Source organism: Podarcis melisellensis (assembly GCF_964234715.1).
Source record: "Podarcis melisellensis genome assembly, chromosome: 1".
Lineage (NCBI taxonomy): Eukaryota > Metazoa > Chordata > Lepidosauria > Squamata > Lacertidae > Podarcis > Podarcis melisellensis.
Genome location: NC_138528.1, coordinates 101,202,625 through 101,328,216, shown reverse-complemented (window position 1 = coordinate 101,328,216; position 125,592 = coordinate 101,202,625). Strand labels below are relative to the sequence as shown.

Below are 125,592 nucleotides of genomic sequence, written 5' to 3'. Positions count from 1 at the left end.
TGAGGCCAATAGAAATAAAGCCTACAGATGCCTGGAGGGAGGAAACAGGCTGATAAAGAATTAATACACCCTTTATGTAAAGCAGTATTGGTTTTGTCCTCTGTTTTCACGTGCATGGATGGTTTTCATTGCAGTGATAACCCAACAAATCCAACTGGATTACTTCAGAAATCTCATATTATTACTATACATTCAAACAACAAGGGCTTTTTCAAATCTGATGCAAAGAAAACAAATACCAATGTAGAGGTGCTCCTGGAATTAAAAGCAATATGTGTATATGAATGCATTTATGAACACAAATGCTGATCCCAGAAATCGGTAGAACAAGCAGATTCATTAACAAGCCTGATTTAAAGGCTACATGATACTAGCATTAATGCTTTAATACTTACTAGCACAAAGAGCAATGTACAATAATGCATGGGGTGCTTTTGCCACACACAAGTGGATGGGAATTATTTCTAACTTGCTCCTTCTCCTCCAGGGCTCCTGGTACACGCATTATCTCTCCGTTACCTGGGACATTGAAATCCTCTCCTTGACCTCCCCATCCCTCTGCCTTTTCTACACAGCTCTCTTGGCTGACCATTTCCTTGCTTCCTAGTGAGTAGGCCCCAGTTCATAAGCAGGTCATTGAGGCCTCCTGGTGTGGGGATGGAAGAAGCTGACTACCCAGTATTTCCACGGCAGGGATGCCACTCAGTGTTACAGCACATGCTTTGCAAGATACCTTGGCCTCTCAAGATAGGGCTGAGAAAGCCTCCCATCTGAAACCCTAGTGTTGTAGTCTCCCTGATGAGCAACAGCATGCAGAGCTCAGTGGAGTGGGAGGCCAGCTAACCAGAAGAGTCTCTGAGGTGTACTTGCCTGGAGGCAGAGTCAGCTTCCAAAGTCAGGACCAATCCTAGGGTTGGGCAAACAGTCATCCGCATGGTCAGATGGTCCAGAAATCCAATGATCAGGAGTTCAAGGGTCAAGCTGAGCAGGAAGCAGCAAGGTAAAGCCAGAAACTACAAGCATTACTGCCTGATTGCTGCTGGAAGCCCTGCTTAAGAAAGCTGAAGCCAGCTGGTTCTCATCAGTGCCTTCTCCTCTGTCTCCTTGAAAGCTGATCAGCTGCAGGTGGAGTCAGTCCAGCTTCTCCCCCTTCAGGCTGCTGTTCAGCAGGTGCAGCTGACACCTAGAAAGCCACCACCTGTCAATGTAGCGAGGACACTGAGCCAGGTGGACTAATGGCAAGCTCCTTCTGTGCTTAACTTTTCCAGCTTTTTCCATCCCTCTTCTCCCTCATTTCTGTATCTGGGGGCACTGGCAAAGAGGGATTGCCCTTCAGGTCTTTGTATACATTCATTCTCTCTCTCCGGGATCTTCAGAACTTTGAGGGAGTAGCTACAAATCTCGTAAGACAGAGATGAGGAACTTGTAGCCTTCCAGGTATTTTTTGGACTCAACTCCCATCAGACCCAGCCAATGTTCAGGAATGATGGGAATTGAGGAGCCAGTGGTTAGTAACTCCTGATTTAGTGCATTACAATCTGCTCATGCCACCTGACTTGAGTGACAACTATACTGTTTCAGTGACTGGACATCAATAGCAGCTGCATGTATGTATTACTGAGTGTAAGATGACAGTGGAGCACTGCTGGGCACCCCGTTCCTGTTCGTTCTTTAAACAAATAAAAGTGTGATCCCATAGATCATGCAATGGCCTTGCCTTAAGGCTGCTGGGTGGCAGCTTTAAATCTAGTGTATGAGAGCTGATGTTGTTTTTTTACCTCTTAAGTACATCAGAAAATAGAACAGGTTTTTCTTAGTCACCTTTTATAAAACATGAAGTAACTTCACACTCTCAAATTCTGTGATTCTTCCGTATGATTTTTAAAAACTTCTTATCCCTTTTAAGTCCTGTCCCTGTTATATCTTCCTAGCCTTCAAATCCAGATGTCGAAAAGAGCCGGGAATGTGTTTCACATTCCGTAAATCATGTCCGTGTTCAGTCTCAGATGTGCATTAACACTTTATGCCAAGCCCATAAATTTCCATTCCGAGAACTCCCACACCGCATGAAGTCATCTCCAATGACCTTTGAAGCAGCCTCCAGCTGATAGCAAACCTCAAGATCAAACCTTCAGTGAAAACATTTGCAGAGCCCAAGCACTTGTAAAAGCTAATAGCTTACTACTTGTCGTGGAGATACTGCCTTTCGATGTCTTTCAACTGTCCAGGTTTGTTTACATTGCGCCATCCTATCTCCTTAACCTTTGCTATAGACAGTCTTCAGCTTCTGGGCATGTTCCACAGCTGCAGATGTGCTATGAATGAATCACAAAGCAAAACATGTGATTGTTCTCTCTGGCTTTTACATAGCTCTGTGGCTAAGAGATGGAAGTCTCATCCTCACCATGCAGTCCAGTCATGGCTTTCCCCAAAGAATCTTGGGAAATGTTGTTTACACCTCACAGAGCTACAGTTCCCAGTACCCTCAACAAACTACGATTCCCAGGATTCTTAAAGGAAAGCTAAGTATGGATGTTACCTGAGCTATGATTCAACAAATCCTATTAATCTTACCTCTGCTATTAATAGGCAAGATGTTCCACCTATGCAGAGGTAGTATGAGGAGGAAAATTGAATGCTCCAGACTGAGTCTTAGACCAGAAGATGTACTCCCTTGAAGGACTATGTCCATGGTTTGGAAGTTCTCAGGGATTTGACCCTGAGTCTCCCAGTCCTAGCCTGACACAGTTAACTGCTACCCCACACTAGTTGGGAATTCAATACTACATATAATTCAATACTGCTTCTTTTCGCTCACACTGAAGGCTACAGTTATGTTGTCACTTTAGAACTGCATTACCATCTTCTCTCTTCTGTTTATGGTGGAACAAAACTACAGGGTGGTGATCTGAAATACCAGCGATAAGAACAAAAAAGAGCTGTGCAATGAAAAACAAAGGAACACTGCGCTGCGACCTTTTAAACCACATCCTGAAATGACACCGGCTATATCCTTTGCACAAATATATCCCAACACTCACAGCACTGAGGAGCTTCCCAAAAAACTTTCACTTGTTGGTTTAAACTGGGAGTTTTTCACACACACAAAATCACTTCCTGCTGATACTTAAGTTTGAAGCAAACAAGCTAGTTCAATGTGGGAAATAGAGCATACCTTAATATAAGGGTTAGCAGACAGCATCAGGGGCAAATGGACTAACTTCTAGTCAAACCATCATCCTATTATTACCATCATTGCTGGGTCATAAACAGAAGAGAGAAATCCTTTTTCTTCTTCTTTTTTTGGGAAATAATTGGGGGTGTGTGTTAAAAACTGTGTTAAAAAAATAGTTGTCAGGTTTTTTTAAGGTTTTGTGAAGTAACAACTTTTATGGCTAAAAAGTAAATATTGTCATTGAAGAAAAATTACCACTGTGGGAGAAAAATATACAATTTCAGACAAACCAAAAACCTGTGCAAAGCATTATGCAAGCCCTGCATAACAGACCTAGAAGGTATGGGGATAGCTCAGTTGGTAGTACAACAGACTCTTAATCTCAGGGTTATGCGTTCAAGCCCCATGTTGGGCAAGAGATTCCTGAATTGCAGAGGGTTTGACTAATGACCCTTGTGTTCCCTTCCAACTCTACAATTCTGTGATTCTAAGAAGGCTTTGGCTCAACTGTCCACCAGCTGATGGCCAGTAGAGTCAAAGGCATCTTTTTGCAGGCACTGGCTGTGTGAGTTCCCCAGAACTCTTGCAGCCAATCCAGCAGGCAGATTTCTGCTCTTCCAGCTGATGGAAGTAAAGCCCAAGTCTGTTTTCCCTTGCCAATACACCAGTGGGAATGCAGTTTAAGGCTCCCAATGATACATTGGTGGCTGTGTCTGTACCTGCTGCTCACCGGAAGTCATGTAAGATGTCAGACGTTGGGCTTATGGGTGTGGTTTGTGGAAAACAGCTTTACAGGCCAAATTTAAACCCAAGTTTGGTCCCCAGGCTAGGGATATCCCTTCTGTGCTCTAGAACAAATTATCAAAGTAGCCCCCCACAGCTTGGGATAAAAGGTTGCCTCTCCATACATATCTGCACTATTTTTGTATGTGCATGTTTTACTTCAAATCTTGAAAACTGTTACCTGCCACCACTGGTAGATTTACAGTTATACACAAAGGCTTATGGAAGCAACTTCTTTTTTTAAAAAAAAAACACATTCCCCCACCTCCCAAAAAAGTTCAGATCTTTGGTGCACTCTTCTTTTTAAATTGTTGGAAATATTTGTGGCTTACATTTTTGGCAAATGTCTCTCCTGTGCAGTATTTAATTATATCCCCCAAATCTTTCCCCTTCATTAAGCTCCCTTTTCACCTTTAAGTGCTGCATTTAGCCACAAAAAAGGGGGTGGTGTCCTACACAATGCCTTTACTAATCTGTTATATCAATCTCATCACACTTATCTGGCTTCAGGGTATTAAAGCTCACTCCCCGACCCCAATGAATATCATCCAAATCTTTGTCTTCTTAATCTCCTTAAGGGTTCAATTATGCTGCTCCTCGCAACATGGGGCAATGAGGAGGAGTGGCACAGGTGGGGATGGAAGCTGCACGTCTTTTAAAAAAAACCCTAATCCTTTCAAAGGTGCTGGAGAAGCATAAAGAGAGGCACAGTGAGTGTGTGCTTTCTCAAAGAGCATGCATATAAAATACATGGGTGCCCTCGTGTTTCTTGCGCTTCTTTCTTGGCCAACGATGTTGTTGTTGTTTAGTCATTATGCCTCACACACGCATGCATAGTAACCAAAAAGGCTTTTAATAAAATAGCACCACACGTTAATCCTGTTCCCAGATGATCTTGGCTTCTCTCCAAAAGACTAGCCATCATCCATATTGGGCAGCGACCTTTTCTTTACAGCGTAAACAAAATCAAACCATTACCTTGTCTACAAGTAACAACAAGAAACAATTTTTAAAAACAAAGGACATATTTTTTGCAAACAAATGTCACAAAAATCAGGAAACCGCCCCCCCCCCAAAAACCCCAACAACTAATGAGCAATGCTCATGGAAGAATTCAGGTTTGAGTGATGCATAATTCAGAAGAGGCTGATCTTCTTACTTTCACGCAATTCAAATTTAGTTAAATAAAATTAGAGCCTGAGCATGCAAAACCTTGGTTCAAAAGCAGAATGATTTAAGACACCCATGAGCATGGTAAAACAGAGCAATAATTAAGGAGAGTTCTGCAGTTTAAACTCTCTGTAAAAAGACTATAATAGTAAAAAAATAATATTACGTTTCCTAGCTAACTGTTTTATCTAGACATGATCGTTCCAAGTTGCAGTATTTTGTCATCATATGTACAATACATTTAATACCCGGGGGTGTGGGGTGTGATCTAGCCCCTCCCTGAGAACAGCAAGGTATACATGCAGACCTGCACATCTGTGCAGTTTTTGGTACATGGGAGGGAAGAATCCCCTTGTACATGCAAAGATCTCCACGTGTAAATGAATTCATTCCAAGAAGGACAAAATCATGTCTTTATTTTTCTCATCCTCACAACAACCCTGTGAGGTAGGATGTATTTGTTATGTAGGGAAAGGATGTTCCCACAAACTGACCTGCCTGCAAGTCAGTAGCTGAGCAGGGATTTGAAGGCTGGATTCCTAACTGCAACATTTCATCTGCCTATAGATATTGGATGGCCGCTAAGAACACATTCAAAATCCACAGGGTGACTGAATAAAGCCGCCCCCTCCAAAAGGAGGAGGGGGAGGAACCACGAAGGCAAATTTTACAAGAGGAAACTATTGTGCACTGATGAGGAATGACCTACAGGACCTCGGGGTTTTGTTTGGTTTCCACTGTATAATATTGCTAATTATTTTCTGTAAGGTCATGATGAACAAGATCCAGACAAGTTACACACATTGAAACCAATTGGGGGTAGGGGGAAGAGCACAATAGGTTTTGCTAAGCTACAAAATTTCAGGTGTATTAAACGCTTTCTCACGAGCTGTATAGGTTTCCAAGTAATTCATACGCTGTTTGTAATGCTAATGGATACTGGTGGCCTCCATCTAGTGTGGGTTCATTGGCCACATGCAAACTGTTTCCACGCATACACTAGAGTTTCCTCTTTGTCTTCTTCTTGACTATTGTGCTGAACTAGTGGCAGGATCTAAACCAAAGGCTTTAGGTGCTTTTTTCTGGGCTGTGAAGGGGTCCAGAATTTCCACACACTGCCTTAGACTCAGGCACCTGTCCCCACCCAAAAAAACACCCCACTTTATAATTCAGGCATCATGGTGAAAGACACTGATCCACGAAAGAAAATTAGAGATGCCATGGGTTGTAATTAGTTAGCAAACTATAATTAGAAATAGGCTTGCAAAACCAAGGTTTGTGCCGACTATGATATCTGAATTTCCAAACCATAGTTGCAAGAAGAAACCTAGTAAACTGAGTCAGACCTTGGTCCATCTAGCTCAGTAACTGTCTACACTGATCAGCAACTGCTCTCTGAGATTTCGGACAAGAGTCTTTTCCAGCCTCACGCAGAGACGTTTGTATTGAGCACTGATACCTTTCTGTAATTACATAGATTCCTCCATGAATTTTCCATAGTTTATTATTGAAGAACTGATGTAGCAAGAGAAAAACCGTGTAATTCACATTTTATTGCTGTGGTATGGCTTGATGTCCCAATAAATAGGATGTTTTAGCAGATGCCACACTGTTCCATCCGTTTTAAAGACTCATCTTCATCAAATTGACTATTTATTCTTAAAAGTGATATTAGGGAAGGAAATAGGCATGAGGGTTCAATGCTTAACCTCCGTATCAGAGGGAAAAAAGAACAATTCCTTATTAAGATAATATGCAAAATGTACAAATTCTCCTATCCACCAGAAACTCTTCCACTTACTAGAATTCCAGTAACTAGCCAAGTCAATACAACATTTGGTCATCGTGTTTGGTCTTTTTAATACTTTGAACAAGCATCTGCTGGTGTCTTCACCGTAAAAGCAGCAGTCTTCAAAAACAACAGAACACAGCACCATTCTATATTTTTTCCTTGTTTAGTAGATGTCAGAGGAGTCTTCTTCTTTGTTACCATCTCATGTGGGTGCCATTGCCCTTCTAAGAGGACGAGGGAGGCATTCAAGGTGAGTTCTGGCACCTCTTTTTCTAGAAGAGTAGCACTGGTCACCATCTGAGAGACGGTCTTCATATAGCTCCAAGTGACAAGTTAAGTCTGCTTGACAGAAAGAGTCATGTCACAAAACAAAAATGGCGGTGATTGAAACCAGCAACAGGATACTAGCAGCCTGTCCGCTGCTGCCCGACGTCCTCCGAGCATGGACAACTGCAAATACCGCATTAGTATGATTTGTTGGTATGTCTACATTGCAGATCATCCCTTCACAGCAAGAGGTGCATTCCTGTAAGTTTTAAAAGACAACGTATGATTTTTTAATTTAATTAATCAATGAATTAAATCTGCAAAAAGTTGCAAGTGAAGAAAAATAAACATTCTGAAGGAGCATTTTTTGTTTTGCTATAATAGGCTCAACTTAAGAAAAGGCATCCCATCAATACACTATGGTAGAGGGATGCCTCTTTTATGGTGGTACCTGGCATCTGTGGGTTGGTGTTTTGTTTCGCAAGTACAAATAAGCAAGCGATCTGTTTCCTGATTTATTGGAAGGATTTGTTTAAAATTAAAAGTTTTTTAAATCATTCATTTGATAACAATTAAAGTTGCTTCCACACCAAGTTCCTTACACTTAACTGGAAAGGAAGTTCCACAGAGCAGTAATATGGCACTATGTTACCCAAAAGTACTGTCTCTGCCTCTGTGTCAAGGAGGCAGAAAGGAACCCACTGCTCTTGAACAGAACAGGAGCTAAATGGCAGTTCATTATTATCCATCAACTGAACTGAAAGTGGAGAAACAGCAGCCGCAATGTTTCTACAGAAGTAAAAGTTGCAATCCCCAGCAATGCTTTGCCTGTCTACATTGCATTTGTGTCGTGCAGCAAGAAATAGAAAACAAATGCCACAAATCGAGCCCGGCGGGGAGGGACGGGGACTCCTGGGATATAACAATTTGGCAATGGCATTGTCTGGATCCTCTGTAAGAAATGAGTGAACGAACGACAGTAATTCCTGAGAAAAGAGCTAATTGCAGTGGAAGCAACCTAAATGTCACAGCCTCATATGGCAGCAGTTTCTTTACCATAATTAATTAACGGAAACTTGACATTTTTATGTAACTGTTAAATGCATAATAAAGGGCTGAATCCCTGCTAAATGTGTGCTTTTAAACGGAAGGTTAATAATTTATGTAATGCTCTTGACATGCGATGTGCAACCTAGAAGAATGTACACTTGCAGATTCCCATTGCCAGCAACAGAATGGTAAAGCATGTGAGTGCAAAGGAAACATCCTTCATCTGTGGCCAGCACTGTGGAATGTTTTGGCTTCCCCCTGTTTCATAATTATCATGGTTTTTCTCCTCTACATCAGCTCTGTGAGAATAATGCCCATTGTCCCCATTTTATGGTTGTGAGACTGAGATTCAGCCTGAATGAGATGCCAAAAGCACCCAGTGAGTTCTGTAACTGAGCTGATACTTCGGCCAATGTCCAAGCATGGCACTTCTGTCAATAGGCCACACCAATTCCCAACAGTGAAGACCTGAAGAAGTGTGCATGCACACGAAAGCTCATACCAAGAACTAACTTAGTTGGTCTTTAAGGTGCTACTGGAAGGAATATTTTTTGTTTTGACTATGGCAGACCAACACGGCTACCTATCTGTAAGTGAAGACCTCAGTCAGTGATTCAGCTACATATAAACACCCATCATTTTGTCTACTACATGCTTGCAATATCTAGGTCAAAATGTATTAACCCACATACAAGATATTCCCTTAGCAGCCTGATCACAGATGTCTGACAGTCTGGGACCTCGGCTGTCAGCAAGAACACAAGGGCCAAGGAAAACTTGCTTTTTCCAGCCTCTAGGACAGGATTGTGTCCTTTAAAAATAAATTAAAAAATCAAAATTCTAGGTAAAGTTGACTGATGTTCTGCAACCTACATAAACAAATGCGAGCCAAGCAAAAATTATTTGTATGTTCTGTGCAATGTAATCAGCTTCTTCTGGAACGCTAATATGTGCATAATAAGCTGCTCCTGGTGAGTGACTAAAATAAATTTAATAATTAATAATATACACTATGGCCTTTTAAACTGGGGAGGGTACTCTTTTTGTTTGTTACTATGTTGTGTGTTTTTGTGTTGTAAACTGCCCTATGATCCTTGGACGAAGAACAGTATAGAAACTTAATACAGTCATACCTTGGGTTGCAGTCGCTTCAGGTTAAGCCTTTTGGGTTGTGCTCCGCAGCGACCCGGAAGTAATGGAGCATGTTACTTCTGGGTTTTGCTGCTCGCACATGCGCAGACGCTCAAAATGACATCACGTGCATGCGCGGAAGCGGCGAATCGTGACCCACGCATGTGCAGACGCGGGTTGCGTTCACTTCAGGATGCAAACGGGGTTCCAGAACGGATCCTATTTGCATCCAGAGGTACCACTGTACATCATCACCATCATCACCAATGCAGGCAACAACTATACTTGGGATGGGGATTACTGTTCTCTTCTGAGTGTAATTATTGCCTAATTTATGCTTTGGGTGTGGAGGACAGAGAGGGCACCATGTTCTAAAGTACTTTCCTGTACACAAAAAGGCAATGCTCACAGTGTGACTAGTTTCCCTGTGGTGGCGACATCCAACAAAACGGCACTCTTCTCTGGTAGCACATTTTTTAGTGACAGAGGTGCTCCTTCCATGACTGGTGAAGTGATGGACTGTCAAGCAGTACTCTGTGTCTAAGCAACCAAAAGGAAGAAGAGAAAATCAGTAATAGAGTTGATGCAGTGAGATTCAAATCAGAGACTGGACTTTCTGACCAGAACTCAAAATGTCTGGAGTTTTTCATAAATAAGGCATTCTTTTTCTGCCCCCACTGCCCTGCATCACCTGGTTTGACCACAGACACATCTCTCCTTGCTTCAGAATATTTTAAAAGTTTGTTCTATTGGCTCTGAACTTGGGGCATACACTTTCTGGTCCTGTTCTTCCTTAGATGGGAAATCCCTACATATTAACATACGCTCCTGCATTCCACTGGGTGCAGGTTTTCCCAAGTTACTGGAGGAGGTGGCCAGGGTACTAGCACAACCCACCCTGCACCCATTCCTTTGACCAGCACATTTTTCCACACAAAAGGCAAGACAGCACTGCTTGCATCTAAATGCAATCTGCAGCACACATAGAGATTGGGGGTGTGGGTGTTACCTAGACAAAAACTAAAGGAGTGACCACCACTTTTCCACTACCAAGTCACCATTTTGTTTTCCAATAACATGTTGTTCCAAAGGTGCCCTTCATATATTACAGAGGAACTGCTGATTTGTGACATGTTAAAGTCTTGGCATCCTATTGGTGGGTTCGGTCTTGTGGGTGCTTTCTGGGCAGTGGATGACAAGCTGGGAATGGAAACAGTCCTATGGGAAAGAGCCTTACAGCAACAACATAAAATGAAGTTACTGATAAGCCGTATGAAGGACAACAAAGTCAGATATACATGTGATTGGCTCTGTGACAAATAAGAAGCATGGCAAGTAAGGCACTATACTCTAAAGCCAATAGTGTTAAATACCTTCTTAGCCACTTTGATATCTAAAATATGGTGTGGTCAGATGCAAAAGCCAGAACAAAAAGCATTAAATATCTTAACTGTTCCCCATGTACTTACTCTGAGGACACCATTTGTCTTCAGCCCATCTGTTACAGTTGTAATTGTCAACCACATTGTCACATGTAAAGCACTTGAAGCTGCTTGGAAATGGAGTAGCTTTGAAATTAAAAAATAAAAATAAAGAAATGAAAAGAAGTAAATTCTTTTCAAAATCCCAAATGTCAAAATGTCATAACCCCAAATTCAGTTCTTCCCCAGTTAGGTTCCGGAGAGAGGGGAACCAAAGAGCAATGAGCCTTCTTGAATTGCATCACAATCCTAAGTATACTCACTATGGGCCTATTGATTTAAGAGTGGGTTTCAGGTGTGTGTAGGGGGCTGTCATGAGGGGAGGAGCTAGGAAAGCCCCATTGCATCAGTTGAGTTTTCCTCAGTTTTCTCTGCATGCAACCATTAATCATTTATATCCTGTCTCTCACACCCAACAAAGATACTCAAAGTGGATTTTGTCTTTTGGATGCTTTCTTGATTTTATTCTTCATCTCAAGAGCCCTCGGTGGCAGCATAGCCCATTGTGGGGTACCCACTGTACCAGGTTAAATAAAACAGATCAGCACTAACTACAATACAGTGGCGCAGACAGACTTTAAACGAGGAGCCCATCCAGCCCCTGGTTTCTTGTGATACAACATCCAAAGAGCAAGGCAACACATGGAAAACCACTATGCTCAATTACAGATGCAAAATCTCAGCAGTATGTGTCCTAAACAACAGTAGGAGAAAGATGTAGCAAAAGTAATAAAAAGAGGAACATGCAGGTGTGCTTTAATCAAGGGTTCAACCAAAAAATTAACAACTACCAGAGACAATCAAACTGATGTTTAGCTTTTAGGTCTATTAGAAATGCATTGTGAATTCAGGATGATGATGATGATGATGATGATGATGGAAGGCATTTCAAATAGAAAATGCCCAAAGAGTTGAAAACATATGCACTGGCATAGCCAAGAAAACTGTAACAGAACTGTAACTGGCTACTTACGGTCTACTGGAAGTCTCACATTATGGAAGTTGATGTTCTTGGCTAGAATCCAACTATTGGAGACTATGAAGAGCTGAACAAAAGCTGCAGCCAACATTTGATAGAGAAACGGCATGCTGTTTGTTGCACATCAAAGCATAAGGTTCTTATAACTGAGAGGAAGAAGGGGAGAAACAATGTATCATTACCAAAAAAAAAGCCTGAGAACTGTTTTTATGTCTGGCACACTCTGTACAATACGTTACTTACATCCACCTCTGCCAGCACTTTTAGTCCCAGCAATGGCCTAGGGGGCATACATGAATTAAAGGTGACATCAGCTCCACAAAGCTAAGCTGGCACTGCCTTCTGCTGGCCCGGTTGCAATGTACATCACAGCACTGCTACATATTACAGCAAAAGGCCATTCATAAGTGCAGCGGTTGTGATAGAGCAGAGGAGGTTAGGGGAAAAAATCCATTAACAAGCTTGAATGGATAAAATTAAGCTTTTTTAGAAAGAAAGAAAGATGATAGCAGGTTGAAGTGGCCACTGGGAATCTGAACTGCAGAAGCATACAGGCCTCAGGTTTATTTTTTAAAGAGGGCTTTCAAGACTCTGATCAGAATCTACAACACTATCATTTCTAGGCTGTCCATTTTCTGCTGAATGCAAAACAAGTTCACACATCGTCATTACTGCATGCATTTTAAATTTCTTAATTAATGCCTATCTATCTTTAACAGGTAGCATGCATATTCAAAAAATAGTTGCTCCAATAGAATTACCTACTTGCCTATTTTGCATCTCTCATCTTGCACAATGCCATCAAATCAGCAAGTATCAATGCTCAGTTTGAAGGTATCAGAATTCCACACGCAGATCTGCAGATGCTAATGAGAAATAAAAAGGCATTCAGTGTGATTTCTCCCACTAAAGGTCACATTTAAAGGAAAAGTCTTCATGGATAAACATTAAAGAACTTTTCCAAGTCACAAAGACTCATTTACCGAAATGGGAGGGGGGATTTGATACTGGTTACATAAAGGACAAAAGAACTTAATAAGTGCAGTCATACATTCAAACCGAGGATGGATTTAATCCAAAGGTTTGGTGAAAATATTAATATGCGACATAGAAAGCTGTGGGTCAGGCCACTGGTGCATTGAACTCAGTAACACTGTCTGACAGAGGCTGTCCTGAGTTTCAGACAGGACTCTTGTTCATCTCTCCCTGGAAATGCTAGAAGTTGAACTACAGTCCTTCCACAAAATGTATCATCAATATCACAAAGTATTTTGCCATGAATGACACGATTTACAACAGAATGCACATGTGTCAAAGCTTACAAGCATGCACACGGTTAATGTTGTCATGCAGGAACATTGTTGGCACTCCTGAATATTGCCCAAACACAACATGGACGTGTCAGATATTAGTGGACTGTATATGACTGCTATTCAGAATCACCACTAGATGGCATAAGATAAGATGAGATCTGCAGAGTTTCCAAACCCCTTTTTGGACACTGGGATCTGAACTGCAGCCAGTTAAAGTGCTGGGAACCAACCTGTGCTTCTTCTCTCACTCAACATGCACAAGTTAAGTCAGGTTTCGTTGGCTAAAAACCAATGGCCATTGCAAACATGTGAAGGTGACTGGGTATTACAGTTTATCATAGATTATTTCCAGAAGAATGTTTATCTCCATCTGGTCACCTAATGAATGAAACAATACCCATACGAACATCCCAACACACCAGGCCATGTCCATACTTCAGGGTTTCTAACATACCATGGTTTATTGGAAACTAGCTGCATGCTGGTTAATTGCTCCTGCTGAGCTCCTCCTTCCCTGGCGCACGTGAGAGAAACAAATCAGGTAATTGATACTAAACTTGGCTTTTTTGAGATGTCCTGGATTGTGCACTGTTGCTCCCTGGCAAACCAGAATTACTAGCCATAAAAGCATGGTTTGTTGACTAAAGATTCCTGGCTACTTAAGAAGAAGCAAACAATGAACTTTGGTCTGAAAATCTCAGACTGTGGTTTCTTGCTTTGCCTTTCCCTGTGCATGACAAGGGAAGAGCACAGTAGAATATATCTGCTTATTCCTGATAAATCATGAGAGGAATTCAATGTTGCACTAATCATTCTATCAGTGCAAGCATATTGGCTTGCCACACAGAATGATGCTTCCTCTTCTCCCCACCACCATGTGCTTTTCCATGGGTTCTTCTGATCTACCCCCAAGCCAATGTTGGTGGGCACAGGGGGAGGAGATGGGGGAAAGCCCCATTGCACAAGAAAAAGTCATTGCACAGGGCTTCTGCTGACAGGACGTATTAGTTGAATCCTGCCCCATGGAAGCAATGCTGACTTACTGTGACGTGCAAACATGCCCAGAGAATATACTGTCACACAAAAACAAGTCCAATTTGTTAGCAAAGTTATTATGTTATAGCTCTAGAATAATTCCAGCTACCAATACCAAGTAGAAAGTGCTTCCCTCCCCCAAAGGATGCCGATTTTCCTTGCTGCCAGGGGTGCCAACTTGAATAAAATATTGTGGGGGCCCAAGGTAAGCCCTGCCACGCATAGTCGATCACATGATGCAGTGCCCACACACCACTTTAAGAGGACTGCCCATCAACTTTGTGGGGGCTCAACCCCCTCTAATATTTTATTGTGGGGGCCAAAGCCCCCATGGCCCCTAGGACTTGGTTCCTATGTTTGCTGAAGACCAGTATAAGGAGGCACACACCGTTCTTTAAAAATATTATCTTTGATCTTGTCTGCTTAGAACCATGCATTATTTTTGCTTTATTTCCATTCAAGTTGACAACTATTTATCCCTCATGCATAACTGAAGAGTGGTAACAGGAGTAGACTCACCCTTGAAATACAGTGGTACCTCCGTTTACGAACTTAATTCGTTCCAGAAGTCCATTCTTACACTGAAAGCATTCTTAAACTGAGGTGCGCTTTCCCCGAAGAGGCTTCCCATTGCCAGTGCTGGTTGGCTTCCATTCGTCTTCCAGGGCAAAGCTCGCTAGCCGGAACACCTACTTCCAGTTTTGCAGAGTGCGTTGCCTGAATCGTTCATTAACAGGACTGTTCTTAGACCGAGGTATGACTGTATAGGGGACCCTCCGGATATGAATTAAATTCATTCCAGGGGTCCGTCTGCAACCCGAAAAGTTTGTTGGCAGAGGCGCACAGCAAAACTCAGAAGTATACACTTCCGGGTTTGCTGCATTCATAACCCAAAAGTTACATATCCAGAGTGGTACGTAACTAGAGGGTCCACTGTATTCTAAAGCTTTGCATAGCTTTGACCATACACAGTGTTGCAACACAGAGAACTTTGTTTCTCCCAGTCCTTGAAACTATTGTTTCTGTTCTCTCTTTAAGTATCTTGTTCTGTACTCTTCAAACACCAAACTAGCCAAAGAATCTTGGGCCATAATATAGGGTATGTACACATTAGCAGCTTGGAGCCCAGCAAAGTCGTTTTCCTCTGCTACATTTTAAGTCACATCACCAATGCCCATTACCTTATTTGTTTCAGTGCACCAAACCCCAGTTCACTGAAGCTGTAATCTGCACATGCGCTGTAATCTGCACATGCGCAATGATTGCCTGAACTGGTTTCCTATGGATTGTGGCTAGTGTCATCTGTACTCAGCTTCCACCACCAGTGGTGCTAGTGTGCTGGAGCTGAATTAAGTGGTAATATAGACAAAGCTTTATTTCTGAATACTGTAGCTCACTTAATGTTTGCTCTGTGAGGGTGGGGCACTGATACCCTTCAATGCAGGGCTTATCTGTCGCAGAAAAGCAACCAGCTTTTATGGGAGCAAGCTTGTGACAGCCAACAGTCACCTTAAAACACAAAACTGCACCTGCACCACCAAACAAACATTTCACTCTAGACCTTGTTGCTTCAGTATGAGCCACTTTGAGGAAAACAAACAATGCAAGCTAAGACCAGCCTTCGCCTACCTGCTACCTGCTGAGAATTTGGAGTAATTCTCAACAGCCCCAGCCAGCATAGATATTCTCCACTCTGAAAAATCCCTGTACAGTTTAAAAACTAACTAACTAACTAACTAACTCATGGCATGTTTTCCTGCAATCCCAATCTCTCATTTAGGATGCTTATTATAAGGTGTCACTGGCCTGAACAAGCCTATTCTCTCTTCTCTGCCTCCATCTTGTTATCTCCTTCCCTCCTTCTCAGACTAATGTCTTAACATTTTGTATATCCTGGAATCCCATGGGTCCTTGCTTGGTTGCTTAGAGTTTCTTCACACAGTAGTACCTCCGTTTGCATACGCTTCAGGTTACAGATGCTTCAGGTTACAGACTCCGCTAACCCAGAAATAGTACCTCGGGTTAAGAACTTTGCTTTAGGATGAGAGCAGAAATTGTGCTCCGGTGGCGCAGCAGCAGCAGGAGGCCCCATTAGCTAAAGTGGTGCTTCAGGTTAAGAACAGTTTCAGGTTAAGAACGGACCTCCGGAACAAGTTAAGTACTTAACCCGAGATACCACTGTATATATTTTTTCTGTTGATTTACAAACTTGCATACATCAACACACTTAGGGTGTCCCCTGAGTATGTGGAAACCACTGACTTATTTTTGAGTGCGCCCATTTAGTCTCCAGACTCACTAATGCTTGACTGTCTGGGTTTACTATCAGAGAAGTGATTCTCAAAACTCTCCTCAGCCCCTCAAATGGACCACTTGAAAAATGCTGAGAGCCTTGGTTTTTCTGCCTGTTGCAGCCACAGTTTGAGAACCCCTCTGAAAGGGAATTGCCTAAATTTGACCAAACTTTGGATGTAATATTCTTTCCCTTCTTCATTTTTAAAAATAAAAGAAAAACTAGGAACAGAAATCTGGAGAGCTCAATGATTTAACCCCTCCCCCCCGTGTGTGTACACCCAGGTGATGTTGTAATTACTCAGTTTTGGAATTGTCTATTTTTATCAGAAATTTTCTGCCCTCCAACCTAAATACTCTAATGTGGAATGTATAGCTATTTTTCCTCTACACACAGAGTTCTTAATTTAAATCTGCCCACCCCAGGTTACATATTAAAAGCCAGCCGAGTTAATAAATCCTTCGGTCAATAAAGTCTCTGTATCTCAAACATTTACACTGCCACTACCCCAAGGAGAACCAGCCTGGCTATTTCTAGAGATTTCTGCCCACCATCCACGACTTCATTAATCAAATTGTTTTTGCACGGCAAATGGTGTGCAGCAGCCTGTGAAAGTATCTGCTACTACAATGCGAACTGAACAAATGCACTGTTTAGGGTTTGTTTTTTACCAGTTGTTCCTGGAAGCTATCGGGTTTTTTGCAACTGAAAATTGTAACAATCCAAGCCATTTCAGCTGCTACTTGTAATTAAAAACCTAAACAGAGTCACCAACTGTGAAAAACTACGGTCTTGTTTAAGTCTTGTAAAAGACTGATAAGAGCATAAAACAGAAGCAACTGGTGTTAATGTGTTGGAATGTAGTATTTCAACGAGTGGGTTTTGTTTTTAATGAAACGCAATCTCTTTATCATTACCTAATGCAATATACATCCCACCTTTTTTTTTCTTTTTTTCTTTAAAGGGGAAGATAAATAGTAGTGTGGTACCTCAGAGATTAATTTATTTATTCTGGCACGAAACTTTACAAGTGACGTCCTGCTCCATTAAATATAAATAATATAAACTGAACAGAAGTGGAACCCATGTACAGTTTCAGTACACTGAGATTACCCAAAATCAAGCCTTTCTATTGCTGTATGTTTTGTTTCTATGTACTGTTTCAGCAGGGACGTGGGCGGCGCTGTGGGTTAAACCACAGAGCCTAGGACTTGCTGATCAAAAGGCTGGTGGTTCGAATCCCCGTGACGGGGTGAGCTCCCATTGCTCGGTCCCTGCTCCTGCCAACCTAGCAGTTCGAAAGCACATCAAAGTGCAAGTAGATAAATAGGCACCGCTCTGGTGGGAAGGTAAATGGTGTTTCCGTGCGCTGCTCTGGTTCACCACAAGCGGCTTAGTCATGCTGGCCACATGACCCAGAAGCTGTACGCCCGCTCCCTCGGCCAGTAAAGCGAGATGAGCGCCACAACCCCAGAGTTGGTCACGACTGGACCTAATGGTCAGGTGTCCCTTTACCTTTACCTTACCTTAGAGATTAATTTATTTATTCTGGCACAAAACTTTATGCGTGACATCCTGCTCCATTAAATATAAATAGTATAAACTGAACAGAAGTGGAAACCATGTACAGTTTCAGTACACTGAGCTTACCCAAAATCAAGCCTTTCTATTGCTGTATGTTTTGTTTCTATGTACTGTTTCAGCATCAGAACATTTATGTCATGGGTGGAGAACTTGGGTTCCTCTAGATCAGTGTTTCCCAACCTTGTGCCTCCAGATGTTTTTGGCCTACAACTCCCATCATCCCTAGCTAGCAAGACCAGTGGTCAGGGATGATGGGAATTGTAGTTCAAAAACAGCTGGAGGCCCAAGGTTGGGAAACACTGCTCTAGATGTTGCCTGAACAATGGTCAAGGATGATAGGAGTTGGGGATCCAAAAATATCTGGAGGGCCACAAATTTTCCATCCTTCCTACATCCTTATCTCCCCCACCCCAGTTGTGTAAGCCCCACCAATCAGCTGATTGTTGTGCTGTACACAGGGCTTTGCAATTGCTGCTAACCAGCTGGTTGACAGTGCCTACAAAGCCCCTTTGTCGCAGCCACATCTTTCCTTCCCCATACCTGACGTCAGATGTAGGGCCAGTGGGTGTGGTCAAATGGGGGTGCTGTCTCTATGGGCTGGACATTTCCCATCCCTGCTGTATGCCAAATTAGATCCCATACATTACACACCTTATGTATGACTGAGAGAGCAAGGGGGAATGCAAGTACGTGAACCAAGATTTTGAATTTTTGGTTCATATTAAACCAGATTAAAATTTAAATGAAGGGTTGAATGATTGACAGGGGATTTTGTTTTCCTAAGCACGATAAAACCACTTTATGTGTGGATAACAAGTGGATGCAAGTCTTCTCCCCTGCTTTCTTTACCATTTTAGGTGGCACACCTGTGCTTCAGAAAGGCGTCTTTGTTCTCTCTCATTCCACTGCTGTCCTCTCTCCCTTGCTTTTCTTTCTTCAAGCTTGTTCCCTTTTTTACTGCCTCTGCTTTGTCCTTTTGCAACAAAACAATCCTTCAGGGTTGTGGGGGAGGCGTCTAATATGTGACAACTGTGGTTATGTCCAATAAAATATGGCAATCTTCCTGTCTATAACCAACATGCCATGCATCTCTGAATTGAACTGAACCCTGACGTTTCATTAACAGCTCATTCTTCAGACATTGGTGACTCAAAGGGGGAGGGGGGAATGTGTATAAACAGCTGCAGTTCAAGTTCACTTCTTTTTAAAGTATCACTCGCTTGTCTGCACTACAGCAGAGCCTCGTTTGGGTTAGGCATGTTTGTACTTACGCTTAACTGAAAGTCCAGTCTGATCCCCAGCTTCAAAGGAACACAGACTGCTGGTAAAGGACTGCAGGGCAGCATTTGCAATGAGCTCACTATACCTCCCAGGACTTCAGCACTGCAACCCACAGAGGCAGCATTCCCCTGCATGTGTCTGAATGTTCCCTTTCTGGCTGCACACTTTCCCACTGGGAGAGCCATTGAACGTGTCCTTGCTGGAACGCTCTCCTGCTCTCTGCTAACAGAAGACCAGTTCAACACCAATGGTAAATTCAGTTCAACACCAATGGTAAACTTCTTCGGTATCTGAAGAAGTGTGCATGCACACGAAAGCTCATACCAAGAACTAACTTAGTTGGTCTTTAAGGTGCTACTGGAAGGAATTTTTTTTGTTTTGACTATGGCAGACCAACACGGCTACCTATCTGTAACCAATGGTAAAGAAAGAGTAAATCTTAACATGGTGTTGTAAAGCATGATTACAATTGTAAAGCAACTTGTGGTCTCTTGATGAAGGGCAGTATGTAAATTTAATAAATGACGACGACGATGCTTTGTGAAATAACAGGGACCAAGGGCTAAGAAGGGTTCCCAAAATGAGGGGTTCAGCATCCTGCATCTCTTGACTAGCAACAGGATTATGTAAAAAGGCAGTGACCTGCTTAAAAAAGCAGGAAATGACAGAGAAGTCCCTCCCCTCTCCCTTGCTAAGTGCAATGTCTTCTCCCCTATCTGCACCTTCCAAGGAGCAGATCAATGGAAGAAGAGGCTCTGGCCTGGCACTGAAGACAGAGGGCTGAGATACAACCTCCTTCTCTCTCTCTCTCTCTCTCTCTCTCTCTCCCTATATTGGTAAGGAGATTTAAGTGGGGGAGCATTGGTATTGCCCCGACTGCAGTTTGAAGCGATATAGGCCATTCTGCCACCTCATCCCATATACTGTGGTGGACAGGCAGAGGGATGGAGATACAAATGGTTTGGGTTCAGGGAAAGAGAGTCAGTAGTGGCGACAGAAAATGTGCTGAAGGAGGGGGGAGGCAAAGTACTTTTCTGGGGCGGGCAAGCACCATCTTAATATTTCTGAAAAAGAAACAACAGTGTATTTCACATTGGCACTCCCATCCATTCAAGTCCCGTTAACTTTGATGGAATTACCCAGTAGGTATGCTTAAGACTTTAGGCTTGTTTAATTTTATTATTAAACTGCAACTTGTATGGGAAGAGTGCCTTTCCTTCAAGCAATCACATACGTTGAGTGATTGGGAGATCGGAAGGGGCAAGTCACTTGTCTACTGGGGGATGCCTGGGTTTAGCTCCAAGAAGAGTGCGGCAGATTGTGTACTTCCTCTGAAGCTGATCCAATCCAACTACAAATAAAGCAACTCACACCCAGGCATCAACCCATGTGTATCAACGCTTCCTGCAAACCAACCTTTCCCCAACCTTGGGTCTCCATATGCTGGGTCCCTGTCATTCCAAGCCACCACAGCTAATGATCATGGATGATGCAGGTTGTAGTCCATCAATATTTGACGACCTCGAGTTAGAGGAGGCTGCTAGAGAATGTGGGATTTTGTAGAAAGTTTTATGGGATGTGTATGAAGGGCAGGTCATCTGAACATCACACTATTTTCTGCAAGGGTTGTCTGCACAATCCTGTCCTTGGTAGTTCACATGCAGTGTTGCACCCCCTAGTACCCCCACAAGCACTCATTTTTCTTGCTCTGTCACAATTTCACTGTATGGCCTCATTCAGCCCTGCTGTCTCCAGAGGCTTCATTAAGATTGATCTGATTAAAGGGAAACTAAACTAAATCAACAGATCAACTGAAGTAGGTTAATAAGAACTTCCTAAAAAGAGGGCAACATGCTTCACTTACTTCATGCCTGAAAACAAGGTAATAAAGTAGAGATGCCTCAAGGTAATGTGTGTGTGTGTGTAGGTGGGTGTTCCCTCCAGTGTGGTATGCTGCACACTCATGTTAATAAAATGTACCTGGAGTTTTTACCCGCAACCTGCATACCTTTCACTCAGATATAAATCAGGAGCATGAAAAGGAAAGGAAGAGAAAAGCAGGTGGGGACACTACAGTGTCTCAAAACAATTAAAATTCCAGCTCTGTGTGGTTCTGCACACAGTAATTCAGCACTGGTATTTGAAAAACTGATCCCTGATTTCAGCAAAAGCAACCTTAAATTAGAACAGTTTCAACAAGGTAATGCTTAGTGACGAAAAGGTAAGATAGATGAATAACCAGGAACAATCTTGATTAACCTACCTCTTGTCCACCCTGATAGCATATGAGTAGGAATGGGCAAATCTTGCAATTTCAGTTTCTCATTTTTCCAATCTCAAGTTCAGTTCCCCACATTTTCACGAGAGTCTGAATTATTATTTTTTTAATCCTCACAAGAATTTATCAGGATTTTAGGTCACATTTCTCCTAATATGCATATTTTTGCAAGCACTTTCCTGTAATATATATGTTTTGGTATGCTATTTCCAGCAATATAGGCATTGGTTTCTTCTTATTATTCTTTTAAGAAAATCCATTTTATTTACCTTTCATATGCGGTATATAGGTAACTAATATCCAGTGCAGATAAGTAATGCAATGAGTATACAGAGGTAAATGACGCAACAAGGATAAACTAACATCTATAAGCAGAAAATAGCAACAGCAACAAACATTCCCTCCCCCACTGCACTTCTATACACATGCTCCCCTAATATACACACACTGAACACGTTATCTGGTTGGAGAACCACACTGCAAAATTCAGAGTAGTGCACATTTTGAAGAATAGCTATGTTTCGGGTTTGCACATTGTTTTGGGACATGCAAATTTGCATTAAAATAGAACTCCATCCCTTTATATAAGATATGAGTTTTGCAGTCATCATTAGGTTTTTGTATTTCTGTTATGTCCTGTGGCCAATATGAAAATAAAGCTAGACAGGCAATATATCATGGTGGTGTCAAGTCCTGCTAATCTTAAACTTGAGGAGATGCTGAGTGTCTTTGCTGAGTAAAGGTTTCCTTAGTGTTCTATACCAGGCTTGCTCAACATCGGCCCTCCAGATGTTTTTGGCCTACAACTCCCATAATTCCTAGTTAGCAGGCCTAGTGGTCAGGGATGATGGGAATTGTAGTCTCAAACCATCTGGAGGGCTGAGGTTGAGGAAGCCTGTTCTATACAGTAAAATGGACTAAATTCCTTGGGGCTTTGAGGCATCCCATGAAACTACCGTACTTCAGCACTATGATGTTGATTTGAGACAATACTTCAATAGCCTTAGCTGCCAATTACACAGATGTTTATATTACACTTCAACAAGTCCAGATTTGCTTCAGAGTACAAAATTGTGCCGTGTCAGATAAGAAGACTTTGCTGGTTTATTTTATTTTATTTTTCGCACATATTATACATCACATCTGACATGGCATGTCACTTGTGTTGAACGCAAAATGTAAAGTAAGAATTATCTCATTGAAATGAGTCAGCTCCTCTCATAAGTGAGAAGTGGCCTTTTTAAAGCATACTTTTTAAAAACAGGGGCACTGAAGCTAAGGTTAGCATTCCACCATTGCAAAAATTTCTTTTTGCAAAACAGACTGTTCTTCCTCCCCCCCCTCCATCCCCCCTCTCCAGATGTGGGGATGGTGCAAAGCCACACAAGGGGGGGGGAATCAGCTTGCACTGGCACGAGAAGTTAGCTGAATACCACCTAAGAATGCTTAACATGTTTTTAAGGCTGCAAATTTATGCACATTTAATCCCACTGAACAGCAGGACAGAAGTATAACATACATGGATTTGTGCTAAGATAATGAGACTCTACAAATAGTGTTTTGTCTCTAGTTTTGCTAGTTTGTTCTAAAGTCTATGCCAGGGCTGGCCCACCCATGAAGCAAGGTCAGGAAAATGCCACAAGTGGCAGGATCTACAGAAGCAGCAGATCCCAATGCAGCTCTTTATTTTCCCACCCCCTTGTTCCTAATGCAGATCCTCACTCCTTCTTCCCCGGAGGGAAAGAGAGGTGCCATTTTGTAGTTAGCCTCAGGTGCCAAAATGTCTTGGTCCAGCCCCGAGGTCTATCCTTTTACTAATTTAAACCCCAGTCTGCAACCATGAGTAAAGACTCCCAAAGCTCCACATCTGGTGAAATTGGGGTGTGCTTTATACAAAAGATGACACAACAGAGCTGCACAGCAGCTGTGTTGAAAGAGTGTATATAATCCATTCACAAAATTCTCCTGTGCTCCTAAAATCTTTTCTGCCAACTGTCAGCCTGAGGCAAATTTTTACAGGTGAGTTATAGCTTTCACTCTTGAAAACTGGGAGGGGTATATAATGGAGCTACTGACAAACCATCTTAATTACTACTGCTTTGAAAAATATGTTAGAAAGAAAGTCATAAAAAGCCCCACATCCAAACCCCCAAAAGAGATTAAATCAGTAAGAATTCCTTTGCTATGAAACTACCATATGGGTATACAAAGGGAAATCTACATTATGCCCATAAATCAATAGATCCCTTTGATCTCTGTATAACCTGATGAATTCTGTGCCCCTGATTTACACACCAGGTGGTGGCAGGCAATTGTCAATTGGCAACCAAAAAGCAAAAAGAGAGAAAAAGAAAAGAAAACAGCAGCCAGCAAGTTTATTGCAGACCAAATTGTTCACAATAGCCCTTGGAAATCAGGACGTCATTTTTCTTTTCTTGGTGTGCACATATTGATCATGAACTGAATCATGGCGTTCAAATGCCACCAATAAAAAGCAACATTCTAATCTAGTTCAGGGCTTATATGGAGTCACAGAAACTACTGTGGCAAGAGTGAAAATTCAAGATTAATAAGCGTTTGTCAAGGACAGAATACAGACATAGAGCAAGTTTTGTTTGTTTTTTATGTCCATGTAAACCCTAGTCACAATTTGGCACCCCTTTTATTAAAGTGAGAGACATTTATGTGCATGCTTTACCCTTCCAGTAAAATCAAGGAGACAGGAAAGTGCCAGACTCTGGGAGGGGTGTGATTCTATTGTTTCAACCCCCCCCCCTCCCAACATGGACAACTGTTAGAAGACTAAAACGATTGTACAAGCCCCTGTCATATACTAAACCCCTGCTGGCTTGCACAAAAAGAGCAGAGTAAAATTACTAGCACTTAAAGCAGGCTGAGCATTTAATTCTTGGTTATTAGGCACGTATAATTTCCTGCAATTTAGACACTGCTGCTGGATGCCTCTTTGATGTTCCATAGTTTTAAGGTTGAGGAAAGACCACCACTAGCAGTACCATCTCAGAAAACGTGGCTCCTTGTTCTTTCATTTGTACTTGTTTGCTCATAGCACTGTGGGTGGAGGGGGAGAGGAAATCTCTTTTCTTTACATATTAAAATTGCTCTCAAGTATGCAGTTAGCAAAGCTTGTCCTAACAAATCAGTGGCCACACACATAAAGCAATCTCCTGGCTCCCAGGTACTCTGCACTCTGCAGCGTTAATGCTTCCAACATATATTGTGTTGTGCTAAGGAAGAATATCCAGCTGATGTTGTTCTGCATAATGACTGTGCCCTTATGGTCTATTTACACTGTGATGCTGTCAGACAAGTCTTATTGGCTTCAGTCTAGCCAAGGTTAGTCCCATTGAGAACCATAGTACTTGAGTCAGTTGCAACTAGATTATTTATTTAATTTGCATGCCACACTTCATCTAAAGAGCACAATGTAGTTCACAACATGCAAAAATACAAAATGAGAACACAAAATACATAACACGAAAACAAACTAATAACTCCCCTCCCACAAAAACATTTTAAAAGCCATAGAATGTTAATCAGCCAAAGGTCTGATTATGGAGAAATGTTCTGTTTGTATCATTGGTCAAGACGCAATGGGGACACTGAGTTTAACCACTTAGCTACCCAAGAGTATGTCATTTTGGGAATAACAGAAAGCAGGGTGGAAATTGAACCTGGAAGCTTTCCAGATTGTTAGCTATGCTAATCTCTGGCAGTAAAAGCAACAAAGAGTCTGGTGCCACCTTAAATAATAACAAATTTAGTGTGGCATATGCTTTTAAGGACTAGACTCCACCTCCTCTGGTAAAGTACAGTGGTACCTGGTTCTCAAACTTAACTCATTCTGGAAGTCCGTTCCAAAACCAAAGCATTCCAAAACCAAGGTGTGCTTTCCCACAGAAAGTAATGCAAAATGAATTAATCCGTTCCAGACTTTTAAAAACAACGTCTAAAACAGCAATTTAACATGAATTTTACTACCTAAGGAGACCATTGATCCATAAAATGAAAGCAATAAACAATATACTGCAGTCACACAAATGAACTGCGTTCCACAGTCACAAAAGCAAAACAAAAAGAGCCACAAAAATGCAAAATAAATAACAAAATCAGACAGTTCAGAATGGAGCATGTTCAGCTCCCGAAAAAGGTTCGCAAACCAGAACACTTCCGGATTTGCAGTGTTTGGGTTCCAAGTTGTTTTGAGTGCCAAGGCATTTGAGAACCAAGGTACCACTGTATTTATTTTCATTGTTACTTATTCAAAGATATACAAAGTTTATACTCAGTACAATGTTATCTTTTGATAATACTCCACTTCATCCAAGGTAGTAAAAACAAAACAAAGAAAACCTATGCCACCTTCAATTTGTTAAATCCTTAAGGTGCACCCATGAACTCTTAGTTGAGATTTCCAGTTTTAGCTTGTAAATGTAAAGCAAAAGCAAAAGCATTTCAGGCCTCATGCTTGCTGTGTCATTTCCCTGCCTGAAACCCTGGAGAACCACTGCCAGCCAATGGAGACAATTCTTCTCCTCCTCCTCCTCCTTCTTCTTTGGTAATCACTCGTAGCCGAGTAAGATTGTCTTCCATAAACACAGTTTTAACAATGAGTCCATAAGTGACTGTGGAGGCCAATTCTGGATCCACATGTCCTTCCACAGTGGAGACATTGTTTTCCAGGCAGGAGTTGATCACGGTGTGGATTTGCCAAGCATGCCTTCCTCTTAGCACACTTCTCCCTTGTGTCCTGAGTTTGAGTGTCTTCAAAGTTAATGACACCTTTGGTAAAGGCTGTTCTCCAACGAGCGCTCGCAGGCCAGTGTTTCCCAGTTGTCAGTGTTTATACTACATTTTTTTATATTTGTCTTGAGACAGTCTTTAAGCCTCTTTTGTTGACCACTGGCATTACGCTTTCCATTTTTAAGTTCGGAATAGAGTAGTTGCTTTGGAAGACGATAATAAGGCATCTGCACAACATGACCAGTCCAACGAAGCTGATGTTGAAGAATCATTGCTTCAACACTGGTGATCTTTGCTTCTTCCAGTACACTGATATTATGGAGACAATACTGACTATGCTTATTCTGCATCTGCGCCAATCCTGTATGTTCATCTAGGGTTACCCGGGCAGGTATTATTTATGCCTAAAGCACATTCCGAGTGAGTTCTGTAACTCACTTTTCTCTACAGGCAACCATAAAAGGATAGGTTGCTCACTCCCCCAGAGTATGGTTATCACAGTATCAGGTCAGAGGTTAAATGCCCTAAATTATGTCGGTTCAGGTGAAGAACACAGCACTGCTTTGTAATGATTTTGCAAGAAGAGCTTGCAATTTTGCTTCTTAAGAGCAGAGGTGTTTGCTTGCTTTAGCCACTGCACGAAAGATAACAAGAGATAAGCATAAAGCTAGGAGCATAATAAAGCCATGCAGATAACAGTCCATACTCTCAAAACAAACTCAACAATTAATAACCAGTGGCAGGAACACTAATGTGATGGTGATGATGTAAATGCAAGAGAAATACTAAGCTTGCTTTACTGCTGTTCTACTGCTTTTGTAACATGTACTTGAAAACCGAAACCTGACAGGATAGGCAATGAAGTCAGATAGTAGCTGGGTATGCAGGTTTTTATGACCCAAACTGTGCAGGTCTACAAGACATTTTTGGTAACAAAAGCAGCTTGGAAGATTGGGAAGAGTGTCAAGCATTGGTTTCAATGTAACCAACTACCCAAAGTTGTTAAAGAAATATATTTCATCTGTTGAGTAGTTGTAACCTCTTGGAAAACCTTGACTAAAATGGAAAATTTATTGAAATTTGCTGCTATTGTTTAATGAATTAGTTAGCTGCCCTTCACCATAAGGTCCAAGAGTGGATTAAAAAATTGAAAAGTGCACTGTTTTAAAAAGTTTAACACAAATTACAGTTGCAAGACTGGAGGTGGATCATAAAAATATAGATCTTAAGTGTCGAGGTAAGAAGACTGATAGAATTTCAGGGATTCACCTCATTATACCTGTCACACAGAATTCATGAGATGTCTTCTACTGAAAAAAAATAAGCTTTAGTATACATATTAATATATATATGTCAGCATTCTACCTCACTTTGCTGTCAGAGGCAATTGTTTAGAATCTAAAATCCCTCCCCCACCTCAGTTCAAACTCTTATCCACACCTGGACCCCCTTTTTTCTTACTACCAAATGTCTAGATTCCAGAGTCTTCCATATGTGTTCGTGTATTATGTATAAGCACTTCTTGTAATGGAGGAGAGGGGAATAGTCTTTGCAGTTCCTCTTGGCATGACTGACCCAAGTTTTTGCAATCAGTTCTAGCTTCCGGTGGCTTCTAGTCAAGATGGCAGCAGGCCAGGCAGTCAGCTCTGGAGCTCCACACATTTTAATTTTCACCATTCAAGGCTAAGCAGGAGCTACTTGGGAAGCCAACCGCATGCCACAGTGGAAGCATGTCAGCACAAAGTAGCTGAGAAAGGCATGCCACGGGGCTGACCCCACGAGGTCTTTCTGGGAAAGAAAAGTGATAAAATGTATTCCCACCTTATTCACAAGTAGCTCTCCCATTAGTAAGCAAAGATTCCAGCCCTTGGCTTGCAACATACAGCTTGAGGGCACCAAAGATGCCAAAAGTGGAACATTCTGGAAGACCACAGTAGCAAGATTTATTTCAAGTTGTTAAATCACAATGAGCAAAAGGGTGATTTTCCAAACCAGGAAATGAGATAACAACTAGTTTGATAATAAGTTAAGTTCATAAAGTTCAACATAGAATATTCATTCATATTTTCTTTTCTTTGTTGCCTCAGGTTAGCTAATATCACAATGCTTCCTGGATGTTTAATTCACCCAGTCAGCCCTCCCTGTCAATACTCAAAGGTCTGCAATCTGGCCATTTCAGTTTCAACCAGTGTTTCTGTTTAACTTTGCACATAGTACAGATGATTTACCACCTGCCAAATGCTATCTATTGAAAACAAAGCAAAGGTAAATTTGTCAAGCTGAGTTAGATAGACATTGTTTGAATTTCCATTTATTACTCCTCTTAGCTCATGGTAGAAATTAGTTCAAATATCCCTCATCGGATTAGCAACAGTGGGTACTATAGGGAGCACAGAATTAGCATGAGGAGTCCAAATGTGTGCACTAGGTTGGCTGCACACAGCTCAAGGTTTAGAATTTTATGGAAATACTTGATCATGAGACTTCAGAGAATAATGTAGAAAATACCTGATGGGTTGATCACAAAATAAAACTAATGGCTTGCCCACTCCAGAGCAAAATGTGTAATTGCACACTGCTTGTCAGGCCCTCAGGCTACTTAACCCACCACCTTCTCCTTAGGCTACAGCCCTCAATAGCCCTGCTTTGTACTCCTCGAGTATTTTTGGTTGGTTGGAATGTGTCGCTGAACTCTTATAATGCCTCCTATTTGTCCAGATGTTAGTGTATGTAGAAACTAGCTGACTATACAAAGGCACATCTTCACATGATTTTCGGTTTCACTGCTGGAAAAGCTACCATCCTGGCTTGCACAATGCTCTGTTGTGTTCAGTGCAAATTCTCTCTAGGAGCTGCATCTAATAGTGTTTTTGCCTTAGTGGAAATTGCTTCCACTTGTCAAAGAAAGTTTTATAAGAGTAGAAAACTGAATTCGCTGTAGTTTTACTGAAGACAGGAAGGGGTAAAAGTAATCCATGTACGGTAGATTAACAGCCTTGGTTTAGTGAGAAGCGTATTAAGATAGTCAAGTAACAGATAACTTTTGACACATAGCCACATAGCCAAAATAATTATAAGGACAAGAATTTTGGGAACTGTTTGCTATACTTCCACACTATCCCTCCCACACTCCGAGGCACCTTAATCAGCCTGCAGTCTTCATTCCGTATCTCCCTTTGATAAGAGAGAGGGAGAAGAATGTCTAGGAGGCATTCCTTCTGTACCAGTGATGGGCCACTTGTAAGAGACAAGAGAATGCTACAGCAACAACTTTCCTGGTGTTATTAGAAAGCACCACAGGAGAAACCAGAAGTGCAAACCGCTGCTGCACAAGAGACTGCTGCTGAACAACCGCCATTCATTCCATTGAGACAAGCAGTTTGTAAACTATCTTCAGAACCATGCTGAAGAAAACTTAGAGAAGAGAAATGGGGGCTTCTGCTCCCCTCACCCTTAAACCAGGCATAGGCAAACTCTGGCCCTCCAGATGTTTGGGACTACAATTCCCATCATCCCTGACAACTGGTCCGGTTAGCTAGGGGTGATGGGAATTGTAGTCCCAAACATCTGGAGGGCCAGAGTTTGCCTATGCCTGCAACTGTCATATAGCATTACAAGGCATAAAGACTGATACATACTTGGCTCCTGTGCACATTATGCCTCTCCTCTTAAACATGAGGTGTTTAAATGCCTGGATGAGTAGGTCCCATTTGTGTGAACCATCTATTATAGGAAAGGGGTGCAGATCACACAGAAATTGCTTACTTAGGCACTTAACATGTTTATTCCCTGGGTTCACATTACAAGGGTCCATGCACAATGGGGTAATGCTCCCATGCATGCTGTGTGTATACAGAACAAGGCCTTACGTGACCCATACATCAGTCTGGTTCTACCATTAAAACTACTGTTGACATTTATCAATATCATTAATTGGGAGCCCCTTTTGGACTTTTTTGTGTGAAAAGGAAGATGAACACACAATATTTGGGTTTAAAGATTGGGAAAACACTGGATTATGAAAAGTGGAATAGTTGGATGTTACTGTGGAATGAGTGTTTGAATAATTCTTTTTATGTAACTGACAGATGAAGAATCATAAGTCCTTTCTTTCTTTCTTTTTACTTTGTATCATAGAAAAGCTGTAATAAAAACAATTATGGGAAAAATCTGGTTCTACTGTGGAGTGTATGTGGGAGAGGTGCCTTTTAAAAAATGTTAATGACTTCATTTAGATCACCTGGAGCTACTCTGATTTATGTACAAGAGACTGCTCAGTAGATTGGTTAACCAAACTAATCAATATACCTAAGCAAAGTAAAAATTAATTATGTTGCCCTTTGCTCATTTCCACACACAATTATCTCCCAGGATGAAAAATGAGTCCTTATCTGGCTTAGCATTACATGTGAACCAGTGCTCACGGTTTGCTTCTCCCAAACTAACAAGCGGCAAGCCAAGAACAAACCTTGGCTTCCATTTATTGGAATATTAGAGAGAAACATATACTCAGCCCTGGTTCTCACACTCAATGCTAAGCCAAGGCTTGTGGCTTATTGCTCTTAGCAGAGCAGAGCAGCACTAGCACACTGCTTTTTTTTTTTTTACAGGAAGCTATAAATCACGGCACACCATGATGTGCAAACCAGCCCCGTATACAGAGAAGTGAAAGGATGCATTGAATATATATCAGGCTTTTAAGAAAAGTCTTGTAGACCTTTGAGTAAATGATCCTTAGGATTGACCAAACAGGTACCATTCCTTGTTATTAGTTTAATTTGAGGGACTGCTGCTATAACCCAGTTTCTAGCTTACCCTTGTCTTTAGTTTCCTGAACACAGATGGTGATGATGTCCACTGAATCAAAGCATGAACATAATAGCTATACTCTTCCTATGCCCCCCCAAAAAAGATCAGCATCTCCAGTAATAAATAATTAGTTGGAAGTTTGCCCAATGCCTTAATTTTTTTAATGTTATATGCAAGAGTGATCCTTTTTATTTTAATTAACTGCCTCGTATTTCCATGTGCTCCTTCTGAAACCTCCTCTTGAAACACTGTTCTGAAAGGTTTGCCTAACAGGGAGCATTTAAAAAAAAAAAAAAGCTCCACGTGGTGTTTCAGGGTTTGCTAGATAATAGAAAACTCAACAGTGTGTGTTTTTAGTGCTATCTTTATTGACAAAGGCATGCCTGCTGGCATGATGGTCCACTTAAGAGTGTAGTACTTTGCTCTGAAAAATGCTGAACACAAGTTTTGAGGGCTTTGCTATCTTGACAAATTCCACCCCTGCTAGGAAACAGCCAAGCAGCAATGGCCATGTTGTATGACTGGGGCACAATTCCTCATTATTCTACAATTCCCCAAGAGGCCCAACTCTTTCTTTCTCCACATGACAGCACTCCGGTACAATTATCCTTTCTTGTACCTTTCCCAATTCATCATAAAGTGAACTTGCTATGTGCCAGACCAGTGATACACTTTAATACAGCCTTTAAAGAATCCCAGGGTGAATAAAGTATATACCCTGCCACTCTCACACATTGGCCACTGCTTTATTTTCAACTGGGGACTAATGGCTGCTTAGGTCCCATTAATCTTCAATTTCCCCTTAATTTCCAGAACACCTTAATAGCTGCTTTCCTTAGGTCTGTGTTCCACACGGCAGACTCTCGGTCAAATGTTCAGCAGTCAGCAAGCTGGCTTGTAGTATTAGAGGTGAATTCAGTATTGGGCTATTACCTGCAGCATTTCTATCTTTGTCATGGCTGATGGTCGGCAAAGAGAGGAAGGCACTCTGGGACTGAGCATCTCAGATCCTCCAAGTGTCCCTATTTTCCAGGGACAGTCTCAGATTTACAGAAGCTGTCTGGGTTTCTGATTTGATCCCAGAATTCCCTGCTTTTCCTTAGGACGTCCCTATTTCATTGGGGAAATGTTGGAGGGTATGGTGGGATGTTCCTATTTTCAATGGAGATGTTGGCGTTATGTGAGCTGTTTAACGTTTAATGTTTTATTATGTTTCTATATATGTTGGAAGCTGCCCAGAGTAGCTGGGACAGCCAGTCAGATGGGTGGGGTATAAATAATAAAATTATTTGTTGTTGTTGTTGTTGTTGTTGAATAGGATGTCTCTATTTTCATTGGAGAAATGTTGGAGGCTATGGGATCTGGTCACCAACCTCAGGGTTCACCCAGATCAGCTGTTCTACATGTCTCTGGCAGCACATGTCACGTTCATTTGGCTCCCTGGAGCAGGACAGAAACCTGAAAAGTCAGTAGAATCTCTCCTCTCTCCCTCTCTCTCATATATATAAACAGTTTATTTGAAAAAGCTGCATTAATGGGCTCATACTGAATAAGGGAATGGGAAGGGGGAAGGGGACATGCTAGCACACCCATACATGCAATAGCACCTGTCACCACTTAACCCAGGGTTCTCTTGACAGCGCTTTAAGAGTATGTTTGCATAAAATCTCTAAACACTACTGTAACATTATTACAAGGAAAGGTAGGAACTGGGTCAACCGTAATGAGATGGCAGATTTCTTCTTCTGGTCCCTGGAAGTTAGCAAAGCCGGGCCAAGTTTCTAGCTCAGCCCCTCCAACAACAAACGGTCTTTGTGCACACCTGACAGAAAATGAGATGCCTGCATTCTAGTGTTAATAGGTCCAACAGAAATGATAAAGGTATCAGTGCCTGCATTCCCTGAGAAATCCTGGGCTTTGTTCACTCACGGTGGCAGCCATCCAGAGGCACAGTGACTGCAGCACTGTTCTCCAGTCATTTCTAAGTCTCTCTGCTAGCATTAGGAAAACTTTTGAGGGCAGGAGCAGGGAGAGAGAAAGTTTCCAAGTTAGAAAAGAAATTGCCTGGGGGGGGGATAATAATAATAATAATAATGCAATATTTATAATACTGGGGACACTGAACTAATTAAGCTGAGGCTGGCTTAATTATGTCAAATTATAGACATTGCAGACGGTTGCAGCTGTGCTGGTTTCCCAAAATGACACACCACCCAGCACTATTTGTTGACATAATTGTGCCTCTAAACACTAAGGCAGGATAAACACTCATTTATATTTAAATTATATCCAGGTTTGCTGCTTTCTGTCATCCCTCTTTCATCTCATATGTGGCACAAACTTGCCACGCACACAGTGCTTAACCCTCATTCTTCTACACTCCCCCCAGAAACAACAACAGCAAGCAGCAGAAGAGAGAACTGCGAACCAGTCATCTGCTGCAAGTTAATGAAAATTCCAAGAACTCTCAAACCATATTTGTCTAGTGGTGCCTGTTGAATGCTACCAGTGCCACCTAGCCTAAGAGAACCATGCATTCCAATCAGCAAACTCACACTGCAACCCCATGCAATGCGCTCAGAGGTCTGAACTGGCTGTCGATTTGCAACTGGGCTGAGTTCAAGGTGTTGCTATTAGTAGATAAACCCATTAACAACTTGCCTATGAGATCGCCTTACCCCATTATATGTGTGCACTTGACCACTTTGATAGGCAGAATTGGAACTTCTACAGTTGCCACTTAATACCCACACCCAGCTCTATTTTTCTAGAAAAAAAGGTGCCAGAACTCACCATGAACGCCTTCTTTGTTCTCTTACAATGGCAATGGCGCACACCTGAGAGGTGCCAAACAGGATTGCAGTCAAAATGAGACCACTGAGAAAGAAGACCAGGGTGTCAGCATGCTTAGGGTAATTAACCCAAGGGTTTGCAGACTCTCACATTAAAACTTTAGGAACAAAATCCTATGCCACAATCCCCTAAAAATAGATCAATGAGGCTGAGCTTTCTCATTGGCAATGTAGTGGTGAAGGTGAGGGGGGTAGAAAACTATATATAGAATGGAGTGAAATTATATCATAATTTACATTAGTTTCTTCTTCAAATGAGCCCTTTAATTGTCTGGCTGATACATATTTATCAATTCCTAAATGTTTTCAGTTCTACCAAATATTTAACCAATGCATGCAAAAAGTATATGGTATTAAAACAGTTGTTTTCAGCAAATGCTAAAAGTTGTCAAAATGAAAAGGCAGTTACTAAATGGATTTATAATAAAAGAGATAAAGAGATAAAGATAAAGAGATAAAGAGGACAGGTCATCAAACCAGGCTCAGCAGCCTATATCCGAGGCTGTCACGCAGCTCAAAATTCTGCAAAGCATATATGAAGAGTTGGTAGACAGTGAGAGGCAAAGACTGTTAACGTTTTGAGTAAAACCGTGTAGCTAGTTTTGAGACAAACCTGCCTTTGAAACTCAAAACAGTTCTACAATTCAAGCTCAAGAACATTTGCAAAGGAGCTGAATGCTGCATTTCAAATATGTATGAATTATTCATCAAGTAAAAGATGCACTTCCAAAAGGTGAGAGAGATCATTTGCAAACATAGGCACAGGTTTATATGGCAGGTGGCTGGCAGTGAAGTCGTTTTCACACAGAGCACACTGATGCATGACCTAGTGATGGAGCAGAGCATGAAGAAGCCAAGTTAAGGAGGGCGATGGAATTTTAGAAATGGAAAGCTTGTGCTGAGAGGTTGGAAGCACTTAAACAGAAAGCAATTCCCTCCAAGGATCTTACCTGCCCAATGCCACCTGTTAACAATCAAGAGGAAGCAGAGGACCCTCTCTGATTCACTCAGGATGAGTACTCCATGCTTGTTTATCTCCTCATCGCATTAAAAAGGCAAGGCAAGAGGGTAGGCTAATCTGATTTCATTATACTGCCTCTGACATGAATTCTCAGAGTCGGCTTTGGAAATATGAAAACATTCCTCTTCTGTGCACCCCAGTCTAACTTGGTGGCTTATAATCATCTATCCAAACTTATTGGACTAAGAAGCTTCTTTCCCCCTGTATCTTCTTTCGACAGCAGTGCCAACCTCTGCTGCCACAAAGCATTTTTTTTAATATGTTCTCAACATTACTGCTACTTACATATATGGTTTTCATCGCAAATCCAATAGGTTTCTGTTCCCTGCTGTTGCTGGACTCTATACCTCTTTTGCTCAGCTACCTGCATCTCTCTGTTGTCTGTTCGCACGAGAGTATTTGGTAACTTTCCATGGATGTAGAGAAATGTTGCAGCGGCAGAAGGCAGAGCCAGTGTAACATTTTTAACAGCCTGCCTTCCAAAATAAAGTTGGGAGGCCTATATATATAGATGTTCACATCTCAGTGAAGGTTTGGGGGAATTTGGTAACTGGAAGCCTCTCCCATCAAAGGAGCAGTTTAGCAGCAGGCATAATAGAGACTCCAGAGAGCAAGATCCAGTTACAGAAATCAAGCTACAAAAGGCAACAAAAACAGTATTCATGTTTCTTTGTGGGGGGAGGGAGAAGCACAGAGGATTGGTATTTACAGGCAGGAGAAAATCAACACAAAGACACGCAAGGCATGGCTTCTGCATGTTTGCTAAGGGTGGAAGTAGCATGCTAAAAGAACTGTAGGGTCCAGACCCATGGTAAAAACTCTGGAGCATCGAGGGCATTGCCCTGACAGCACACACAATTTACTATTCGATATTTTTAAAAATGCGATGATGTGATTCATAGCTTTCCATACAGGAATGAATGTGAAACTCAACTCATATAAAAGAGCAGGGCTTTTCCAAGACATTTAGGCACCTGAGACAAAATGGCACCCCACTCTCCACCAGGGGAGAAGGGGTGAGGGAAGATATTCATCAGGTGAATAAAGATGTACATCGGGGTCTGCTGCCCCTATGGATCCTGCTGCCTCAACTTGCCTCATGGGTGGGCCGGTCCTGTGAAAGACACAGAGTGCAATGATCTTTTATGAAGATATCCTGCTGTGTGCACACAGCAAGGGATGTGTTTGCAGCAATCCGATAATCAATTGTTACTATTGACAAGAGATTGCTAAAAATCCTTACAGAGACACAATGGCTCATTTTAGCCAACTAGGGTATTTTGTAACAGTTGAAACATTTTTGTACTTTCAAAAAAAATTACTGTAATTTTAACTCCTAATGTTTCTGTATTTTGTGAACTTTTTTTGGAAGCTAATTCAACTTGATTGTAGGAATAACACCAGGTTGAATTCAACACTGTGCTCTTCCAGTTGTTCCATCTGTGAAAACATTTCAGGTGGAATGACTCCCCACCACTCTACCTACTGCACACTGTTTTGGGAGCCCTCGCAACCTCCATAGGGCCAATTTTGGGGGCATGCCTCTCTAATAATACTCAACACGACTGTTTCCTCACTACAGGTTCTCCCTCTCTAGACCTACCATTTTACTAATCGATGGATGACACTCTGATGTGCTTAACTACCAATTTAATATGGATATTAATGAAATACAACATTAACTAAGTAACACAGATAGTATTGTTGCAATTCTATATTTAAGATTGAAATGCCATAGTAGATATTACTGCAATGTTACATTCATAGTAACCTGACTCTCTCTTTTGATAAACAGTCTATGACATCCATCTTCATTTACATTATCTTGAGGAACATCTGAACCTGCTTTGTAAAATGCCTAGAATTTTTTTTAAAAAAAGTTTAAAGTGTAGCAGTGTGGTCTAAACCACTGAGTCTCTTGGGTTTGCCTACCTCAAGCGGGGGCTCCTATTTGTCTTCCTCCTCTGGTCAGATCCTTGGTATTTTTCCCTTCAGTTATGACCTCTAATGCAGCAGGACACAAACTCACGAGAAACATCTCTCATACAATTCTAGGTCCCTTCACTTTTCTTAAACATCCAAGTTCTATCATGGGCCGCAGTTTGGCCTTGGTCATCTACCCTATTGCTTGAGTACCATAAGTGAGATAACCTGGTGGCCTTGAGATTTTTCATCTTCGCCAGCAACTACCTTCCCCGGCCTGGTGCCTTCCAGATGCTACCAGACTGCAATTCCCATGGTCAGGAATGTTTAGAATTGTGATCTGGAGGTGGCCAGTTTGAGGAACACGGGCCTAGAGGATGTCATGCATGTTTGAGTCATACCAGGGTAAAGCACATACCCAACACCACTTAACTTGGATGACCTTCAAATCACCACGAGCCCTGCAATTTTATAATTCCAGTTTTTGAGCTTCTGTGATTAGGGTGGCAGTGATGAAAGAAGAATGAGAAGGTAATGACTATCCATCTAACTTTTATTTAATTGAAGTGAAGGTTATTGTGCCTAGCCTTGACTGGTGGCAGAGAGCCAAAACCTTGGTAACAAAGCTAGTGGTTCATCTTTCATTCTGAAGCTTAGTCAATGTGTTAACCACACACAAAGGGGTATAGGGATGGGGAACCACAGGAGATTAGCTCAAGATAGTGCTCCAAAGTTCGTACACATTCATGCCAAAAAAGATAGCTGTGATGGACTCTCAAAATGTCCTGAAGTTTCTGCCTTGCATGTTCTTGACTTTGTCTCTTGCTGTGTGTCTTCTGCTATGGATTAATATTGTAAATATGTCCATTATTTAATATCACCTTTTTGAACCTGCCTTCATTGGTAATGTGCTGAGGAATAGTGACCTTCCCTATAGCGGTGCCAAGGGATGGACAGACCAGTCCATGTTACTTTCACATGTGTTCATTCATAAGTCTATTCAATCTCAATTCCACATTAAAATTACAAATTAAAGAAAATCCCCCAAAATTGCATTTAAATAATATTTGTTTTACTGTATTTTATCCCTAAATATGCATTTCTAAATGCATTTTGGCACTTTTACAAGCTGAGAACAGCATACCAAAATCTGGAGAAGAGCAAAATCTGATAAGGATAATGGACTGCACATTACTGTGGGAACTGCAAATCAGGTAAGTTCAAATCAGAAACCACCAAGATCAAATTACTTAAACAACCATAGTGATGCCTTGATTAGGACATTCCTTTCCAGACACACACACACACACACACATATATACATATACATATACATATACATACACATACATATACATACATACATATACATACATATATATATATATATATATATATATATATATATATATATATATATGCTTTCGTAGATTTTCACGGGTACAGGAATGCAGGTTTTGGTGTCCTCGGGTGTCTTCCCGTGTAAAAGTTGGGGTGTCTAGGCGACGTTTCGACGAGGTCTCACTCGTCATCTTCAGGCTGGTGCTTTCGGCTTCTTGTTACTGGAACAGAGCAGGATCTCAGTGTTTGAGTTCCAAGACACAGAAGAAAACAATGGCATGGCCCTCCTTCCTTATATCAAGGGCACTACAGATAAAATTAGCAAAATCCTCCATAAACACAATATCAAAACAGCCTTTTGCACCAACCAAAAAATAGCCAATATCCTCAGAAACCCCAAGGATAAAATCCAGTTGGAAAACCAAGGGGTCTATGAAATACCCTGCAAAGTCTGCCCAGCCACGTACATTGGACAAACAAACAGACGAATAAATGCACGTATCGCAGAACACAAGAATGCCGTCAAAAAAGAAGAAAAAACTTCCTCTCTTTTCCAACACATGAAAGAAACAGGACACGAAATTAATTTTGCAGATTCCAAATTGCTCTTTAACATGGAACATCACCACAAGAGAATAATCATGGAAGCCATCGAGATAGAGAAACACCCTCACAACATGAACAAGCGTGACGACACATCCCGCTTGCCAGACATCTGGAAATTAGCCCTCCCCACAAAAACTGACACCAGATCCAGAGGCACACAGAACGCCATCACCAATCAACCACACCAGACCCAAACCCAGACCCTCTCCACAGATAAATTACAGACACCATCCAGTAGCCAAACCATGGTGGCACCTCCGGATGCTGCACCCCCCTGCAATCCCTACACAGATCTGGCTGACACAGGCCACAAAACCACAGCTCGCCCCTATACACGAAGCCAAGCCAGAGCACAACTAAGTGCAGTACAGCCATCTTCTCAGAAAAACTCTTCACAAAGTTCAAGAGGTCAAGACACAAAGACTTTAGCAACTAATCCACACCTAATGACCCACCTAAGTGGTACTCAGGATATCACTCAAGAAATCACTCAAGATATCCCTCAAGTAATTAAGGAACAAAAGAAGAAAAGGCACACTAGCCTGGGAACTTCCTCTCTGCCCAGAACATTGGAGGCTATACACCACACCCCCTCAACAGTATTTATAGGAACTCAAACACTGAGATCCTGCTCTGTTCCAGTAACAAGAAGCCGAAAGCACCAGCCTGAAGATGACGAGTGAGACCTCGTCGAAACGTCGCCTAGACACCTCAACATTTACACGGGAAGACACCCGAGGACACCAAAACCTGCATATATATATATATATATATATATATATATATATATATATATATATATATATATATATATATATTTCTGCATCACCTTTATTTTGTAGAAGCCAGGCTATATTCATTCCCTGTTCCCACCTTGGCCCAGGCTTTTAGTGGGTGGTGGGTTTTGTTCTCTCTGATTCTCTTCTTTACACTGGCTTTTCAGTGGTTTTTCCTCATTTTTTTATGCAGCTTTTTGTGACTTTCCTAAACCAAAGTTCCTCCCAAAGCAGTAGACACCCCCCTCCCACTGTACCAGTTCAGCTAGCAGCTTGGGCCTCATATTTTGGGAACTGACTAATCCTGATTTATTTATTTTTAAGTCCTGCAAGTAAAAAGCTGAGCCGCACCACCTTAATCTGCTGCATGTGCACACCAGTCCTTAGATAATCCTTCAAGGGACTTACTATCTACACTATGAATCTGAAATAGTCATTCTCCCAGGAACCCTGCAGAGCTGAGAGGCAGGGGAAGGAGCACCTACTGTAGAATATGCCCTGTGATTGTAAGCCAAAAAGTTACTGTCTTATCAAGGTACACAAAGATGTGTTTATGGAGGTTAGGTTGCTATGGATGGCTGGTCTGGAAGAAATAAAACAGAAACCAGGGAAATAAGCATGAAATAGTATGAAACATGATCAGATGATTTGCTTTTGTCTGAGCTGTTGCATGCTGAGGAGATCAAAACGCAGGAAACCCACATTAATAGGTGGCATGCCACATACATCTCAGGCAAAGAGAAAGATTTATTTGCTCAGCGCGAGTGTTTAGAATGCCATTATAACTGCGGCCTCAAGGAACTGCCCTTGCATGTCAGATACATAGTTGGTCTTTGTGCTGCAGGAAATGAACACCCGCAGGAAATGAATACGCTGCCAAAGCCACTTCAGTTAAAACTTATTTGGGAAATCCAGGAGGTTCTCTAAGCCACTGATCACAGTACCATGACAGGTTAACCAGTGCAGCACAAGAGACCAGGATGAGTCACAGTGCAACAAATGTGTTAGAGCTTTAATAAAAATCAGAATACTTCACCGAACGTATGCATTTGCAGAATTTATTGACACTCCCAGAACCCCACAACTCCAATACAAGCCCTTGCTTAGATACGAAATATTGATCATGACGGAATCGCAGAATATTTGTTGCATTACGAAACGTTGATCATGATGGAATGACATAACATTTGTTGTGGCAGGATAAGCTGTCGCCTTCCACGCAGCATTGGCTGCACCCACCTGAGCCTCATACCTTTCCATAACAACTGTCTTATAAAAAGACCTACTGTAGATGATGATTTCCACATTTGAGATTAAGGAATCATTGGCTACTGGAACAGGAAACTTGACATTTATCCCTGTCAAAATAATCAAGCAGGTTCACCACCTGGGACACAGAATGTTCAGGTTCAGGTAGCGCCAGCAACTCCCGTCTCACATCTTCAGAAACATGTGAATGGAGTATGAGATTGCACCTTCTAGTTATAGCCACCAGTCTGTTAGCTGTGGCTTTTGCATCGGCCGGAATGAGATGTATGTGCGTAAGGCTCTTCCATGCAAAGGAGAATCCTGATTGTCCCAGGATCCCACACCTGTGTTGATTTCCTTTCCATCTGACACCATTGTTTGGTCAGCAGATGACAAAGCCAGGGCCAGTGTGGAGGGTGTTTTAACCAAAATAATAACAACAATGAGGTGTTTGTAGTCATATATTGACAGAAGTGTCATAGGTGCCAGCACAAAATAGGCAGCAAAAAAAGGGGGTACTGGTACTCTTTACTGACACACACACAAAAAGTCCTGGCCCAAGAAACAGGTCAACTTACAAAATATATGGCCAGCAGTCACCATCTCTCACTTTCTTTCCCACCCATTATAACATGAATGCCTCAATGTAAAAAAAAAAAAAAGCACCTTAATCCAAAGCTTAGAGCTGAGGGCTCCCCAACATGAGCCAAAGGCTTCAGAAATGCTATCAGATCCAAACCATATGTAATTAAGCTGCACAAGAACTTCCATATCTGTCTACTGGAGGTCTTTTCTGCATCTTACACAGTCACACTTAGATTTACATATAAATATTTATCCTGGTACATAAATTTAGTTGTGTGTTCTTTGAGCTATTTTTGCTGTAGGCCTATTCACACAAATTACAGATATTACAAACATTTCTGAAAGGATTTCCTCAAAACTACTTTGAAGATGCGGCTGTCTCTACACCCAATAAATACATATTACACTGAGAACATATGACCCGGCTTTTTCTTGAGTGATAAATTAACTCAGGTAGACATTATGGTTTTACAGGCACTGCAGTGCTTGTTTGGTAGGGGTTTTCCCGGCTCTTTGTGTGTCAGATCCTAGCTCTTTGACTAGCTGCCATTTTGAGAGGCAATCCTTGCTTTCATCCTTTTGTTGCTACTGTTGTTACTCTCTGCCACACCCACCATCATGCTGAGTACTAAAATCTCTTCTGTTGTGATTTGGACAGACAAGGCCCATTCATGGTAATGCTGGTTACATGCCAAATTTCCCCTGTATGAAAATGAATGATTTCCCCCCTGGAGCATACTTGAGTTGGCACGAAGCCAAAGGATACGAACCCAAACACACAGAGAAACACACTAACAATGAGATTCACAAACAAAAAGTCAGCTTCCAAACGAGTAGTCACGCAAGTCTGTTTTAGCAAAAACAACAAAGTTCTGTACCACTTAAAAGACTAACAAATGCACTGAACGAATATTGCTGATAATGTTTTGTTAGGTGGCAGTTTGCCCATCTTCATTCTGTACTTTTGTTTATACTGTACTTAATAAACATTTGTTATTTTCCTGTCAAAACAGAACAAGAGACTGGCATAATTATGACATAAACTACGTCTAAACACTGCAGTTGTTCAGTTCTATTCGCAGGACAGTTGACAAAAGGAAGAAAACCAGTGCTTTTTCTGGGGGGGACGCAGGGGTACATGTACCCCTAAACATTTTGTGAATCTAACGGAAGAGGATTTTAAAATTTTTAGTTTCTTCTCTAGCACGGTGAATTGTCAGTTTCATTGCTACCCCCAATGGCGGCCTCATTTCCTGTCACAGTGTTTCCGGTCTCAGACAGAAGCGAGGGTTTAATGTGTGAAGTAGGAATTGGTGTATGTAAATTCATAGTTTTTGAAAGGACAACATCTGACAATGAACACCATCAGCAAGCAGAGGAATCGGGAAGATGCTAGTGCATACAACCTCATGCCAATGTGGAAGTTACTGTGATGGTCAGCTGTGTAATATGAGGTAATGCATGTTATTTGTACTTTAGTCCATTTACTGCATTTAGTTTTCCTGATTTGAACTATAAAATGGTGATTTTTCTTGAGCCAAAATGAGAGTACCCCTAAACATTTTTTTAGAAAAAAGCACTGAATAAAACAATTGAAATGGAAGCTGAAAGGATGAAAGATAAGATACGTGAAAAGGTAAACAGGCGGAAAATAAATCAAGATCCACACCCAGATCCCTAACACTGGTGGGCCAACTTAGTTAAAGAGACATCTTATAACAGAAAGCCTCTTAAATTAAATCAATGAGTACTGAAGAGGTAGGAGAAGCTGACAAACGGGTGCCTTTTGGTGAAGCCAAAAAGGTGACTCCTTTTTGTGGACTTGAGTCCAGTTGATTAGATGCGTGAGGTGTTGCCATCAGCTGGCAGGAATATATACCGGTATATACCTGTGGGTGTAAAACTATTCACAAAATGCAGTAGTAAAGATATACACAGCTGTCAGGGGTTCAGAAGGAGAGACACAGGAGGGGGAGCAAATGGAGAGTGAGGAGGAAGAGGACGAAGGGGGTGCAGGCAGTGACAGTTACCAGAGTCGTGACTCAAGCCTCTCTAGCGAATCGGAGGACTCACAGAAGGGAGCACCGATGGCCAGAGCGAGGGAGGTTCCAGGGGAGAAACCTCAGGAGGGAGGGGCCAGCGGGGAGTCCCTGAGCAGCAGCTGGAAATCGGGACCAGCTTCCCCACCTGAGCGCAGTGGGGAGGGGGAGTCCCAGGAGTCGGGACCAGTGTTCTTGCCACCGGCGGGAGGAGAGGAGGCAGGGTTGGCCACGCCCACATCCGGAAGCGGGGAAACGGTCAGAAGGAAGGTTACCGTCTGGGCGCGCGCGCCAAGTTCAAATGTACAGGCGAGCGGCACAGCAGGGAGTCCGGACAGGGAGCCAGGTCCTAAAGCCCGTCGGAAGGGAGGGTGGAGCTCAGGGGGGTCAGCGTCAGAGGAATCGAGGAAAGAGATAACCCCTGAGGGCAGAAGGACCCAGCGTAGGAAGGAGCAGCGTAGGAGGTGGAGCAAAGCGAGAATCTTAAAGTGGTGTGGCTTTAGCAGCGAGTCAGAGGGGACTTAGCCGATCTAGCGTCAAGACGTGGGGTCTGCGCGCCCAGAGCTTGGAAATGGAAACTAAACTTCAATAAAGACTTTTGTATATAAGATCCACTGGGCGTTGGTCCTCTGTGAGCTGGGACCTAGCGGCAGTCCCTGACAGTAAGTCCCCTCTCCGACCTTTTCCACCAATCTTGCAACCTCGTGGCGTGTGGGAAAGCAGCGGAGGGTGAAGATTGGTGCTTCGCTAGCTCACAAAAACCGGGAAAATGACTACCGAAGAGAAGATAGCAAGTTTGCAAAACGCAGTGACGCAACTGACTGCAGAAATTGCGGCATCCAGAAAGAGTGAACTGGAAGCAGCTGCTGCCTGCCAGGATCTGCGAACCAGGTTAGATGTGCTAACTGCACAGAGGCTACCGGTCACCAGACCAGAAGGGATTGGGCTGGGGAACAGAGGAGGGAGCCTGGTGTCTCACTTCAATGGGGACCTGCAGGAGTATCCTAACTTCAGAGCAGATTTAAAATATGCACTGCAGCTGCTTGACAAAGACTTTAAGAATGAGGAGGAAAGAGTGGCATTTATCATTTCGCATTTACGGGGGGAGGCGAAATCGTGGCTGCGCAATCTCTGGAGAGACAAGGATCCAGCCCTCCAAAACGCAGTTGCCTTCATTAAAGTGATGGATGCGTGTTTTTTGTCTGAGATTGATGTGGATATCGCTAGGAAACAGATTCACGGACTAAGACAAGGCAGAGCCACTGTGAGGCAATACCATTCGCGTTTCTTCGCTTTGGTGAATGCATTAGCGTGGGAGAAGGAATCGTCTCCTGTCAGAGATCTTTTCTGGGAGGGGCTGAGCGGACCTGTGAAAGATGAGATTGCCAGGGGTGAGAGACCCCAAACCACCAAGGACGTTGTGGAACGGGCGCTCACCATTGGGGTTCGCCTGGAAGGACGCCCTTGGAGCCAGGAGGAAGGGCATTTGGGACGCACGCCGGCAAGAGCACCGCCTCCCTTCCCCAAGGAGGCGGCGCGCGCTCGATCCATGCCTCCACTGGGAGGGGGAGAGGAGCCGATGGAGCTTGGTGGTGCTAAGGCTCAGCATACAGCAGGAGCCCTAGCGCCGGGAGCAGCCAAGATGAAGCCTCCTAGAGGAACCAGGAAATGCTACATCTGCGACAGTGCTCAGCACATGGCGAAAGAGTGTCCCCAGAGGTTTCACAAGCACAGTGCAGCCGCGGTGACAGTAACAAATGCAGTTCAGCAGAGTGAATCACAGCAGGGAAACTCCACTGTCTGGCTGGAAATGGGATCACTGGGGACCAGCCAGACAAGTCAGTGAAGCAATCCCCAGTACTCTTACAGCCCACCGACCCCCTCCCACCCAAACCAGTAGTGCAGCTCACCGCATCTATCCAACTCCCCAATGGGCTCCCTGTGGAACTTCCCATTACCATTGACTCAGGGAGCAATGCAGATTTTATAGACATGCAGTTCCTCCAGCAACATGGCATAGCCCTTTTGCCAGCGACGGTACCTCTGAAAGTCGTCACGGTGGACGGCAGGGAGCTACTGGGAGGGCAAGTGCTGCAGCAGACGCCGCCAATGGTGATGCGCATTGGAAATCACCGCGAAGTCATCAGCTTCAACGTCACCCGCCTGTCAGACACGCCCATAGTGTTGGGAATGAGTTGGCTGGATAGGCACAGCCCAGCATTAGCTTGGTACCAGCGGCAACTGACCTTCGGCTCCTCTTACTGCGCAGAACACTGCATCCTGGTGGATTTGGAAGATGAGGGGCACGAGGATGGACCACATCTGAACTTGGGAGTGTTGCAAGCGGTGCCTAACAAGTACAAGGAGTTTTTGGAGGTCTTCTGCGAGAAGGAAGCAGACAAGCTGCCTCCCCACAGGCCCTACGACTGCAAGATCGACCTCCTGCCGGGGGCGACACTCCCGACGGGGAAACTGTATTCCATGTCTGAGGATGAATTGCAAGAGCTCAGGGAGTTCATAGATCACAACCTGAAGCGTGGATTCATCCGGGAGTCCAAAGCGGCCGGGGGCAGTCCTGTGTTCTTTGTAAAGAAGCGGGACACGCCCCAGAAGAGGCTGGTCGTGGACTTTCGCTTTTTGAACCAGAGGACCAAGCCTTCGGCCTTCCCTATGCCCAAGATCGATGACCTGCTGGCGACAGTGAGGAAGGGTCGCATCTTTACCAAGTTGGACCTGCGCGGAGCGTACAATCTCATTCGCGTGCGGGAAGGCGACGAATGGAAAACGACCATGTTTACGCCGCTGGGCACTTATGAATATAGAGTTATGCCTTTTGGATTAAAAAATGGTTCCCACTGCTTTCAAGCCTTCATGCATCATGTCTTGGCGGGTCTTCTCTACAAGAAGTGCGTCTGCTTCCTGGACGACATCCTGATCTTCTCGGAATCGCCAGAGGCACATGAAAGAGATGTCAGGGAAGTTCTGCAGAGGCTGTGGGAGCACAGGCTGTACGCCAAGCTGGAGAAGTGCCAGTTCGACCAGACAGAGGTGGATTTCTTGGGCTACAAACTGTCCGACAAGGGACTGGCCATGGACAGTGCCAAGGTACGTGCAGTACTGGACTGGAAAAGCCCACGCAATAGGAAGGAAGTACAGAGGTTTGTCGGTTTTGCCAACTTTTATCGTAAGTTCATCAAGGGTTTCGCCATGCAGACAGCGGCCATCACCGACACCCTCAGTTCCAAAAAGAAGAGGTTCATCTGGACGGAGCAGGCGGAGCAGTCCTTTCAGAAGCTCAAGCAGCTCTTCGCTTCCGAGGAGAACCTACTACACGTAAATCCCAGCAGGCCCATGAGAGTGGAGACGGACGCCTCAGACAGGGCCGTGGGAGCCGTTCTGTTGCAGCAAGACCACCAGGGGGACTGGAGGCCGTGCGCTTTCTACTCAAGGAAACTTAGCAAAGCGGAGCAAAACTACACCATCTGGGACAGGGAGTTGTTGGCCATACATGCAGCCTTCAAGGCGTGGCGGCACTTCCTCGTCGGAGCCAAGCACACGGTGCAGGTCCGCACAGACCATAAGAACTTGGAGTACTGGCGCACGGCGAGGTTCCTGAACCAGCGACACATCCGCTGGGCGGAGTTCTTTGCAGATTTCGACTTCAGAATTGAGTACATCCCAGGAAACAGCAACGTCTTGGCGGACGCGCTGTCCAGGAAACCGCAGTATCTGGAGGCAGAGGCACCGGCGGCGGCCAAGCACATTTTCACACCACAGGCGTGGGCTTGCGCGTCGGCCACGGTGGACCTGGACGTGGTGCGCCGCGCGCTACAGACAGACTCTTTCGCCCGAGCCAAGATGGAGGAGGTGTGCAGCGGCAAGGCGAAGGGCGACGAATTCCAAGTGCGAGACGGCCTGCTCCTACACAAGGGAGTCCTCTACGTACCAGGAGACAGCCTCCGCGCTAAGGTCCTGCAACAGCTGCACGACGCGCCCAGCGCGGGGCACTTTGGCAAGGAGAAGACGGTGGACTTAGTGGCCAGAGACTTTTGGTGGCCCAAGATGCGGGGAGATGTCGCGGATTACGTCAATAGGTGCGACACCTGCCAAAGGGCCAAGCCTGTGCACCAGCCGCCGGCGGGCCTGTTGGAACCACTGCAGACACCGTTCGAACCGTGGGAGAGGGTGGCTCTGGACTTTGTCACGGATCTGCCCAGTTCGAGGGGCAAGACGGCAGTGCTCGTGGTAGTAGACCTGTTCACCAAGATGGCCCACTTCATTCCTTGCGCGAAGGTGGCCACGGCCGAGCAGACCGCTAAACTGTTTATAGACCACGTGTTCAAGGTGCATGGCCTACCACGATCCATTTTGTCAGACAGGGGGCGCCAGTTCATCTCCAACTTCTGGCAGAAGCTGATGGGTTTCCTGAACGTCAAGGTCAGCCTGGCGTCGGCGAGACACCCGCAGACTAACGGGCAGGCGGAGAGGGTCAACGCCATCATGCAGCAGTACCTGAGATGCTACGCGAACCAGCAGCCCTCGACCTGGGTGGACTATCTACCGTTGGCCGAGTTTGCCTACAACAACACGAAGCACGGATCCACGGGGGTGACACCGTTTTTCGCCAACAACGGGCGGCATCCCAGAACCTTCCCGGGTTTGGACACAGTGAGGGAGGGGGAGCCGCAGGGAGCAGAGGCCGTGGCAGCAGAGTTGCAGGAGATCCACGAGCAGCTCAGGAGGCAGTTAGAGATGGCGAAACAGGCGTACAAGGTGCAGGCAGACCGACACAGGAGGGTTGGGGAAGACATCCAGGTGGGAGACTGGGTCTGGTTAGCAGCCCAGGCAGTTCCGGCCAGATCGTTGGCCAAGAAGAAGCTCGGGCACAAGCAGCTAGGGCCTTACCAAGTAGAGGCGCAGATCAACCCAGTGGCCTTCCGGTTGACGCTCCCGGAGGGGTCCAGAATGCACCCGGTCTTTCATAGATCAGTGCTCACACCCTACAGAGAGCCCCACAGGTTTCAGGCACCAGGGACGGCGCCAGACCCGTTCAGGGAAGCGCCCAAGAAAGGGGGGTCGCCGAGAGGGGAGCCACTTAATGAAGCCACAGAGATTTTGGACTCAAGGTGGGGGGAGGACGGGATTGAATATCTTCTCGCCACAGAGGACACCCCGGCCAGCGCCAACAGGTGGGTGCCGGATTACGCAGTGCAGGAGCAGTTGCTCAAGGAAGAATTCCACACACTTTTCCCGCACAAGCCTATGCCGGCGGGCTTTTTCGAGGATTGTCTGTTCACACCCACACTCTCGGCCAGCACTTTCTGGGGTTTCTCGTCAGCTGAGGACTCGGCTCAGGGAGGCAGCTCCCCGGAGGGATCGCTCTCAGGTTTTGGCACGGGGGGATCTTATTGGTGGGAAGACCAGCCCGAAGTGGGTTGGCGCAGAGACGTGCCGAAGGGTCCCTGGGAAGTGGATCCTCTTCAGGCGACAGGGGGAGGGGGGCCCTTGGGTGATTTGGGGGCGGCATCAGATTTTGAGCACGCCGCGCAGGAGATGGAAGCGGAGGAGATCGCCGAGCCCATGGGGGACTTCCCGGACTTATCCCGATGGTTGCATGCCTCAGGGGACGAGCTGTATCCCGGACTCACCCCCACAGAACGGGAGCACCCAGAACCCGCACCGGAAGAGGGGGAGGGGGGAAGGGGGGGCTTCGAGGGGGGGATGGATGTCAGGGGTTCAGAAGGAGAGACACAGGAGGGGGAGCAAATGGAGAGTGAGGAGGAAGAGGACGAAGGGGGTGCAGGCAGTGACAGTTACCAGAGTCGTGACTCAAGCCTCTCTAGCGAATCGGAGGACTCACAGAAGGGAGCACCGATGGCCAGAGCGAGGGAGGTTCCAGGGGAGAAACCTCAGGAGGGAGGGGCCAGCGGGGAGTCCCTGAGCAGCAGCTGGAAATCGGGACCAGCTTCCCCACCTGAGCGCAGTGGGGAGGGGGAGTCCCAGGAGTCGGGACCAGTGTTCTTGCCACCGGCGGGAGGAGAGGAGGCAGGGTTGGCCACGCCCACATCCGGAAGCGGGGAAACGGTCAGAAGGAAGGTTACCGTCTGGGCGCGCGCGCCAAGTTCAAATGTACAGGCAAGCGGCACAGCAGGGAGTCCGGACAGGGAGCCAGGTCCTAAAGCCCGTTGGAAGGAAGGGTGGAGCTCAGGGGGGTCAGCATCAGAGGAATCGAGGAAAGAGATAACCCCTGAGGGCAGAAGGACCCAGCGTAGGAAGGAGCAGCGTAGGAGGTGGAGCAAAGCGAGAATCTTAAAGTGGTGTGGCTTTAGCAGCGAGTCAGAGGGGACTTAGCCGATCTAGCGTCAAGACGTGGGGTCTGCGCGCCCAGAGCTTGGAAATGGAAACTAAACTTCAATAAAGACTTTTGTATATAAGATCCACTGGGCGTTGGTCCTCTGTGAGCTGGGACCTAGCGGCAGTCCCTGACAACAGCACAGTCAGCTAAACTGTGTCTTTATATACTTTTTGTATACAAATTCCTATCAACTTGGAATTTGGCCTATCAAAATCCTTACAAGCCCTAGGGCCAGGCTGCCATAGCATATATTTTCACACTGATTTTTTTTTTATTGTGGCAGCATGGCCTTTGTGTAATGTAGTGCCATCCAGCTCTCATTGACATCACGGAATCACAGGGGACAGCAGGAGCTGTATGTTGAAAACAGAGGCAGCAAATGACCACACAACAAGTACAGCAGCAGGAAACAACCATATAATACATACAGAGATAGCTATTTCAGGAATGTCGAAGGCCTTGTGCGTGCCTGGTAGCTTTTGAGTTCTGCTCTCTGAACATCAACGTGCACATGCATGCATGTACAGGCATGCATTTGAAGGAGCATTGCAAATTAGTTTTCAAAGAGCTCGTAATTTCAGAAGTAGTTAGCCATAACAGTACTCATGTAGGGAGTGCAGAATTATCAAAAGGTACATGTGACAGCAGTTGAGCAACGTCTGCAAACCCAGGTCACTGCAGAACAGCAGTGGGCTGAATAAGCGAGTTCTAGTGGAAAACCAGACAATAGGTCGAAGCTCCTGAACCCCTTTTTTTACCCATCTCTTCCTCTCCCCCAGCCATCTCCACTTTCTATTCTCATCGTGCTCCTCAAACCACCCTTCCCCTGCTGTTAGGTACGACTGGAGGGTCAAAGACATAACTCTGCCCCAATTAATGTGAAATTCTTATTTGTGTATTAAATTTATATTCCACACTTCCTCCCAAAGGAGCCCAGGGCAGCAAACAAACCAGTCATGAAATAACGCAATTAAAAATATACAAAAACAATTAAAAGGTTATAAAAAAACAAAAATTATCTCAGCAGCATGTGGCTAACCTAGGCATGCATCTGGCACCACAAGAATACAACAGTACAAACAACAAAACATAATTATTATGGCATAAGCTTTTGTGGACTAGGCAGAAGTGCACTTCATCAGATGCAAGAGGTGTTATCCTTCAGCTGACCTGGTCTAAGGTGCTACAAGACATTTAGTAATTTTTGCTCCAACAACCCTACGATGGAAAACAGATCATCACAGTGGGCCACAGCTGCCCACATGATTTATGACCAAATGGGAAGTCCTAAAAATGTGAGATTGCAACAGTGCTTCAATGCATTCTATTTTTAAAGCAGAATGGCAAAATATAGCAGGAGGAATTCAACATAGCACACTGTGGCAATCTTTCAATCAGTGCAAGCTTTTCGGCTTGCCAGATGGAACAACCCCTCCTCCTCTTCATCTCTCGTGCCCTGTTCTGGGTTTTCCCTCAACCTCCACCCAATTCTGAGGGGCTTGGGTTAAGGAGAGGGAAGGAAGTCCCAATGCACTAGCAGAAATCTTCCCACAGGCTTATGCTAGCAGGACAAAGAGTTGAATCCCGACCAGTTCTTTATTTGGACAAGGAATTGTTATTTGGACAAGGAATTAAGAAAGATGTGTTACCATCACAATCTGTTTGTTTTGAACAGTAACTCTCAAGATACATTAAATATTTTGCAGGAATCCAGACATGCCATTTACTTCAGCTCGTTCTATCCCTCCTGCACTAATAGCAAGAGGGCTTCACATAGCTGAATGATAGTGAGCCAAGAGCCCATTGATAGTGAGCCAAGACAAGATTACAGCATATCAGTTGCTGAATATATCTTGCTATCTGCTTTTCAGCCGCAACAAGCTGTAAATCCTAATAAAAAATTCACCACAGACATGTAAGAGAGGGAAGAAAAGGACAACACAAACAAAGCACAGAAATAGGATCTAATTAAAATGAGGTTGGGATCTTATCTTTTAAAAGTGGTTAACCACATCAAGCGCTGGATATGAATGTGCTTAGAATTTAAAACTAATTTTTTGCAGATAAAGTCATTTCCAGAGATATTGAGGCAAATGCTGTTGTTAAAAGCAAAGTAATAGGTATGCAAAGACTGGAAGTGTTGTGCACCCATACTATTAGAAACCTATCTAAGAAAAAGAACCACATTACACCTGCTTTGAGTGACTGTTCCAATGGCTAAGCACCAAGACAAACTAAGCATCAGATAAAAATAATTCATCATGCAGCTGAATCGTATTTATTTATCTGCAGCATTTTTTATGCTGCTCTGTAGCCAAATAAGGCTCCCAGAGCTGTTTACAAATCTCAGTGGATAAGAGAGTTCCTTCCCTCAAATTTACAATTTAAAATTACATGACATAAAAGGAAAAATGATTGGGAGGGAGGAGGGAAAAATAAAACATGGCAACCCTGAAATTTGTCTAATCCTCTTTCAAAGACATCCAATTTGGTGGCCATCATTACAGTTTTCAAATAACTCACTGTTTGAAAAATTCAAACGCATTCAGGTAGCTGAGCAATGCCTCAGCGCTTTTTCTTTTCTTTTCTTTTTTAGAAAACAAACAAACACAGTTCCCACTGGTCCCCAACAGACACATAGATTAAAAGGATACAGCCCAGTGCAAGGGTGGGGAACCTGCTAGATATAGTTGGATTAAAACTCCCATCAGCCCCCGCCAGCATTGCCAATGAGATTATGAGAGGTCTGTTCACCCTTGTGGGGTGGGCAGCTTTGAGGATGGGCCCCGAGCTGCTCTTGTGAACAGTGACAGGCCGAATCATCTCCCTATCGCCAAACTGACCAAATTGACCAATGGCGGCAAGGCCTTTGGGACGTTCCCTTGGGTGTGGCATCAAGTGCCCAATGGCGGCACTTGGCTCCAGGCCCAGAACAAGGATAAAAAGCAGCCTGCCAGGCCATTTGGCTGTCCATAGCATCTGGAGAGACATAATTTCACCGCTCCTGGTACAGTGTGTCACAGGTAAAGAGCAGGTATGCCATCCAAACATTCCACGATGAGAATGAAAACCACTCCATTATTTTCTCATCAGATGATCAATCTAAAAAAACAGGGCAATGGGGCAATGTTTTAACTCTGTGGATATTGTATGCCCATGTGATGTGTGCATTTATCCTGGTGTGTTTGCAATATGTGTGGTATATGCCTGCACCTGCCAGGGATGGGTTGGCCACATCCACTTTCTGAGCACACTGGCATGCAGCCCACAAACCTGGTGGAGATGCCGCCCTCAGGGCCATAAATATAGGCCACCCCGTTAGAGCCAATCTCCAGACAGGGCAAGATACAAGCAAGTAGAAGGGTGCTTTGATTTGATTGTTTTGTCTCATTCAACAGATTTAATTTTTGTGGAACATCTCAAAAGTTAGCAAGGAGACTATTTTCATGCTCCCTCTTATAAGTATCACAGGCAAGACTCATTCTGGTTTGCCTATGCAAGTTCAAGCAGGAATACATGCAATGTGACAATCAAAGGGCTCGCCTATCCTTCAAGTAGTTCTTAATGGTTTCATACGGCCAACTGTAGACAGCTTTTGTTTGAAGTGCTGCGAACCCTACTGCTCCAGCAAGGCAAGGTCAAAACTAGGCATTATTTCACCCAGGTCAAAGATCTGGTTTGGCGCACACACACACACACACACACACACACATTTGTGTACACACACACACACACACACACACAGGCTGGGAGCCTCAATGGCACTGCTCTGGAGGCTTCACTAGTGGCAAAAAATCTGGCTAGCCCACCCCCAACCCCAACCCCGTAGCTATGGCTCTGCTGCAAAGGACCTAACCAAAGTCAAATTACCAGGATGTTGCTAACATTGGTGTCAGATATGAGTCCTGGATGCAGGAGCACAAACTGACATAAATATCCTCATAGCTTAGAGTTGCAAATTTAAGGAAATAAGAGATGCAGTTTGATAAAAGACACACACTGCCACAGTTGCACAAAAAAAGACTCAACAAGCATTTGCTTAATAATTATAATAATACTGATAACAATAGCAACAATAATTTTAGATTGTGCCTTGTTTTCTTTGTGTGTGTCATTCTTTTTTAAAACAAAAAAATTCCTTCCAGTAGCACCTTAAAGACCAACTAAGTTTGTTCTTGGTATGAGCTTTCGTGTGCATGCACACTTCTTCAGATACACTGAAACAGAAGTTACCAGACCCTTCTATATAGTGAGAAGGTGGGGAGGGGTATTACTCAGAAGGGTGGTAGGAATGGGTGATTGGCAGATAGCTGTGATGAGCCTGTTGACGACTCTTAACGACTGCAATTCTTTTTAAATTAATTTTATTTTGGCTAGGGAGTCTTGAACCAGTCCAGGGCTCTCTGGACCTCTGAGAGGGCCTGAACCAATCAGTGGATCCTGCAACCATTCTCATACACAGCTGAATGTCAGAGACGTACACAGTTTGCAAGGATGCAGTTGCTCCATGAGCCACATTTTCTTTTTGTAGTAGTAGGAGCAGGTGCCGCCTTCTATGACAGACGCACCACTCACAGTCCAGGAACGAGTCTTACTATCCTCTCCTCTGTGGCAAAATTGAGGCTTCTCTGTAGTGACCTCCTCACTCCGTTTACAGTCACACATCTCCCAGGGTTGTCCCTCGCCCCTTTAGCAGATTGGGGGCTGCATTTATTGCCTTTTGACTTCTGCACGACTGTTTTGACATTTGTAACTATGGTGACAGCAGGCTTTGCTTAAAATGGCTTACCAGGAGGTGCATGCTTCTTTTACCTCAGAGGAATTTATAACCAAACATGAAATTACCCGTTACAGGAGCTGGCGAGGTAAACTGGAAAGCATCCATTGTATGGCCCGATCAAATTTCTGCCCCAGCCTTGCTCCCAGTTTTGGCCAACAAGTCACGTCTCTCACCTCGACATACCAGCTCATTCATTTTGTCAAACTAATGAAGTAGAAAACCTGGCTCACTTGACACTTCCCCCACCCCCACCACCCAGTATCCGGCTGCACAATAATTATTAGCCACCCAACCTGGTTCTTTCATAGAGGAAATGGAAGGTCATGTCACCTCCACCTCAAGGGTATGAGATGTCAAGCTCATGCCATTCTAAATTCCCCATGTTCTCAAGCGATTGGGGGGGGGGGGAATCCATTCGTCTTTGCCAGTATTTAGAAAATCGTACGGGTAGATAGTAATATTTGGAGTTTAAAAATTTTAGTCGTCTTATTCAAGAAAGAACAATGTTTACTATTTATAAGCCACCTTTTTCAGAGCAAAACCCTCACAGGGCAGCTTACATCAACACCAAAACAGACAGTGGGTCACTGCAGTCCATAGGGAGCATCACACCTTGTATCTTCTTTCCACATGAACGTAGCTTGACTAAAGCATTGCCCAGCCTTCTGTGTCTTGTGTTCCAGCAAGGGCCTAGGCAGACAAGAGACATTTCTGTCTTTAAAGCCAACATTCAGGCCAACTCAAACCATAACCTCAAGTTTTCTTGACCAGAACTTGTTTTCATACCATTTCACTGCTTCTGGGATTATCAGCTTCACCATGAAGATTAGAATTGCACCTCCGCTTCCCAAAAATGGACTGAGGGGGAAAAATGAAACCTACATCAGGAGCTTCAATGCAACATGATGTTTGGTCCTTAACGTCTACAGCAGGCTTCCTCAACCTCGGCCCTCCAGATGTTTTGAGACTACAGTTCCCAGCATCCCTGACCACTGGTCCTGCTAGCTAGGGATCATGGGAGTTGTAGGCCAAAAACATCTGGAAGGCTGAGGTTGAGGAAGCCTGGTCTACAGTAACATTTACAGGATCAGGCTTCTAATTTAGGATATTGTCTCTGCTAAAGCTGTTCTCCATACCAGCAAAATAATAATTAACCTAAATACATGCGCCATGGAATGCCACATGGATAAGTTTTCCTTAATTCAGTGGGTGGAGATGAAAAAGTGGTTTCATCAGTACCAGCAGATACTTCTCCCTCCTAGTTGTCCCTGCCCCAAGCAAGTTATTACAAATAGGAATGGTATTCTCCTGTAGGTAGACAGGGCAACTAATCCAAATGATGAGAAGGATTTCCTGGGAACAGAAAACAAGTGGGACGTATGAGTCATCTAGAAAGGGCAGTTTGGGAATCTTCTCTGAAATATACAGAAGTTTTATTCTAGCCTACAAGGTTAAAAACTATTGTGTTCAGCTTTGAATCACTGCATAGGACCACACTCTCTACCCCAGATATATACTTGTAGGAATTATTGTGAGACTTCTCGCAAGCAGTTCTGAGACATCACAATGCCTTTGCATTTTCCTACTTCTCCTTTGAAAATACCTCACCTTAACAGCAGAGGAACAGCCATGGCAATTTCAGCAATTTAGAATAATCAATACGATACGATAATCTTTATTGTCATTGTCCCATACAGAACAACGAAATTGAAAAAAATCTACGTCACAATGCTGTATTCTTTATTATAAGGCCAGCAATCAGCAAAATGTCACCAGATCCAGCATAAAATCAAAGCCGCACAGTGCTCTGCCTGAAATTACTACAACATTTCCATGCACTGGTAAAAACCCTAAATCAGATGCAAAGAACAGCAAACCCAAAGGCCTGGATTGGCCTGCCAAATTTTATCAAGTGGCCTGCTATCTCCCAACCTAGCGGTGCCTTCACTGAAATAAAAAGCATGCAGGCACAAGTGAGGAAGGATTGATTTCATTCCTATCATGGTGATGGGTTGGATGGAGAGGTTTAGTGGGCATGTAAGAATGTGGGTGGCCCCACTCACAGTGGGCCACGCCCATCATGGGCTTATAGCCCCTAGAAAGCTGTTAATGGGTGAATGTGGTCCTCAGGACAAAAATATAGATATTCCTCACCCTACACTAAATGAAAAATATTTGCTGCTATTATCCCACTCTGATGAAAGGCAGGGTGAGCTTCAGGCTAGATGCAAAAACAAGAAAGAGTCTATGCTGGCTGCAGTGCTCAGACTGGATACAAAGTTCCAGCTCTCTCCAGCACTTCCACCAGATGAGCCTAATGAGACCTGCCCATTTATGTTGTGAACTGCCCTGAGATCTAAGGGTATAGGGCATTATACAAATTTTAATCATCATCATCATCCTCCTAGCATGAAGGAGTAGGACAGCCTCTAGTTTCACACTAGGTCTTCTGCAATGAGGTAGAAGTGCTTCTGCAGCTAGCCTTGTGTGTGCTTCCTCTTCTGGTTAAGAGTCCTCAACCTCATCACCTGAAAAAGGGGCTCAGACTACTGGTCCCAGACACCAGAGCACAAAGTACCCACTATCCATAATGAAGATTGCACATTGGCCCTCAATGGAAATCTATACAGCAAACAAAGCTGCAGAGACTGAGTAGGGAGAAGTGGAGAGTCCACTTCCAACCAAAGCACTATCAGAAATTCCGATAAAAACAGGCTAATAGAGTGACTGGGAGGTCTCATGGGTCTCCAACTTAATTAGCAAGTTTCACATCATGCTTTCAGACCCACAGTTCAGAAGGACACACCCTCCTTCTGGAATTCCAGAAAACATTACAGGTGGATGCAACATTGCAGACACACTCATGGAAGAAGAAAAAGAGGAGGTAATTACCCCAAATCAGAACAAATCTGCACCCAGTTGTCGCTTGAGAAACTTTCCCACATATCCACTGTTATACCGGCACAAACAACACTGGGGCATCTCTGCAAATTGGTACAGAGTTACACGGCTTGCACTTCATGATCTTCCAAAGAACATGGGGTACTAAAAAGCAAGTGAGCTATGTCTTAAGCTATGTCTATAATCGAGCTGAGAAAAACTTGAGGCATGTTAGGAAATGTTAGCATCAGACAAACAACCAGACTCTTTTGAGCTTTAGAATAATATACTCTCAGATCCTTTGTAAGGCTTTTCAGGCATGGCTGTAAATGGTTGCAAAGTCTTTCTTAGGGTTTACCATAATGGTAACTTTCACCATCACCTTTGAAGTTGGGAACAATTAAGAGAAAGGCTGTAGCTCAGTGGGAGAGCACAGCACACATTTTGCATGAGGAAAGTTCAATCTTTGGCATCTCCAGGTATGCCTGGGAGAGTATCGTATCTGAAACCCTGCAGAGCAGCTTCTCTACAGTCAGTATGGACAACACTAAGCTATATGGACCAATGGCCTGACTCTTACATAGAGATATATGACAGTTTTCTATGTTCCCAACAGTAACTTTTGTCATCTGCTTGATTCCAGGCTGCAATAAATCTGCAAAGGAGTAGAAAAGCATTCAAATTGCTGCACCTGTTCTAAATAAGCCCTTCATTCTTTCCAGTGAAGCTCTGTGGCTCATGCTTTACCAACATTGCCTGGGGAAGTTATTGCTACAGATTTTTTTTTATTATCTTTTAGCACGAACCTTTTAGTCCCTGACAGCAGAATTTAGGCATCCTCCAGAAAGATTATACTCTGCATTCAGGCATACAGTTGTTAACAAATACTTTAGTTGTGAACTTCCAGTAGCTTATTGCTAGGTTACCTTAAGACCTGCTTGTCAGTTGGCAGATGAATTCAGATAACACCCATTTGTCTAAAAGGGAGTAATTGTTCACTCAGGTGTTGGGTGGCTCTGTCCTCCTCATTTATCCTTTTCTCCTTCACAATAAGCATTCCCTTCTTGGTTCCCAATCTAGACTTCCTTTTAAAGGAAACTCTTTTAAGGTGCATTCAGATATGGAGAATATTACATTAGTTTTCTTGATTATAATTCAAGTGCTTCTGTGCTGTTTTCTAATGTTCTTTTTGCACTGCAGTACCTGTTACATTAGGACGCAGGTGGCGCTGTAGTTTAAACCACTGTGCCGCTTGGACTTGCCAATCGGAAGGTCAGCGGTTTGAGACCCCGCGATGGGGTGAACTGCCGTTGTTCGGTCCCAGCTCCTGCCAGCCTAGCAGTTCGAAAGCACACAGTGCAAGTAGATAAATAGGTAGCGCTCCGATGGAAAGGTAAACAGTGTTTCCATGCGCTGCTCTGGTTTCGCCAGAAGCGGCTTAGTCATGCTGGCCACATGACCCAGAAAAACTGTCTGCAGAAGTGGACAAACACCAGCTCCCTCGGCCTGTAAAGCGAGATGAGCGCCGCAACCCCAGAGTCGTTCGCAACTGGAATTAATTGTCAGGGGTCCTTTAACCTTTACCTTTACTTGTTGCATTATGGTACTGTGACTTTTTTACTGATCAAGTCATGCAAAAATTCATTCACATTAATGGAATGTGTGCGTGTTTTACACAAAAATGAATGTCATTGGACATTCTCCAACCTTCCTGCACATGCATGCTTCCTGCACATGCATATTCCCCCATGAAAACTGCAGTCAGTATAATACCCCAAATTTCATCTCTTTACTCTAGTGGTTTTCTAGGTTAACAGCACTGAGAATGGGGTTCCCACTACCCCACCCCACCCCACCCCAGAAGCAATTAACATGGAAATGAGCACTAAATTTCCACTAGATTCCACATGACCTTATGTTATGTGAAAGCTCAAATATATAATGTGGAAACAAACAGGGAAACTGCCATGTAAATGCAGCCTTAGTTTATGCAAAGAAAGCATTAATCTCTATGTATTGGTGCTCTGTTTAAGAAGCTCTTAAAGCTTTTGGAATTACTAGTTTTTCTGTGTACATACTAAGATGAGCTTGGTGGACAAACCACAGGAGCATGCCCTGCAGGAAATGCTTCAGTAACTCCTGCATTAGTTGCCACTGCAGATGTATTTTTGTGTTTTTATATTGTAAAGTGGGTGCCCTGTGATCTTCGAGTGGTGTAGAAATTTAATAAATGAATGCAACTAATTTTAAAATTGAAGCTGTCAAATCAAAAACTACAATAGCAGTTGCATTAAAAGAGCTAGGTATCTGGATAATTCGCCCTTCATAAAGTTTATATCTGATCATCGTACTCTTTACTACATTTCAGAACATACTTCTATGTCCATGAGACTGATAAAGGTACTGTATTCATATCCTTCATCTATACTGGTTGGTGTAGAATTAGCAGTCTGCTCTGAAACCTCAACTAGCTACTTCCCAAGGCAGGTTCAAGACCAAAGTCCTCTGTGTGGTCTGCTACAGGAAAAATGTTGCAACATTTCCAAGGGCCACACATTTTCAGAATAAACATTACAGTTCCTTGCCTCCAAAGTAAGCTTTCAGGGGACTTAAAGGTAAGACAAACACACAGAACTTCACTGATTACTCTTGGCATGACACTATTAACCGAATCCAGGCTCTCAACTGATGTCAATCACTGTTAATCCACCACAAAAGAACTGAACAACATTAATCCTAATTTACAGAGGCACTCTCTATTATGTTTTTATGACAGGCTTACCAATTACAGCAATTGTAGGTAAACCATTATACTGTATTAAAACCCTGGATAAAAGCAAAGGTGTATTGCTCCTACAATGGGTTTCACTTTTCAGACTAATTTAGAAGCGAACCAAATATGTTATGTATATGTGTGTGCACAGGGAGTACACGGAAGGCTTTAAAGAGAATTTTTTTCTTGCATCCAATTATTTTCACGTTTATTTTTAAAATGAGGCACATTTCACATCTTACCCAGAGGCAAACCAGAGTTTGCCACCAGGCAAGAATCCAGTAAGAAATGACAGCCCATCAGAACGTCTTGAGCCATATGGTAGACATTTGCAAACCTGGGTCTGTATACCTTTCACACAGTATTTTAAGGTGTAAGACAAGACACGTACAATTTTAAAATATAATTTAAGTGTCAGGCCCTTAGAATCACTGAGGACTTAAAAAGAATGGTGCAGAGGGCTGCAGCCTTAGAATATCATTTTCATTCTTATTCCAAGTTGTACAGGCCAAAAACACTTTCAGGCAATTATATTTTTTTTCAGAGTAAGTTTCATGAAGAGGATAACTTTAGTTATAATGATTTCTTTAAAAAAATGATGTGGCCCCCTCTTTATATCACGGTTTCTTCTACGCAACACAATGAAGCTGGAAGTATAACACAGAGAGCATGAGTATCGCAGTCATGACCATATGGCTCCACCATAGCCAAACCTATTAAAATCCAAGTTACTTCACACATTCACTATTTACCTTCTATATATTACTTGGCTATTTTATATGAATGATCAGACTTTAATAGTTTTGGCTAAGCCAAGCATCATCTTCATAGGCAATTTTGTCCAGAGATGCTGCCAAGCAGAAATCATGAGCCATCACTGCCTCTACACACCCAGAGGGGCTGCTTAAAATGGTGGCTGCTTGAATGCTGCTGCTGGCACCAATAAAGCCCAGCCCCCTTCCTCCTCTAGGCAGGGCGGGGAGAAGCCAGGAGGAGGGAGGGAGGAGCCGCCTCTGCCGTCATGGGAGGGAGAGAGAAAGAATGCGAATGCTGGCGATCTATGTGGTGATTCCCGGACCATCCGCGGGCCAGATCCAAAAGGCAATTGGGACTGATCTGGTCCGCGGGCCTTAGTTTGCCTACCCATGCTTTAAACATTGACAATATTTGAGTGTTGGCCTCTTGTAATTGTGGCATCGAATAACATGCACATGGCATCTTGCTTGATTTTTAAATGTACCTTGATAAATAGCAGTCATCTGAAATACACAGAAAGGAAGAAGCAGTCCCATGCACTGCCTGCACAGCAAGTATGGGGAACGTCTGTGCCTCCAGAACTACAACTCCTATCATCCCTGGCCATGCTTGCTAGGGCTGACAGGAGCTGTAGTTCGGCAACATTTGGAGCACCAAAGGTTCCCCACTTCTGCTCTGGAGTGTAGACCTTCTGAGATGCTTACTTCAAAAACCACCAAGTCCCAGAGGAAAACCAGGACATGCGTCTTTCAGGACTGTGGAAGTCATGTGACTTATTCATCCAAAAAAACTAAGGCAGTGGCTATTTTCAAGCTTGCACAAGTCAATCATTCACATATTACTGAAGAATGGAAGCAGTAATGCTTTTGAACACCTGTTGCAGGAAACCACAGAAGGGGAGAGTGGTGGGCTAGATGAGCGACTGGCCTAATCCAGCAGGCTTTTCAAATGTCCTTAATATTTTCTCCCAGTTCATAAAGTGCCTTGCACTCTTTTAGCACAGCTTTCTTTTACAAATTCCTGAAAGCAACAATAGCAATAACCTTTATGGCATCTGGTCCCTTGGCGGAGGATTGAAATAATCAGAAGCAGTCCAAGGATCAGCACACTAGGCAGGGCTCATCTGACATAAGCTGATCACCAGATTTACTTCACTCTAGTTGTTAACATGACATGGATATAGCACAACACAGCCATTATTGGGGATACAGCTCTAGCAAAGCTGTGCTAATGAGTACCATCTGGGAAACCTCCATCATCCTGGCAACTCCAAGGGGAATGCCACCAAAACTAGGTGCAAAAAAAAGCCTGCATAGAGTTGGGATGCATGGAAATATCACCAGCATTATAATTCAAGAAGCAGAAGGATGGAAACAGAACACAAAAAGGGGAAAGTGGTTCTTCTCATTCTCTCTAACGCAGAAGATAACAATGTCCCTAAATTGTAGAGGTGCCTGTTTGCAAAACACAGATCTGAATGATTCACAGTGCAATCCTATACATGTGTAATGCCTCACTGTGTTAATGAGGCAACTTACAAGTAAATGGGTATAGGATTGTAGTCTCTTTAGGCTCCTCAACACAGACAAGGAACAAGACTCCTTTTAACAGGTACATCTTGCAATTGCACCTCAACATCTTTCATTTTCTTAGCACAGTGGCCCGTTTCCTACTCTGTCCTAAGTACATACATGGTTGCAAGGTATACATTAGATTCAAAAAATCTCTCTTTCATCCTTTGTTATCTGTCATATGATTAAATATTTGCTTTTACACAGCATGCAAGGCCTTTTAAAAAAAGATCCTTACTAGTGAATAACACATTCTGATCAAGTCTTACATCTAGCTGACAGGGAAATACCTCCAATTGTACAAATATGTCTGCTTTTTTATACAATGTATACAGGCAGGATCTTACAGGTCTGAACAGTGTGAGGGGAACAAGGAGTAAGAGTTGGATACAACCAGAGGGTAATTTTTAAAAGAATAATAATGAAAGGGTGTGTAAATTCCCCAGATTGTGACTTTTTGGATATAAATGTCCAGAATAACTTATTTTGCATTACATAGATATGGCAATTAAAGGAATTCCAGGATTTTTTTCAGTCTAGTAAAGCTTGCATCCCTATATTCACGTATAGGGAGTAAGATTTACCAAAGTCAACAGAATTTAGCTTTTAGTAGGTGTGTATAGAATTGCACAGCAAGTTACACAATTACAGTGCTACCTCTGGATACGAACGAGATCCGTTCCGGAGCCCCGTTCGCATCCAGAAGCGAACTCAACCCACGTCTGCATGTGCGCAGGTCACGATTCGCCACTTCCGCGAAAGTATGTGATGTCATTTTGACCGTCTGTGCATGCGCAAGTGGCGAAATGGAAGTAACGCATTCCGTTACTTCTGGGTCACTGGGTCACCGAACGCGCTCAACCTGAAGCAACTTCAACCCGAGGTATGACTGTACTGGGATGTATCAGGGAACTGAAAGGGTTCATCAAAGATAGAGAGGAGTGATAAAGGAGCACTGAAGTAGATGTACTGCTTGAAAGGGATATTTTACACACACACACACATCTGGATGTGATTGCATATGCAATTTGCAATGGATTATATGCAACACATTTATTTTCGATTGAACATTTCAATGCGTAAACAGAAGCTACTTATTAGATAATAATGGTAATATTCCCTCCCTCCCAATTATCTCTAAAGATACAGAAAACCTTGGGGAAACTGGTGCAAAATGCTTGATTTTACATAAAACCCATGTGGATAAGAATGAAATATCATGGGCTCAGTTACACCATTGATGGTATGCCCCTTTCTCCCCTCTCTCCTGCTTTGGTATGCACCCATGGGCATGTGCAGACACTATAGGCTTCTGAATGGGAGGTACACATAGGAAGCAGCCCTATGGAGATTCATTTGGGTGCTGCACTTGTAGAAGACTGGATAAAACTCAAGAGTCCTTGTCTATAACTAAGTCCTCAATGCACAAGTATTTTTACTACCAATGTGCAAATTCCTTTGACTTACTATCCTAGGGCATATGTAAATAAAATGTGCAAAAATGTTCAAATAGGAACCTGTTAGGGTAAGCTATAGGACACACTGACTTAAATCTGCAAGAAGTGAAGAGTTAACAGTAGTCAACCACCTATGCCTATTACTTACTCCTACTCTTCTTTTGAACAATAGTGTGCTATTTTCTTGATGGACAGCATAATGTTCGAATAACCCCCTCACACTGCAAACAATACTAGAGAAAGTGAGAGGTACTTGAATGCATGTGAAAATTTCAGCATATATCTGGCTTCATTTTTGAGCAAATTAGTCTCCATACAAAAAAATTATAGGGCCAGACATACTATTCACCAAATGTCCAGGAACCATATCTATATATTTTTACTTTAAAAAAACCCCACCTGAATCTGACACCCAATTAAGAAACCCAACATAATGAGAAGCTCAAATTCAAAGTATAAAACTGTCCTGAAGCCCCATAAAAATTTTCCAAAAATGTGTAGCTTGAATATGATAAAACAAAAAGTTGGGTTTTTTAACTACATATGTGTAAATTAATAATATTTTCATACTACCTTACATGTTGCTGGTTTTATTATGCAGTTGCTTTATTTTAGCTTTAGTCTATCTTACTGTTGTAGTATATTAACCTTGTGGATTATTTTTATTAATAAAAAATGGGGTATACATTTCTTAGAATTAAATAAATCAAACAAATAGAAGATAAACTTGACCTTGCTGTATCCTGAAAATCCCAGAAGAAAATAGTCCTTTTCCATCCATCACTTATCAAAATGGATGTGGAAGTATTCACCCTAAATCCAGACCAACCCTGGAGATGGTTTAATAATATGGCAGGTGCCACAGGCAAGGGATGGTCAGAAGGTAGATTGGGATCTACAGGTAGATAGATCTCTGGGTGATTTGCAAGTGTTTCTGGTTTCCAGTTGTTTTAGCAACAGAAACAACAAAACAACTTTTTAAATTAGGCTGCTGAAATGAGGAAAGCTAATCTGCAGTAGATTTTTACCTGAAAAGAATGAGTTCATTTCATTTCATTTCATTTCATTTCATTATTTCATTTCATTTCATTTCATTATTTCATTTATTTATTTATTTATTTAACAAGATAGTTATATACTACTGTATAAAAAATCTATAACTGCAGTTTACAACAATATAAAAACATAAAACCAGACAGGTTTTTTTTAAAGTTAAAAGCAAAACAAAAACAAACATCAGCAGACATGGTGTGTACTATTATTTTCCTGCATAGACTGGCAGAAGAGGAAAGTTTTCAGCAGGTGTTTAACAGCTGGTGCTGAAGTCACCAACTGAATCTCCATTGGCAGGATGTTCCAGAGGACCGATAACACTAAAGTCTCAGTTTCCTGTTGTTGTCAAATTATCCTCATCAACTTGGGGAATGACCAGAGATGCTCTTGCAGATGATCTCAGTGATCGAGCTGGGATATAAGGGTTCAGGCAATTCCTGGACCCAAGTTCTTCAGAACTTTGGAGATCAATGCAAGGACCTTGAACCTGGCTTGGTGGCAGATGGGCAGCCAGTGAAGCTGTTTTGATGTCACATGTTCTCAACCAGAAGCTTCCATCAACAACCTGGTCGCAGCATTCTGCACCAGCTGGATCTTCCAAACCAGACCCAGAGCGCATTACAGAAATCTAGTCTCAATGTTACCAATGCATGGGCTACAGTGGTCAAGTTAGGAACAGCCATAGCTGGCAAAGCAGACAAAGCTGGTAAAAGGCACTCCTAGTATAGAGGGCACTTGGGCTTCTATTGACAGATGTATCCCCAATATAAGCACCTGCTCCTTCAGACGGAGTGCAACCCCAACCAGAACAGGTAAATTGCTAATTTCCTGAACATGGGAACCACAGACTCAAAGAGCCTCGGTCTTCCCAGGATTTGAACACAGCTTATTGGCCCTCATCCAGTCTACAACTACATCCAGACACTGAACCAAAAAGCTTTTGCAGCCTCTCCTGATTCGGATGTTATGGAACAATAGTTCTGATACTGATAACAAATTCCTGGGCTGAGAATGTGCTCTGAGGCACATTGTTCTTTAATTCTATGCCTTTTGCACAGGGCTCTGGCTGATAGATCTTGGGGGTTCTAGCAAAAACCAAACACCAACATTGTAGAGCTCCCAAGTCTGAAATCTCCCCGCCCCTTCCATAGGCTGCACCAGGATCTCATTAAAGAGCGTGATAAGCTCCCCACAGGGCCTTTTTGTTTGACAGCCTTGTCAAAAACAGAGCTATACATTTATAAATAGTCCTATCTAAATTATAATTAATAATAATTACAAACCTCAGCAGCTGGGATACACCCGAAAGTTAAATCATACTGTAAGCAAAGACTTGGGAGTCCAGACAGCTACTTCTGGCACACCTAAAGGCTTGCATGTGCCTTGGGGAAAATTTTAATCATTTTTTATTTGAGCAGCTGACATCACACACACGCCATGCCATGTCACAATTTATTTCTGAAATCCCCCTCCATTTCAAAAGCAGATTTCCCTGTGTCACAGGCAGAAAGGTGGCTACTGTCTGAATAACAGCTGGGGCATGTAGAAACATAGTACTTTGAATACCTACCCCAACCCCAAAATCTTTCTCTTAAAGAACATGCACACCAGTTTGGGTGATCCTGTTTCCTCATGCAAATAAGAAGGCTGTTCTCAGAATGAATGGCATAGAGATAATATTTTTTCCTGTAAGCAGATGCTTGAAATGCTTCCCCAAAACCCAGATGCTACCTTGACTTTTCATCATATCTGATGAACAGCATGCCCTGAGGACTCTTTGTTTCAAAATACAGCGATCCTGTTAACGATCACAAGTCTCTATCAAATGCAGACAGTTGTTCCCTACTGCAAGCCTAAACTGACAAGGCTCAAGTTCAGATTTCATGAGTTCAATCCTGAACACCGATGAAGCCAGTCCCTTGCGGGTTTTCATTCTCCCTCTCCCAAAAGGAATGTTAACATTTCCTTTTCATCAACCAGGAAGATTTACATCTAATCTGTCACTTTGAAGTAACTCCTGCCTTGATTTATGCGCAGCAGATGCTACTGTAGAGCCTATTTATTTAAAATGCAACACTGAAGTTGAGAGACTAATGGATCGACATCTGTAAAGGATTATACCACAAACACATATGCCTTAAAACATAATGAAGAAAAGGAGGTCAAAAGCCAAATAATTCCAGGAATTCTAGTAGTTAGGGCACACAACAAATCAGTACTGATCCTCAATGTTTTTACCTCTTGTTATGGTGTCTGTTACAAGCTGATAAGGAAAGACATGAGCGATGAGCCAAGTATTTGAAGGTTTGGTAGTATTGCCAAATTTTCCAGTGATTCAGCAGAATTCTGTTACGGGGTAACTACGATGCAGTGCTTGTGCGAGGGCAATTTCTTTCTCCTCTTCCCCACCACAGCCCAGAAAAGCTGTACGGTTTTCCTGATTGTCAGTGGAGGCTTTTAGGTGGGACTCCAGTAGGGAAGAAATGGCAGGGATTGTCCCTTCTGCACTCTTGCAGAAGCACTGCATTAGATAGTCTTTATGCTGCTTTTCAGTAAGGCTCAAAGTGCTAACCAAACGGAGAATTGGCAAGGTGGATCAGCTCCAGGTGAACCAATACGTGACCAAGAGCCTGGAAATATCTGTGGAAAACATTACAGGGTCAGGCTACGATGCCTCTTCAGCGAGAATATTCCACAACTTTGTCATGACTACTCTGCTTCTGAGTGTTACCAAAACCAGCTCACAATCAGATCTCTCAAGGTGGAGCGCTTCGATGGGATAGAGGTATTCCCAAGGAATAACAAACTTAGCAACTTTAGGACTTTGTAGGCAATGGTCATCACTCGGTAACTAAGCAGTGCTCTTGGGGGTAGCACAGGTAACCTATAAAGCCTGCACTGCTGAATATCTCATGGTACTCGCTGCAGCAGTCACTATGTGCAATTACAAAGCCATGCAATTACAGCTGCCAAGATCCCCCATTTGTTGGTAAGTGTGTGGCTGTCGATGAAGTGTAACAGACAGAAAGCACTGCAGATCAGAAATATCACCTACTGTCTCTGAACAGCCCTGGTGGCAAACCACTCCATCAGAAGGAGTGTGACCCCCATCAAGCCACCAACTCCCATATCACAAAATTTGGTGTCGTTATGACTTCAGATAAATTCGCAAAATAGATGCTGCAGACCAACTCCCACGTTTCCTTCCATGCAAGATCTGGTTCATGTGATGCTGTCAGCCTTAAAAACCAAGCTGTGTAATGTTGTTGGGAGCAGCATGTGCACAAGCACTGAATTCAGCCAAAGTTAGCCGTGGGCACAGCACCACAAATGTTGGAAATCCGTGCATGCCTAAAGTCCATCCCAGCTGAGTTCAACAGATGGTAGGGGCAAGGACAGAATTTCCTCACCAAGGGCTTTTGCAAGTGGAAGTTGGCCATGGTACCTTCCTCAAAACTGCCCCCTTCTTTGTGCAAAACACACTACAAAGCAAAACGGTAGACTTTGGAGTCTATTCCCTCATAAAACAAAGTCACCCAGTATTCTGTCCATATGAAAGAGAGTCCATATGAAATATAAATAAAAACTGTCGACTGAATAGCTCAGGTGTGCAATTATTGACATTTGCAGGTCTGCACTCTCAGAGAGAGTCACCACAATTGTTGGTCCAGCAAAGCTTTATGGAAACAAATATAGTATAACCTACCAATTATAAGAGAAAAATGCGGCTCCATAGTTGGAGAGCAGAGGAAAATGACAAGAAAAGAAAACAAAGTTAATAGCAAGCTGGAACCAAACAGGACTCATGTTTGTGAATCACAGTCTAGCTTGTTTGTTCAAGTAAAACTGAGATTTGAATTTACAGCCCCAATTGTAATTATAGCTGCTTGACTCAAATACAAGCCAGTGTGTAATGTGCTTTTGTTTGTATTCAATTTATTTTTAGACCACACACCCAAACACAGCTGATCTAAGTATTTTTGATTTCTCAGTTTACTTGATGAATGGTACTGATAAGGAAGACTAGTCATGTTTAATGTAACTTAAGGCATATAAAATTTGGCCAAAAAAAGCAAATAACTCCCTTGTAGCTCAAATTATGTAATTGGTGCAGGTCCCTATATCTATACATTTAGGTGAACACCAGAAGGCCCCAAAATACATGGACAAACTGAAACACAGCAATATTTGTCTTTAAAAGCCCATAGGAAATATACTAGTGTGAAGAAAACAAATAAAAGAAATTAGATTTTTTTCCCTATAAAAAGAAGTTGTTGCAACCCAGCTGGAAAAAAAGAAAGAGATGAGTTTTGAACTTGAACCCACCCTGTTCAAAGGGGACACTCTTTGAACAAGGGTTGCCAGATCCCCTCCTCCTCTTCTTCACAAGGTTCCTCTATTTCTAACACTTGCATGACGCGCATACTTCAACAGCTTAGCCTTTCAGCCCCAAAGGAACCGTTCTCCCTACTGAATTCCTGCCCACTCTGCAAAGTGTTAAATGCACAGGCAAACCTTGCTCTGAATAGTCATAGTAAGGGCTATTTGCCATGAGCAAGAAACAGCACTCCCGGGGAACAAACAGAGCAACCTTCTTCACCCAGTGACCTCAAGAGGTTGTCAGACTACACCTCCCAACATCCCTGACTGTGCTGGCTTGGGCTCATGGGAATTGTAATCCGCATTATCTGAGGTGGTCCCCAGGTTATCAAATGGCCTTCCAAGTGTGTCCTGTGCCACCATTGTATGCTTCTTGGTGATAGGCTAAGACACACCTCTTTACTTGAGTCTTTGGTTGAGTGGATGTCTTCCTGCCTCCTGCATTGTTACACACTGTTGTTCTGTGCTGTGGTTTTGTTATTCTGATACTGGCCCTTTATTTTTATTTTTAAGACCTGTATATTGCACTTATTTGAACTGTGATGGTTTTGTAACTGGCCCATGACCATTTGGTGAAGGGATTGTCTATAAGCAAAACGAACATAAAACTAAAATTTGGGGGGGGGGGTTGCTTGTGAACTTCCTGGAGGTGTCTGGCTGGCACTAGGTGGACATCGCTGGACTAGGTGGACATCGATCAGAATCTGCACGGCAATACTTGCAGCCTTCTAGAGATGGACATCGCCTGTCTCTAGTGGCTGCAGGCTAGATCTAACCTAGCACAGAGAGACCAAGGGGTGAGGACACACAGGCTAGCAGAGTGCAACAGAAACTATTCTGACACATTCTTCAGCCTGAAAAAATACAAATGCCTCAGAATCCAAGGAGCGTGTGTTCAAAGCCACTTCCTTATCCCACGCCTTGACACGTGTGCAGAAGCCACGCTTTGCATGCAAAAGTTTCCATGTTTGATCTTTGGCACCTCCCTGCAGGGCCTCTTGTCTGAAACCCTGGAGTGCCATGGCCAGTCCCCAAAGACCACCTTCCCTGCCCCCTCGCATCCCAGGGTAGCCAAACAGTAGCTGTGGACAAACTTTTCAGCTTAACGCCTGGCCACTAGTCATGCTGGGAGTCATGGGTGTAGCCAGGATTTATTTTAGGGGGGGGGGGCAGTCCTTATGTGGTGGTGGTGGGAATAACCAAATTATCTGTGACGCATTTGGTCAGTTAAATATATTTATTTCCTTGCCCCCTCTGGCTAGGCCCATGGTGGGAGTTGTTGCCCATCATTTCTGGCTTCCTGCTTACACCCCACTGGCTTGCCCCTGCCCTCTAACCCGATCCTCTCTAGGTGGGGCTGAACACACCCAAACACCCCCCCAACTCCCACCAGGCCTAGCAGAGAGGGCGGGAGCTGGCAGACCCAAACATCTGGAGGGCATCAGCTGGAGGCTAGGCAGGGGCAGACCCTCCCGCGTGGACCAATCGCCTGACTCGCTATATGAGGCAGTTCCCGAGGAGGAGGAGGAGGAGGAGGAGGCGACGCTTCGTCCAGAGCCCGCGCACCCGCTGCCAGCCTGACTCACTCACCCCGCGCTCGAGTGGTCGTCTCTCTCTTCCTCCCCCGAAGAAGGTGCGCGGAGCCGAGGCGAGGCTTCGTTCAGGGCAGAGCGAGCGCCGGGAGCCCGAGGAGGAAGAAGAAGAAGAGGAGCGCCGTCGCCACTTGCCTGCCGTCGCCTCACACACCCGAGGGGCGGGGCTTTACCTGCTGCCGGGGTGGGGCTGCCAGGTGGGCGCCCGCCCGCTCGCCAGGGGGTCGGCTCGCGCCCCTCGTGCTGAGAGGCGGGGGGCGAGGGGGCGGGAGGAGGAAAGGCTGAGGCTTGGAAAAGAGCTGGAGGAGGCGCGCGACAAGACACCTCACACACACACACACACACAAAATACACACACCCTTCTTTCTCGCGCCACGGGCAAGAGCCACGCCTCGCGCTCCGGGACTCCCAGTTTCCTCAGGGAACGAGGAGCTCCTCGGAAAGTTGTTCCCTCGGCGCCACTCTCTCCCGCCGCCTCAAAGAAGTTGCTTTCGGGAGGCGGGACGTGGAGGATGCGGAGTTGTGCAACACCTGTAAGCTCGGCGGGGGCCGAGGGAAAGTGTAGCAGCACGACAGCCGGTAGGCGGCGCTGTGGAGACGCGCAGTTGGGATGAGCGAGAGAGCCACCGAAGCGCCGGCGCGGATTGGGAAGCGGCTCTTCTTCCTCAGCAACTGCTGGGGTGCCTGGCAGGTTCCTCCTCCGTTTGGACTTCGCAGGAGGAGGGTTTTGGGTGGCCACTTGTCAGAGATTCTTTAGCGGCGCTCGCAGGGGGTTGGACTAGATGCCCCTTGGGGGTCCCTTCCCACCCTAGAATTCTAGGAGTCCAGCGTTGGCAGCTCTCGCACGCCTCCCACCTGCGCGCGTGCGCACGGGGAGCAGCTGAGCAACTCGATGACCCCAGTCATTAGCCCCTTGTCACCCGAGGCAGCAATGAACTCGGGCACAACCCCTGCTCCTTCAAACTGATTGCCGGTATGGGAAAAAAAACCCAACCCTTTGTATTTGTATAGTTACACACAATAACCTACATACTGCAATGTTACATAATCATATGCAATTGCATAAAAGGAAAATGAATGCAGGAAAGCAAGAAAAAATGGGCCAATTTCATTTTAGCTCTTATTTAAGATAGCTAGGAAGATGGTTGTATATACGAATGGAAGCCGGATGTATGCATGTTGTAAAATGTTCTCGCATTCCCTCTTCCCCCAGCCCACTCCCTCGAGCTCTTAACAATAATTTTCAGGTCATCACTGCAAATACTTCTTTAAAAATGACAGTGACAAGACACCAATTTATAATCAGCAACCTCATTAGAGCCACAGTGATTTATATGGACTTCTTTCTCCCACTCTCTTTTTACCCAAGTTGATCTTTTCCCTATCGGAGTACTGCACAAGATTGTCTGCAAACACTGCCAGCTAGTGGAAGTTAAGTGGCCTTGCCTAAGTAGCAAAGCACTGTTCCAATAGTAATACAACAATTCATAAATCAATAGGAGGGCTGCTCTGCAAGGGAGTTTTCCAGAGGAAACACAGGCTTTTCAACCACCCCTATCTGAGTTTGTATAGAAAAGGCCTCCCTCCACCTGAGAGCTTGGAGGCTTGCTTCCAGTCATGGTAGAAAGAACTGGGCTGGACGGGCCAATGGTTGACTCCTTAAAAAAGGGGAGCTTCATAAAGGGGAAGGGGATTGTGGTTGAGTCTGCAACTTGCCAAACACAGGTCTCCTTGTTTCTAACATCTTTATAAACCCCAACCCTTTGTGCAAACACAGTTTAGTACTCTGTTCTGATCAAAAGAGAAGGACTGGAAGGGAACTGTGTGTGCCTTGCTGACTGAGAAGTCATCATGTTACGAGGGACGACAAATAATAATAATAATAAATACCAAACGTATTTGCTGAAAGCAAATGGGCTGCATTCAATTATCTCCTCTTGGGGAGACAGATCTCATCTGGTTAGTCGTGGCCCCCCCAACACGAAGGGCTTTTGCTGAAAATAGGGGCTCTGTGCAGGGTCCAAACTCTCTCTCTCTCCAGCGGCCTGTCTTCAGAGTTGAAGTGTGGTTGGTCCTAACAGGCATGAAATCTGCAATGCACACCCAAAACCTTCAAGTTACGTGCTGGGCTGGGCTTATCAATCATTAGGCTTGCAGCTTGGACTGGTGAACAGGTTTGCTCCCACAGCAAGCAACAAGAACCCTGTGTTTGATATGTTTATTAATTTAATTATATTATAAGTATATATTTATATAATAAATATAATTATAATTATAAAATTAATTAATATACATTAATTAATTAATGTAGCGAAAAGATCTGACCTCAGAAAAACCGTCTGTAAACACAGAACAGGGTGAAATCGCAACCACAGATAAATACAGGCCACAAATGCTACTTGCAAGATAAAGTTTACTTCGATTTTATTTCCACTTTTAAACAGTTTTTGGATGATACATCATGCAGTCTGCCAGTGTATCCATACATTTTAATAGATAGTATTTTTAGAACCAAGATCAAAAGACTTATCTATGGGAATGGTTGGGGAGATTCAGGTCTGCTGTTACAGAGCTTGAGTCATTACAGCGTATTTTATAATAGTGGCAATTCCCTCCTCCCCCCGCCCCCGGATTGTAATCAGAAAAGTATCCACATTTCACTTTTTCCCCCTAAAACAAGCTACTGTACAGATACATAGATCCCAGAGAATACACATCTGGAGTACACATTACACACTTTACAAACTAGACATGTATACTTCTACAGAATGCCTGGATCCCTATTGTTCTTTCACATCTTCCACTATTTAAAGTGTTTCAGAAATGAGAGAGACAGAAGTATTTAGGAGTAAGACGTGAACTTGGAAGCTGACAATCCTTTTGTACGGGTGTTTAAAACAGACATTTGTCCAATGTTTTTTGAACTTCATAAAGGCATTAAATAAAGCTCTAATTGCCAACACAACGGAGCAAATTAATCATCCTTGTAAGTGTTGTTGCACAATTCTGATGAGAATGGTTTACTGAATAAAAAAACATTTTTGTATTCCGCTTGCCTCCAAAGTGTACAATGACATAGTGTTCAATCCATCGGCAACAGATTGCACACAGTTGCTGTTATAATCTCTTATTCAACATGGCTTGCATGGGCAACACACACAGATAGAACCTTCAGAAATGGGAACAGTCATGGGTGATACATTCCCAAGACCAAGGCCTGGGGAGACCCAGCCAGATGGCCAGGGTATAAATAAATTTTAGTAGTAGTAGTAGTAGTAGTATGGTCCATTTGATATACAACATTCTATGGTTGAGTTTTCACGTGTGTGTTTCTTTTTTTTTTAAAAAAAGTAAGTGTTTCTAGAGATCAAGTTGCTGTTTTATATTTTAAAGTAGTTTTTCCACTCACTTAGGTATGTATACAGAAATGTTTCCAAAAACTCAGCTGCATTTAAGATACTAGTATAGCTTAAATGCTTCTGATTTCTACTAGATTCAGAATAATCCACTTTCACCTTTGCTTGGCAAAATACACACTTAGCAAATATCATCACGAGCTTTCTTATTTGTCTCAGCGAGGTTAAAAAGGTTAGGACTAAATAAAATACAAAGTGCATTTGAAAACAACTGCTTAGGAAAATGAGAAATTTGACAGTAGAAAAAGGTACAATTGAAATCAGTAACAAAGAAATTCCATATTGTATGGTTTATAACATGTCAAGTATTAGATGCAATACTTATTTAAATAAGCTGAAAGAAACAATTTTGAATCTGAAAACAAAAAAAGCAAACACAAACGACTATCAGTGATGAAATGTCAATGTTGCTGCCCAAAAATATGGTAAAAATTATTCTATATGACCTACGAATAGGTACCAAAACTAGATCTATTAACTCTTCAGCAAAAAAGTAACTCTAGCAGCAAAATAAAATTGCAGTGCCACAGAAACAAGATGAAACTTTGTGGACACTTTAAGATGTCAACTCTAAGATGTGCCTTTTTAGCATTTCAGAGGATAATCTGCCGTCTCTGAATCAGAATGGAATAGTTAGTTCTGATGCCTCCATTAAGGGGTTTATGCTAGATGAACTGACTGGCTGATCAGCAACTAGCTGTTCCTAAAGTATATCAGGAACACTGTCCTTATAAAGGCATCAAAAGTTACTTTTCCATGGTGCTCAAGATAGACACACACTTGTGCAGAACAGCTAAAGCCCTCTGTTATGAAAGTGCTTGGGTACACACTGCACACAATTCTCATTAATTCTAATGGTGATTGCACAGGTATAATGCTCAATGGATTACATTCATGATAAGAATGAACTTTTACTTTAATAATAATAATAATAATAATAATTTATTATTTGTACCCCGCCCATCTGGCTGGGTTTCCCCAGCAACTCTGGGCGGCTTCCAACAAAGATGAAAAATACACTAAAATGTCACATATTAAAAACTTCCCTGAACAGGGCTGCCTTCAGATGTCTTCTGAATGTCAGGTAGTTGTTTATCGCTTTGACATCTGATGGGAGGGTGTTCCACAGGGCGGGCGCCACTACCGAGAAGGCTCTCTGCCTGGTTCCCTGTAACTTGGCCTCTTGCAGTGAGGGAACCGCCAGAAGGCCCTCGGAGCTGGACCTCAGTGTCCGGGCAGAACGATGGGGGAGGAGACGCTCCTTCAGATATACTGGACCGAGGCCGTTACACAAAACTATATGTTAACAATCGGGGGGGGGGGCAGTTCAGGTCCACAAAAGCTACACATTGAAAAAAAAAATCGTAAACGATGTACATGATATGATATGATAGCCCACACACTGCTTGAGAAAGTATCTGAATGGCAAATGCTACTCATGTTATTTTGAGCCATTTCCCAAGTGGATCATTCCCACTGCATATAGCAGGGATGGGGACCCTATGGCTAGACTATCATCCAGAGGGCCACAAATAAAACCTGATTCACCAGGTAAAACCTTAGTAAATATTATCACCACCTTCTGGAGTAGTTGCCATTCAGAAACTACTTCAAGCATCCTTCTTGGAGTTATGGCATATGGACTGGCAGTAAGTTTAAACAACAGAAATAGCAGTAGACTTCTTGGTACCTTTATTTGGAATACAGAGTTCAACTATATATAAACATCTTGGCCACATTACTCCCAGAAATAGGGTTCGGATATGGCAACTTGTACCTTTCAGTTTGTTGGCAGTGCTTAATACATGTGTATTTGGAAACAAAAAGGGTTTTTATATTTTTAAAAAAATGTAACAAAATAAATTAAACAAATGCAAAAGATTCAATATTTCATTAAATATGTTACAAAAAGTCTCTCCCACACAAATAGTGCAACCCTTAATAAATTAAGCAAAACCTGAATATCTTTGCTAAGTTTGAGAGCTTCTAAAGCAACATCAGGACAAAACGTCTTTCCAAAGGCTTTAGGGTTTTAATGAGTTAGCTTTTTAAAATATGTCTATAAGCCAAAAACATTCAGAAGCCCCCAAACTTACCCTTAATTAAAATAAAAATAAAAATAATGCCACAGGAGCAGACAGGACTGAATGAATGCAAACTCCTAATTCAGTCATTTTGAAATAGTCTTTCAGGACAATACATTTTAATGTGCATGGTTGTAGATGTATTGTGTGTGTGTGTGTGTGTGTGTGTGTGTGTATACATACATACTACATGTAGTATACACACATACTACATGAAAGAAACACAACAGACATATTAAGCTACAGATTTAACACCTGTCTGCCTATCTAACATTTCCTATGGCTATGTCTGATTTCCACTAGAAATAAAAGCTAACATCCTACATATGTCATTAAGAAAGAATTGGAAAAAAGTCTATCTCACTAATGGTGAGTAAGCTATAAAACTATACTATCCTTAGGCAGACTTGCATATTGTTCATTTCCAGCATATACTGTTATCTTATTTCATCTTATTTCATTTTAAACAAAAAGATCATCTTCCATCATTTTTCTTTTTTGTTGCACTGCACACTAAGCATGCAAACCTATTCTCCCTCAACACCCTGAAGAGAATCTTCCTTTCAGTACAGCAGATAATTTATCTCTTATTTCTGGCTTCTTAAAATCATGAAGAAATCGAGTTAGGAAGAGGATGGCAATGGTTTCAGCTGCTTTTGTAAATGCATCTTTCAATTTCATTATAACCAGAACCATGCTTTCACATGGCTGTCAGAAAACCTGATCTATGTGTTATTACAAGGCAGATCTAATGCGACATTTTGAGGGTATGATGTGCCCATGTGACCACTGAATTTCAAGAGATTCTAGAGCTACACTAACACATATCTCTACATCAGGCATAGGCAAACTCCGGCCCTCCAGATGTTTGGGACTACAATTCCCGTCATCCCTAGCTAACAGGACCAGTGGTCAGGGACGATGGGAATTGTAGTCCCAAACATCTGGAGGGCCGGAGTTTGCCTATGGCTGCTCTACATCCTCAGAGTTTGATCTCTACCGAATAAGTGTACTAATGATTCTGTGTTCTCTCCCATTTTAAATACAAGTTTAAAGATTTCACCAGGATATTAAAAATGCTAAATTGCAGAGCTGTACTTTTTGAAAGCATGTTAGGTTAAAAAGGAAAAAAAACAAACCATATAACTGCACACTGTCATCTTCTAAAAATATAAAATAATATGCATATTTTACAGGAAATCAGAAAGATGGAGCACAATCACCTGCTTTTGATGGCACTTGGTTGTTGAATTGTTAATTCTTTGATGCCAGGTACCAGCATTTTAGTGATGCACCAAAGTACTTGAAACAGAACAAAAAAGCATCAGTGCCAGCATGAAAGCCCCAAAGTAACTGGCTCAACAGGGTCAGAAATGCAGTCAGTCAGTGAAAGAGATTGAGCAGCAAACTCCTACCGTTAGCTTAAGTGCGTGTGTTAGATACACTGTACATGGTTTCAGAAGAAAAGCCAGGTTGCTCACACTTCTGTACACATGGAGATTCTACAAAGCAGAAAAATATTTGAAACCGGTGCACTGCAGAAGGCTATAGAATGCGTACAATGAACAGAAGTACAGCTCCAGTCCAAAAGGGAAAGGAACTAGTGAACTGCTGATGATTTTTCACGTGCGAAGTGGAGCCTGCAATTTTATCTGCAAGAGAAACATGCCGACATTTGTTAGTCGTATATCCTAACAAAAGCAACATGAACTTTCATTAGGAACACTTAAAATAATATACAGGATACACATCTCAATGGTGCGATGCTGCATAACATAAACAGTGCTTAGGTTAATCTGAAATCAAAAGCATCAGAAAGAGTCAAAAGTGAGGTAGTGAATGAATTGCCTTTTCATAGTTCTCTATTATTATTATTTATTAAAAAACACACACCCAAAAATCTCCTCTTCTTCCATGCACTATTCCAGGGGTTCTCCCAATCCCCCTCTGTCAATTTCAGAGTTGTTGAGGGGCATGCAAGGGGAGGAGAATGGGGAAAACTTGTTTGCACAGGACTCCACTGATGGGACTCTTTAGCTGAACCCTGCTCTATGGATAGAACCCAGTTGGTTCCTTTGTAGTCACGAAAGGGCTTTTGATCCAATGGACATTCCCACTAATGGAAGAGATGGAAATCAGCATAAATCATATATCCAGTTCTGCTATTTGCAGAGACATCACCCTTCCATGAACATCAAATGGATGCCTTATCCTTATCATCATCATCATCTTATACCCCACCCATCTGAGTGGCTTGCCCCAGCCACTCTGGGTGGCTTCCAACATAATAAAAACACAGCAAAACACCACACACACACACACACAACTTCCTGATACAAGTCAGCCTTCAGATGCCTTTGGAAAGTTATGTAGTTGTCTATCTGTTTTGACATCTGATGAGAGGGTGTTCCACAGGGCGAGCGCCACACTATCAGACAATCTAATATTTCAATATAAGTTCAACCACAAGCTAGGCAGCTGGAAAAGAATTAAACAAAAGACCCCAGCAACAGCGAAGGTCCACCATGAAGTGCTGAGTTCGGGCAAAGGCTGGGCAGAGCAAGTACACTTTTATTACTTTTAGGAGAAATTCCATAGACTACATCTGGCTGAACTTTTTGCAGAGAGGATTTCACAAAAGTTACAGCACCATGGAGAAGACAACGTGTGGAGCAAGATTTACTTAAGGCTTTATGGGAGAAAGCAACAGCTTAAGAATCTACTGGATCCTAAACTATTTCACACTGTGAAGCTATTTTGGATTGTGCTCAGAAACCGACAGGCACACTAGTGTGGCAAAGAGTATATTAGACTTTTGGAACTGGTACAAGTTTGGGTGCAAATCCACTACTCAATAATGATACTCCTTGGCAGCCTTGGAAAAATAATTGTCTCTGCCTTGCTACCTGGAAGGTGAGAATACAGATGTAAAATATCACTACCAGTCCCTCCTCCTATCCCTTCTCCTATTTGAACAAGGCTCTTTTGTGGCATTTTGGGTGTTCCAAGAAGCAGAGCACCAATTGTTAACACCAGCTTGTTTGTTTGGACCATCTTTCTCTTCCATATTATGGAATCTCCTTCAGCATGCATACTTCATGTGCATTGATTTCAAAGAGGATTTAGAAGAAAGCCTTTATTATTATTATTATTATTATTATTATTATTATTATTATTATTATTATTATTATTATTATTCAAAGAGTGCTAAAGGCTACTGTCCAAGTATCTTTGTAGCTTGTCACATGTAAAACATCTGCATTTGTTTTGTGTCTTTTACTACTATTGTTGGTTACTGTGTGGTTTTCTTCTATGTCTTTCAGCTTTAATTCAATACAGTCAGGACTATCATCATTATTTTTTTGCTTTGAGGTTTCTGTTCTTGCTCTGAAGATATGCCTTTGAGTTCTTACTTCCAAACACAATGTCTCTTTAAAGGTGTACAAAACACACATACGTTCATTTTCTTTCACCTTGAAAGGCTCTTGCAGTGATTCTTGTTGGACTGCTTGCAAAGCTTTTATTGGAGATTCTATTGTATATGCTTCTTTTTGTTTCTCAGAGTGCAGAACAAGTTCAGGTTAAATTATTGGTGAGACAAAAAAACAACCCCACAATCCTATCCTTAGACCACATGAAAAACCGCTGCATTATTTGTCCATGGAAGGGAAAAGAGCTCTACATCTATCAAAGGAAACACCAGCAGCAAAAAAAAGGCCATGGGGAATAAAGCCAAAATTTGATATAGCAGATGGTTTGCAACAGGTATGACATGCAATCTGCTCAACAAAAGTGGCACTTTATCCATGAATATTTGATGCCTAAAGAAACAAAGCCTTTAAATATACCCATATACAGTTGGTCTTCAGCCAGAGTCCCTTTCAGATTATGTGATAGAACCATGCAGCTGTTCACAAGGAAGATTCAGAAAATAAACACATGGGGGAGGGGGGAAATGGTTGGAAAAAGCTGGCAAGTTGCCATTATTTCCAGAATCCTTTTATATTTAGCTGCTTACCTAAGAAATGTTAAAAACATTGAGGAATGAAATGTGATATAACTGATATTTAGGAACTTCATCCTGTGTTTTTTTTTAAAAAAACCATACCATGCAGGAAGAGGGGTTAAACTGTTTAGAAAAAAGATGACCATGCTATCAAGGAGAATATATATATTTTAGAAGGAAAATCCTGTTGCTTCAAGTATGTTTACTTGAATGAATGAATGAATGAATGAACAAATAAATAAATAAATAATAATAATTTATACCCCATCCATCTGGCTGGGTTTCCCCAGCCACTCTGGGCAGCTTCCAAACGAATATTAAAATACAATAATCTATTAAACGTTAAAAGGTTCCCTAAACTTGAATTGCTAGGTCCTGTTACTGTGGGTAGGGTGCTGAATCTAATAGTAAAATTATTAGAGAACAGGAGCCAAAAAGAAAAATGCACTACATCCATTATCAGTTATAATACCAGCTAGCATGAAACAGCACTCACATATGTTTTCCTATAGGCCTTATCACAGAAACACTACATGCAAATTAAACCAAAGGAAAGTTTCTGAGCCAGGAGAAGAATCAGTCCTGACCATTGATCATCATCATCATTATTACTATTATTTATTATTAGACATATATTGTCCTTCATCATAAAATCTCAGGGCAGTCCACAAATCATGAGATTTGTAGTGCAATATCTGGAAGTTAAAGGTTTCCCCTTCCTGCATCTCAGAACTTACACTGTTGCTTTACTGATCTTTCTTCATACAACAGAAACGACCATGCTTTTAAAATCCAAGCATTTTCAATATGGTGACATCAGCTACCAACCTACACAAAAGACCCAGCCTGGCCCACCTCAATTTTTCTGCCGGTGAGAATTTGCAATCCGGCAGAGTGAGCACCTCACAAATAATCACATGTTGAAAACTTACAAGCCGATCACCATGAGCTCACCTGGTGTTTATTTCATGTTCTGGTAATACCCTCCTCCTCCTCGAATGGCATGGATGGCTGTTGGAGAAGATGCTGGATAATGGCCAGGGCGTATAGGCTTGGCTGCAAAGAGGCAAATCAAAGCAAGGGGGTGAAAAACAGTCTTTATACGAGCTTCGTGTGTTTTTGTGTTCTGTGGAAAGCCAAAATGGCTAACACAGAGAGAGCAATATCTAATACAGTGGTCCCTGGGTTTAAGAACAGCCCTGTTTACGAACAATTTGGTTTACGAACTCCGCAAAACCAGAAGTAGTGTCCCGGTTTGCGAACTTTACCTCGGTCTAAGAACGGAATCCGAACGTTGGAAGGGCCCTGGCGGTGGGAGGCCTCATCAGGAAAAGTGCGCCTCAGTTTAAGAACGGTTTTGGCTTAAGAACGGACTTCTGGAACGGATTAAGTTTGTAAACCGAGGTACCACTGTACACACGGTTCTAAAAATGGGGGAGAAGACAAGAAATCCACAACCTCCACTAGAGGCACTGCAATATTCAAATAACTCTTTATCTCTAATTCTCTTGAGCCAGAATACATACCAATCTGAGCAGAGTGTGCTCTCCTCGCCATGTTCTTGGCTCTTACAGCCTCTTTAATGCGGTCCACTTCCTGCTGGTATCGTTTCCGGTCTCGCATGGCATTCTCCTTGGCTTCCTTCAGAGCACTCTCCAAGGCCTTAACTCTCTCTGCCGTAGCTCGGAGTCGTTTTTCCAGCTTAGGAAGCTCACAACGAAGATCTGCATTATCACGTACCAGCTGTGAAAGATTAACACAGAGATCTGATTATGGATAGTATGCAGTACAAAATAGTCACTGATATTTTTAAATTAAAAGATATAGAGAAAGTCACAGCCTGTACAGATGGTACTTTCTGGGGAGAAATCTTTGCCATATACCACCTTCTGCCACAGCTTCTCATCCACATGAGAAAGGTAAGGGTGTGAACTGCAGCATACTATGTTTAACTAAAGGCAAAATCTCCCTGCCCCCCCATTAAAGCCCATTTTGAACTGAGATGTTGAGGGCTAGGAAGATCCCATGTTCAAGTAAACTCAGTACAACACAGTTTAGTGGTTATTTTTTCCATGCGAAAGAGTGCAATAGTCCAATACCCATGCTCATTTACACGATAGCAAGTCCTTGTGCATTCAGTAGGGCTTACTCCTAGTAAGTGTACATGGTTCTGCAAAAGCCAAGGTCTCTTACCAAGTTGAGATTTTTTCCAGGAAAAAAATTCTGAATTGGAGATCATGGCTCCAAACAAACCATGACCTGCAGCTAAGGTCTGTTCTTGGCTTACTGATCACAATTTGGAGTTTGGATGTAACACTAAGCCATGGGTTGTAGTTTCTCCCCACCACCATCATGCTAGCAGGGAGGGAGGAAGTGGGAGCAGCTGGTGCATTTTCAGTAAACGATTAACTGTGGCTTGCCATGATGCATGGATATTGTCAGTCACTATGTGATCTTTCATATATTATGTTTCAAAGTTTACTTTTTAATACATAATCATCATATGGTTTTTTGTTTTATCAGTCAGAGGAGCTGTATTCTGTGGTCAGACAAGCCCACAGGAAGCCCACAAAGTTGACTGGGTAATGTTTTCCTTTCCCCCCACCCCCAGGCTTGGAGGTTGGGGTAAGAATGGTAATAAACAACACCACAATTATCTCACCTGCTTGTGAACCTTTGTAAGTTGTTCCAGGTTGTTTTCCAGAAAGGAGATTTTCTGCTTCTGAGCAGCACTTCCACCTCCATCATCACTGTCTAGTTCAACACTCTGTGAAGACAAAAAGCCAAATTAGAACCAAGCCTTTGAATAACATCAATAAATAGTGACTGAAAACCTCTGGAACTGTACACAAGTCCTTCCCAGAAAGCATTAGAGACCAATATGAACTTCAACTTTCAGCTAAAGCTGAAAAAATGCATTTCAGTTGACTGGCTTATTAACAGAGATTTCGAAACACACAAAAACTAAACATTGTTAAGTTATAAACAACCATGGTTTAAGGTGACACAACAACAAACCACAGTCCCCAAATATTAAAATGAAAGTGATGAGATAATTGTGCTTGGGTCATGCCTCTGTGAGCCCTTGCAGGAGGCCTCTCCAGCAACAAACAAGGGCACCCCCTCCTTTATGTGACAACCATTTGCCTTTACCCCTCAAAAGGAGAGAAATTTCAATGTACATCACAGTTGACCCTAGAAATGCCTTTTCTCATTTTCATCATCACATCCAAAATTACTCAAAAGCATGATATGGGCCTCTGATAGTCTTTGGAAGGCAGATTAGGCCTATAACTGATTTATATCATCATAACTGGCTGAAATGCTGCTATGAATATCATGGTTTCTACTACTGATCTGCCCAGTGAGGCTTCCAGGTGCAGCCTTTGGAATGGATTGTTAATGGCAATATCCAATAGTTCCCTAACTCCACATACACACCCTGAGAAAATTACCGAGGGCCTTGGCAGACCACTTCTGCTTGTTGTGGCAAATGTAATGCACACACATATCGATGCTATATGATTTGTAATTGTATGATTACATATATGCCATGGACCCCTTAAATGAAGGCCACTGGTGGTTGTTGGAACTGTAGTTTGGGAACCCCTGGCATAGCCCATTAATATAGCTGTATGTCTGTTTGCAAGTATTTAAACACAGCCAAGGTACACAGGCACTACACTGCAAGGTGCATATATTACTGCTAGAGTGCTAAGTGTGTACATACATACGTACATACATATGTAAGCCTAAGAAAAGAAGATTTTTGCACAATTATTCCCTCCCACAATATCTCAACTTACTTTTTTCACTCTGGTGGTGAGGTCTTGAACAAAAAGTCTGCGCAAGTTATGGAGGGTCTGAAGCTCTCTAGCCTGTGAACAAGTTTAAGAAAGCATTAGCTTAACAATGACCTATTTGAAATAAGAAACACAAAGCAAACATTTATGCCAGGTCTTACAGATGGGAATATTTCAAATAAATTATTGGGACACTGTGGTGGCCAAGAAGAAGAAAAAGGAAATTGACATTAATGCTCCATTTAGTAGTTGATATTCCTCAGCATGTGCTAAATTAAATCTCTTAGTTCCTTATACATTGATTGTACGTCAATGCAGGCTGTATGTAATAATAAATAAGCACAATAAAAACTAGGGCTGTCATGTGTTTTTGCTTCAGAACTGTATTTTTTCTTTTTGTGAACATATGCAAATTTAACTGTGAATGAATTTTGTATGGCGAACTATGATTTCTTTAATCAGTTAAATTTGCATATGTTCACAAAAGAAAAAAATACAGTTCTGAAGCAAAAACGCACACGCTTTTTAAGATGATGTGCACAGGCCTTAAACCAGGCATCATGTTAGATGAGATATCCCTCTTCCTCACATGAGGTTTAGTTGGGTTTGTGTGCAAGTCTCTATGGACCAGGGCCAGAACCTTCAAAAAATGCACACCATCTTAAATGCATAACTCACAACCATAAATGTACATCTGTTTGATGTTTTAGTCAAATTTTATTATGTGAAAAGTTTTGTTTAAAGGGGGCAGAATTTGAAAATTCCACACATTTCACTCACTTCAGGGAGAACACAACCAAGAAAATAATATATAACATATTTGTGACTAACCTCTAACTTCACTTATATCTCTACGAACTGTATGCCACAAATCAATAATCTGGTGGAAGATGACTAAAACAGGGATTTGATTAGGTGCCATCGCTGTACAGAATGGAGTTACCCTTGTAAATATTAAGTTATTTTATTCATTTATAGATTGCCCTGCATACAATTATGATGCAATAATACTAAAAATTTCATTAGTCATGAAATATTAGATTAACATTAGTGGTTTGTAGCTACTTGTGTCAATACAGATGACAGAAGCAACACAGATCATCCAACCAAAACATCAGACGTGTGTCTTGATTGAAGAAAACTCAGTGATGGGGCTGCTTGATATACCTCCAAAGGAAGGCAGTTCCACAAGCAGGATGTCACCAGTGAGAAGGTCCTGAGTCACCACATGACACACCATATCCCCTAATGGGACCATGAGAAGGGCCTCCTCAGTTGATCACAAGGTCCAGCCTGGCAAATATAGGGGCAGGCAGTCTTTCAAGTATTTGGGCCCCAAGTTGTTCAGGGCTTTACAAATTCAGCATCTAGACCTTGAATTGAGCCCAGCAACATACAGGCAGCCAGTACAGAGCTGGGAGAATGGGTGTTATATGACTCTGGCTTGATGCAGTAGCCAAATGAGTCCCTTGCTTTCTTCCTCCACGATACTCAAAACAGGAGGGAAGTTCACCATTATGACACAGGACCCACATGAACAGGCCATCTATATGAACTCCTGTTTTTCATTTTAAGAAACCAAGGTATGCAGACTGAACCACATGTTTTCAAAAGGCACAAAACAAACTAAATGGAGCATACAAAATTCAAGTGTGAAATAAGTAACATCATCCCTAGTGACCTCCTTTTTCTTTTTTAAAGAGAGACACTGTAGATTTAGTACATACCACAGTTTCTTCCAGCCCCTTCAGATCTTCTCTTGCTTGTTCCCTTTTATCGTTAAGCAGTCTAGGCAGAGAAAAGACACTGCTCAACTCAAAAATTTAATTGGAATAATGTAAAGTTTCCAAGCGAACGAAACAAACATGCTCATCTCAGCCTCCTTATGCTTTCCTCAACCTAGAAACCAACACCTGTGCCTATCTCCTACCAAGCACTCCAGAACTCCTGCATTTTAGAAAGCTGCATCACAGAAGGAACTCGAGAAGATGCTGCTTCCCTATATGTTGCAGTGTATGCAAGGTGGGCAATCAAAGACTGGAAGCAGCAAGGACAAACAGCAGCACTCCTCCATCTGGAGTACCAAGGGAGCGCAGTATCTTTCCTGCCTAGAGGGAGGCAGGGCAGGCAGTTGTGGATACTACAACAAAAACAGCTACTGAAGCATAACCATCTGTGATGGCAGCCATATGTTATATGCAGCCACAGGACTTAGCCCATTTCAAGAATGAATAGAGAAGCATTTTCCATGCATTTTTACATGGGGTGGTGGTAGGAGGTCTGGCGCAAACAGAACACCCAGCAGAATTAGCACTGTTGCAGGTGCTGGATAATACTCATTCTGCACTTGTTAGAAATCTCGCTTTCAGTTTAGCAGCACCTATGTACACTATGGAACTCCCTGCCTGTTGATATCTGGCTGCAATCTTTTCACGGCCGGTTTAAAACATTTCTGTTTAGGCAAGACTATCCAGACATGTAGAAGTAGATTTGTGTTTTTTTTAGCTTACTGTTGGTTTCAATCAAATTATGAATGTTTCAAGTACTTGTGTGTGTGTTTAACTGCTCTTTATGGGTAATCTTAGTGTTTTGTTTGTGTAAAACTGATCAGAGGTTCTATTACCATCAAGTAGTACATAAATTTTGTTACATAAAATAAAGATCCATTTTCCTTATGTTTCTGTCCTGGAGTACTGTGTTATCACAGGGAGCCAGGATTGGTTGGATGCAACATTATTGGAGAGCAAAATATTAAAGAATAATAATAATAGATTGCCCTGCAAACTTACATTAGCTTCTCCAGTTTCTTTTCCCGTTCTTGATCTTCTGCTTTCAATCGTTCATAGTCCAAACTCAGTTTTTCTTGTTCCAGCTGCAGTTTCTGATTCATACTGAGACAAAAGAAAAGGAAAAAGGAATGAAAAGAAAACTTCCGTTCAAGAAGCCTTAAAGTTAGTCAACGCTTATACATTTGATCATCACAGAAAGACTCTACACAATAACTCTCTGGGAAATTTTATTGATAAGACATCCTGCTTCTTTAGAGAATTTCCCTTTATACACATCAGACAACACAACACAATACTTACCTTGTTACTGATTCTCTCTCAGCTTATTGACATGCATCCAAAACATAAAATGGCAATTCCTCTCTACAAGTGTGAACTTAATGCTAACTATTTTAAAAGTCAAAAAGCCTAGATCGGGGATGAGAAGCCTGCAGACCTCCAAATATTGTTGGACTCCCAACTTTTGTCATCCGCAACCAATATGGCTAAAGGTCAGGGATGTTGGGAGGTGCTGTGGAGAGACCCTTGCGGATGGTTTTGAAATTGCAGCTAGTACAGAATGCTGCAGCCCAGCTTTTAGCTGGAGCCACTCCATATCAACATATGCTGAAGCTGAAAAGATCTGCACTAGCAGCCAATACATTACTAAGCTAAATTCAAGATTTGTTGTTATATAGTCCTAAGCTGCCTAAGACTTAGGTTACCCAAAAGACCACTTTATACATCTGCCAGATTACTGGGATCACCTGGAGAATCCCTTCTGGCCATCCCATATTTGTTTGTGAACTAAGGCTTCTAGCATAGTGGCACTAGTAATTTCGAAGGATGCTCCTATTGAAATCAGGCAAGCACCTACAAACTTGGTGCTTCATCACCTGCCAAAAACATTTGTTTCACCAAGCTTTGCAGAATTAATTTGGCCATTGTGATTCAGTCTTGGTATTCCATCATTTCATGATGTTAAGGTAAAGGTAAAGGGACCCCTGACCATTAGGTCCAGTTGTGGCCGACTCTGGGGTTGCGGTGCTCATCTCGCTTTATTGGCCGAGGGAGCCAGCGTACAGCTTCCAGGTCATGTGGCCAGCATGACTAAGCTGCTTCTGGCAAACCAGAGCAGCACACGGAAACACCGTTTACCTTCCCGCCAGAGCGGTATCTATTTATCTACTTGCACTTTGACATGCTTTCGAACTGTTAGGTTGGCAGGAGCAGGGACCAAGCAACGGGAGCTTACCACGTTGCGGGGATTCGAACCACCAACCTTCTGATCAGAAAGTCCTAGGCTCTGTGGTTTAACCCACAGCGCCATCCGCATCCCTTCATAATGTTAGAATGCTTTTATTTCAAACCACCATGACTTCTATTATTTTTGATACTTACTAGACACCTTCCAAGTGTATTTCTCAAGATGATGTACACAATATAAGGAAAAAAACAGCTAAGATGCACTTTAAAAGAACACAGAAAATGTAAGCAAATGAACTGAAAAATGATGAAAAGAGGCGCCCATGGCAAAGTCTTGCTCATCCAGCCAGGAAAGCTTCTCGTGACAGAAATGTCTCCAGTTTGTTTCTGGAAAGCAGAGATAGTGGGCACCTGTTGCATTTCGACAGGAAAGCTGTTCCACAGAACGTGGACAACGACACTAAAAGCCCTTCTCCAAGTTACAGGGCTTCCGATTGCTTTGGAACCTTCAGGAGAAAATCTTCCATAGACCCCAGTGGCATTTAAAGGATAAGGCAGGTAAGTTGGTCCTGAGGTGTATAGGGCCTTATAGGCTAGTACCAACACCTTGGCTCAGCGCAGATTGGCAGCCAGTAAGGTGATATATGCTGGCACTAGTCTGCCTCCATAAGAAACCTAGCTGCTGAATTCTGCCCTAGCTGCAGCTTCCAGACCAACCTCAAGGGCAGTACAAAGAGGCAGGAAGTGCACTTAGCTTGAAAATGTTCCTTTCCCATTCATTGTTTTACATAATCTTCATGCTAAAAAATTGTAATGGGGGATGGGGTGGGGAAGCAAATCTATGACTGGATGCTGGTTTTAGTAATATTATATTCATTTTTCTATTTAACATGGCTTGCATGTAAACAGCTGATTGGTCATGATCAGATATTCATCACCCTCTCATCCAAATTTACCACTGCTTTTTTTCCTGCATCACTGAATTCAGTAAGGGTTTCTTCCACTTTTTCACTTCCTAGTTATAAGCCTTCTGTCTTTCTTGGTCTCTGCTTCCCTACAGAGTTGTATAGAACAGCTCTGCCCCTTTCCCATTAAGCATCCATCGCCTGTATCCATTTCAAGCTGTTCCTCCCACTCTTCTTCATTTCCATCATCTAGCTTTGCCAAAGTCAAAGCTGTATCATCCCCAGTCATTTTGATATAGTTTCTCAGTAGCAGCTTCTGAAGCAGTCTTAAGTCTGCTCAAACATTTATTACACCATGTGATTTATAAAGCAAAATAACTGAAAATATTTCTAGCTTTCAAGTCTTTGAAATTCATTAAATGCAGTTTTTCTGCACTCTCTTTACTCGATATCATTAGCAGGAGGAGGAGGAGAAGAAAACCCTGAACAGATACATCCACAGCAATAGGCCTCTGGGGTCCTAATGAGATGTTTGCCAATAAAACTAGATAAGAATAAATAATCAGCAGTTTGCAGTTGTGTGTGCACACAGAGAGAGAGAGAGAGAGAGAGAGAGAGAGAGAGAGAGAGAGAGAGAGAGAGAGAGAGAGATGGAATTGAAAGCCTACAGGAAAGGAAAGCATGATCTTACTCTCTGATCTCGTCAATGGTTTTCTGCTTCTCCTCAATCTCATCTCGCAGCCTGGACAGCTGCTTCTGGTGAGCTTCCCTGTGACTCTCCATCTGTTGCTCTAGTGTCTTCTGTTCATAAAAGAGAGAGGTGAATATAATTACACAACTTTGCCTTTTTGACCGTGGCTTTGTCCAGTATTTCTGAAGTAGCTCAGAACTGCATATATTTCCCATGGATTGCTCTTTGCTTTTTTAACTGTGAATATTAACTTGCTTGATACAAATTGATTCTGCCTTCTTTAGTAAAAACTCCCACATGCATACACCACCAGCTAGCATGTATTTGTGCCAACCATGGTCACACCTATGGATCAAAACTCCACTTTACACAGGGGTGCAACTAATTCCAGCACTAATGCTGTACCAACATGTTGCCCTTTGTGTTTGCCTGGGTGGCCAATCTGTTGTCCTCCATTTGTTGTTGGACTCCAACTCCCATCAGCTCCAGACAGCATGACCAAAAGTGAAGGATGATTTGAGTGGCAGTCCCACAACTTCTAGAGAACAATCTGTTTCCCACCCCTTAGGCCCTTAAGGTAAATAGATGACCTGTTTGCTTACACCAGCACTGGGTATTAACAGTAGTGTACACATGAAGTGCCAGGGAATACAATAGTTTATAGAAGCATGCTGTAAAAAGAATAATTAGCAACTTAAGTCAGGTATAGCTAACCTGTGGCCCTACAGATGTTGTTGGAATCCATCAGCCCAGTCAGGATAGTTAGGGCCAACAGGAACTCTAGTTGAACATCACCTGGAAGGACCACAGGTTCCCCATCCCCGACTTAAGGCCTGGGTTATAGTGCAATGAATGTTTAGCTAGTATAATTTGTTGGATGGGATCCATATTCTTTTCATTTCATTACAGGGGTATTTCACTATTCAAATACTCAAGCTGTATGTTACAAATATAATGAGCACTTATTGGACAGTTTCTGTGACTTCACAGCTCTACAAGTCCCATTCCACCCAACCCTTACATACAAAAATGCAATATAGTTTGGTTTTTTTAGTTGTTGTTGGCTGTGCTCCATCAGCATCAAACAACTCACTCAGCTTCTTCGCTACCATTTCAAGAATATCAATGAGATTTAAACACACACACACATTTGCTTGCTGGTTGTATGCTCCCCTGTTAGCAATGTCTGGGAAACATCTAGTAGATAAAGTAAACCTCAGGATACCTACCCTCTGCACTCTTATGCAGCAAACCTATCCTTCCTTTTAACTATGTGAGCATAGAATAATCTGCAACTGGTAAGGTTAGTACAAATAACTACCAAGAATATAATACAATGGTTTAAAAAAAACACACATTTGGTAGGGAAGCTCTTCCACCGTACGGCAAACAAAACAGATTTCTTAATGCACACGTGTGCCTTTGACATGTTGTTCAAAAGTACAAAGCAGCATTACAAGTGCACCTTGTCATGACTTTGAGAAGTATTATTAGTGAGAAACTGATCTCACAATTGTATCGTACAATGTTACCTTCATCTCCTCTGCATCCTGCAGCAAGGTTAAATGCTCCTTCTCTTTATCTTTGAAACTGACTTCATGCATTTTTTCTGTTAAAACAAAAATTAAAGCTGAGCAACTCCTGTTTAATTTTATGCGGTTTAAACAAGATAGCATTCAGGGCTCTAAACAATCTACCTCTTCAAGCAGAAGACACCACTTCACATACTTCTATCTCCTGGCATTTAGACTTGTTTACAATGGCAACAAAACCTAAGGGAATCCATTTCCCGCATTAACAGCTGCTTCATTGGAACAAGCTACATTTAGCCTATGATTTCCAAGAGGTGCTTTTGGGGTGGGGGGAATGGGCACCATACCCAGTCCCATCTGTCTACTAAAATAACATATTATATGTGCTAAGACCTTTTCCTTTTTTTCTTTTTCTTTTTTGCTACAGCCTGCTCATCCGAGCCACTGATAATTCAGAGCATAGCAGTCCTTCCTTAGGGCCAATTTCCAAGACTAATTCAAAACGCCAGGAATATTATTTAGTTGCAGATCCATGGAGATTTCAGCACATGAATGCAAATCAGCACTGGAGGATAGGATAAAAATCAGGGGTGGGAAGCCTGTGACTTTCCAGATGTTGCTGGCCTACAACTTCCATCACCCCTGAACATTGGCCATGCTTGGGGGGGGCTGATTGAGGTTCAAGTCTATAACAATATATGGAGAGCCACGGGTTCCACACTCCTAATATACCGTATTTTTCACTCTATAAGACGCACTTTTTCCCTCCCAAGAAGGGGAAATGTGTGCGCGTCTTATGGAGTGAATGCAGGCTGCGCAGCTATCCCAGAAGCTAGAACAGCGGGAGGGATTGCTGCGCAGCGCTCCCTCTTGCTGTTCTAGCTTCTGGCTTAGCTGTGCACAGCCTCTTCAGGGCAGCAGGATGAAGGCTCCCCCTGCCCTGAAGAGGCTTTGTGCAGCTATCCCAGAAGCCAGAACAGTGAGAGGGATCGCTGCGCAGCAATCCCTCTTGCTGTTCTGGCTTCTGGGATTCAGAATATACTTTTTGTTTGTTTTCCTCCTCCAAAAACTAGGTGCGTCTTATGGTCTGGTGTGTCTTATAGTGCGAAAAATGCTGTGAATCTTAGAGATCTACTCAGCCTCTGGCAGCCCCACAAAACTGCCAGGAGAAGATTGAGTTTTCAATCACGCTGCACTGCACGAACCACACAAGATTCTCACATGTTGAATCAGATGATAAAGGATGCTTATGCAGCACATTTATTCTGCACCGCAATTAAAAAAAAAATAAAAACCAGATCAAATAAGACATTGCAAATGCCTTGAAGAAGCACTGCTGCACCCAGATCAGACATGTCATTAGCCTTAACCAGTCTGAAATGCTATTTGAATCCTCAACAATGAGGAGGGTGGTTGTCCTCATTCCTGCCCGAAACATGATAATAGAGACTCTTCCCTTGCGAGTCAGATAGATATCTTATTCAGGGAAGTTAACTGTACAGGCTCTGAAGCAGGCGCAGTGGTTCAGGAATAGATGGAAGCAACAGAGATGTCTCCACATCACTCCAGCCAGGCTTTTAAAGATGAGGCATGGTGATCTTACGCATGAGACCCTCTTGCCTCACAGATGTGTCTACTTCGTAGGGGCACATCCCATCTGGACGGGTGAATCTATTCCCATCTATGGAGGCCATGCCTGGTCCTCAGAGGCAATGCCGCATCTCGCCTTCTGACTCCTTCATTCATCTCCCTCTCAGCCATCCTCAGCAGCCGGTTGATGTTCTCTACTCCACAGGATAGGCAGAAAAGGGAGAACCTACATCCCACATTCCCTTCCTCCTGCTTCTTCCTCATCCAACTGAGCCTGCCAATCCATGTCCAATCCCAGTGGAGCTGTAGGGCTCATTACAGTGGTAGGAAAGAAGGTAACTGCAATAGAAAAAGCCTCACCAAAATTCAGCATCTCCTGAGAAAAGCAGAAGAAAGCCCAAGGTCACAGACATTTAAAGCACTGTTGTACCACATTCACTGTTATGGCTTCCTCCAAATAATCCTAGGAACTGCTAAGGGTGCTTAGAGTTGCTAGGAGACCCCTCACAGAGCTACATTTCCCAGTTCCATTAACAAGCTGCATTTCCTAGGATTGGTGTTTTTTGGGGGAGAGGGAAGCCATGACAGTTTCAGTGGTGGAAGAAAACTTTAAATGTACGGTGCAGATGTGACCCAAGAGGGCTGTTTTCAGCTCAGAAGAGGCAAAACATAAAACTGGGAATGCTTGAAAATATTGTACCTTGAGCACGCAATTTGGCCAACTCCTCATTAAGTGAATCCTGTGACTCTTCTAGCTGCCTTCGTTTATGCTCCATGTTCTGCATGTAGTCTGTGAGAGACTTTATCTTTGCTTCATGCTTTGAAAGATGTAAGCAAGGAAAAAATATATATTTAATATACACAGAAAATGTGAGGCAAATTAATTGGACTGTTTAGTGGGTGGAGGAAGGGGGGGATAAAAATAAAAAAACACTCTAATAACCTGAGAGATAAGGAGTTGACAAGCGGCAAGTTCCCTCTCACTGGCATTCATCTTCCTGTTGGAGTCTATCTGGGCACTCTCCAGCTGCTTGCTACGGTTCACCAGAGATTTCACCTCGGACTTCATCTTACTGATGTAGAGCCTTGCCATGGTGAACTCCTCCTCAATCACTCCATTCACATCTGCTAACTGAACATCCAAAACAGTTGCATGGTGAACATGTACCAGTAAATTCAATTTGTTACTACCGAGTTGCTGAACTCTGTTTGCATTAGGCAATGGAAATCAGACCGATTTGTACTGGTCTTCCCTTACTGCCAGTGATGCTGAAGTTCTGGAATGACTTCCCAATAGAGGCTCACCTTGCTCAGTTCTAGATGCCAAATTTAAGGTATTAAAATCTATTATGTATTTTAAATGGCAACCAGCAGAGTTGTTGTTGTTGTTTTGAAGCATTATATATATTCTAAAGTTTTAAAGTTGGAAAGAAAGACGCTTGGGGAATTGTTACCATCCAGCTTGCATAGAGGCCCTTCTGTCTCCCAACTACCATCACAGGGACATCTGAAGGACCATTTTGCCCTCAGGGGACTGAGAAGCTGTAACAGCTTGTCCTAAAGACACAAGTTGCCTTTTGCATTACATTGTAGCTTCTCCCCCCCCCCCAAAAAAAATCAATACTTATTGTTTAATAATCTTATGTAAACTGCTTGTGAGGTTTGACTGAAAAGTGGTATATAGATAGTGTTGATAAATAAATACTTTATTTACCAGAAGACGCAATAGGTATTATGGTAAAGGTAAATGGTAAAAGACCCCTGGACGGTTAGGTCAAGTCAAAGGCAACTATGGGGTGCAGCGTTCATCTTGCTTCAGGCCAAGGGAGTTGGTATTTGTCCATAGACAGCTTTCCAGGTCATGTGGCCAGCATGACTAAACCACTTCTGGTGCAACGGGACACCGTGACAAGTGCCAGAGCGCACAGAAATGCCGTTTACCTTCCCACCAGAGTGGTACCTATTTATCTACTGGCACTGGCATGTTTTCGAACTGCTAGGTTGGCAGAAGCTGGGATAGAGCAACGGGAACTCACCCCACTGCACAGATTTGAACCGCCAACTTTCCAATCAGCAAGCCCAAGAGGCTCAGTGGTTTAGACCACAGCGCCACCAGCTCCCCTTAACAATAGGAATTATAATAGATTGCTGGATACCCTGCTTTTTATTTAGATCAATGTAGACAATATTCAAAATCTAGAAATCCCATCCAGAAATGCTTGGACTTGCCATGCAGAAGCTTCTCAGCTCACAGTAGTTTCCCCATGAACCTCCAAGTATTGAATATGTTTATGGGTTCAACTTTTAAATGAAATGACCTATCAGCAATTCCAGCCCTTTGGATACACAAACTGGCTGGCAAAATGAATTGGGAAAAGCTCACTTGTTCATGAGTTTCATGAACATAGTAAGAGAAACAAGCTTTGCAGTCCAGCCTGCCAATGAAGTTAGATAATCCCATTTAAGATTTTAAAAAATTCAACTTACCGTTTTAACGTCATTAGTACCAATGATTCCTCCAATCTCGCCAAGGTCCTTAAGCAGTAAATTCAAGATCTCAGTAGCTCTCTTCTTCTGATGATTACTGAGTTCTTGCAACTGTCCCAACTCTCTCTGTGTAGTTGTCAGGGCGGACTGCAAAATAATGAACAGCGGTGAAGACTTCACACTTGTTGCAGAAATTGTTTCTGAGGTTAAGCTGGTGTTTGCTGCATTAAAAGTTTGTGTTCCTGAACACTCAAGGATAAAAACGAAGGAATCACAGCCAATCTATGTAGCTGTGCCACCCTCAATAATGAATTAAACACAGACACTAAAATACTTTATACTGGTACCACCAGAAATTCCTGTATGGTTCTGCATGTAGTCTGTTCCAAATCCCATTAAGTACCAATCCAGAGATTCGATAGGGAATTGTACATTAGAATTTGAACATGTGGACTCTACACAAGAATATGTCTTAGTACACAAAATGTCTGTTTACATACAGCCTCAGCATTTCCCACAGTTCAAATATCCCAGGTTTCCCTTAAACCTGGCTCACTATGAAAACTACTCAAATCAGAGCATGCCCCTGCTGGCTTCTAAGTAGTAGCTAGAGGTAAAATCACTAGAGATAAATCAGAATGGACTAAGTTGGAGGTGGGCGAGGGTACATCATTGCTTATATTTAGTCTAAGTTAAGGGTTGGTGGCAAAATCCTTACAGAAAACAAACAGCAGCAACCAAGAGAGCTTTTTAGAATGTCATGAACACAAATAAACTGGAAGAACTGCAGTGTGTATTATAGCAACAAGATTGCTCTTTCCATCTCAGACTCCACCCTACATCTTCACTGCTGAGTGACATGCCCTTGGTCTCCCTTTCACAGCTACATCATGAAGACCAGGAATTGAACTTTCTTTCTTTTTAATAACAGTGTAAGCAAGCTACTCTTAATTTCTCATGAGATTGTATTCTTTCAGCAAAAACCATTCAATGGTAGCAGGAAAACTTCCCTCTTCCATTCGCCTATCCACCCTATTTCAGCTAATGTTCTTCCAATTAAAATCTGCACAAATTAACTGCTCCCCGGTGCCCATAAGCAGAGGAATGGTACTCTGCCTTCTCATATATCTGTCATGGCAGAATATACATAAATGAACAAAATGTAAAAATGGATGCACCCATGTTTTGATGATGATGATGATGATTTCCCTACTCTTAATTCTGCAACTGCATACAATATGTGTTTCTATGACATTCTCCGATATGTTGTTCACTACCTTGTACACCATCAATAGTAGAAGTTTGCAAAAGATGTACAGTAATTAAAAAATATGGTTTTACCCTTAGCACCTGAAACAGGTCACTACTTTGGAGTATAGCTAATCATCATAATCTCATTCGTACTTATTATAATCCTTTTCCCTCATTTCCTAAATAGGGAACAAAGATTTGAGACTCACTGGCTTAATTGCCTATTGAGTCTCTGGCCAAGCTGGAATATGAGCACAGCAATTTATAGGACTACTGCGCTGGCTCTGGATGTGGGTGTGAAAAGATTGCCAGAAGCTAAAGAAGCAATGTAACAGCATACAAAGGAAAGAGACTGAGGCATTTAAAAATATATATATAAATCAAGACTTGAAGGTATTTTAGTGAACTTTGTGGTGGCAATAGCACTCTACCTTAGTCTACTTCGGAATATAACAGCATGAAGTGCAGACAAATGTGAACATGAACTGGGTGAAAGCTTACACATACTTACCTAACAATAGGGGCCACTACACTCAGTAATATGCACTGCTGAGTTTACGTTAATAAAATCAAGCTGCACATCTTATGTTCGAACAGCTAGTTTTAGAAATTCACAGCTTCTCATGAAATTAGGAAGATCTCATTGTTGATTCTAGAATGCATTTCCAGATTTCCAGAATGATGCACATGTAGGCATGCATGCACTTGCACACGCACACATGCACACACACAGAGGAGGATTGTTCTTACTGTTTTCTGTGCAAGTTCGTCAGCTAGCTGTTCATTAGCTCTCAGCTTGTCCTCCACTTCCTGCGACTTCTGGTCATAATTAACAGCCAGTTCCTCCAGAGCCTGAAGAACTTCTTTCACTTCCTCTTTCGCAGCTTCATTTTCAATCTGGAGACGAGTGAGTTCCTCTTGGATCTTTTCATAATCTCTCCTAGTGGAAGCCAAAAGCTACAAAGAGATGGAAACATTAAGATTGTGCAACTCTTGGGTTAAAAGGAGGACCATTATGACATAAGCAATGTGAGTGAAAACGGCATAAACCAGACATTGGAAATAGAATTGGAAACAGGAGACATTTGTGGGGGTGGAAAGGAATCGCTGAAACATCTCAGTGAGAGCAGAAGAGAAGCAGGGCTTGTTAACTGCCCCAACTCTTCTGAATCTTCCATTTGGCCATTATTAATAGAATAAATTATAACATGCTTAAGAGTAGCAAACTGTAATTCTGGCTTTATAAGAATTCTAGTATACTGCATGATACTCCGCAACAACAGAAGCAAGAATGTTGCTTGCTCACACATAACAGTACAAGAGTGGGCTGAAAAATTCTTTTTATTTACGAATTATATTTCTCTGCAGCCCCGTAACTCAGGTTCTCTGGGCAGCATACATAAAAACCAATAAGAATAGATAAGTGGTCCACCAACTCAATGTGATACCCTCCAGACATTGTTCATCAACACTCCCATCAAACCCACTAAGCCAAACCCAACTTTCCCCACTTCCCAACTGATCACACCCTTCTGATTCATCCCTACAGTAAGAGCAATCTTCAGCACTTTAGAAGCACCCAATGAGAAGCTTTTAGCCTGCCCACCCCTGTGGAAAGCCAACACTTCCTCCATAATTCAAAAGGTTATGGTCCAATAAAAAAGATGGGAGCATTTTGTAAAAGGTCTTTTGGACATAAATAGTTCACTATGTGTCAAACCATGTATTTTTGTGAATGTGCACCTAACCTGTGAACACAATACCCCCTATATTTTTACCTACTCATCAACACATGAGACACCTGTTATAGAAAGCCATGGAGTCTACGAGCATTTAGACCATGGGCTATGCCAGAAGGAGGTAAAGATAAGACTACAAATTTGGATTAATCCTATCTGAACTTACAGAAAATGGAATTTCTGGGATAGTAGGCCATGTATTCCAGTTACAAAGCTTTAAAATGTTTCAATAAGCTATCCTTGCAAAACGGGAAGATATCAAAATAATTAATCAGCACAATGTTAAATATCTGTCCAAAATAAGGGTTAGAACTGGGATCACGCCAAGTGAACATAACAGACTAAAAAGCAGACCACATCAACATATCCATTACATCTAGCTTCTACATATACACAAAACTTTAGCCTACCCACGTGGTTTAGCAATTTTAAAAAGGAAGGCATTCACATTCAACATACAGTCTATTTAGTCCCAGCAAATGATTTTGTGATGCACAAAAAAGTTAATCAGTGGGACTAGAATGTGAAAGATATTAGAACAGCATGTTCCCCTTTTTGTAACACTTATGCTAGCAATGAATCTGCTAGCTTAATCAGCCAGAAATAAGTGTGCTGGCTAATTAAGGAAAGCCATCATTAAGGCAGACACCCTGAAGCCCATCTATCACTGAGCTCATCACAAAGAACGGCAGAATGCACTAGAGAATACAGTAAACAGGGAACAAAATTAAGCAAAAGCACGCTCCATTCCGAAGCAGAGAACAGAGTGCCACCTTACAAAAATTAATGGCAAAGGTTTTATGCTTTTGGTCAACAGCTAGTTTTCCTAGCAGACTGTTTGAGGAGCCTAGTACAATGATGGATAACTTGTGGCCCACCTGATGTGATAAGACTACAAGTCCCATCATCCCTGACCAATGGTCATGCTGGCTGGGGCTGGTGGGAGCACATATGGAAGGGAACAGGGTTTCTAACCCTGGTCTAGTGCATTAATTTCCACCCACTGAAGCACTGATGTCTCTAGATTAGCAACCAGAAGGCTACATTTGAAATTTCTCAGTGGGGGTCTGGATTTGACCAAGGGGTCTTCAGTGTTACTGCCTCCTATTTTTAAAGCTAGTAGAACTTTATTAGTATGGGCATCATTTTCTTTTTTAAAAACAACAACAAGAAAACAAGGGAAATCTTCCAAGTCGCAGAGCAAGATGAACTGAGGAAAGGGTGAGCTTCTGCCTAATAGCAAACAAAACCATGAATAGCAAATGAAACATCAGTTGAATTAGGTCTAAAGTGAGGGTTAGGATGGTGGGGCAGGGAGAAGATATAGGGAAATGCCCATTTTAAAAGGTCATAATAATTTTATCACAATAATATACTTTGGGCTAATATTTACCTCATCTTGATCCAACATCTGCTGCTTTAGTTTCTCTGCCAATTGACTCTGTTGATTGATTTCATCATCCTGCAATAGGTGGGGGGAAAAAACTATCAGGAGCTTCTTCCCCTTTTTCTACATTTGTTAAAGCTTGAAACCAACACAAAATGGATGCAGTATTAGAGTGAAATAAATATTCTACAGAAGAAAGAAATATCCTTCAAAGCAGACACAAAACTGTAACTGGCTTCATCCTGCTTTCTTTAAATCACCTGCATAATGTGGTTGTAAACATTGCTTGAAATTGGAATCTGCTTCTAGCAACAGTGCCATTTTATATAAATACACTACAGATTTATAACAAAAAATTCCCTTACTTTATTAAGTGAGAATTCATGCAATAAAACTGCTGATAGGTGTAAAGCACCCAAGTTGTTTCATATAGGGTATGACATATATTATTTTCCTTTGTTGTTTGCTGTTTAAAACAAATTGTTTCCCCCTCCCTAGCAGAAGCTCTTGCTTTTGCAGAGATAAAGAGAAGCATGTGCTTCCCGTAGATTCCTGAACATTTATCCAAAATCAAGAAAGAACTTCAGAGTGTTCAGTGCAATATATAATTATACCTGCACCACGTGCCAATAAAATCACCCCCTCTCCTTTGCACTCTCAATGGCCCATCACCTTTCTATTGTTCTCTTAATGGCCCGTCACTTAGGTGATTTCCCCAGCATAGAAAGTTATCCTGCCTTACATTTTTAACAACTGATGGACCCAGGGATTCAAGAGGGGTCTGGCACCTCCAAATTGCATAACTGTACATATGGCAGTGACAGGAATGGAGTTCGGTTAACATTTTTCAACTGTAATGACCACAAAACTTGTGAGATTTTACACCATCAGTTTTCTATTTTGCACACTTCAAAGCATGTGGTGGTTTTGATGAATAAAAAACACTCTTTAAACAAAATCTACAGTAGTTGTCAAGACATAATGAGTTGAAAGGAAATAATTTCTAAACCTTATCATCCAATTGTCTGTAGAGACTAGTAATCTCTTCATCGTATTTCCTCTTCTCCTCAGTTGTGATACTGGCAACAACAGGTGCAATATTATCGATGATGGGTGTATTGTCACATGGCTCCAAATTCTTTTGGTCCTTAGCACTGATCTGTTCATCCTCAGGAACAGCCTCTCCTGCAGACACATCTCAATACAATCAGTGATAATACAAAAAGTCCAAAAAAACAAGGAATCAATATTTAATCTTCAATGTCCTTTGGTGACTTAAATCTACAGTCCTTATAATTCCAGGCCTCCATGCCTAGTGGTCTCTCAGAACCAGCTGAAATAAAAAACAAATCAGTTTACCTTAAGGATCATAACTACGTTGTCAGAAGTAGTGATCAGAACTACGGTGGAGTTAGATATACAGAAACAGCAGAACAACATGAGGCAGCCATCCTGCCAGCCCCATGTTTCAGACCACATTTATTATTCCTCCAAAGAATCTATACATCTGGTTACTATGAGCTATATCAAGGTAGTGAGAAAAGCTCTTAAAAACAGTCATCTACTCTGCAATGTTAACATTGAGTATATTCAAAAAGTCTCATGGTGAAACCTGTTCTCCGTACTAAAGTCTCTGCCCCACCCTCATACAAAGAGGGGCAGCACAAAAAAATAACTGCAGTAGAAAACATGCCCGATTATGATGAATGGCAACTCACTTGGAAAGAGAGCATACTTGTGTTCAAAAATCCAATATTTTAAGTCAAGTGCTAAATCACAAGTGCATATTATGACTAAGAATTTTGTGTTTGCTTCAGTAATGAATATAATTAACCTTTAGAGGACTGACTCACTAAAAGATCTAGAAACAGAACTGAATGTGGTTTTTAAGGGGCCTATAATTATGAAACAAAATTTTCAATACTTTTTATAGGTATTTAAATAATTTTTTTTAAAAAAAAATCCTCTACAGCCCTCTCTGCATTTCATAATTAAAACTGAAATTCTTTGCAGCCGTCTGGAATAAGGGGGGGGGCAGGGGGTGAATCCGTAAGCATTAGCTCACTGAAGTCTGACATGATCACCACCCCCAAAATTACCTTATTTTCCTCTTATCCAGAGTGCACAGCAATAATTGCTCTTTATGTTACTATTAGCAACAGAATTGCTGTTCCCAATGTATTGAAGTTCTATCTGGGGGGGGAAATTATGAGTTGGAAATATTGTGGGCTGCAGCCTGTAGTGATGGATAGAAGAAAAAGAAGAAGAAGAAGAAGAAGAAGAAGAAGAAGAAGAAGAAGAAGAAGAAGAAGAAGAGTAGTAGTAGTAGTAGTAGTAGTAGTAGTAGTAGTAGTAGTAGTAGTTTGGATTTGATATCCCGCCTTTCACTCCCTTTAAGGAGTCTCAAAGTGGCTAACATTCTCCTTTCCCTTCCTCCCCCACAACAAACACTCTGTGAGATGAGTGGGGCTGAGAGACTTCAAAGAAGTGTGACTGGCCCAAGGTCACCCAGCAGCTGCATGTGGAGGAGTGGAGACACGAACCCGGTTCCCCAGATTATGAGACTACCGCTCTTAACCATTACACCACACTGGCTCTCATTTAAACATTCTCATTTAAACCTAAATGTTAAAATCCTACCTAAGAAATAGCCACTACTTCACAGTCCACACCCCCGGAAAATGTAAAACAGAATGCTTGTTTTCATTCTGAAAATGCTGAAGTCTTGGCAATGTTCTCCCGCTCTGATGCTCCAACTACCCAAGATCAAGGGCTGATTCACATAGAGAAAATGAGTGTGCGGTGAGGAAGATTCTCACACATTCCCACTGGCCATGCCTGTTCAGCCTGATGTTCACACGTTGAATGGAACGTTGGAATGGGAGGAAAAAACGTTCATGGCCAATCCATTTAGCACATACCAACAATTTTGAGAAGACTGAGTAGGGAGGCGCAATGCCATGCCCTCACTACTATGGGAACATAAGAAGACTGCTGGATCAGGCCAATGGCCCATCTAGTCCAGCATCCTGTTCTCACAATGGCAGTCCAGATGCCTGTGGGAAACCTCAAGTAACACAGTTGAAGCCTTGCATGAACCAACCCACAGATACAAAAAGTGCAGGCTGCAAATAGAAAAAGGCCAAGGTGGTGGGGAAAGCACAGCCCTTCTGCCAATTCTAACCTTAAGTGCAATTAGAAAGGTAATAGTACTTTGCACTCCACATTATCCAGTATGCCGCTGCATAATTATATGGACAGCCTCAAAAAAGCAAAAAAAATATTATTTAGCCAATTGCTGTCTCTTTTCCTATATGCTTTTTTTCTTCTTCTTACACATTGGGCGGAAAACCCTACCACAATCCTGTGAACCACTTTCTGCTAGGCCAACTGAAATAAGTTGGTCTATTTCCAAGGTTTCTTCTGCAATATTTCACTTACAGGCAGTTCTGGTGTCACACTAGAGAAGAATGCCTGTCTCTTTACAGTTGAGCAGCAGTTCTGGAGGCTATGTTGCTATTTTTGAAAGCACCAGAAAAGTTAGAGTGGCATGTCTGTGTCACTGCAAGTGTCTTGGATACAAATGCTTTCAAAGGAAAGAGGAGAATCAGGTTTAATTAAGCACAAACAATCTCAGAATTTGTTCTTATGTGTGCTTTCTGCTACTAAAGAAAATAAGCTGCTTATCATTTTCACAAGTGTATACAGTGGCAATCGGTAGAATGCCTTGGGGGGGGGATGGCTGCTCCCAATGTTAGTTTTTTAAATGGCAGAAGTGTAAAGCAAAGCTGTGTCCCTGTGGTGGAATAATAATAATAATAATAATAATAATAATAATAATAATAATAATAATAATGAGGTCAGGGGCTGTAGCTCCCATTAGTCCCAGCCACCATGGCCAGGGCTGTTGGGAATAATAGCAAAACAAAATTTGGAGACCCATACATTCCCCATCTCTGGTATATATTTGCAAATGTCATTATATTTTGCGCTTTAAGCTTTCCCTGCCTATCCAAGATGTGTGCAGGTGGTGGTGGCTACTCAGCAGTGAGGGGGAAAGCTCCCTGTTCATGCTTGAAAATAATTTACTGCTACATTGTCCTGGCAAAATTAATCTTAGCTCCTGGTATATGTAATTTCATTTTTGTTATATTTATTTTTTAAACTAACAATATACAAGGAACCCACCCCATATGTGTCTCTTGCCTGTCATATGGCAGCACAGTGGCTGGGAAAACCCAGCCAGATGGGCGGGAATAATAAAACAAAAAGAATATTCTTTATCCCCCTTCACAACTGAGTAACATACAACCAATATTCACATATCTGGGTTATGGGGGGGGGGGACTCTTTTGCAATTGAAGCCCTTCTCCCTCAACCACACATTGTATGCTACTATGGAGGCTAACAACATCAGACAAAATAAAAATAATAATGTATCTATAATATTTACAACATACAAACAATGCTTTTAGGGGAAAAGTTGTGATTTCAGACTTATTGTTGCTCAGACTGGTATTGCTCTTTTAAGTAGTGAAGCATTTACTTCTTCTATATTATCAATCTGTAGGTCCAATAGTTTTCTGTCCGACAGAGAATAACATATAAGAGTTTGGATTTGATATCCTGCTTTATCACTACCCTAAGGAGTCTCAAAGCAGCTAACATTCTCCTTTCCCTTCCTCCCCCACAACAAACACTCTGTGAGGTGAGTGAGGCTGAGAGACTTCAGAGAAGCGTGACGAGCCCAAGGTCACCCAGCAGCTGCATGTGGAGGATTGGAGACGCAAACCCGGTTCACCAGATTACGAGTCCACCGCTCTTAACCACTGCACCACACTGACGACATGGTGGTGAATAAAATAAAACTCATCAAGGGCAGTATCCAAGTAAAAAAAGTGCAAGGACTTTAAGCTACACAATAGAGTTTTCCTGCCCTCAGATTTGGGGTTGTCGTGTGAGGAGATGAAGTTCCAATGCAAAGCTTAAAGTTCTTGAGCTAGTGGGACCATTCAGTTGGATACCACCCCAAGTTTTTAAATGGAGTTCATTCATTAAAACCTGAACCATATGTTATCATACCTGCATGGAATTGTGGCATTATTTAACCATTTTGTGGACTCTCATTTCATTTCTCGGTTAGATTGCTATCCTAACTCCACTTACCAGGGAGTAAGTCCCACTCATTTCAATAGAATTAATGAGCAGACAAGCATGTTAAGGTTACTCAGATTCAACTGTTTTCAATAGGACTTACTTCTCAATTAATAGTTTCAGCATTTTAAGTTAAGAATGCAACAGCACAATGTTCCATTTGCAATTTTCCTTCCTCTCAATTGCAAGTCTATTGATGAGCAATCTCTGTGAATAATCCCATCCCTACAACACGTACACATTATCATTTTAAAGTTGGGTGTGACAGCTAGTGGCCTAAGGAAACAGGGCATAAATTGTAAATATTTCCTGCTTACATCCCATACCCTCCAACATTCTGCCTGAAAATAGAGACATTCTGTTAATATTCTAGTCGGTTAAACCAGAGCTTCCTTTTTCAGACAACAAGAGAACTCTGATGTAAAGGAAGTCAGGATTCTCCACACCAAAGCTATACAAGAGAAGGAGGAGAGGGCAGACCACAGGGGAGGACTGTGTGGGCCTAATGTTGGTTCCCAGCTTTATAAACCATGGTTTAGTAAGCCAGCATTGTGATGTCCTGAACCAGGGCTGTGTTTAGGGATGAACTGAAGTTGAATACGTCTGTGCAGACAAACAGAAGAACATGATTCATCATTGTAACAGAGCCTTAACGGAGAGTAAAGTGTATCATAATTTATTTTATTGCAACTATTTGGCTTCTTTAATTTAATACCTTAACAGCTGCCTAATAATTGACAACAGAGTTATTTCTCACCATTTCTCCACCTGTTCAGTTCCATCTCCAGATGCTGGATAACATTCTTCAATGTCTTGTTTTTTTCCTTCTCCTTCTCATATTTTTTCTTCCATTCTTCAGCAGTCAGCTCAAGATTCACAGAGACTGTATTCTTGATGGTCTTTGCTCTGTACAGAAATACAACAACACACCAAACAAGCACTGACATTAATCTTATTAACTTCTCTGTGGTCTGAAAGTTGTAATACTATACACACTTAGCTGGAAGTAAATTCCACTGAACTCAATGGAACGTACTTCTGGGTAGATATGTACAGGCTTGCACTGCAAAAGAATAAATACAAACAGCAGCAAATGTAGAATCTTCCTCCTGGAAAACGAAATATTAATATTTCTCTTGCATCCTTTACAGCAGGGTGAGCCACATAAGTCTTGTTCAGGGAAGTTTTTAATATGTGACATTTTAATGTATTTTTCATCTTTGTTGGAAGCCACCCAGAGTGACTGGGGAAACCCAGCCAGATAGGAGGGGTACAAATAATAAATTATTATTATATTATTATTATTGCTTTATTTCTGGATAACTGGCTTGTACTTCCTTCTTGAAGTTTTCCTCAGAGTCTCTCTTTTCCTACCAGTCTCGGCTGGCATTTCTGTTTTTAATAAGAGAAATGACAGACTCTGTTCCGCTGATACCAAATTGCACTGTTTTCCTTTTTTCTCCCCCCGCCCCCTTAAACAACCCCAGCATAGCAAGACTTAAATGTACTCATTTGATTCCAGTTTTATGGCTGACACACACATCCCTGAATTCATTATTTATATAGCATCTATCATAGCTCTCATTAGCCAAGGCTATACCACACTATGTTGGCTCAGTCTGCTGCAAAATGGATATGACTTCCAAATGAAAATCCCATCCTTTTTATTAAAAATAAATAAATGCTAATGCAGAAAAGGACCCAGTCAACAAACAAGAAAAGACAAGTGTGATGGAGACTAGGCCGCCTGAATTATTGCATCTGAGCAATAATTTGTCACATCCAAGCTCTTTACAACAATCTTTCCCCTCTGCCCTATACCAAAACCTTTGGATACAAATACTACTAAGCTTCCACTAGCACTACTGGGGTTTAAAGATCAGAAGTGAAGCCTTCTGAAAGGCTTTTTTAATATGTCCAGTTACATTCACTTATCTGATCTGCACATTTACTGTGAGGAAAGCTATGCACATTATCCACATCAACGCAGTCACTGGAAGATCAATAGAGCCACATCAGGCTATGAGCCAGCAAAGCACCGATGCAGAAAATTAAGCACAAAGCAAGTTCTTTTGCTGCATATGCAATTTTATTCTTGAGTGCCTTATCATGGAACTACTGCAATATCATTGTTGTCTGCTGACAGAAGATGCCAAGTCCAACCCCAGCAATGTTTTCTTATCCAGCCATAATTGGCTGGCCTCACTTCTGTCCATAACTCAGCTCCCATTCTTCTAATGAACACATTTGCTAGATTAAAGAGCCTGTGTCAGAGGAGGGACACAACTGGATCCAACCCATAATCTCTCCCAAGAGACAGGTGCACCTGCTCACCTCTGCCCAAACATTAGAGTAGACTTGGTTTCTGCTTCATTGAAGATGGATGGGGAGCAACAGATGACAATGGTGGTTCTACAGTTTCCACCTAAGGAGTCCTGAAGAATCCTGGTCATCTTGCTGTCTCGATAGGGGACATGTGTTTTCTAATTAAGAAGGATGATACAGGATCAGAATACACACAATTACTTAAAAGGGATGACAATCAGTAAAAAGTAAGTCAACCTAGAATATGTAAAACTGTTTTCATATTGCTAAGGCAGGTTCATATAATTTCTAACAGATTGCCATCTGATCCGTCACTAGTTAAATATGGAACTAAAAGCTCCTGCAGTAAAAAACAAACAAAAAAACACACAACTTCTTGCCAGCTGGCAAAGTGGGGGTGGGTGGGAAGGGGATAGATACCTTTTCTCCTCTGAGTTTAAGGTGAAGATCTATTATTAATTTGCACCAAGAGGTAGAGAACTGGGAAAGTAACCAAGCCATCAAACAGTCACTGTTTTTAAAAAGTATGAATTACTTACAGTTCCTTCTGCTAGTGCTGAGATCACGTTGCCCAAAGCAGACAAAGACTTGTTAATATTTTTGGCTTCATCAAGAACAGAGCCCTCTGCACCCGTTTTGCTGACCTGCCAGAGAGCAGATATTGCTCAGTGAGCTCAAATTCTGATCATTGCAAAATAAGAAAAAGGTTAAACACTTGAAAGTAGCTTTAACCCATCCTGCCTGAGCCAGAGAAGTTATCAGTTTGCAAAGCTACAAAATTTTCATAACACTTGTAACAGTTATTTTCTTTGCTAATCATATATAAACACAACACACAAGTGGGGGTTTTTTATATTTAAAAAAAACACTTTATTTCACTTATATTCAAATTTCCCTTGTAGACCTTAAAGCAGCTTTCATATGAAATCTCAGTGACCATTCTGGCCCTTTATAGAGGCAGATTTGCTTAGCTGCAACAGAATGGTGTCCTCTACTTCCAGATCATTCTCTGGCCCCTCTTGTATACAAGACAATCATGCAGTGACTTCAAAAGGACTAGTTAGGAGTTGAAATAAAGCTGCCACCATCATGCACCACTACCAAATCAATAACGTTATGTAGAGTAATAAGGTACTTCTGTTACCTTTTCACTCCCAGCCAAGTCTACCAAATAAAGCTTCCCACTGAGTTTTTTTTCGGTTTCAACATTCTCTTGTTTGATATTAATTAGGAAGATGCTATGACTTCTAGAACTGTGTTCATTCATGTCTACGAAAAAGAAAATTCAGTGAGGAGTTATATAAAATATTATGGATCTCTTCAAAAACCTGTTTTGTCGTGAGGGTTGTTATTGATAACTAATGGGCTAAGACAAGCCAACAAGAAACCCTCCAAGTTAAAACAATTTGTGACCACAAGAGAAAGTAAACAAAAGTCTGCTCCCACCAGCCACACTGTGCTACATATGGGAATGTTGTTGTGGCCAGTCCATGATGTGGGCGGGGGAACCTAACTGCTTGGAGATACCCACACACAGCACCAGTATCTGAGGAGCATAGTCACCCACGGTTATAAGCCCTGGCCATGCCCTTGACAGACTCTTTGGCCATCTTCTGGCCCACCCCTCTATTCCAGTATAGGCTCACCAGGCACTTCAGATCCGAGTACAGTGGATGCTCGGGTTGAGAATGGGATGCACGTTCACAACCCGCAGTGTTCACAACCCACAGCGGTGCGTCTGCGTATGCACAGGTTGCGATTCGGTGCAACTGCACATGCACAACCACCAAAACCCAGAAGTAACCCGTTCCGGTACTTCCGGGTTTCGGCAGGTCCATAACCCAAAATAATGCAACCTGAAGCGTCTGTTATTCAAGGTATGACTGTAGTAATTTTTTGCCTGCCTGCAACTTAGTCAAGCAGGTCCCTTCACCTACTCTGTATTGGATTTCGGGGAGTTTAGGGGTCAGTGCTGTTAAATAGAATGACTTGGTTTTGTGGTTAACTTGGCACTGTCAACAGGGAGCTGCTGGAAAGGTTAAGGTCAGATAAGGTAATAACTGAGCACCCTTAGGCACCTTTGAAGGTGAAGAGCATTTCCAGAGCTCAACTGCTCTGAGTTGTGGGGCCCTCAGCCTGGATATGGAATATTCTTGAAGTTCACCTGCCCAGAGTTGTGGGGCCCAGCAGGGGGTGGGGCAGCAAGGCCTTGGAATTGGCAGGGTTGGGTTTGCCCAAGGATGAACCTAAGCTAGCTTCCCATTCTTCTAATTCCCCCTGCAAATATTATACGGAAAATGTGACCCTAGTTCAAGTCATCACTTGCATCTTGCCTTTTTATTCCTGGGTCCGGTCACAACAACCAAGTGTGAGATATTGTAAGACTATTTTGAATAAACTAAAGGCTTTTCTGCAATGGGAAGTACAGTGGTACCTCAGGTTAAGAACTTAATTCGTTCCAGAGGTCCATTCTTAACCTGAAACTGTTCTTAACCTGAAGCACTACTTTAGCTAATGGGGCCTCCTGCCGCTGCACGATTTCTGTTCTCATCCTGAAACAAAGTTCTTAACCTGAGTTACTATTTCTGGGTTAGCGGAGTCTGTAACCTGAAGCGAATGTAACCTGAAGCGTATGTAACCCAAGGTACCACTGTATGTCCATGAGACATCTAAAGCAGATCACAGCTTATTCACCCTTTTTGGAGGACAAACTAAAAACAATTTAGACCATGGGTGACAAGATATCAAAATAGATTGCAATCAGAAAGAAAAACATAATGCAAATCAAAGAAAGTAACAAGTGGAGGCTTAAAGCCCTGAAAGCTAACTTTAGAAAAAATAATAACGTGGAAACCTTGTGAAATTAAGTCTTCTCTGTTCTACTGATAGTGAACCACAAATGGTTCTACAAACACTTGTGTATCAAAAAACCCCATTCTACACTAATTAAGGCACAAAGCTGTGCAGTCATCAGAATGATGAGGCTATCTCCCATTACACTGAGCACATTTAAAGAAAGAAAAAACCCACAAAGTTTAATGGTGGCTAAATTTCACTCATTGTACTAGAGGCTTTATGACTATGCTAGGCAACATAATTGTTGCTCTTTGCATTAAATCTGAGCAACATTGTTTGCCTTATAGTTCACAAAAACAACTGCCACATATTTGCAAACACTTGAGTTTGGCTACATTTTACACAAGTTATAAATGTGAATACTCATGGTTGCTAAATAACACAAAGTTACAGGATTTTTAATTTTTTTAAAAAACTATCATTTATCAACAACAAGGTAGGAATTCATTCGGTATACTGTATTGTAAATTTAAAGACCTAAAATATTATCTCTCGTGAAAAAGTTAATCATAATTTTCAAAATGCCTTTCAAGTTGCAAAAATAGTAATATATTTTACCATTATGCATTAGGAACTCCAGCATAAGAAAGCTGAGTAAAATCAAAGAGACTAATCACATATTAATTGTACCTTTTTTGCATTATAGCAGGCAGTGATGCAACAACATTGACTGGACTTTAGCATGGTGTTGGTTGCAGTTAGTTAAAACCTAATTACAGGGTTAGCAGTACATAAATGCTTACTTGTAACAGCTACATGGCGGTTTGTTTTCCCCTCATCAATTACATCCATAACTTCTTCAGGACTAGAGACAAACCTTTCTGTGCAGCCCTAGAAATTCAAATTCAGCACTTGTCAGATAAAGAGAATTCGGGAGAGGTAAGGAACTTGTACCAATAGTCAATATACTTGGCCCAAATCAAGGCCAAAATTCTGTCCTCAAATTTATTTTGGACACAACCATAGAAAACATACCAGATAACAACAGAAGAGCAGTTTCTACAGTGCAATTTAATACGCAGTTCCAGAAGGCTAACAGACCGAGTTCTGAATAATAAAGATTGAAAAAGACCTTTACTTCCCTGGAACATGAACCTAAAAACACCATTCCCTTCTATGAATATTGAGAATAAAATACTTCCTTCTAGTGTTTTCCATATTTATTAAATATTAATGTTAAATGCAAATGTTTCATTTCAATAGGATGACTAACAAAATGAAACCATTTAAAAAGGAGGAAAATGAAGCAAAAATTGCAAAAGTCCATTAATATTTCAGAAAAGCATTGCTTTAATTTTTACGGTTAGAATTCTCGGTTGATGAGAAATTATTCCCTTCCATTCTCTAGTGTAAGAGAGGCTTACTGAAGTACTGTTAAAGATAACATTCAGAGCAGCACAAGGGGAAAAAATGTTTCTAAGTAATTGAATCTGAATACCCACTATACCACAAAAAAACAGCAAATTATTTTGTGACAATTGCTTGGGGGATGTGTGTGTTTGTATGTGTATGAGGAAAGTTGTCAAAATTTACCTACACAAGGTCTTTTCTCAGGAAATAAAAAAAATCCACTGGGAACATAAATGATTGCAGTCTTTTATTTTACCATATTTTGAAGGGTTCATTTAGGTGGCTGGTATTTGAATGAGTCACATTCTGAATAGACCAATAAACTAATTACCGGTAAGTAAGTCATGACTTAGCTGGATACCACCTAGAATTTCTTACCCATCAATTTTCTTTTTGGTAATATGTATGTTTTGTTGGCTCCAGTAGTTAAATAATGGTATGACTGCTTTTATGATCTCGATTCTATACATGGGGTTGTGCCCCAAGTTGCTGCTCCACTCACATTGCAGACTTTCACTTGCATGACAGAACTCATCTCCTAAGCTCACCCCATGCACCCTCAGAATCTGCTCCAAAGGGTTGGGGAATTCTCTGGAGCAGATCTGGCGAGAGAGGGGTGCAGGAAGAGGAGAGAAAGCTGCTTGCACTGTATTGGAATCATCTACAGGTGAAACTCGGAAAATTAGAATACCGTGGAAAAGTTCATTTATTTCAGTAATTCAACTTAAAAGGTGAAACTAATATATGAGATAGACTCATGACATGCAAAGCGAAATATGTCAAGCCTTTATTTATAATTGTGATGATCATGGCGTACAGCTGATGAAAACCCCAAATTAGCAATCTCAGAAAATTAGAATACGAAATGAAATCAGCAAAACAAAGACTGCATATAGAGCAATATTGGACCTCTGAGAAGTAGAAGCATGCATATGTACTCAGTACTTGGTTTGGGCCTCTTTTTCATCAATTATTGCCTCAATGTGGTGTGGCATGGATGCTATCAGCCTGTGGCACTCCTGAGGTGTTATGGAAGACCAGGAAGCTTCAACAGCAGCCTTCAGTTCTTCTGCACTGCTCGGTCTCATGTCTCTCATCTTTCTCTTGGCAATGACCCATAGATTCTCTATGGGGTTCAGGTCAGGCAAGTTTGCCGGCCAATCAAGCACAGTAATCCCATGGGCATTGAACCAGGTTACTGAAATAAATGAACTTTTCCACAACAGTGGCGTAGCGTGGGGGGTGCAGGGGGGCCCGGCCGCACTGGGCACAACATCTGGGGGTTAGGGTTAGGGGGCGCAAATTACTTGCCTTGCCCCAGCTGCTGACAACCCACGCTACGCCACTATTCCACAATATTCTAATTTTCCAAGTTTAACCTGTATGTATTCTGTAATTTTTTTATTTAGTGCTATCCACAGTTTTTGTCAAGCTATCTTGATGGTGTCTGAAAAAAGGTGGCATGCAAATTTTAAAAATAAAGCACATTCATATGATCACACAAACCATTTTCAATCATTAGACCAGAACAATTTCTAAAGGTTTTTCTGTATCTAAAGGAATGTTTTTTACCTTGACATATGGAACTCTATTCTTGTCTTCATGAACTGCAAGGTTTGTCTTTGAAACTAAAAGAAGAAAAAGTCATCAAGAATCACTGATTAAGAAAGTGCACAAATTTGATGAGCCACAAGAATAATCTGAATAACACAAGCAGATCCATCCATGGAGGAAAGCAGCAATTTAATCTACACAAGAGTTAGCCACATGATGTACTTAGAGTATACAATGCCATTGCTTAGTTCTACATTAAACGACAAGACATGAGACTCAACTAAACTCCCCCCAAAAGCAATGCTGACACACATACTTTACTCTGACTTACTCATGAAAAACATACATTACAAAAAACTGGGGAGCTTTGATGTATGTCTGCAGTGCAATTTCTCCCAAATGGATTTACCAAGATAAAAACTACTTGGTCAATGCACAAAATTATCTTAAAAATTAGAAGTGACCAGATTCAGAACCAAAGTGATAATGGTGCCACTTCAGCCCAGTTCACAGGTCACATTTTCATTCCAGCAAACTATGTTCCCATCATCATATGCTTTGTAGAAGACTTCTCGTTTGTTCTATGGCCTTTTAAATGTGTTTGGGGAAGCGGGGTTGCTGGTTTTTGTTTTATTATGCATTTTGTGTTTTCATTCTGTATTTTTATGTTGGGGACCACCCACCCTGTAATCTTTGGATGAAGGGTGGTATACAAATTTTAATTAATAAATAAATTCTTAAACCAAAGCTCACCATGACTCTGAAACTAGGCAACAGTATATAGTCATGGTTTGCAATCCTGGTTTGTAGAAAATGGTCAACTTGTATGTTCCCAGTTAAGGTGTTTCCATTGTGTTTATATTATTATTATTATTATTATTATTATTATTATTATTATTATTATTATTATTATTGTATTGCATTGTATTGTGCTGTAGGTTTTCAGTTTTGTTTGTTACATATACATACTGTATTTGTTATTTTGTAAATTGCTTGGAGAATGTGAAATAAATAAAAGTGTCATGGCAAAGAAAGCTCATGACAGCATGAGCTTGTTGTTTGCTCCCAGTCCAACAAACTATAATTTTTTGGACCACATGCACTAGGCCTTACTGTACAAAGTACTTCAAACCAAAATATTAAGGATGCTTCAACTGTTTCAGCTCTTTTATTTTTCAAAGCTCTCAGGCTTGTTAAATATACACAGGTATAACATGATTCTCAATTCATAAGATACCTTAAAAACAAAAAACCTTTAAAAACGAAAACAAAACATTGAGAGCATTCCCAGCAATTTTTTTTTTTTAAGTATGAAAAATAGTGGGAGATTATTGCTTCAACCACTATAAAGACCAGGAAAAAGGAACCCAACAATCCTTGAAAGCCCAGGAAGTCTGGTGGGAAGGGGACATGGATGCAAACACAAACATGACACTCTGCTCTCCAGTCTGAAATTGTAAGACAGTTTCTCAGCTCTTACATGTTATCTTCCCCGTTCTCTTCCTGTAAGTAGTGCTTTGTTTACAGAAGTCTAAATATTGGGCAATTGACTACAGTCTCTGGGCATTTCAAAAACTGGATATGGACAACCCAACCAGCCTTTGCTTCTGGATGTACTTCTGGAGGTACTTCTATAGTACAGTTTATATTTTAATCAGGGATGCCTTAATGAACTACATAAAAATGGCTAGCCTGCAGCCCTCCAGATGTTGCCCAACTGCAAGTCCTATCATTTCCGACCACTGCACCATGTTGGCTCAAGATGGTCCAACATTGCATCTGAAGAACTACAACTCCTATTAGTTCCAGCCAGAATGTCCAATGGCCAGGGCTAATATGGTGTAGTGGTTAAGAGCGGTGGACTCGTAATCTGGTGAACCAGGTTCGATTCCCCACTCCTCCACATGCAGCTGCTGGGTGACCTTGAGCTAGTCACACTTCTCTGAAGTCTCTCAGCCTCACTCACCTCACAGAGTGTTTGTTGTGGGGGAGGAAGGGAAAGGAGATTGTTAGCCGCTTTGAGACTCCTTAGCGTAGTGATAATGCGGGATATCAAATCCAAACTCTTCTTCTCTTATAGAATTTGTAGCCAGCAACCTTTGGAGCACCAAAGGTTTAGTTCCGCGCCCTCCACTTTAAATGGGTGATATAGTCTATTAACCCAAATTTTATGAAAAAATAGTCTTATCAGGCCTTAATGTCTGCACTGTATGAATATTACTCCAGGAAATGCACACATCCAAATGTCCAGGGTTCAGTCCTTGACCTGAAAACCATTTTATTTTTAAAGATAAAATATACTCATTATGGTAATTACAACTACAGTAAAAAGGAGAAAGAGAGAGTTGCTGCTTTACTTACCATCCAGCAAATCCCTTATTTTGTCCAAGTAAATCTCAAAGTAGGAAACCTAAAGAAAGGAAACACACTAATTTAACAAGTTTTCAAAAACCTCTATCAATTTGGGTTCTTGCAAAAAGGTCAAATCTGTTGCAAATAACCATTTTATGCTGTCTATGCATACTACTTTTGTTGCGTATTCTCTGCCAGGGTTGGATTTACATATTACATTTTTATTTGTATTGTGTAAAGGCTGAAACAAGAGTCAGTCAAAGAATATTTGCACAATCCACAGGCTAGCTAAATGGGGGGTAAATGGATTACTTGAAGAACTACTGAAACCACTTCTAATTATTTGGGGCGGAGCAAGGAATTAAGAAAGTAAAATCCAAGGATACTGAGAGGATATATCAAAGAATAACAGACTCAGGAGATAAATCAATCCCAGTAATTTCAATGGAAATGAAAGGTATTTAGGATCACTAACGGTAGGGCAAAAACACAGGTTGATTAAAACAGACTCCATGAGTGGCACATTATTAGAACAGAGTGTTTATACCTTAAAAGTGGACTGATGGGGTTAAAATAAAAAAAACTTCGTAGGGCTGAAAATTCACTTAATTCAGTTCTAAAAGACTTTCCTTCAGGCAATGCATGAAAAGGTGGCTTCCCTACTAGCATACTTATATAGTCCAGAAAAGCTATTGAACTTACTTGTAAAAATTCATCACGCAGGACTCTAATTTCAGTGTCACAAAACCTGTAAACTAATATAGCCATTCCACTGCATGCCACAACGCATTATCTCTAACTGGATCTTCTTATATGTCTCCTCATACATATTTCTTTCCCTTCTCATCTTTTTCTAATATGGAAAAAACAATGGATAGCTGTTTTCTTGTGAGCAAATGGCACTGATTGAGATGAATGCACAATGCCTCAAGTTTAGACTCCTATGTTTTTGTTTCTGTCCATGAATGAGAAGCATCCAAGACTGTACTGCAGTCTAGTTACGTTTTGTCTTACTTTTGCAGCTTGCTAAGGAACAAATATGTACAACTTCCCATTTGTTTCCCAAGCAACCATAATATGAATCAGTCACTTATGCTTATTAAACTAAATACAAACATGCTCCATCTTAATGTTTGACTGGGTATTAAGCTACAGTCCATCTGAGAGCTTTTGTTTGCTTGTTTCCATCATTAAATATTAAATATTTGATGCTGGACTCTCAGAACATGAGCTACTCAGGCAGAACACTTTTGCTATTGATGTAATGATGGCTTTAATTGACTAGTTCTCACTGCTGACTGAAGCCAGACTACAAAGTAGCCCTATTGCATTAAAAGAAAAAAGAAAAAAACAATGCTTACCAATACTGACAAGCACCATAGTGACTAACTTCCAAGCTAACCCAGTTTTAATTGAGGAGAGGGGCTGAGGACTGGGTAGATTTGAGGTGTTGACAAATTTTTTAATCACCCCTGGTGCAGCATGACCATTTTGCTTGCACTTCATTCATTTCTTCTTCTTTTTTCTGCCACCAGGAGTATACCAGGAGTACAAAGGTGATAAATTACTGAAATCAAAGGTTCTCGTTCTCTCTCTCTCTCTCTCTCTCTCTCTCTCTCTCTCTCTCTCTCTCTCTCTCTCTCACACACACACACACACAAACACCCCACTATTGATATGAAAGCTGAGCATTTCTATATGACGATGCTCCACTATCCTTTTGAATTTTACAACTGTATTCTAGATTTACATTGATTCAGATGTTTGTTGATATAAAACATAGCTTATTTCCCCTTCTTGGCAGCCCTGATAGCTTGACTTAGAGGGAACTCACTCTGCAGAATCTGAAATCAACCAGGATTTTTATTCAAGTAATTAAAGAAGGAAGGGCGCTTTTTGAAGAAAGTACCACCTGACCTAAATCATCCTCACATAACTCTGAATAACACTCCATTTACATTCATACCAGAGCTACAAATCAAACTTTTCCCTTCAAAAAAAGATCACTATTCTGACAAAAATAACAGTAAGTAAAATAAGATACTTTGCTTGTTTTGTTTCTCCTGAGAGGGTACTCAGGACATACTTCCACAAGGAAACAGTGAGAGAAAAGACACCCAAATATGGGGCATACTGAATGCTAGAGCTAAGCCTATAATCATCATTCTATTTACCTCCAATGTCCAACATGTGCTGAATTTAAAAAATCCCCCCCTCTCTCTCTGTTGTGTACGTGGCGTGCATTTTGCCCATGTCTCAGTTAAAAATAAGCATGTCTCTGCAAGACTCAACATTTTAATAAAAACATTCTAATGCTTGAGCAAGCTTTGACAGTAGCAATATTTTATCAGAAAGCCATGTAGCTGTTTGATGGAATTCCCCTCTCCATGTCCAGAATGCCTGCCATTTCCAAACGGCACCTCTCTTGCGTAATCAGCTTGCACAATTTGTTCAATGACATTCAAATACATTTGCTGTCACAGCAGTACAAAACAGTAGTTGAGTAGGCTAATTTTAAGTATTCATCTTCTCCTTTTTTTTGTGCACTCACGAAGGGAAGGAAAACTATTTCCTTACATGTCTAACGTTAGACAATGACTGAAGAGATCTTATATTCGAATTGCAGGGGTTTTTTTAAATTCCAAAAGAGATCTAAACTCTAATCACCTCAATCCAAGAAGGACTATCCACATAAACAAGTAAAGCTCTGTGTCATTATAGAGAGAGAAGAATATGACCAATGTGGTGATTTAAAACGACAACACAACGCTATATGCAGCACCTGGGAGGTGATGGTGCCAACTATTGAGTGGTAGGTGCATGCAAGATCTTTGCAAGCAGTAGTGATGTGCATCACCTGCGTCTGCAAGAATCTATAGCTTGGAACAGATGGAGTCTGGTATGCTAGCAAGCTGGGTGTTGTTAGCATTAATCAGGGTTTGCAAACCAACTTCCAGCCCTGGTTGAAAAGCAAACTTTGTTTAGCATTAACTATAGTAAACATGAACATAATGTTGCAGTTAATGAGGAAAGGGTAAGGGCAGGGAGCACACACCAAATCTCCTAACCACATCCTTAAAAGAAGGTTGACACCGCCAGCTTTGTCAAATGGAATGGGAGAGGTAAAAGACGCCCCTGGATATGTGAGTTTAACCAACACCCAAGTTGTGTGCACCAAGACTGGTGTATCAGGCAAATCACCCATTGGGGATGTGATAATTAAATCAAGGTATCCAGTCCCTACTCCCACCCCACCCCCCAAAAAACAAAGCTTGACAGCGCCTACAGTGGGTGTAAATATATAGATCTTTTCAAATGCAGCACTTTACACAGTCACTACGGCATGCAAGGATCTGTGAATCATTTCTAATCTGTCAGTCAGTAACAAGAACACTTAATTTTCCAGCAAAGCAGCAAAAATAGTGGGAGCTTCTTAAGAAATGCTAGTCTACAAGTAGCATTTTTAATCCCTTTAAATGCTTACAACTATATAATATTTCAGTTGGGTGCCACATCTGATTAACTCAAAACTTTGCCAATCGAATTGAAGAAAAAGCTATCAGCCTGGTACACAACTAATCCTGCCATAAGTGCGATATTTGGCTCAATAGCTCACTCCAGGATTACCCAGGAGCCACTTAAAGCTTTTAAATACAGCCGGTGTTAAGATGTGCTAAGCTCTTAAATCTTGATCATATCATTAAGAGTGACATATAACAACTTTCTTTCCACAGCAAAATGCAGACTGAATCCAGCACAAAATAGGATTGTGTCTGGTCACTGTGCCTCAAAGGGATGTGTTTTATAGGATTTTACAAACCCCCCCCCCAAACCATGCAACCCTCTATGTACTTTTAGCTCACTACTTGGTTCACATTTCTCACATTTGATTCAGTTATTTGCTCCCACTCTCAATTCACAAGAAAAAAATAAATGCAGGCACATAAGAGCTCATAAAGGCCTGTATGTAGAAACAGAAGTTATTTCAAATAAAAAAAGAAAGGATAATTTTATCTGAGATACTGAAATCTTGACAAGCAACATTTGTGAAAGTGAAATATTGCAGACCCAAATTTATTCTGAGGTTTTCATTTAAGGGAAAAGTGCAACCTTTGAGGTTTGGCACCTCGCTCAGCTTCTTTTTATCTGACCATGACATGTCCTTTTGCATTTACCTTTATGTGAAATTCTAGGTTTTCATCCATGGAATAGATGTGATCGAAGATGTCATGTGCAATTCTTGGAATTATACCCATTAGCTGTGGGTCATGTAGCTTCCCCTGAAGACACAAAAGGTAAGAAGTAAATTGCAGAAGACTGTTCACCATGTCCGTACATGTGGCGAATCTTCACAAAATGCATGTTCTCATAACAAACATAAGCTGACTGCTTTCCAGTAATTTTCTAGATACGTACACAATTGCAAGTATTAATAATTCATATAGTGCTCCTTTTCAATTTGTCAGGTTCACAAACTTTACTATGTTTTTCTCTCCGCAACAGTCCTGCAAGATGGGATACCAATGTATGTACCTGCTATGTGGCAAATGCTGTAAATAAGTAATAGTATGTTTTTTTAATTGCCTATTTTGCACACTATGGTTATAGCCCCACCATATGTCTTATTCCCTGTAGTTGATGGTAGAGGGTGGGACATGGACTCAGATTTGACTCCAACTCTCAGCTTACTTCTGCCCCCACAATGTACTGTTTGTCAATAGTGCAGCAGGGTAGTTAAGAGACTGAGATATAAATCGGGCAGATCACCTTTGCCATGAACTTACTAGGTGGCCTTAGCCAAGCCACAACCTTTCTGTCTCAGGGACACACCCCTGGAATATACAGTGGGCCCCGTAAGGTAGGCAAGAGAAGGATAGTCCATGTGAAATGCTTTCAACACTCAAAAGCAATATACAAATGCTTGTATTTGTTATGTATTATTACTACAACCATGATTTATCATACTGTTAATTATTATTAGCTTCCCCCCGCTTTATCCTAGAACTTGCCCAAACCACAACCATTTTTAGAGAAGTTGCTGAATGTACATCTCTTTACCCAGTTCCCTGCTGACCCCTTTTCTCGTCCTCGCCTCTTCTTCTACTGTGCAGGCCTGCAGAAAAGACTATTTATACTTATATCCTTGCAAAGTGCTTAGCCAGCAGGGATATAAGCACTTGTCATCATGTGACTATGCAGCATAGCCCCAACTCTACACCTCAACATCCTCTGTAATACTGTACTAAATTAGGTACGTAAGAAGCTGCCTTTTGCCAAATCAAGCTGTATGTCCATCTAGCTCAGTATTATCTCCTCGACTGGCAATGGCTCTCTAGAGTCTCATGAAGTGGACTTCCATATCACCTCCTACCTGATCATTTTTACTTTTCTATTTTTTTGAACGGGAGATGCCTGAGACTTGACTCTGGGATGGTCACCTTCCACATTCAAAGCATACACTTTATCACTAAGGTATGCTTATTCCTCAATTTATTTGTCCTTCTTGGGATTCTCTATAGAAAGAAATGGCTCTTTATGGCCATTTAACATCAAAACAAATCTCTTTTGGGGAATGCAGAGCAAATGTCTCCAGAACACAGTTTCTAATACTTGGAAGGCAGTTTCCAGCTTATGCACCAGCGACTGAGCTACCACATAGATGGAAATTATTGCAAGATGGAAGAGGGGGAGATGAGCCTGTAATAAGTCTGCAGATTGTTCTGCTGGGCCTAATGCCAACAAATGCTGCTTTGCCAGCACTGCTGGTAGCTTGCACAGTCAGCTTCCTTTGCTTTATTCGGGAGCTCTGAAGATGAAAGAGAAGAACATTTTTCCTGACGGCATGTCATTTTTCGCTTTTCCTCTGGAAACAAAAATTAGTCAGCGCCACAATAATGAACCAGCATCCCCCTTCACTCTCCTTTTTGTTAGGTGCAACATAATGCAAGTGGACTTGTGGTCCTTCTGTTTTAATTATGAATATGAAACATTCAACCTGCCCTTTCAACCAATACTTTGTGACTGAGGAGGGCCGCATTGTGGTCACCCTGCCTGAAATGGTCTGAAAACATTACCCAGGGATGTTGATGTGAAGGGTTGCAATGGTTCTGAAGAACAGCAAAGGGTTTCATAACAAAGGTCTTGCGGTGCATGTGCTCTTAAAGAAGGCAAGGTTTTATGAACCTCAGGACACTCCTGAAAGGATCATAGAACTATAGAATTATAGAGCTGGAAGGGACCCCACGGTTTATGTGGTCCAACCCCCTGCAATGCAATCTTAGCTACAGCATCCATGGCAGATGACCATCCAACCTCTGCTTAAAAAGCTCCACAGAAAAGGTCCACAACCTCCTGAGGGACACCAATTCACAGTTTCACAGCACATATGAACTGAAAAGCCAGAATACATGAAGCCTGCTTCTGCATTACCAGGGACATATCAGTCTATTGTGTGTACTCCTGCACAGCCCAGTTAGGTGAGGTGCTGGGGCTCTCAGCAGCATCCTCCAGCCCTATCTCACCTTGGCTGGCCCCTTCCCTCTCTTCTCCATTGGAGGCATGGCTTTTCCCCTCGCTGGAAGAGGAACTGCTCCTCAGAAGCATCGGAGGCTCTGCCTCCCTCCCCTGTTCCGATGGCAGTCCCCTGACACAATCCAAGACGCTGCCTTGGATGGATTCGTAGGCCTTATGCCATTATTTTCTGACGGTACAGCACCATACTGGTGAGGACCAAAAGTACTGGGAAAGTAGAATTAAGAGAAAAATGAGGGAGGATACCACTTCTCTACCCACTGGAAGCCCAGCATTCAATCTAGAATGACCTGCTGCTACATCTGGATTTTTGCAAAGCTGAGGAACCTTTGGCCCATCCCTCATCCCTCATAATTATTCCATGATGGATGGGACTGTTGGAAGTTGCAGTCCAAAGGCTCCCCAGGCCTATATTACAGCGAAAGGCCCTTTAATCTTTTTTTTTTTTTTAAATGAAGGGTGGTCTATAAATAATTTTAATCAATGTAAATAATAATAATATGTTTACAGCCCATCTATTTTTTGCCTCGCTGTGGCACTTCACAAACAAGGAAACTGGCAAATCCAGTCAGTTTTCATCACAATTCTCAGCTGCATCTCCCTTTGGGCATAATGTGCTGTACTACGCCACAACAGAACTGGTGGAATGGCAGCCAGTTTAAACATTTAAGCCAGTCAGAAGGAAATTAAAAATGAAAAGCCAGCAGACTATATATAGCTGCCTGACTCAAGGGTTCTCTTCAAAGTTTTCCATCCTCCAATTACCAGTGCTATTCAGGAGGCAGAAATGAGAAAGAAAGCTGTGAGAAGGATGATATTCAGAAGGCATCCCTAACCACTTGGCTATACTTGGATCATATATTATGCCACAATAATGGCAAAAATTAATTGATCTTTGCAAATATCTGACAGATGACTGGCTACTGACTATATACATTCAGGAATACTTTGAAGGTCCAAGATTTAGAAGATGATGTATCCTGCATATGTACTTCATTCAAACATGTTTCATTGACATTTCAAAGTCTTCATGTTTGACCCATGTCACATTCATATATATATAATGCAATAAAATTATTTATTCTTCTTTAACCAAATCCTGAACTTCTGCAGAGCACATTCTGTCTACAGTCCTGCTCCCAACTTCAGCACCTGAATACTTAGAATATATTAAGTGGGTGAAGAACTGTGCCCACTAAAACTTCCCAACTTCCTACATTCAAGCAGGAGATGAGAAAGATGCATCAAGAGGAACACTGCGATTAAATGGACAAGTCTATGTCATCCTTCTCAATCCTGTATTTTGGACTGCACCTCCCATCATCCCCAGTGAGTATGGCCAATGGTAAAAAAATAATAAGAGTTGTAGTCAAAAATATCTGGAGGCCACTAAATTGTGGAAGGGTTGTCTATACATATACAACTTGCAATCCCCAAGGGCCATGAGAAATGGGATGTGGGGACAAAAGGAAGAAGTTTACTGCGGATTATGAAAAGAGTGGCAAACTGTAAAAAGATTCTTGTCTTTTAGCATTCAAAGTATTTTCAAATCTGAATCATTTAAGATGTTTACTTCCAGGAATTAATGACCCCTCCTCTCTACATCAACTCCCCTCCCCCAATAAAGACGTATTCTTAATAGTACTATAAGAGGGCTTAAAAAGAGGATTAAAATAAAACTTAGTAAAGGCCTGGAGCTGCATTTAAAGCATCATAAAAAGCATGATTTAACAATGGGTAGCAAACATTCCTGTCTTTTCCTACAATAATCTGAGCCTGTAACTCTGAATGCAAATTGGCTTTCAAATATATTTTTTTCCATCCACCAGCTCAAGCACCACAGACATTTTGATTTAATTAAATTCTAAGCTGGTGGATTACTCTGTCATTCCACCATCTGCACACAACAAGTGAGTGATTCCCCTTGCCTGCTCCACCCCCGAACCTGTTCTCTAAAAAGACGGTAAAGACTTAGCTAAAGCAGAGCTGGCATTTTATTCCATCATTAAACTTAAAAGGGGGAGGAGGTGGGAGCTGCAGAGGGATCTGGTTATATTATAAGAAGCAAAAAGCTAATTCTCACTTCCTTTCTTATGACAGACTACACAGTCACTTGGATTCTCACCACATCCAACCTCCAGTGGCTCAAGGAATTCCACACAATTATTACTATTTCATCTAAAAATTAAAACACCAAATACAGTCAGCCATATCACATCTAAAAAGAGGAGCCTTGAAGCACTTGTAGAAAGTGTTCCATTTCTGATGAAATGGAAAGAATTCCATATTGGCAGAGCAGCGACCAAGATGGCCTCTCTACACATCCATAGACCAAGATGTTCTTGGCGAATCAGACAATGTGACAGCCTCAAATTAAGTGGCATTCTAGGTAAGAAAACACACATTAATATTCAAACTTGTATAAATACCATGTGTGCCCGTGGCCTCCACCTTACATGCTACAACATGTAAGAAGGCCAACCTGTGTTAATTTAACACTGACCTACAAGAGATTTACATAGAGCAGGGAACCAGCAATTTGATTAGAGCTTGCTGCTATTTTTCTGCATTTTTCAAACCACATGAATGTTTCACATAATGTGTGGAGCAGTCCTTTAACCACCTTGGAATGGAGAACATGTGGCCTTTAGCCTTATTTAATGCAGCTGGGGAGAGAGAGGCTCCTCAGGGGAAAAGAACACCAAGGGAACAATGGAAGGAAGCAGGAATATGTTTTTTTGGAACACTACACTACTTTACTGCATAAGAAATGGTCATCGTGTCCTTGGCTAACAAGAATCAGCAGCAGCATCTCGGAGCTTTCTATAGGACTCATGAGGGTTATAAACTACCTAGAAAATCAGCACAGCAGGAAGCCAGTCAGTCGTTTTGACAGATGTGCATTTGGAAAGAAAATAGGCAACTGTGTGACAGATAAGGCTGCTTCTAGACCAGGCAAATGTGCCACCACGACCACATTCAAGTATGTTAAATAATGCACATTTAATGCACACTAAAAGCTGAACTGTGCATTATTAAATACTGGTAGAGTTATTTTGCAGTCTACTGCTAGCATGTCCTCCCTGCAGCATGTTATTCTCTTCTTTAGTTTGAGCTGCACATTCATTTACAAAGAGAGCAGGGGGGCTTATCTGCCACTGCCAGGGGCTCACATCCATCGTGACTAGAATGGAGGATAAGCTTGCAGTACCTCTACTACAAGTGCAACAAAATATTCGTTTTGTTAAAGCCAATAAGCAAACTAAAGACACAAAATGTGTGGCATCAGGCTGGTTGCAATGCTCTATCTCAGAAGTGTTGTGGACTGGAGAGGAGTTTAGGCACTGGGTTTGGGGGGCAGCAGATGGGCTGTAGAGAAGGAGGGGAGACATTCAGGTGGAATCCTGCAATTTTCTGGGTACAAGTCAGAAAAAT

General features: G+C 42.1%; 2 protein-coding genes across 5 annotated transcripts in view; both read right to left on the bottom strand.

The window, feature by feature from the left end:
• Positions 1–5,523: 5,523 nt before the first annotated feature.
• Positions 5,524–71,444, bottom strand: LYPD6B (LY6/PLAUR domain containing 6B). 4 transcript variants are annotated; one of them, XM_081930068.1, is made up of 7 exons: positions 71,169–71,443; positions 33,976–34,059; positions 12,594–12,694; positions 11,823–11,974; positions 10,838–10,936; positions 9,778–9,908; positions 5,524–7,446 (listed from the first exon to the last, which is right to left on the bottom strand). In XM_081930068.1, the coding sequence occupies exons 4-7, from the start codon at positions 11,935–11,937 to the stop codon at positions 7,282–7,284; spliced, it is 510 nt and encodes a 169-aa protein (XP_081786194.1). In that variant the 5' UTR covers positions 11,938–11,974; positions 12,594–12,694; positions 33,976–34,059; positions 71,169–71,443; the 3' UTR covers positions 5,524–7,281. The 4 variants fall into 4 exon arrangements, with proteins under 4 accessions (XP_081786194.1, XP_081786196.1, XP_081786195.1 ...); XM_081930070.1 differs by lacking the exon at positions 33,976–34,059 and having other exon boundaries at positions 12,590–12,694; positions 71,169–71,444; XM_081930069.1 differs by lacking the exon at positions 33,976–34,059 and having other exon boundaries at positions 12,598–12,694; positions 71,169–71,444.
• Positions 71,445–81,630: 10,186 nt separating this feature from the next.
• The window catches only part of KIF5C (kinesin family member 5C), a 316,620-nt gene continuing 272,658 nt past the window's right edge, over positions 81,631–125,592 (bottom strand). Inside the window, exons 5-26 of the mRNA XM_081928835.1 lie at positions 119,802–119,906; positions 115,636–115,684; positions 113,293–113,348; positions 111,114–111,201; positions 108,659–108,783; positions 108,054–108,158; positions 107,524–107,672; positions 105,947–106,095; positions 101,045–101,220; positions 100,042–100,110; positions 97,660–97,866; positions 95,659–95,805; positions 94,115–94,303; positions 93,872–93,989; positions 91,582–91,658; positions 90,050–90,159; positions 87,269–87,370; positions 86,207–86,267; positions 84,483–84,554; positions 83,339–83,443; positions 82,203–82,419; positions 81,631–81,732 (exon numbers count right to left, since the gene is read on the bottom strand). Coding sequence (XP_081784961.1) covers positions 81,638–81,732; positions 82,203–82,419; positions 83,339–83,443; positions 84,483–84,554; positions 86,207–86,267; positions 87,269–87,370; positions 90,050–90,159; positions 91,582–91,658; positions 93,872–93,989; positions 94,115–94,303; positions 95,659–95,805; positions 97,660–97,866; positions 100,042–100,110; positions 101,045–101,220; positions 105,947–106,095; positions 107,524–107,672; positions 108,054–108,158; positions 108,659–108,783; positions 111,114–111,201; positions 113,293–113,348; positions 115,636–115,684; positions 119,802–119,906 — 2,571 coding nt within the window. The 3' untranslated portion in view covers positions 81,631–81,637. The remainder of the gene's footprint in view (positions 81,733–82,202; positions 82,420–83,338; positions 83,444–84,482; positions 84,555–86,206; positions 86,268–87,268; positions 87,371–90,049; positions 90,160–91,581; positions 91,659–93,871; positions 93,990–94,114; positions 94,304–95,658; positions 95,806–97,659; positions 97,867–100,041; positions 100,111–101,044; positions 101,221–105,946; positions 106,096–107,523; positions 107,673–108,053; positions 108,159–108,658; positions 108,784–111,113; positions 111,202–113,292; positions 113,349–115,635; positions 115,685–119,801; positions 119,907–125,592) is intronic.

Coding starts and splice junctions, on each gene's coding strand:
- LYPD6B (XM_081930070.1), bottom strand. CDS start 11,937: ATGCCGTTTCTCTATCAAATGTTGGCTGCAGCTTTTGTTCAGCTCTTC. Junction 10,937..11,822: donor TGTGAGACTTCCAGTAGACC/GTAAGTAGCCAG, acceptor TTAATTTCAAAG/CTACTCCATTTCCAAGCAGC. Junction 7,447..9,777: donor ACAGGGAAACTAGTCACACT/GTGAGCATTGCC, acceptor TAAAACTTACAG/GAATGCACCTCTTGCTGTGA.